The sequence below is a fragment of the Silurus aristotelis genome, assembly GCF_946808225.1.
Source record: "Silurus aristotelis genome assembly, chromosome: 11".
NCBI classification, from domain to species: domain Eukaryota; kingdom Metazoa; phylum Chordata; class Actinopteri; order Siluriformes; family Siluridae; genus Silurus; species Silurus aristotelis.
Genome location: NC_139584.1, coordinates 15,778,196 through 15,922,374, shown reverse-complemented (window position 1 = coordinate 15,922,374; position 144,179 = coordinate 15,778,196). Strand labels below are relative to the sequence as shown.

General features: G+C 36.5%; 6 protein-coding genes and 1 long non-coding RNA gene across 10 annotated transcripts; 2 read left to right on the top strand and 5 right to left on the bottom strand.

Moving 5' to 3' along the window:
- Positions 1 to 68,762: 68,762 nt before the first annotated feature.
- On the bottom strand, positions 68,763 to 81,561 carry plpp1b (phospholipid phosphatase 1b). The gene is made up of 6 exons (XM_083554598.1): positions 81,091 to 81,561; positions 77,499 to 77,650; positions 74,973 to 75,250; positions 74,738 to 74,795; positions 74,422 to 74,598; positions 68,763 to 71,861 (listed from the first exon to the last, which is right to left on the bottom strand). The coding sequence occupies exons 1-6, from the start codon at positions 81,146 to 81,148 to the stop codon at positions 71,745 to 71,747; spliced, it is 840 nt and encodes a 279-aa protein (XP_083410724.1). The 5' UTR covers positions 81,149 to 81,561; the 3' UTR covers positions 68,763 to 71,744.
- On the bottom strand, positions 75,259 to 77,489 carry LOC310733414. The gene is made up of 3 exons (XR_014535726.1): positions 76,762 to 77,489; positions 75,792 to 76,499; positions 75,259 to 75,680 (listed from the first exon to the last, which is right to left on the bottom strand). It is a non-coding gene; the product is annotated as an uncharacterized lncRNA (long non-coding RNA).
- Positions 81,562 to 84,064: 2,503 nt separating the features above from the next.
- csgalnact1b (chondroitin sulfate N-acetylgalactosaminyltransferase 1b) lies at positions 84,065 to 96,756 on the bottom strand. The gene is made up of 8 exons (XM_083553444.1): positions 96,347 to 96,756; positions 94,561 to 95,392; positions 94,043 to 94,259; positions 92,187 to 92,285; positions 91,913 to 92,091; positions 89,843 to 89,931; positions 86,468 to 86,549; positions 84,065 to 86,131 (listed from the first exon to the last, which is right to left on the bottom strand). The coding sequence occupies exons 2-8, from the start codon at positions 95,162 to 95,164 to the stop codon at positions 85,851 to 85,853; spliced, it is 1,551 nt and encodes a 516-aa protein (XP_083409570.1). The 5' UTR covers positions 95,165 to 95,392; positions 96,347 to 96,756; the 3' UTR covers positions 84,065 to 85,850.
- Positions 96,757 to 98,025: 1,269 nt separating this feature from the next.
- spinb (spindlin b) lies at positions 98,026 to 107,774 on the bottom strand. Of its 4 annotated transcripts, none has more exons than XM_083554611.1 (6): positions 107,569 to 107,774; positions 104,853 to 105,940; positions 103,913 to 103,964; positions 103,556 to 103,815; positions 102,933 to 103,166; positions 98,026 to 98,572 (listed from the first exon to the last, which is right to left on the bottom strand). In XM_083554611.1, exons 2-6 carry the CDS (start codon positions 105,037 to 105,039, stop codon positions 98,385 to 98,387), a joined length of 921 nt encoding a protein of 306 aa, XP_083410737.1. In that variant the 5' UTR covers positions 105,040 to 105,940; positions 107,569 to 107,774; the 3' UTR covers positions 98,026 to 98,384. The 4 variants fall into 4 exon arrangements, with proteins under 4 accessions (XP_083410737.1, XP_083410738.1, XP_083410735.1 ...); XM_083554612.1 differs by having other exon boundaries at positions 103,913 to 103,961; positions 104,849 to 104,912; XM_083554609.1 differs by having other exon boundaries at positions 104,853 to 104,912.
- Positions 107,775 to 110,273: 2,499 nt separating this feature from the next.
- Positions 110,274 to 123,337, top strand: mfsd14bb (major facilitator superfamily domain containing 14Bb). The gene is made up of 12 exons (XM_083555262.1): positions 110,274 to 110,524; positions 113,339 to 113,431; positions 113,958 to 114,020; positions 114,293 to 114,420; positions 114,714 to 114,828; positions 115,514 to 115,732; positions 117,090 to 117,203; positions 117,397 to 117,468; positions 117,907 to 118,019; positions 118,120 to 118,217; positions 118,434 to 118,582; positions 121,732 to 123,337. Exons 1-12 carry the CDS (start codon positions 110,450 to 110,452, stop codon positions 121,939 to 121,941), a joined length of 1,449 nt encoding a protein of 482 aa, XP_083411388.1. The 5' UTR covers positions 110,274 to 110,449; the 3' UTR covers positions 121,942 to 123,337.
- On the bottom strand, positions 122,799 to 141,619 carry LOC310733717 (leucine-rich repeat-containing protein 2-like). Its single transcript, XM_083555125.1, has 15 exons — positions 141,454 to 141,619; positions 141,081 to 141,156; positions 138,917 to 138,988; positions 138,653 to 138,761; positions 136,370 to 136,499; positions 127,594 to 127,607; positions 127,167 to 127,473; positions 126,569 to 126,696; positions 125,819 to 125,874; positions 125,566 to 125,722; positions 125,330 to 125,466; positions 125,082 to 125,227; positions 124,816 to 124,968; positions 124,547 to 124,674; positions 122,799 to 124,121 (listed from the first exon to the last, which is right to left on the bottom strand). The coding sequence occupies exons 1-15, from the start codon at positions 141,489 to 141,491 to the stop codon at positions 124,072 to 124,074; spliced, it is 1,701 nt and encodes a 566-aa protein (XP_083411251.1). The 5' UTR covers positions 141,492 to 141,619; the 3' UTR covers positions 122,799 to 124,071.
- Positions 141,617 to 143,081, top strand: shld3 (shieldin complex subunit 3). The gene is made up of 2 exons (XM_083555263.1): positions 141,617 to 141,757; positions 142,014 to 143,081. Exon 2 carries the CDS (start codon positions 142,063 to 142,065, stop codon positions 142,786 to 142,788), a length of 726 nt encoding a protein of 241 aa, XP_083411389.1. The 5' UTR covers positions 141,617 to 141,757; positions 142,014 to 142,062; the 3' UTR covers positions 142,789 to 143,081.
- Positions 143,082 to 144,179: the final 1,098 nt, after the last annotated feature.

Here is a 144,179-nt window from a genome sequence, read left to right as displayed (position 1 = left end):
TGACAATAATGGCTGTATGTTGAGTTATTTTCAGAGGACAGTAAATCTGTATTGCTATGCAAGCTGCACATCGACTACTCTAAAATATATTCAAGTTTTATTTCTGTAGTATTGCCCCTTGAGAAGATATATTAAATTGTTTGCTGAAATTACTGAAAACACACACCGATCAAGCGTGTTGGTCCCCCTTTTACTGCCAAAACAGTCCTGACCTATCGAGCGTTAACAGCATTATATTCTTCAGCAATTTGAGCTAGAGGAGCTCATCTGTTGGATTGGACCACACGGGCCAGCCTTCGCTCCCCACGTGCACCAATGAGCTTTGGCCGCCCATGACCCTGTTGCCGGTTCACCACCGTTCCTTCCTTAGAACCACTTTTGATAGATACTGACCACTCAGACTGGAAACAGCCCACTAGAGCTGCAGTTTTAGAGAAGCTCTGACCCAGTTGTCTAGTCAAAATTTGGCCCTTGTCAATCTCGCTCACATCCTTACGCTTGCCCATTATTCCTGCTTCTAACACATCAACTTTAAGGACAATATGTTCACTTGCTGCCTAATATATCCCACCCACTAACAGGTGCCAGAATAAAGAATTATAATGTCATAATTTTATGCCTGGTCGGTAAATATATATGACCTTCACAGATCCTACTTTTATGTTCAGCACATTCAGATGCTTGATCAGATTGAGATTTGTGGAATCTGAAAGCCAAGTGAACACCTTCAATTTGTCAGGAAGGTGGTACATGTTAAAGTAACACATAAATGTCAGGAATCAAAGATTCCAAGCAGAACATTACCCAGATCATTATACTTCTACTGTCAACATGCCATAGTACTTCCTGGTGCAAAATTTTCCCTGGTGACACATGTATCCACCTATCTATTCAAATAATGTCAAAGAAAACATTATTTATCAGACCAGGCTAACTTCTTCCAATGCTCCAAGGTCCAGTTCCCATTGTGCCCATTTCAGTTGTAGCATGGCCATGCTGACCAGCCTGCAGCTACAGAAACCCAATAACAAGTAATGTTTGATGCACTGTGTCTCCTTACTATTAGGGCCAGCATTAACTTTCAGCAATTTGCCTTAAACCAGACAGACTAGCCTTTGCTCCCCACACATATCGATCCGCCTTGGGTACCTAGAGCCCTGTCACCGGTCACCAGTTGTCATGCCTTAGACAACTTTTGGAAGATTTTAAAACTGCATACAGAGAACACCTCACTACACTTTTTGTTTTAAAGATGCCTTTACAATCGGCTTAGATGCTAACTCTTTTGCATTTTCTTTCTGCTTCCAACAGACCAGCTCACCCCTTGACAAATGGCACTGTAACAATATGATCAATGTTAATCACACCACCTCGACCATGGTGGCCTCTTTTAATATAACGGCTGTTCTTCCACTGAAATCCACTGTTTTTATTTAAAAAAATTCTGGATGCCAAAAATTAAGCCTTTCTGTCTTTAAATGACTAGAAGGTTTTTTTTTTTATACTCTACTACCCAATTCTATCTTGATATATAATTAAATAACAATTACTTTAATAATAATAAAGTAACTGGCCAACAACCATTGGACTGATGTGCTAATGGCAGTGGTAAATTGCAATTAATCATGGAATGACACAATAATAAACAGAACACAGTATAAACACAGTATAATACAGCTGACATAAGTTGTATGTATTCTTACATTTTGGGGTCCAGAACATGTAGCGAAGCTTGAAAAATGTTGGTACTCTATTGCCCTAATACAATTCACCACATACCGCTCTACATTCCGATCTATAGTGAAGTTAGCTATACTAGCTAAGTTGTGGTATTTAGTATGTTTTTTCATGTTTATGTTTTTCACAGTATAAAATATTTATGTACGTTTGTGCTGTGCAGCAAAACCAAAAAAATTATTTGTGTGATTGTGTGTGTGTGTGTGTGTGTGTGTGTGTGTGTGTGTGTGTGTGTGTGTGTGTGTGTGTGTGTGTGGGTGGGTGCGGGGGGGCGGGGGTATGGGGGGGTTTGATGGAGACACTCAGTAAAGCACAATGTAAAAACAAGGCTTTGAAAAAGTTTTAAATAGTCAAGTAAGTACAAATATTGGTTTCTTTAAAATATCTCATTATTTAAAAATATCAATCTTTATCGGTAATGCATGTGTGTACCTTAAACACTTTATCTATCTAAATATACATATATTTTCATCCGTATATTATCTGCATATTATCATATATATTATATTCAAGTCAAAACTTTGTCAAGCAAGAAATTATAATTGTGACTTTATATCACGGTTCATTAACACTTTAAGCTACCATACAATAGCTATTTCGTTAATAATAGAAAATTTCATTTGAGTGAGTTGAGTGTTTTAGCATCTGTTTCTAAATGGAAGAGGATGAATGAGCTGTGTGGGGTCTAATAAGAAACAGCACCATGTTCTAATCCACAAATGATTACACACACTTTATGAGTACCATTACAAATTGCCTACAACTAGGAAGAAACATTACAATGGATTTTGTTTAAAGTGACGGTGTGCACTTTCTTGGCTTCAATTAGATCTGTTGGATTTCATATCCTTTTGGTTTAATCTGGCATTAAATGTTTTAATATCGAATAGAAATCCTAATAATAACATACATTTACTTCACAAAACACGTATTTAAAAAAAAAAATACAGTTATGTAGTTATACTATTTTTACATTTCAACTATAATATCCAGTATCAGAATTCTTTATATTTACTTTATAAACTACATTTGGAGATCTCACATATTTCAAGCTTCGCATTGACCATATAAAATCCTTTTTTTCACTTTTAAGGCTATTCACAACCTTGACCCTTCTTTTTTGTCTGATGTTCTCCATATTCATGTTCCTTCCCTTTTTGTACGTGTCGTAAGCTGTATACATTGTTTCTATATGTTGTTTATTATGCTTTCTCTTGTAACTTCTTGTGTGGTGTCCTTGAGTCTTGAGAAAGGCACCTATAAATAAAATTTATTATTATTATTATTATTATTATTATTATTATTATTATTATTATTATTATTATTATATTTTGTTAGCATCACCACATGATCTCTGATGGTAATTATCTCAAACTCTTTTGGCACTTATCTCTAAGTGCTGAAATCCAGTTCAGTTAAAAGTACATATGGAAGTGAAAAGTAAAGTATTTACATTTAATTTATTGTAATTTTATCCAGTAAAATTAAATTAAAAAAAAAACCTGACTGCATCATGCATGACCCTGCATGAATAACTAGTTTCCTACGCATTCAGAAATTTGGGAAGGTTTTCTTTTAAATTTAAAAATCTGAAATTTGACTTGCTGGTTAGCTAATATATATACTTGGCCAAAACTGGGTCATGCAACAGGACAGTGAGCTCAAGCTCTCCAGCAAATCAATATCTGACTGGTTAAAGAATAAAAAATGGAAAGGCCAAGGCAAAGTTCATACCTGAAATTTACTTAATATATAATGTTTAAGAATTTTCTACCGATAAAACAATGCAAATGAGAAACACAAACAAAGGAAGCAACTATGATCATTTCAGTCTAAGTTTTTTTTAGATTTCTAAGTTTCTAGGCTTATTCAGTTATGCTAGTTCCCATCTTTGTTTCTGAATCCAGTTCTTAAGCTCCATCTCAGATCCACAGTTTGGGTTCAAAGATCAGATAACACTTTAAAAAGTGAAAATAGCTGTGGCATATGCATTTATATTAGGGCTGTCAATTGATTAAAATATTTAATCACGATTAATCGCATGATTATCATGAATTAACTTGTGACTAATCGCAACTTAATCACACATTTTTATCTGTTCTAAAAGTACCTTAAATTAATATTTTCAAGTTTTTAATACTCCAATCAACATAGGCATGGATAGCATCTCCATGTTACGTATGTAACCATGGTTCACAGAGGGAACAAGACGGCGCATCAAAAAAGCTTTGGGAACACTTCCACATTGTCCCGCTCTGAATCACGTGTATAATCAGTCCAATGGAAAGCATGGCATTACCAGCGGGGTGACGTCATTACCAGGAAGCATAAAAGCACATGTACTGAAACCAGCGCTAGCTTCTGAAAAGGAGGGGAAACGCTGCAGGGATGCAAGCAGTGTGGCATAGAGATGCAGCGTTTTGTTGCCTCTGGGAGCCATAGTTACATACGTGAAAACCATGAAAAAACATCTGAAAACCTTCACAGTGGAAGGAGCCAACCCTTTGCTGAACTATTCTTGAATGAATTCCAGCAATGATCTAACTGGGCAGTTAACTGGATCTAAGTGGTGTTGTTCAGATTTGCTTCACCACATCCTGGTGGAGTCTCTATTCCCCGCGCCTCGGACCTTGCCTCCAGAGGGCATCTGCTCCCTCATTTAAGTGACCTGGGATATATGCTGCCTTCGAGAAAAGCAGCTTCCCTTGGGTTCACAGGAGGATCTGACATGCCAGCTTGTACAGGTGGCGAGATCGCAGACCCCACTGGTGGTTAATATAGGAAACCACTGAAGTGTTGTCTGTACAGACCAACACATGGTGGCCTCTGAGGTCTGGGAGGAAATGCCTCAGAGCTTGAAGCATGGCCAGCATCTCCAGGCAATTGATGTGCCACGTCCGATTGGGCCTTTCCCAAAGACCTTGAGCAGAGTGGCCACTCATGACTGCTTCCCACCCCTTGAGGGAGGCATCTGTCATAAGCGTTATGCGATGCCCAGGAATTTCCAGCGCGGTGGAGCTCTCCACACATGTAAGGCATGTACGGCTCGCAGCATAACCTTGATCATATGGAGTGTGGTTTCATGTGCAGGAGGCCAAGTGGAACCACATTGGATACTGCTGCCATCAGACCCAGCAGTTTTTGAAACTGCTTTTTAGTGAGTGACTTTCCATACTCTCTTGATGGACTCGAGGATGGTTTTGACACGAGTAGGTGACAAATGTAATTAATTCGATCTGTGATAGAGAAAGCACACTCTTTTTGTCATTCAGCCTTAACCCCAGTTCCTTCATGCGATCAACAAAAGCATCTCCATGCTGGACCGCGAGCTGCTCTGATTGAGCCAATATAAAACAGTCGTCGATATAATTTAGAATGCAGACACCCCGAAGCCTCAGCCAGGCCAATGCCACATCCACATGAAGGTGTGGGGTGAGAGGGTAAGACCAAATGTTAGGATCCAAAATTAGTGAGCTTCGACCCCGAAAGCAAACCTCAGGAACTTCCTGTAAGCTGGAAGGATGGATACATGAAAATATGCATCCTTCAGATCTATGGTCACAAACCAGTCCTCTGACCTGATTTGGGAAACAACCTGCTTCAAGGTCAGCATCTTGAGTCTCAAACACGAGCGGTTCAGCTGACGCAGATCCAGTATAGGGCGCAACCCTCCGTCCTTTTTAGGAACTATGAAGTACCAGATGTATAACCCGGACTCTCTGTCTGATGGAGGGACCACCTTGATGGCCACCTTCAAGAGAGAGTCCACTTCCTGTTCCATGACCAGAGCCTGCTTGTGCCCCACCAGGGTGGGGGACACCCCATTGAACTGGGGCGGGCAAGAACCAAACTGAATCGTGTAGCCTCTTTCTACAGTGTGCAGGACCCACCAAGACACGTCTGGCAGAGCCTGTCAGGCTGCTAGATCGTCTCTTAAGGGAATTAGTCTCTCGAGACTGACCTCTGGTAAGCCTAGAGCTGGAGCAATGCCCTGGTGCACGTCTAGAGGCCTCCTGAGAGGCAGCAAACCCCCCACATCCGCTACAGTGCCAGGCGGAGACCGAGGAGGGTGTTTGCTGGAGCTGGTCATGCCCTGAAGCACAGAGAGTGGCAGGGTTAATGAACCAGCTCCCTGAGGGCGCCGGGGCCAGGGCAGGCACCATATGCAGAGGTGCACAACGCCCCTTCCCAGCATGGTTTCCAGGTGGTCCTAAGTGCTTTGACTGAAAATTATGGTCCTCAAGTAAAGTAAAGCTTACTTGGAGGACGAGCCCTCTGCTGATCGGCCGGCCAGTTAAACTCAAGCTTGTGAACTACTCAAGTCACTACCTCTAGGAGCTCTTCAAATAGGACTGCCTGAGGGGTAACATGCTCAGCTCTCAGACAAGTGACACATAGCTTGTGCGTATCCCCCCGCGTGATATAGAGAGGGCAAGGTGGAATGCAGGGATGAAAGCAGTGCTTCGTCTTTTTGGTCACTTTCATCGCTTTCATTTATTCCTACCTTACCGGCAAACAACAGAAGCTAGCACTGGTTTCACTCCATGTGCTTATATGCCTCCTCGTTGTGAGGAAGCATATCCCATAGGAAGAGGAAGCATACAAAAAGCTTTCAGTTGTTCTGATTATACATGTGATTCAGAAAGAAAGCATTCCCAAAGCGCTTTTGACGCAGCTCGAATTCCTGAAGGGGAACTATGGATGCATTATGCAAATGTATGTTTATTCTTAGTGAACCCAAACTCTAAATAGAGCATGAAAACTAGACATGTTTCGATGGTCATACTGTAGATGTTTTTCAAAGAACTTGTTATTTTTTAAAAAAATGAACGTAGAAATACCAGATTCCCATTACTTCTCTTTCTTTGCACTGAGCAATTTACTGTTTACATTTTCAGATAACAGGGCAGCTCATAAAAATACTCTTGTAAATGTTTTAAATGATGGTGTTTTAAATTAAGTAAAATTAAGTCATCAGGATACCAAACAAAACTTTTGCTATGTTTCCACACAGATGGTTTTAATTGCCGAATTCTGGTGCTTGATTTGAAACTTGGCACATCAGTTAAACAAATGTTTAGTGATTAAACTTTTTTTTTTTTGGTTAGGTTTTATTTTTTATATATATAAAATAAAATTGGCCTAACAGAAATGCTAGCAGCATTACTCGTACGTTAATAAAATTAGTGCTGTTAAAATTAATTTGCATTAATGCATTATTAATGTGTTAATTTTGACAGCCCCAGTTTATATAATTTATATTAAATAATTATCTTTTTCTTTAGAAAGTAGAAGATATTTAAAATATATTTTTGATATTATTGTCCAGATCAATAGTTTGACCACTCTGTTAGTTTTTTATTCAATTATCATTTTAGTTTGATTTGCCATAAGGCAGTAATTATAATTAAAAAAGGAAAAAAGAGTGCAATTCTGCCTGCCCTAGAAGGGTAGCTCAGTTTACCAAATATGGGGGAGAAGAAATTTAAAAAATTCGCCCACTTTCCCATTTCCAACCAAGGCCTCCATTAGATAATGAAAAGTCTATGACAGACAATCTCCCTCTGTTTTGCTCGCTTGAGTGCCATTGAAAGGCTTTTCCTTTCTCTGTTATTTTTTTCTTCTTCAGTTGTCATGGCAGTAATGTGTGTGCTTGATTATAGCAGACCCTGTTTCGATAGGAAACAGAATCTTAATGGGATGGAATGTTCTTCTTTCTACATGAAATTCAAACGATAGTCAAAAAGACACATTCAGATTTTTCTTGTTTTGAAGTCTCTTCAAATCTTGCCTTTCACTGTTTTTTATTGTGCCACGTGAAGCACTTAAGATGCACTCAAGCACCATGTCTCTGCTGAGTTCTTGAGTGCTTCATTAATGATTTCTGGAGTGCCTCATGGCATGTACCTGCATTGAAAACATTTAGCCTCCTACATCCACTTAGAGGTGGCTACAGGGTACAGGTAGAATATTTGCCGATCAGCAGTTACTTAATATATACTTTAGTGTAAAAATCCAACAAAATATAAAAATCTGATTCAAGTATATAGTCAAAATATTGTTACCAAAAGAAATGCAATAGCTCACATAAATTCAAGCATAGTCATTTAAATAACTACTCGAGTAACACAGACATAACACGTTACTTGGTATAAAGGATCAGATTTACATTTCAGGGCAAGCAGCTATGGTAAAAAAAAAAACGACATTATATCGTTGCTGTCATATTTTATTATAAATAAGAATATATGTATAAATATGTATTGGTCTGTACACTGCCAGTAACAGAGATAGATATTTTTAGATTTTCTAAACTCAAAGGTAAATTTTGGTGTGGTTGCATATAGTCATTTTTTTTGTCACTGATAATAAGTGTTGATTCTTTCATTAATGTTGCACTGGATACTTAGGCTAACTTGACATTCCCAATGGGATTGATGTAAAGAAAATAGAAATTGTTTCAGTTTTTAATACACTTAATTGTGTAAAACTCTCACTATATGTAATAGAATAACTATAGCATGTTACTACCATGTCAAACTTCTTTACAAACAATAGAGGAATTAAAAGCGGGTTCATTAAACTCTTTTTTGGCAGCTACAGGGTATGTAGGCTCTACAAAAATGCTCAAATGTTAAAGCAAATGTATGTCGTACTTTGCCATAAAGTCGCTGTAGTATGCTTGCCTTAGTATGCGCTGGTCCCATCCCAATGCAGCATGGCAGTATAACTAACAGCAGGTTATTCATCTGCATCAAGAATTTACCTAATTTCCATAAATTTTATTTTGCTGTAGGAAGAATCAATACCTTGTAGGCTACAAAATCCTACATGTGTTACAACATAGGGATTTTTAAGGATTTATATACAGTATATTTGGATTCAAGAGCAAAGAAATGCAATAATTTTGTGTTTATTACAATACCCTTTCAGTTCAATGTCTAGACAAGTCTATCCTCATGAGCACGAACTATATCAAAAATAGCTTTTTTACTTATTTGATCATTTAGTCAAAGCAAGTTTTCAAACATATTTTGTTGTCTTGTCTTTCTGTCTGTGAGTCTAATAGGTGTTGACAGAAAAACAGCTAAATGAATAGAAAGTCCTGGTTAAGACAGCTACGACTGATGACCTTGATGTTTTTTCTCTAAAACCTTTATAGAGGATATGTTTTAGATACTTTGACTACAACAGATTTACTAATGCATATGTTGTGGTTGAATAACATATGTTTAGGCAAAAAGTCTGTAAATAAAAATATTTTTTTATTTACATGCAGTTTTGTAATCATGGTAATTGTAATTTATGTGCAACAAGCAGAAAAGGCACTAAAGCTGAGAAAGCTGTAACTTGTGTTTTTACTATCAGACCACCAATACAGAATATAATCTATACAACTCTGTTCTGTAGCAATCTACCAGACCATTGTAACAGACCTGCATACACAGAAGATTAAATTGACATACTTAATTAAAATCAGTAAAGAAAGTGCTTTAGGTTGCTCAAGCTTAATATGAGTCTAATCTTGAAAGCACATGAAATACTAGAATAAACTTTTCCCTCATTGTATTCATGCAACTCCAAAGTAGTTATATATAGTAGTTTTATAGTATAAAACACATTTCCTGATTTAGAGGAAGTAACACTATTTTGCCTTCCCTTTAATTGGAAATTACTGGGCTACTCATTTGTCAAGTGGGGCTTGACTAATGGTAGTGGGGGTGTAAGAGTTTGAAAACTAATACGTTTGAAACTCACCCCCTCTTACATAATTCATTTCAATGCCAAGGTTTACAGTTTGGAATTTGTCTAGGTACAGTGTTTCTTTGATTTCAGGTACAGTATTACTATGATAAAAAAATTAAATAATTCAAATAATAATAAAAAAAAGATAGATTTAGGCCATAAACTATACATTGGGCTTTTGTAGGATAATACACCTTAGTTATTCCTACAGACAGGTGAAATGACAGTGCCATTATATTTTACATAATATTCCGCATAACAGCAAAAAAGAAACAAAATAGGTTTAATATACTTTACTATAATGTCTACATGTTAAATAAAGGAGGTTGGGGGGGATGCTATAGGCCAAGCATAACATTACTTTTAAACAAGAAATAAAATGATAAACTAACAATTAAACATTTACACGGCACACACAAAGGTTTGGGAAAACCTTTACAGCCTTTACACACAGATGTGTTACTGTTATTACATTCATTTATAAAAAGCTTTCCCAGGAGATAATCGTACTGCATTTAAAGAAGCAGTGTTAGGTGTACAAAGTGGGACTTAATGATTGGTAAATGATCAAATATAAGTGGAGACAACAAAGTCTAAACAAATGTATGCAAATCACATTACATACATGTATAATGATCTTCATACTTGACTGTAAGTGATTATCTGCAAATCTGTAAAAATGACAAAGAAAAGATATTTTATGGGAGACTTAATTGTTGAGAAAGTGCCTTTATTGTACTCTTAAAGCCTTATTCTAAAAACTATAAGTATTAATTAATGGTTAAACAGTTATCCATAAGGTCAAATTACATATCTTATAATAATATATTCATTAAAGCAATTTATCCTTGTGGATTTCAACCCAGCTGCAAGGTAATGTACATTTTAACAGCTTTTTCTGAATATGTAATATTGTACGTTTCCAAGAAAGAAACCTCCTTGACATTCATGTCTGTCTAAATCTTGATTCATTCTCTGCTCACCCACTTTTCACACTTAAATATCCATACACACAGCAGGAGTGCTTGTCTTAGGTCACCTCTGAAACATTTGTTGCAGTTTCCTGTTTCAAATTTTTAAACTGTTCACTTGAGATGTTTCCTATATCTAACACCGTATTTCCATTATGCCTGACCCCAGGCCTTATCCATATAACAAATGGAACACAAGGTAAGGGCATTTTCTTCTTACAGAGGGGACTATTACACTTAATGAACACCATATTTTAGCAATTAAACAATTGCTGTGAAACATGCTGTGGGTGGGAAGGCCTAGTTAGCAGAATTTGTCAGTAAATTGCCTTTGTATATATTTTAAAAGAAAATGCTTAACATTTTTAAATAAAAAAATGAATACTGAATACTGTTGTGAGTAGTTAAAAGTTGCTCGATTACATTTACATGTAACTAATGTATGCATTATTTTCTATATTCAACATCTCTGTGTATAAAATTGATTTTGCTCCTTTAAAGTTTCACATCTATTTGTGTGCATGTTCAGTGTCACAATGTGTTTTCTGTTACTAATGCTTTCCTTTAGATGCCTAAGCACTGCAATATAAAATCTCTGATTACCAGTCTGCTCATGGGAAAACAGTCTCTCTCTATGAACAAGTCCATTCTTGTCAAAAAACATCATTATCCTTGGCTTGATGTGCGATTTTACCCGATATGCTTTTTTTTTGGTTTTGGAAATGCTTCAGGACAGTGCTCTTGAAAAGCTTACTCTAGAATAGCCACTGCAGAAGTTTTATTGAACTATAGCCAAATTCTGATGGTTAAACGACTGGGTCAGAGCTTCTCCAAAACTGCAGCTCTTGTGGGCTGTTCCTGGTCTGCAGTGGTCAGTATATATATCAAAAGTGGTCCAGGGAAGGAACAGTGGTGAACCAGCGACAGGGTCATGGGCAGCCAAGGCTCATTGATGCATGTTGAGATCAAAGGCTGGCCCATGTGGTCCAATCCAACAGACAAGATACTGTAGCTGAAGCTTTCTGGCTTTAGAAGAAATTGCTGAATAAGTTAATGCTGTTAATGCTTGACAGGTCAGGACTGTTTTGGCAGCAACAGGAAGACCAACAAAATATAAGGCAGGTAGCTATAAAGTTACGCCTGGTCTGTGTATAAACATACCATTAAAACAATATAAAATGTAATATGTTTGTTTAATATTGGTCTCCGAAGGTTTTTACTATTTAAAAAAAAATCTGTTGCCACTGACCCCATGGAATGCTTTCCAGATCAGGCTGTGCAGAGTGTAGCTAAGTAACTTAAAGCCAAAAACATATAACATAAATTATATAAAAAAAGTTAAATGGTTGATGACACTTCTTGAAATTTAGAAAATTAAGGATATTAATCAGATATTGTTTATATCTAATCCCATTAAGCCATATAATTAGTAATTAAAAAAGTAATTAAGTAGTATTAGACAGTAAACTAAACATCAACTATAATTACATGACTTCACATAAAATTACCAAAACATTATTATTTTATTACTTTGACAACTTATAAAGAATAATTTAAAAAAATAGCATATCTTTATAAATACCTTAACTTGTTTGTACAATGAGCATGGCAAACAAATAAGCTAACAAATAAATTCAGAATGTTATTAACTGAAATTAAATTAAATTTAATATTTGAAATGAACTTGTAAAAATAATCACATTTAGGACAAAGTGGTCAGCAAAATGTAATATAAAATTTAGAACTACAGTAGATGTTTACTTCTATGACTAATATCTCATTCATATATAGTTTTAATTAATTAATTTATTTATTTTTACTTGTTGCTTTTATCTTTCTTGATGTCCATCGGTAAAATATTTGTGGAGCTTAAAAGCTTTTGATTAAAGGCGTACATTTCTACTGAAGAATAATTGTTGAATCTTGTAGATGTAAACACACAGGTCATTTGTCTAATCTGAATGAGGTGCCATAAGCATCAGTTTAAGCTGCTGCATAATGTATGTGTGTGAAAACAGGTAACTTTCCCTGCAAAATAAAAACCAAACAGAGAAAAAAAAAATAATTACTAGCTCTGAATGAAGCCATGTACAGTATGTCCAATAACAAGCTATTTGAGATTCAAGGGAGCTGCTGTGATATCTACACAATCAGGATCCTGTCAAATTGGGGATGAATTTTTTGCTCTGGCATGATCGTGCATAGTGTATTTCTCCCTCATGCCCATTGTTTCAGGCTTTAAAACCATTGCAACCTGGTTACTGAAGATGAATATAGCTAGAAAATAGAGAACCTGGTGTTAACTAAATAGATCCCTGAGTATTGCCCATGTGCATGTATGCTTGTTTTTCTCTTTATATTTATTCACAATTTTTATAGGATTTAAATAGGATTTTTTTATATTTACTTTCTGTTCTATGTGAACGTACAGTATTATGTTATGGTTTGCTACAAACAAAAAGCTTTTAAATAATGCCTGCATTGTAGGATCTTTTTATGGTACCAGCTATATAGAATTTTCCTTTTCTTTTAAGAACTACTTAATGTAAAACTTACATTTTTTAATTTATTTTTGCTATTCCCAAACATTCATATGTTTATTGCAATTACTTTCTACTATATAGGGGAGTGGTAGCTCAGTGGTTAAATTGCTGGGTTACTGATCATAAGGTCGGGGGGTTTAAGCCCCGGTATTGCGGAGCTGCCATTCTTGAGGATCAGGCTCTGGCCGCAGGTTCTGACCCTGCACTCTGACCCCAGGTTCTGAACAAGCTGCAATATGTGAAGAAAAGAATTTCACAGGGCTATTCAATTTCATTCTATAATTATATCTAAGTGGTAAAAAAGAGCCATGATTTGAATTTTACAATACACATACTGCTGATGCGCTTCTTTTATATGACGTTTCCCCCAGTTTAAAAATCGAACAATTTCCTTTCACTCTTTTGCCTTTCTAAACTCTTTGAGGACCTCCAGCAGTGTTACACAATATATCTGCAACCATAAGAGTATTTTACCTTGATTGCATGTGTAAAAACAAACATCTGCAGCCCTGAAGCTGCCCTTTCATTTTATTTCATGGTACTACAAAGCAGTCTCGTTTAGCAGATTTCTTTGATTTTCTTCTTCTCTCTCTCTCTCTCTCTCTCTCTCTCTCTCTCTCTCTCTCTCTCTCTCTCTCTCTCTCTCTCAATTAAAACTGTGAATCTAGAAAAGTGTTTTGCTTTTATTTGGTTTTGTTTGTGTTATTTACTTATTACAGTATATCCAATAAATTCAGGGATTATCCACCAGTGGGTTATAGGCAGGTTTAGGATGATTAAGAAATTATGGGGTTGAACTGCATAAAATCTTGTTTTCAAAAGTCTTGGTTTCCTTGACGTAAATGTTTTTAGCTCTGTGTGCTCTTTCTTAGGTAGATTGAGGATTTTATGGATATTTTTATATACAGTATAATGTGTATATGCAGTTCCTGTCAAAAGTTTGGAAACATTTAGTCTTCTTTCATTTTTGAGAGACATGCATTTCTTTTGTTCATATACAACAAACTAGGAAATTTAAAGGTATTCATTTTCATCAAATTGTAATTATGGTATTAACAAGTGGTTTTGGATCAAATGCATTTATCCATCATCACATACGTGCACATTAAATGTAGGTTAAATGGTGAGATGATTTCATACTTTTTTTTACAAAAGAACATTGAAAACATATTTTAAATATTAAAATACAAATATTTTAATCAAGGAAGTGTACTAATATAAGGAAAAAATAAGTACTTCTGAATCTGATGGCTGCAAGATGTTTACAAATTGGAATGAGGTTAACAAAAGGCTGAAAAAACAAGTGTTACTAAAAAGAAACAGCTGGAGGGACAACTAATTAGGTTAACTGGCAACAGGTCAGTATCAAGATTGGATATAAAAAAGACTATCTTAGAGAGGCAGTCTCTCAAAAGTAAGAATTCACCAATCTATGAAAAAACTGCATTTAAGAAATAGTTGAATAAATTGTCAAAATTAAATACAATTAAATAAGATAAGATAAAATTAAATTAAATGAAATGATATCAAATTAAAATAAATAAATAAACTTGCAAAGACTTTAAATATCTCATCATAAACATATAGTAAAAGATTAAAAGAATCTGGATAAATGTCTCTGCACAAGAGACAATGGCAAAAGCCAATATTGGATGCCCATGATTTTCAAGCCCTCTGGCATTAATCTATATAAAACAAGCAGTATAGGTCATGCAAAGAACACATCCAAAAATCACTATAAAAATCACTTCATAACCTCAGTTTGCCATGTCATCCATGAATAAAGTTAAGGCTCTATTATGCAAAAATGAAGCCATATGTGAATATGATCCAGAAACGCTTTTTTTAAATGAACTGAAGCAAAGTGGAAAATTGTTCTGTGCTCAAATTAAAATGTTAAATTATTTTTGAAAACCATGGACACTACATTCTCCAGAATAAAGAGAAGCATGTCCATCTGGCTTTTTATCAGTGCTCAGTTTCAAAATCATGTAGCTTGCATGATATGGCAGTGCATAAGTGCGTATGGAACCTTAAATACTAAAATATATATACAGGTTTTAGAGCAACTTATGCTAAACTGCTTGTTACAACATCATCAACAAGAGTCCAGGTGTTGAACCAGCCTGCCTGCAGTCCAGAACTTATACCACTTGAAAACATCTGGAAATTAAAGAAATAATGACATAAAAGTCCCAGGACCTTTAGAAATACTTTATCAAACTCAAGTAAGACAACATTACTCTTCCAAAACTCCAGCAACTGGTTTCCTCAGTTCACAGACCTATATAAACTGTTGTTTAAAAAAAAAGATTTAATCACACAGCAGTAAACATGGCCCAATTCCAACTTTTTAAGGATGTGTTGCGACCATCCAATTCATTGTACAGAAACACAATTTAAACATTGATATGTTTTCTGTAAGCTATTGTGAATAAAATATGGGTTTATGACATTTGCAATTTATTGCATTCTGTTTATATGTACATTTAACACAGCGTACCAAAAATTTTTTTGGAATAAGTTTTATAAATCTTGGAATTCCCCAGCACATTGAAAATGTTTTAAATACTTGGAGTCAACAAGGTTTTGGTTTTAGAAAGTCTGGATTCTCATTAAAATAAGCATGTAAAATTAAATGCCAGAATCTTTTGTATCAGTCATCATAATCAAGTTTTGGGAGTCATATGCATAAAAATGTAAGGCCTTTGATAACAGAGACTTCTGGGAGTTAGTTCTAAATCTCTGATGACAACGTTTTTTGGATGAAATAAACAAGTCAAACAGTTGTTTGCATTTGTTTGATTTCCATAAAATGAAAAAATTTCAAACTGAGTTGCTGGACTAAACCATGGTGTCTGCAAAGTATACTGCAAATGGAAATGTACTCCTGTATTCACTTTTCAGATGATCCATTTTCTCGTCAAGACATGCATTCCATACATGTTGCTGTGAACAGTCCCTGTCATGGTCTTGTGCTACATTGGGGCTTTCACACAGGCAGCTTAGTCTAAAACAGAGCACAGTTTGTGTAAAATAATTAATAATATCCAACTGTTTGTAGGTGGTCAAAGTTTGGTTGCACTGGAACTCTGGCATGGTTCTTGTGAATGTTAATGCAATTCACACTTGGGTAGACACTTATTCAAAAAGCAAAGTAACCTGCATATGTGTTCTATTTTATTATATAATTATTAGATTATTATGCATATCTAACCCAGCCATTATGGTTGCACAAGCCAGTACACTCTTAGTGCCGGTCCCAAGCTTGGATAAATGGGGAGGGTTGCATTAGGAAGGGCATCCAGTGTAAAACATGTGCCAAATCGAACATGCGGGTCGTGAATAAGAATTTCATACCGAATCGGTCGAGGCCCGGTTTACCAACGACCACCACAGGTATCGTTAGCCAACGGGGTACCGGTGGAAATTGGGCTACTGTTGGCCAAAGGAGGAGAAGGAGAGGAGGAAGACTTCTAAGGAGACGGCAAGGAAAGGTGAAGTGTAGGAGAGTAGAGGTTAGGGTTGGTACCTTAAATGTTGGCACTATGACTGGTAAAGGGAGAGAGGTAGCTGATATGATGGAGAGGAGAAAGGTAGACATGTTGTGTGTTCAGGAGACCAAGTAGAAAAGGGACTAAGACCAGGAACATTGGAGGTGGGTTTAAACTGTTCTATCATGGTGTGGATGGAAAGAGAATTAGTGTAGGGGTGATTCCAAAGGAAGAATACAGTAAGAGTGTTGTGGAGGTAAAGAGAGTTTCTGATAGGGTTTTAAACGTGAAGCTGGAAGTTAAAGGGGTGGTGATAAATGTGCTCATCAGTGCTTATGTTTCACAAGTCGGCTGTGAGATGGAGGAGAAGGAAAGATTCTGGAGTGAATTAGATGAAGAGGTAGAAGGTGTACCTAGGAATGAACGATTGGTGATTGGGGCAGATTTCAGTGGGCATGTAGGTGAAGGGAACAGAGGTGATGAGAAGGTGATGGGTAGGTATGGCCTTAAGGAAAGGAATGTGGAAGGGCAGATGGTGGTAGATTTTGCTAAAAGGATGGAAATGGCAGTGGTGAATACTTATTGCAAGAAGAAGGAGGAGCATAGGGTGACATATAAGAGTGGAGGAAGGTACACAAAGGTTAACTATGTTCTATGTAAGAGATGCAACCTGAAGGAGATTGGAGACTGTAAGGTGTTGGTGGGTGACAGTGTAGCTAGGCAGCATTGGGTGATTGTCTGTAGGATGGTTTTGGAGGGGAAGAAGAAGAGGAGAGTGAGGACTGAAAGAAGAATTAGATAGTGGAAACTGAAGTAGGTAGACTGTAGTGTGAGATTCAGGGAAGAGGTCAGACAGGGGCTCGGTTGTGGTGAAGAGGTGCTGGATGATTGGGCAACTACTGCAGAAGTGATAAGGGAGACAGCTAGAAAGGTACTTGTTGTGACCTCTGGAAATAGAAAGGAATACAAAGAAACGTAGTGGTGGTATGAGGAAGTGCAGGACAGCATAAGGAGAAAGAGGTTGGCAAAACAGAATTGGGATCGACTGAGTGATGAGAAAAGTAGGCAGGAGTACAAGGAGATGCGGCAGCAGGTGAAGAGGGATGTGGCATATGAGGAGCTGTATGAGAAGTTGGACACTAAGGAAGGAGAAAAGGATTTATACAGATTGGCCAGGCAGAGGGACCAAGTTGGGAAGGATGTGCTGCAAGTTAAAGCAATTAAGGATGGAGATGGAAATGTGTTGACTAGTGAGGAGAGTTTGTTGAGAAGATGGAGAGAGTATATTGAGGAGCTGATGAACTAGGAAATTGTAAATTAGAGAAGGTTGGATGGTGTGGAGATGCTGAAGCAGGAAGCGGATAGGATCAGTAAGGAGGAAGTGAGAGCAGCTATTAAGAGGATGAAGAGTGGAAAGTCGGTTGGACCAGATGACATACCAGTAGAAGCATAGAGATGTTTAGGAGAGATGGCAGTGGAGTTTTTAACCAGATTGGTTAACAAGATTCTGGAAGGTGAGAGGATGCATGAGAAATGGAAAAAAAGTGTGCTGGTACCGGTTTTTAAGAATAAGGGAGGTGTGCAGACCTGCAGTAACTACAGGGGAATTAAGTTGATCAGTCACACCATGAAGTTATGGGAAAGAGTAGTGAAAGCCAGGCTGAGAAAAGAGGTGACCTTCTGTGAGCAACAGTATGGTTTTATGCCGAGGAAGAGCACCACAGATCTCCTATTTGCTTTGAGAATGTTGATGGAGTATAGATAAGTATAGAGAAGGTCAAAATGAGTTGCATTGTGTGTTTGTGGTTTAGAGAAAGCATACGACAGGGTGCTGAGAAAGGAGTTATGACGTGTATGAGGACAGTGTGACAGCAGTAAAGTGTGCAGTAGGAACAAAAGACTGGTTCAAGGTGAAGGTTGGACTGTATCAAGGATCGGTGCTGAGAACTTTTCTGTTTGCAGTGGTGATAGACAGGTTGACAGTCGAGGTCAGACAGGAGTCACCATGGACTATGATGTTTGCGGATGATATTGTGATTTGTGGTGAGAGTAGGGAGCAGGTTGAGAAGAGCCTGGAGAGGTGGAGGTATGCGCTGGAGAGAAGGGGAATGAAAGTCAGTAGGAGTAAGACATAGTACATGTGTGTGAATGAGATGGAGGGCAGTGGAGTGGTGTGGTTGCAGGGAGAAGAGGTGGAGAAGGTGAAGGAGTTCGGGTACCTGGGGTCAACAGTGAAAAGTAATGGAGAGTGTGTAGAGAAGTGAAGAAAAGAGTACAGGCAAGGTGGAGTGGGTGGAGAAGAGTGGCAGGAGTGATTTGTGATTGATCTGTGAGAGTGAAAGGAAAAGTTTATAGGACTTTGGTGAGACCTGCCATGTTGTATGGTTTAGAGACAGTCGCATTTATAGTTTATTAGAGGGACAGCGCATGGAGTTTATGGATGTGGTGAAGGAAGACATGCAGGTAGTTGGTGTGACAGAGGCAGATGTAGAGGACAGGGGGGTGTGGAGACGGATGATCCACTGTGGCGACCCCTAATGGGAGAAGCTGAAAGAAGACGAAGAAAAAGAAGATTATTATGCATATTTTAATAACATATGTGTCACACAGCCTTCCCGTGGGCTCACCACCTGTAGGAGGGACCGTAAGGGACGGTGCTGTGAGGATTGGGCAGCAGACGAAGGCGGGGTAGCCTGCTTAGACTGCTGCCCCCGCGACCCGAATTACGGATAAGCGGGAGAAAATGAATGAATGAATGAATGTGTCACACACGGAGCAAGAGTCGGAAACCGGAATAACGTCAATAAGCTTTATTTGCCTTAGTACACGAAGCTGGAGCTTCCAGAGAAGCAAACACCAGAAAACAGGTGGGATACAGAGCATAGGTAGTCCAGAGATTATCTGTAGTGTAAACTGTGTTTGGTACCTGGCCTATTGTGTCAAACTTGGCTGTAACAGTTTCCCTCTGACCGACCAATCAGTGGACGAAAAAATGCTGACGCTATTCTAGGCCAGCTAGCTGGCAAATATGAAATCTGATTGGTTAAAGAAACAGACCCGTTGGTAATATTCTCAATGGTCAAAGAGCCAGCAGTAAAGACTCTGCAGGCCCTGGGCAGATTAGATTGACATGGCAGCATATAAAGGCTAAAATCTGAATGGACAAAAAATTTTACATACACATACTGGAAGCAGTGTAGCCAAGAGAAATGCCAAAAAATGAAGATAATAAACTAAAAAAATTATACAAGTTCATGGAACAAATATTAGAATTTAGGTTGTAAATATAGGTCAGTGCTTCTGATAGTGTTTAGACCAGCAGAGAAGGCTTTGCTAGCCCTGACCACCCGCCACTGATGCTAACAAGTATCAGAATGTTCCCAGCACGCACTGCAGTGTGGGTCTGGTTTCTGATTTGTATTTATTTTGTTTACTGCAATTATAAATCATTGTTCAAAGTAATTCGAAACTGTTATGTAGTTTGTTAGATCAGTTCTCTGTGGTGAACAGTGGGCTACCATTTCTGCTATTAAAGTTCATTTACAGTGATTTGGAACTGTAATAATTTTTATTGTGAATCTTAGAATATCTGTCATCCAAACAGAATCATGTTCCACAGTCCATATAAATTACCAGGATTTGGAATATTCCTGTTCCAAAATATCTATATCATTTATCATTTATCACTTAAGATAAAAATATAATAGAAACCCAAGCTGTGTTCAGTCACTTTTGAAATATTAACCTACAATATAAATTGTAACTACAATTTTCTGATTATGATCACTGTATAGAGGCCAATAAATTTGGAATTTGTATAAATAATAGCTTACCAAGTAGAACGAAGGAACATTGCTGAAATGTGTGGATCTGGAAATTGGGAAATTCTTTGCTGTGTGTTTACTTACAGCAGACGTATATCCCAGTAACTCTTACTTTGGAAAAGATTAATTTGGATACAGTAAATACAATAAAATAACACCATATGTGTATGCAAACTGGATGTGAACCAACAGGAATATAACACTGAATACTTTTCCAAAATATGTCTGCTATCATTAATCAAAATAAAAGATGTCGTACCTTATCGTACCTTGCACAAGAAACATCCACAGAGCTTTCCTGTACAAAACCAACAAAACAGAATTGTTTACTTCAGTTTTAATAAAGACAAATCAAAATATTCAAATATTTAAAAAGGATTTAGCAAAATACCTGTCAACTGAATCAATTCAAGACTTGAAACTAAGTTGTATCAAAATTTGTAAGAACTGGATTTAAGTTTTCTGTAATTGTACTACTTGTTAAAGCATTCAAACAAATAATACTTTATTTCACTCCTTAGTAATTATCCTTTTGCACAAAAGCAATATTTCTTTTCAAGAGCTTCCACTCCACGATTAGACGTACTAAAACCAAGTATGCCAGTGTTACAGCTATGACTTTAGTTTACCACATATTTTCTCTTCTCATTATCCTATGATTTATTGGGCTAAAATGCTTTATGGTGAACTTTCCACTGTATTTAAATCAATGTTAAACTTAGAAATGAAATCTCTCTTTTGGATCTTTCTGTTTTTCATAAATTGCAAAGGAAGCCTGGCGTATTGCCAGTGGCAAAGGCAAGAGAGAACAAATGTATTTTGTTTGGCACCATGATTGTCCAGTTGAAATTAGCCGTGTATAAAATCTGCTGAATATTATGGACATCTTGTGGGCCAAGGAAGACAGTTGGTCTCAAACCCCAGACTATGCTCAGATGCTATATTTTAAACCCTTCTAACATCAGGCCTTTGCACAGTGCCAGAACCGCCAGCTTGCCGATTCAAAGCCGATTCAAAGAGACTCAGGCGACAGCTCTGACACTGCTTCCAGACAAAAGGTTTGACTCTAAAATTATGCTTCAATATTCATTAGGATACAAAGTGCTGTTCCAGAAGGCCAAGTGACTTTTACATTTTCACCATCTTTTAATAGCACTAAATCCCCTTTTATTCGATTGATTTTTGTTTTCTTTTTTCAGAAAGGTCCATTGCTGAACAAAAATGACACTTTACCCCAAATGTATTTTGACATGTTCAAATGAGAAGCATTTTTGCTATATAGGAATAATGTAAATGTATTTATAATGTAATGAAAGTGTATAATACTATATGTTAAAGCAGTGAGGGAAAATATTACATGTGAAAGTACATTGGGGGGGGGGGGGGGGGGTTTGGTGAAACTGAAGATCTGTGTTTTCAAATTATTTATAATAGTGCAGATTTGCCAGTAATTCTTCTTCAGTGTTTTGGTTACTTGTCTATTTTGTCTTAAAATTAAGTATTAAAATATACATAATGTGTTACTGCAACCTTTGAATATGCATTTAGGAGTGAGAAGGATTTAAGAGCATTCATTAGAATGCTTTGTGTAAGTATTCTGTTTAAGAAAAAACAACAGTGTAAACATCAGTCTACATAAATATATATATAATTTATACAAAAATACACAGTATATTAAATATTAGGAATAAAATATTTCTGCTTAATACAACCCCAATTACAAAAAAAGTTGGAACAATGTATAAAATGTAAATAAAAACAGAATGCATCAAATGTATCATTTTAAGAAAAAAAAAAATACATTTAAATTTGATGGCCACAAAACAATTATCAAAAAAGGCTGAAAAATTGTTACTAAAAGAAACAGCTGGAGAAACACTTACAACAATAATCAATTGACAACAGATAAGTAGAATTTTTGGTACAATATATATATATATTAGAGTGGCAGAGTCTGGGCAAAGATTCACAAATCTTTGAAAAACTTTTTTTAATGCCCATGATCTTCAAGCCCTCAGACAACAGTGTATTTAAAACAGTCATGATTCTGTAAATGAAATTACTGCATGGGCTCAGAAAATCCTCTAGAAGTTACTGTTGGTGATCACAGTTTGCCGTGTCATCCACAGATGCAGGTTAAAGCTCTATAATGCAAAGAAAAAGCCATATGTGACCATGATCCAGAAATTTTCATTTTCCCTGGGCCTTTTTTTCAGGGAAGGCCTTGCATATTTTAGCAAGACAATGCTAAATCACATAATGCATCTATTACAAGATTATTCCTAGAAGGAGTCTGGGTGCTAAACTGCACTGAACTGCAGTCCAGAATTTTAAACACTAAAAAGAAAAAAGACCCAAAACTGTTGAGCAGCTAAAATCCTGTATCAGACACAAATGGAAAAATATTCCTTTTTAAAAACTCAAGCAACTGGTCCTTAGTTCACAGACATATACAAATTGTTGTTCAAAGAAGAGGAGATTCTACACAGTGGTCAATATTTTTTAAGATGTGTTGCAAACGTAAAAAAATTTAATTAAATAAATAATATTATACATTTCCTCAATTAAATATTTAATATGTTTTCTGTGTTCTATTATGATTTAAATATGTGTTTTTGATGTTTGCAAATCATTGCATTCTGTTATTTACATATTACACAGCGTCCCAACTTTTTTGAAATTGGAGTTGTGTATAGAATTTTTATTTTATTTTAGACACACCTTGATCAAACATTTAATACCAAATTAATACTCAAGCCTTTACATGAAATGAAATGAAATGAAATGAAATGAAATGAAACTGTGGTACTGTGTAATACTTGGTTGCTAACCATTAGAGCAGACTTTGTCAATGTTCTGGCCATCTCACCAAGCTCATGAAGAGAAATTGGCAAGCTGGATGTTTCCATGGCACCATCTTCCAATGCTCATTCTGTTTACCTGGCAAGCCGGACATTATTTATTCTCTAAAATCAAATATAAATATGTAAGGCCATACCCTGAGTTTAGATAGTGGAATTGGAGGATTTTTAAGCACATGATCCATGTAGTCATTTTCTTCAAGAACTTAGCAATTCAGAAATGTTTTCATTTTTGGGAGGAGACAGTTATCTTTGACATTATCCAAAATATATTAAAATGTTCCAGAATTGTTGTCAATTCTCATAACCCTTATTGCATAAACAAAGTAAAAAATCTATTACAGCAGCCAAATGCTGAAAGGTCCTAAATAATTTCAGATGACTAAAGCATTTGCTGGAAAGCCATAAATAGTATTTAGTTTTTTTTTTTTTTTTTTTTGTAAGCAGTTAATCCAACCACAGTGTTGTAATACTGACAGATTTGTTTTGCTTAATTCTATGCAACACTTTTGGAAAAACAAACTATTCATCATAAACCAAAAGGCAAGCTTGGATGAGCTGATTTGAACCACGCTGTCACATCATTGGCAGTCTTCATTATGGGCAAAGCTTTAGAAATATTCGCTCTACATCAAATTGGAGGAAATAAGGGACAAAAGGGAGATGGCAGTTGTTGAGTGTGCCCACATAAAAGCTGATAAAGGACACTTGAAGTGGAATACAGAACATAATTGTTTTCTACAAAGGAGTGGGGAGATTCTTCTCTTGCTGGCACTATGGATCAGGATTGAGTATTCATTTTTCAAAGAACATTTTTATTTGTTAATAAATTTACTCAATATATTCTGAATATATTATTTATTTATATATATATATATATATATATATATATATATATATATATATATATATATATATATATATATATATATATATATATAGAGAGAGAGAGAGAGAGAGAGAGAGAGAGAGAGAGAGAATATATATATATAGAATATAAAACATACTGCTAATTTCTTATTATGGATTATTACAAATTCTTTGTACAGTAGATAAAGGTGGTAGATTGGTTAAGGTCAGCAATAGAGTAACCTCAAGATCAGGAACAGGAGTATTTTGGGTTAAAATTTTTTAGTGCTAATTTTCACAACAATAAATTCAAGGTCATATGAACCTGCAGTTTAGTTTTTCAAACCAAATACCTAAAAGTTCTAATTTGTGTATGTAACCTTTGAAATATGTTGTGATGTTTTTATCCATTTATATACTATTTGTGCATACATTTGCAATTGACCTAGCTGTCATCTTCCTTAAATCATGCATGACAGCATAATACATAATCTCAGTAGACAAAATTATGCTGTAATAATGCCTCCACCCCAAAACTACAATTATAATTTATGTTTATGTATGAACGTCATTCAAACCATAATAAAGAAAAAAATGCATATAATTAAACGCTTATTATTACTGACCTTTCAAATGTTAAATAAGATGTCAAATGAGATGTTAAATCTCTAACTTATGTGTACAAATAAGCATTAAATCTATTGCTATTGCAAACTTAATGGCAAACAACATCAGAATATAAACAAATTATTGACACTTTTTAAAATTAAAGCAATGAGCATATTATCAGTTTTTTTTTTGACCTGACATCTTTAATCAACATTATTTCTGCATAGTTAGATTCAAGCCATGCTTATGCAATTACTGCTAATGGTTGCAAATGGGAGGGGGTGATGCAAAGCCTGTGTCTTGTTATTGTTTCAATGAGCTCCAACATTGATGCATTTGACTATAATGATTGAATGATTGGTTTGTGACTGTAATTAACCTTTACCTCAAATTTGTAGAACCAAATTGCTTGTTGTGCTTCAGTAAACAATGTATGATAATTTCAGTTTAAAAAAAAAATACAATTAAATAAAAAATAAAAACAATAAGATTTTTTTTTTCTTTTCTGATTAACGGACCATCATACAAGCAGAACCCTAGATTATTTGCTGGATTTTTCATTATTTGAGACATCTACAAGCGTATAATTCATCTAAAAAACTAGATGGAAATCTATATCAATTCACAGGAATGGATTTTCTTTTAAAGTTGCTTTATTGCCCTTAACATTACACAGTATGTAAAAGTGGCTACTTAGAGCAGTACCAAGATATTTCCAGTCATTCACTAAGAGGAGCTTTAAACTTCTACAGCTTTGAGCTTGCATTATTGCTGTCAGTAAAATATAACATTAGGGCACTAATGATTTGCAGGCCTATATTTGAAAATGGCCTACATGAATCAAGTCACAAATTCATTTAAATTTTTACATCCAGTCGGCAATGGTAACGCAGTATCAGTATACAGTCAATCATATATCTCAGTGCTTCTGTCCTCTAATACATAATGTTCTTATCTCATGCATGTTAGGTGTTAACTAGCATCATTTCAATGACAGAAATACTGGAATCTCTTTAGCATTTAATTGCCTTCTTTTCATTCATTTCAAATTGCTTAAATAATTGTTGCTACACAACATAACATTTTAGAAAATGGATAATGAATATGAATGACCATGAAATTAAAAATGTACCTTTAGTTTATGTGAGCTAGTGTATATATTTATAGCAGCTCCCAGAGTAGGTTCACATGAATATCTTGTGCATGCTTATTTCTTAAAATAAGGCAGGTCTCCTTATTTTTTTCACCACTAAAAAAAATTGTGTGCCAAGCAAACATCACATAGAGCATGTCTGCTTCAGGACGTACATTAAAATAAGCCATGCAGAGCTCTGAACCTGATTAGTCTCAAGAGGGGCTTGGAGCTCAAAATATAGCCACAATGCAAGGTTACCTAGCAACAAATAACAGACATTATTAATCTTTTCCATCAGCTTCAAACAGGACTAGAGTTCTCTACTCAAGTGCTCTTTTTTGTGTGTGTGTGTGTGTGTGTGTGTGTGTGTGTGTGTGTGTGTGTGTGTGTGTGTGTGTGTGTGTGTGTGTGTTTAATATGTAGTATTTATATAGTCAAACAAATTATTTCTCACTCAAGAAAATATTTTTGTAAACATCCCATGGTTCTGACACTTCCTTGGAACAAACCTTTATATGTCCTAGAAAAACTAGAGAGAGGTATTAAACAAATTTCAGAAGAAAAAGATTCAAAGCATTATTTTTTTTGCTGTTTTTTGATTGTGGACTGCACATATTGGTGTGAAATTTCACAAAATGTGTGACACTTTGTGGCAGCTAAGTGGAAAATATGAAGGGAAAGGGAGGAATTTATTTGACTAGTGCTCTGGGATGCCATTGTGTGCTTTCTAACCTCCTGCAACTCCCTTTTCCCTAGGGGGAGCCATCATCATGTTGGCCTGTTGTTTGCTGCAGGAAGGGCAGACGAATTAAATATGACAGAGAAAAAGAGTGGATGTGTTGTAAGCTAAGCCATTTCCCTGTTAGTTTGTGTGACATTTTAAGTAATTATAAAACAGTGTATTTTGGTAAAATTTATAAGTGTAATGTGTGAGTTCAATAGGTGAAAGATTGTTGTTGTGATTGCTTCTGAATAGGCAAAACTGAAACAGAACAAACCAAACAGAAATTACATTAATAAAGGATTAGCTTATCACATGGTACATTTGTGGTTTAGATTTTCTTATTTTCAGCCCAAAATACACCCTGACAAAGTGCAAGATTAATGGCAGTCTTTATAGTGCCTGTAGTGGCAAATAATCTACTCTAAATTAAAATTAAAATGTCATTTATCACATACACACACATACAGAGAACGATTTGCAGTGAAATGCTTTATACAACTGTCCAACATTTAAACATGAAAAGAAATACAATATATATTAACAAAAAGCCTGCAATCACATGTTGATCCCTGGTTTTTTTTTTTAAATACCTATTAAATTTAACCAATTTGTTTATTTACAATTTGATATTCTTTGCCCTAACCTCTGATACTATTAACATTTAACTACAAAAGCCCTGAGGTCAAAATGTTTTAAGTAAGTTGATCAAGAAAATTACTGCAAAAAACGCTCTTTAAACACAGAATTCATACTTCAGATCTTGAATGGTCTCTTTAACTGAAACTGTATCAAGGCAACACACAGAAGCACTTCTTACCATTAAATAAATCATATTGTATGTACAAGTATTTGCTTAGGATCAATGAGCATACAGGCATTTGTTAAATGTATAACACTGTTACACATTTATATATATACATCACTTATGGGGCAGGGCAGTGTGGGCTCAGTGGTTGAAGCTTTGGGTTACTGTTTCTAAGGTCAGGGGTTCTGCTAAGCTGCGACTGTTGGACCTAGAGAAAGCCCTTAACCCTCAGTGTTTTAGGGGTGCTGTATCACGGCTGACCATGCACTCTGACCCCATTTTCTTAATATTAACGGGAATTGCAAAGAAATAATTTCACTATGCTGTAATGTACATGTCACAAGTATAAAGCACCTTTATCACAGTTAGATGGCTAGCTTGTTGCTGACAAAAGACAATCATACAGATTTTTTTTCCAAAACTGTTTAATGTAAGTTTTATGTTTTTCTTTCTTAGTTGCCAATCACTTCTGCATGTTATTGTCACGGTCTTCCGGGTTCACGACAGGCACTTCCGGTTTCGCGACACTCGCTTCCGTTTTTTGCTACGTGCACTTCCGGGTCGGCGGCCATTTTGGGGTTTTACCACGCTGCCTTGTATTTAAGGACTCTAAGAACTCTCCCTCTCTGCTGAATTATCATCTCTATTATTATATCTTTGGTCTCCTCATATTGTTGCTGAGATTGTCCAGTCTTTTCCCTGTATGCCTGCTTGATTTTTTTTTTGGACTGTTCTTTGGCTTGTTACCCTGTTTGTTTCCCTGCTCTGCCTTTTTGGATTTGGACTGTTTTTGTGCTTAGTTTTTGCCTGGATTTTTATGCTGCATGTTCAGACTGTTTAGATGTGTTCTTTGGAATTTTGGAGTGTTTTTATTTTTTTATTGTTTGTTGGTATTTGCTTAGTTGTTTTTGGCTTGTGTTCTGGGTCAATTCACCTGGTTACACCCCAGTTTGTTAATTAAAGACTCTTATCTTAAACTCTCTGTCTGCGTTCTGCATTTGGGTCCCTCCGGCCAGTTCCTGACAGAATAATCTGGCCAAAATAGACCCCGCAAATGCTCAGGATATGAGAACCGAGCTAAACACCTTGGCTCAGGTTTTGGCTTCCCACGGCCAACAACTACAGGAGCTGGCCTCAGCATTTCGGGAGATCACCTCACAACAGCCACAGGCGATTCCACATTTGAAACCATTCCTAGCTATGGTTACCCCCCAAGAGCCTTACCTAGCCCTGACTGCACATTTCTCTGGGAAACCCGGATCTTGCTGCTCCTTCCTCACACAGTGCAATGTCATCTTCCAGATCCAGCCTTCTTTATTTCCGACCGAGCAAGCCAAGGTGGAGTATGTGATCCTTGCTGACCGGAAAGGCCCTGCGATGGGTGACCGCCGAGTGGGAGAGCCAGTCCGCCTTTTGTTCTTTTTATTTACCGCCTTCTCGGAGGAGTTCCGCAAGACCTCCGAGACTTCCACTGCTGCACGGTCACTTCTCTCAGCCACCCAGGGTAGTCGCTTGGTTGCCAAGTATGCTGTGGATTTCCAGATGCCCTCTCCCGACTACACTCCCCTGGTGAAGAGGACCAACAGTGCAGTTATAGCCAACTGGTTTAACAGCCTTGGTGAGCTAGGGAATTGCTTAGACAATAAATTGCAAAGTCTGCTTTGTTTGTCAGGGTAACGGTTAAGATACCAAAGAAGTACTCTGCAACATTTCTGCTAGATTTCCGAATAATAAAATCTCCTAAATTATTTTGTAATAGTAAAATATTAAGAAGAAAATAGTGTGCTGCATGCATTGGCCTTCAAAACGTGCATTTAGTAATATTTACAGGCTTTCAACAAAAAAGTTTATTTAATTAAATAAAAGTTTTTAGATAAGATTCAGATTACTGTGGCTAATATTGACCTCCATGGATAATTCCGTAGCCAATTTACGAAAAAGATGATCAAGGACAGAGCACAGAGGAGTACAAAAATCTGACCGAAACAGCAGGCTTGTATTTAGCATGGCAGATATTCTGCTTACACTTTACATACTGTATGCTATGTATTTTGATTGTTTTAAAAAGGAATGTGCAAAATAAGTGTGCAAGGGTTGTATTATAAAAATAAAAGTTAAAAAATTAACAGATTTTAAAACAGGCAGGTAAAACCTTTGAAGCTCACTTACATTTATACAGTGGAACTTTTTTTTCCCTTATACATTTGTAATAGGAACCCAGCCATTATGGTTGCACAAGCCAGTGCCCTCTTAGTGCCGGTTGCAAGCCTGGATAAATGGGGAGGGTTGCGTTAGAAAGGGCGCCGGTTAAGATGGCGGTTGTTTGGTCAGCTGCCGTCACGACTGCTCCGGCTACGTTTTCTCTTTTTTGTTTATTTTATACTTTTATTTAAGTAGTTACACTTTTATCTACACAAGATGGACATCATTAGATATGACAGAGACACTCTTATATCTATTGGTGTACAATGCACTCACCTTTCGCCATTTTTAAACCCGGACCCATGCTGGCCGAGCGAGATCCTGAGGGTGAACAAAGGACGCAACCCGTACCGGCGTCCGCGAGGGAAACGAGCCGGCGTCAGGAACAGGCTGAGGGCACGCGCACACCGCGCTCCCTTACCTAGTATCCTGTTAGCCAACGTCCAGTCACTGGAGAACAAGCTCGACGACCTCAGGGCAAGGGTCAAGTTCCAGAGAGACATTCGGGGCTGCAACCTTCTCTGCTTCACCGAGACATGGCTGAACCCAGCGGTACCGGACCACACCATCCAGCCGGCCAAGTTCTTCTCGGTTTACCGCATGGACAGAACACTGGAGTCGGGGAAGTCAAGAGGAGGTGGAGTGTGTCTGATGGTGAACAACCACTGGTGCGACAGCGCGAGCATCGTTCCTCTTTCATGCTCCTGCACACTAAATCTGGAACTACTGACCATCAAATGTCGGCCCTTCTATCTACCTCGGGAATTCAGTTCTGTCATTGTCAGTGCCGTTTATATTCCACCTCAAGCGGACACGGACACTGCAGTATGGGATTTACACAAGACAATAACTCTTCACCAAACACAGCATCGGGACGCTGCGCTCATTTCAACAGTGCCAACCTCAAGCGCGCACTACCGAACTTTCATCAGCACATCACCTGCCTTACCAGGGGCGAAAGAACACTGGACCACTGTTACACGCCATTCAAGAACAGCTACAAGGCACAATCACGTCCACCGTTTGGGAAATCGGACCATGCCGCCATCTTCCTCATGCCTGGTTACAAACAAAGGCTGTAACAGGAAGCTCCGGTTCAGAGGAAGGTCGCGCGCTGGACTGACCAATCAGTGGCCACTCTGCAGGACGCTTTGGATGACGCAGACTGGGACATGTTCCGGCGCAGCTCTGATGACGTCAACATGTTTACGGAAGCGGTTGTGGGATTCATCGGGAAACTAGCTGATGATACAGTGCAGAAAACCACCATCAGAACGTTTCCCAACCAGAAGCCGTGGGTGGATAAAACCATCCGCGACGCTCTGAGATCCCGCTCCGCTGCCTACAACACGGGGCTCGCCACCGGGGACATGGACGAGTACAAGGCTGCGTCTTACAGTGTTCGCAGAGCGGTGAAGGAAGCAAAGCGGCACTACGGGAGGAAACTAGAGTCACAGTTTCAACATGGTGGCTCTAGGAACCTGTGGCAGGGACTAAGAACAATAACGGACTATAAAACACCATCTTCTAGAATGGTGAATGCGGACGCTTCTCTGGCAGACGAGCTAAACACCTTTTACGCTCGTTTCGAGGCTGCAGCTAACCACGCTAGCGGCACAACCAGCGTGCACGCCGAGAGAGCCGGAGAGGTAAACACGTTCACCATCTCGGAGCATGACGTGAGGAGGGCTTACAAGAGAGTGAATACCAGGAAGGCAGCAGGACCAGATGGCATCACAGGCCGGGTTCTGAAAGCCTGCGCTGACCAGCTAGCACCGGTGTTCACTGAGATATTTAACCTCTCACTGGAACAGTCTGTTGTCCCCTCATGTTTCAAACAGTCCACCATTGTTCCTGTCCCGAAGAAACCCCAGCCTGCCTGCCTTAACGACTACCGCCCTGTAGCCTTGACCTCAGTAGTGATGAAGTGCTTCGAGAGACTGGTCAGAGACTTCATCACCGCATCACTACCAGACACACTGGACCCACTACAGTTTGCGTACCGTCAGAACCGCTCTACTGAGGACGCCATTGCTCATCTTCTCCACACCACGATGAGCCACCTGGACCAAAGAAATGGGAATTATGCAAAGATGTTGTTCGTGGACTACAGTTCAGCGTTTAACACCATAATTCCCTCCACACTCACCTCTAAGTTGGAGGTCCTGGGACTCCTGTGTCAATGGATCTCTAACTTCCTGACAGACAGACCACAAGCCGTACGGGTGGGAAAACACACCTCATCCACCCTCACCCTCAGCACTGGCGCCCCCCAGGGTTGTGTTCTGAGCCCCCTGCTTTACTCAATGTACACACATGACTGTCTGGCCACATCCAATTCCACCACCATCATCAAGTTTGCTGAAGACTCTGTTGTGGTGGGTCTGATCTCCAACAACGACGAGACGGCCTACCTACAGGAGGTTAAAAACCTGGAGAGATGGTGCCAGGAGAACAACCTTCTCCTGAACGTCAGCAAGACTAAGGAGTTGACTTCAGCACAAAGCGGGAGCGGTCATACCAACCTATAAACATCAGCGGGACCCCAGTGGAGAGAGTGGACAGTTTCCGGTACCTTGGTGTTAACATCACACAGGATCTGTCTTGGTCCTGTCACACCAACACCCTGGTGAAGAAGGCCCGGCAGCGTCTGTACCATCTGAGACACTTAAGGGACTTTAAACTACCCTCTCAGGTGCTTAAGACTTTCTACACTTGCACCATTGAGAGCGTCCTGACGGGTAGCATCACTTCCTGGTTCGGGAACAGCACCATGCAGGACAGATGAGCCCTCCAGAGGGTGGTGCGTTCAGCTGAACGTACCATCCACACTGAGCTCCCTAACCTGCAGGACATCTATAGCACACGATGCAGTACCAGAGCCAGGAAGATTATGAAGGACCTCAGCCATCCCAACAATGGACTCTTTTCTCTGTTGCGTTCAGGAAAACGCTTCCGCTCCCTGAAAGCGAACACAAAGAGAATGAGGAGGAGCTTCTTCCCGCAGGCCATCCGGTGTTTAAACTAGGAAACACCCAGGATCTAGAACTGGCCCACTCTCTCCACCATCATCATCACACTTCTCTGTACATATATTCACCTTCGCACCACGTCACTTTAAACATATCTCACCGTTCGCACCACGACACTTTAAACTCTGGACTTGCACAGCACAGTGCGCTTTTTATTTTATTCATACCACATGGACCATATTGCACCATATTGCACATGGACACTTTACGGACCTTTACACCACACCATACCGCACACGGACACTTTATGGACAACCCACCACAAATTGCCTATTGTTAAAATTTTTATTTTGTTTACATTTTTTACTACACATTGTTTACTGTTTATATGTATATTTGTTTCATACATTATCCTTTTATATATCTTTATACCTTATATTCTTTTATTTTATTTTATTTATTTATTTTATTTTATTTTAATAGTTTTTCTTATACCTTATACTTATTTATCTGCCTCCTTTTCTTTCCCCCATCCTATTCCCTCATGCCGGACCATCGTATAAAACATTTCACTACATGTCGTACCCTGTATGTATGTGATGAATAAAATTTGATTTGATTTCATTTGATTGATTTGATTTGATTTGAAGGGCATCCAGCGTAAAACGTGCCAAATCAAACATGTGAATCACGAATAAGAATTTCATACCGGCTAGGTCGAGGCCCGGGTTACCAACGACTGGCACAGGTATTGTTAGCCAACAGGGTACCGGTAGAAATTATGAAGGAAGAGTACAGTAAGAGTGTAGGGGAGGTGAAGAGAGTTTCTTATAGGGTCATGAACGTGAAGCTGGAAGTTGAAGGGTTGATGATAAATGTTATCAGTTCTTATGCTTCACAAGTCGGCTGTGAGATGGAGGAGAAGGAACAATTCTGGAGTGAATTAGATGAAGTGGTAGAAGGTGTACCTAGGAATGAACGATTGGTGATTAAGGCAGACTTTAGTGGGCATGTAAGTGAAGTGAACAGAGGTGATGAGGAGGTGATAGGTAGGTCTGGCCTTAGTGAAAGGGCAGATGGTGGTGGATTTTGCTAAAAGGATGGAAATGGCAGTGGTAATACTTATTTTAAGAAGAAGGAGGAGCATGAGGTGACCTATAAGAGTGGAGGAAGGTGCACATAGGTGGAATATGTTCTATGTAGGAGCTGCAACCTAAAGGAGATTGGAGACTGTAAGGTGTTGGCAGGGGACAGTGTAGCTAGGCAGCTATGTATAGTGATCTGTAGAATGGTTTTGGAGGGGAAGAAAAAGAGGAGATTGAGGACTGAAAGAATAATTAGATGGTGGAAACTAAAGGAGGAAGACTGTAGTGTGAGATTCAGGGAAGAGGTCAGACAGGGGCTCAGTGGTGGTGAAGAGGTACTGGATGATTGGGCAATAAGGAAGACAGCTAGAAAGGTACTTGGTGTGACATCTGGAAATAGAAAGGAATGTGTTGACTAGTGAAGAGAGTGTGTTAAGATGGAGAGAGTATTTTGAGCAGCTGATGAATGAGGAAAATGAAAGAGAGAGAAGGTTGGATGGTGTGGGGATGGTGAAGCAGGAAGTGAATAGGATCAGTAAGGAGGAAGAGAGAGCAGCTATTAAGACGATGAAAAGTGGAAAGTCGGTAGGACCAGATGACATACCGCTAGAAGCATGGAGATGTTTAGGAGAGATGGCAGTGGAGTTTTTAACCAGATTGGTTAACAAGATTCTAAAAGGTGAGAGGATGCCTGAGGAATGGAGAAGTAGTGTGCTGGTACCGGTTTTTAAGAATAAGGGAGGTGTGCAGACCGCAGTAACTACAGGGGAATTAAGTTGATCAGTCACACCATAAAGTTATGGAAAAGAGTAGTGGAAGCAGGGCTGAGAGATAAGGTGACCATTTGTGAGCAACAGTATGGTTTTATGCCAAGAAAGAGCACCACAGACACCTTATTTGCTTTGAGAATGTTGATGGAGAAGCATAGAGAAGGTCAGAAGGAGTTGCATTGTGTGTTTGTGGATTTAGAGAAAGCGTACGACAGGGTGCAGAGCGAGGAGTTGTGGTACTCTATGAGGTAGTCAGGTTTGTCAGAGAAGTATGTGAGTGTGGTGCAGGAAATACAGTGAGGAAAATAAGTATTTGAACACCCTGCTATTTTGCAAGTTCTCCTACTTAGAAATCATGGAGGGGTCTGAAATTGTCATTGTAGGTGCATATCCACTGCGAGAGACATAATCTAAAAAAAAAAATCCAGAAATCACAATATATGATTTTTAAACTATTTATTTGTATAATACAGCTGAAAATAAGTATTTGAACACCTGTCTATCAGCTAGAATTCTGACCCTTAAAGACCTGTTAGTCTGCCTTTTAAATGTCCACCTCCACTACATTTATAATCCTAAATTAGAAGCACCTGTTTGAGGTCGTTAGCTGCATAAAGACACCTGTCCACCCCATACAATCAGTAAGAATCCAACTACTAACATGGCCAAGACCAAAGAGCTGTCCAAAGACACTAGAGACAAAATTGTACACCTCCACAAGGCTGGAAAGGGCTACGGGGAAATTGCCAAGCAGCTAGGTGAAAAAAGGTCCACTGTTGGAGCAATCATTAGAAAATGAAAGAAGCTAAACATGACTCAATCTCCCTCGGACTGGGGCTCCATGCAAGATCTCACCTCTTGGGGTCTCAATGATCCTAAGGAAGGTGAGAAAATAGCCCAGAACTACCCGGGAGGAGCTGGTCAATGACCTGAAAAGAGCTGGGACCACCGTTTCCAAGGTTACTGTTGGTAATACACTAAGACGTCATGGTTCGAAATCATGCATGGCACGGAAGGTTCCCCTGCTTAAACCAGCACATGTCCAGGCACGTCTTAAGTTTGCCAATGACCATTTGGATGATCCAGAGGAGTCATGGGAGAAAGTCATGTGGTCAGATGAGACCAAAATAGAACTTCTGGGTCATAATTCCACTAAACGTGTTTGGAGGAAGAAGAATGATGAGTACCATCCCAAGAACACCATCCCTACTATGAAGCATGGGGGTGGTAGCATCATGCTTTGGGGGTGTTTTTCTGCACATGGGACAGGGCGACTGCACTGTATTAAGGAGAGGATGACCGGGGCCATGTATTGCGAGATTTTGGGGAACAACCTCCTTCCCTCAATTAGAGCATTGAAGATGGGTCGAGGCTGGGTCTTCCAACATGACAATTACCTGAAGCACAAAGCCAGGATAACCAAGGATAGGCTCTGTAAGAAGCATATCAAGGTTCTGGCGTGGCCTAGCCAATCTCCAGACCTAAACCCAATAGAGAATCTTTGGAGAGAGCTCAAACTCCGTGTTTCTCAGCGACAGGCCAGAAACCTGACTGATCTAGAGAAGATCTGTGTGGAGGAGTTGGCCAAAATCCCTCCTGCAGTGTGTGCAAACCTGGTGAAAAACTACAGGAAACGTTTGACCTCTGTAATTGCAAACAAAGGCTACTGTACCAAATATTAACATTGACTTTCTCAGGTGTTCAAATACTTATTTGCAGCTGTATCATACAAATAAATAGTTAAAAATCATACATTGTGACAAAATTAGAAATGAGTTTATTAGAGGGACAGCGCATGTAGGACGTTTTGAAGACATGGTAAGGGAGGCGAGATTGAGATGGTTTTGACATGTGCAGAGGAGGGACATGGGGTATATCGGTAGGAAAATGCTGAGGATGGAGCTACCAGAAAGAAGGAAAAGAGGAAGACCAAGGAGTAGGTTTATGGATGTGGTGAAGGAAGACATGCAGGTAGCTGGTGTGACAGAGGCAGATGTAGAGAACAGGGGGGTATGGAGACGGAAGATCCGCTGTGGCGACCCCTAATGGAAGAAGCCGGAAGAAGAAGATACATTTGTAATAAGGGGCGTAATAGTACAAATGTGTCTGTGTGTTTTGTGTGTAAGGTAGGAATATATATGCTCTCTCAAATTCCTATGTTCAGTAGCCTAAAGGTAGATACTTCTCCTGAGTCTCTTTTTCTTAGTCCTCAGGATACAGTAGTGTTTACCTAATGGAGGCACTGAAAAGAGTCTGTGCCATTGGTATTTGATGATTTTCCTGGAACCTGGTCCTGCATCAAATGTTTGGTTTTTATTTATACATTTTATAAAAAGACAGGAAAAAGACATCCTGATGGTCTTTTTTTTGCTGTCTTAACCACTCTAAAATGTGCGGTTTGGTCCCTGGTTGTGGTAAAAGGCATAGACGTAAAACAAAATGCTTGGTTGTTTGTTGTTTTTAGCAGCCATGTTTCTAGATCACTTTGTTCGCCTTCAAGAACTCAAGCTGCATCAACAACGCATGCTCTGATCCACGTGTGTAATCTGTCCAATGGAAGCACATGATGTAGTGGTCAGGAAGCTACAAAGCATATGTGCTAAAGACCCCACTAGCTTCTGTTGTTAAGTTGTGTAAGGTAATGGGAAAAGGTAAATAATCCTTCAGGTTGTGTGTTACTCCTTGCCTCCATTTTATCAACTGGGGATACACACAGTTTGTGTAGTTTGGCTCTTGCCAGCATTTCTCGCGGGTCTGGCCCTGCTTATGCCAAGGCAAAGTGGCGGTTAGGGTTGTGGGGTTTGCAAATGGTTTTGGTAGAGGGAATTGAGACAGGCATGTTCTGTCTCCTTCCTTACCTACAGATCCAGCACCTTCTCTCAGGGTTTGGAAGCCCGCTATTTGGAGGTTACTTCCCCTGCGGAGAGGACGCGGCAACCTCTCCTTGAAGGCTAAAAAGCAGGAATTGCATCTATAAAACAAACTAGGTAAACAAACTATACATTCTTGTGGCCTAAGTCACTGACTCCAAGCTGAGGCCTGCCTTTCTTTCCCGATCTGCACACCGAGGTGTCCAGCTCTTGGAATAATCCTTATTTGGCCTGCTTCTTAAGTTCCAATGTCACCTTCTACTCTAATGTAGTGGGACTGAAGGAGTGCGGTTATGGGACGATTCCCCGGGTAAAGAGATGCTTGCGAGCTATCTCTGCACACCGTGTCTTGCAGGCATACCAGGCTGACCTGTTTAAGGAGCTGGGCAAGGGAGTAGAGATTGGGAACGACAACATCTTAGAGTTCCGTCGTGCCATAGACCTGTCTCTTCGGGCCACCAAGGGAGAATGTTGTGGCTTTGGAGGGCCCACTGCCTTCCAGGAGGCCTCTAGAACAGCTTTAGAGCACTGTTCTAGCTGCTCTAGGCTCGCCAGAAGTTGGTCTCAAAAGATTGATTACCTTAGTAGACTATCTGCGGTTTGCTCTTGAGGCGAAGCTTATCATTATTTTGTTCTTCCATTTGCCTGTGCACTCTCACTTCGAACTTTCACGAAGTGTGTGGATGCTGCTCTGGCTCCTCTGAGGCTCCAGGGCATCCACATATGAAATTATATAGATCAATTAGAGCAGTTGGTGATTTGGCATCGAGATGTCGTTCTCGCCCACATAAAATAATTATGCTTAAGACTAAACAGCAAGAAAAGTGTACTTTTTTTTTCAGTACAAAGGATCACCTATCTAGGCATAGTGTGGGATTCGTCCACAATGCATCTCCTCAAGATGGATTCTCACGGCCATCAAGAAAGTGAGAGAAGGCCAGTCACTCACTGTGAGGCAGTTTCAAAGACTGCAGGGTCTGATGACAGCTGTGTCCAATGTGAGACCACTCCTGCACATAAGTAGTGAGTAGTGGTTCCTGTCAAAGGGCCCCGTGTTGTGAGCACCTTGTCGTTGTGTAACATCAGCCCGGGCTGGGGGCAGTCATTAGTGGCCTGCCTGGAGATGCTGGCTGTGCTTCTAGCGCTGAAGCATTTCCTCCCAGACCTGAGGGGCCATCATGTGTTGATCCGTTCAGACAACATGGTCTTTTACATTAACCATCAGGGGGGTCTGCGCTCTCACCTCCTTTACAAGCTGGCACAACAGATCCTCCTGTGGACCCAAGGCAAGCTGTTCTCACTGAGGCAAGGGCCGAGGCCTTCTTTAACACCCTCCCTGGAGGATTCCTTTCAGGCGGGATCATCTCTCTCAGGCATGGGGGAACTTTATTTCACCCGTATTTGTGGAGGATGTGGCTGTGGCTGCTAATGGGGCACAGCTTTTAGCCTCTGGTCTCTGGTTGTAGAGACCATTCTCTAGTCCAGAGCTCCTGCCACGAGTAGGTCGTATACCGCGAAATGGCACCTGTTCACTATATGGTGTCAGAACCATTAGTTAGATCCAGTTAACTGCCAGGTGGGTCAAGTGCTAAAATTACTTCAAGAACAGTTTGCCAAAGGGTTGTCTTTCTCCACCCTACAGGTTTATCATGCTCCGCTTGCTGAGCGATTACTGGGTGAATAACCCATGTTTCCGCTGCGATACCCAGAGCCTGAGGCCTCTGGTACGACCTAGAGTGCTTTTGTGGGCCGTGGTTCTGGAGGCCCTGTCTAAGCCTCCTTTTGAGCATGAGGTGCCCTTGAGGTTTCTTACAGTCAAGACTGCTGTTTTTCTGGCCTTCTATTCTATAAAGATAGTTAGGGACCTACAGGCACTTTCCAACCTGAAGTGTGGTGGCCTTTAAGGCCTTTTCCTCTGGGGTTTCTCTTCAGGACATTTGCAGCACCGGGACTGGTCCACCCCTCTGACATTCATCAGGTCTTACAGCCTTTGCCTTAGTGCCACTCCTGGCCCCTCAGTCCTTCGACCTAGCTGTGCCCATCCAAACTAAGCAGAGATTTGTCAGTCTGGCAGTGTTGTACTCTTGTTCTTAAAGTGTTGTTGATGCAGCTTGAGTTCCTTAAAGGGAACGTCTATAGGTTATGTATGTAACCCTGGTTACACAAGGAAACAAGACACTGCATCTAGGTGCCACACTTCCTGCATCCCTGCGAGTGCTTCCCTCTCTGAAGCTAGCCTGGTCTCCAGTGCATGGGCTTTTGTAGCTTTCTGGTCACTGTCACCCCGCCGGTGATGTCACATGCTTTGAACACATGGTTCAGAGCATGGTTTCACAAAGGCGTTCCCAAAGCATTGTTGACGCAGCGTCTCATTTCCTTGGGGAACCGGGGTTACATATATAACCTAGAGACAATTTCAGGGTTGTATTTGGTTGGTTATGTTTGTTGGTTGCGCTATGTAAAGCAATTCCTCTCTTGACACAAGGCATACGTGTCTGTCCTTTATAAAACTAAGTAGCTATTAGTGTGTAATGCTAAAATTTGGTGCATTAAGATTTAAATTGAATTAATTTTAAAAAAGAACTATAAATGGCCCTATTTTGTCTTCTGAACAAATAGGTCAAACTTTATTTTATTATGTTATCGAATATTTGGTTTATTAGAGAAATTATAAAATTTCAAAGTTACTTATTATTACTGAAATGTACAGCCATTTACACCTGACATTTTGACCATCATGTAGTGGCCAGTTGTGGTCAAAATTTCAAATATAATTTCCACTGGTGAAAGTGTCACATATTTATTGTCTGTGTTTACGTCTGCATTAGGCAGAAACAAAACATTTCTGAATCTCAAACACCTATACAGGCCTTCAAACATTTTTATTACATGATGTGCTAAAGAATCAAATAAATGTATATAGGGTGAGATAAATAAAGAATGTATGGAAAGCACCTCTTTTGAATCTGCTGTTGTATCATTGCCTTGCCATGCAAAAGCCTAGCTCTAGAGAACTCCAGTGTTCAGCATAATTTCTAATCAGTCTGATTAGGCAATGATGCAGTCAATTAGGCAGTCCTTCGTCACTGTCTGGGATGCATCAGGGCACTTAAGCTTTCACACTATAAATGATTTGTGGTCTTCTGCATCCCTAACCACCTTCAAAGGTGATTTGGGTGATTAGATTGCAATGCTTCTCCGAGACACATTGAAACAGTACTCTGTCTACTTAAGCGCTATCAACTCAGATCACCTAGGACAAATATGCCAGGTGTGACTTGAAGTAACTTAAATATAAGATGTTAAAGTTGTCTCATGTTTGTAAAAGTATTCAATCGGTAGTATATATTTTTATATTTATAAGTTGTTTACTTTTTTATTTCATATTCTTTCATGTAAAAACCTGATTTAGTTTTCCCCTAAGTGTAAATGAATCATTGGTGGACAGTAATGAATTACATTTACTTCATAACTTGGTTTGGATTTTTTTTGGCTGCTGCTTGGTGGTTTCTACTTAACACCAACATACCATTTAGCATTAGTTCAACTGCAAGCAGAACATTTAGAGATAAATAAATGGTGAAAGAAACTCCTGAGTCTAATTTGTAATTTTTTTAAAAAGTAGTTTAAAAGAAGAAGGGCTTGTGATAATTTAAATAGATAGCAATCAGTGTTTGACTCATTAATTCTTAATAATTTTTAATAATTAGTCTTGTGATAAAAATGATAATAGGACAACATATTATTATTATAATAAATAAAGAGTACTTTAAATACTTAAGTACATTTGAAGGCAAAAACGTTTGTACTTTCTGTAGTAATATTTTACTGAGCATATCTCTACTTTAACTCAACTACATGCTTTGTGTACTTTGTCCACCACTAAAATTAATACATAAACACAAACACATATATTCCACTTATGTTTCCACAAACATATGTGGAAAGCTCAGTGGTTTAGGAAGGAAGAAATGGGAGGTATTTTAAAAATATCCCTTATTTAGCCACACTTCTGTTTCTTCTGTTTCTTTTTTAATGTACACACAAGAACACCCACACAGGTCTGCTTGTCCATCTCTCTCTTGAGGCTTGAGTTTCTCTAGTCTTTCTACTTTATGCTTCTCACTGCAACAGAGAATACTCAAAACAGTCAAATCATGCGCAGATGTGTGATCAGTATTTATTTTTCCCCATTTATTTTACTTCCCTCCATTTACAAATCAGCTTGGCCAAAAGCTTTGAAAAAAAATTAAGGTTAGCAAGTAAAGGGTTGAAAACGTCTCTAGGTTACGTATGTAACCCTAGCTCCCTGAGGGAAAAAGACACTGCATCGCAATGCTTTGGGAATGCAACCGTGTTGTCCCCACTCTGATATAATGTGTGTAATCAGCCAAATTGGATGTGCGGCGTCACCAGCGGGTGACGTCACGACCAGAAAGCACATGGAGTGAAGCCGGCACCAGCTTCTTTCAAAGGGAAGGAAGCACTACTGGGACGCTGACAGTGTGGCATAGAGACGCAGCATCTCATTTCCTAAGGGAACTAGGGTTACAAGGGAACCTAGAGACATTCCCTTTCAGGAACTCAAGCTGCATCGCAACACTTTGGGAACAAATGTTCTATCACGGCAGACTGACCATTCCCTGACTAGTGTGTATCAGCACAGCTAGTTCAAAGGACAGAAGGGCCAGAAGTGGACAAAGCGTTGCAGATGTCTTGGTGAGGCACTCCAGAGGACCAAGCATTAGAGGCTGCCACACTCTGGTTCAAGTGAGCTCTGACACTGAATTGAGCGGGGAGACCAGAGGACTCATAAGACGATGGCATCAATGATCCATCTGCTCAATGTCTGATTATTAGCAGGGAGGCCTCTCCTTAGAGGGCAGTAGCAGATGAGCAGTTGACCGAACTTCCTCCTGTCCTGTGGACGTAAGTGTCCAGTGCCCAGTCGGTTCAGCTTCTCCTAGTCTGGGGCCTAAAACTAAGGAGGGTAGAATGCCTATAACCTCACAGGCAACCGAGGGCACCTTAGGGAGGTAGCCCGTTGTAGGGTACAAAAAGGCACTGGCCATACCTGGAGTAAACTCCAGAAAGGAGGGGGCCACAGAGAGGGCCTGCAGATCTCCGAATCTCTTGAGAGAGCAAATGGCCAATAGGAACGCTGTCTTAATAGAAAGGTGCCTCCAAGATGCCTCAGCCAGAGGCGCGAAGTAGGGGCTCAGATGTTTGCCCGGCCACTTTGGGGCTACCAGAAGTAGACAGACTCCATCCCAGCGAACTCTCTCCAGAACTCCTGGAAGCCACATAATGGTGGGGAAGGCATACAGGCATAGCCTCAGCCATGCCTGGGCTATGGCATTCAGTGGGGCTGGAGGAGGGGAAAATCAGTTTACCCTTTTATTCATTAGCTTAGAACTTTATTCTTCCTTTTTCAGTCTAATTTGAACTTATACAGGCCAGGAGAACCTATGGGAATATCATAGGTCCCTTATTAGGATTCCCTGTGTGACGTCTCTCTAGAAGCAAACAGATCCACCTGAGTTTTGCTGAATTTCTCCCAGATCTGATCCACCTCCTGAGGATGGAGCTGCCATTTCCCCGGGTTTCAACTACTGCCTTAACAGTATGTCTGCTGCTTCGTTCAACCGGATCAGGATGTAAACTGCTCTCACAGAGAGGAGCATCCCCTGGGCCGCATGCTTCATAGAGGGCAAAGCCAAATGGAAGAACTCGATACTGGTAAGCAGATTTTCTTACCATCAAATCTGAAAGCAAAACTCAGGAACTACCTGTGAAAAGGAAGAATGGAGACATGGAATTATGCATCCTTTAGATCTACCGTGACAAACCAGTCCTCTGATCTGATCTGAGACATGACCTGCTTGACCCCCACGCATCCAATTATTTCAGAGTGTGGACAAATTGGTCGCGTTCCCAAAGCATTGCGATGTAGTTAGAGTTCCTTATAGGGAACAACAATGCTGAAACCAGGCATGCACTACAACAGATGATAGAGAGTGTGCATGCATGCATGCATTCAATGAATACAATTTTAAACTTGGCTACATTGATTTGCTCTGAAGCGTTGGTTAGTATGAAATGATTAATCAATTAAACCTAATGCTGAATGATATGGCTGACTGTTTAGAGTGCTATAAAATATCTTTAAAAACCTATTTGTCTTCCTGCATGCCTGCCTGCTATCATTGGCCCTGAATTATAACACAAGAAACAACCTTCAAATAAACTTATGGTTTGTTAACAAAGGGTGTTCCAATAATGAAGCAGCAGCCATGCAAAGCCTTTATGTGTATTGTTTTTATATCCTCATCTTGTGTCTGGGGATAAGATTAATTTGCTTTGATTGAGGGTGTCTACTTGGTATATTAATGGGGCTGACTGTGAATAGAGGCAGAAAAACAGACAGAACTACTGATGGGGAGACAAAGGGATGCCCATGACCCTGTTGAGGAAAAAGCTGTTACTGAAGATGAGTAACAAATGCTAGATATTTTTTAACTCTGGATTTTTAGTAACAGTATATGAATAACAGCTGTTATACTTTTACTGGTAAAAATTGATTTGTTTAGGATTTAATATTCTACACCCTTGGCATAAAATAAAACATAATTGTTTTATGTAAGCTTTGTGAGAACTGAGTTCACACTCTGAGTAAAATAGAAACCTAACAAATTCTCAAATAATACCTAATTCCATTAATGTTTTATCTACTTTTAAAATGGTTCTATATCTCCTGTATGAATTATGTTATATATTATTAGCTTTACCACAATGCATTTCCAATTAGATTTGCTGAAATGAAATACTGTGTGTAAATTATATTAGACATGCCCACCAATACTAAACATTCCAGGTTGGTTAGAACTGACAGGAAGTGTAGAGTAAATGTACTATTCTGTGTGAACTGTAGAGACTTTAATGGAGATCAATGTGTATATAATAGAAAACAATACAATACAATATAATATAATATATATAAAAATATTATTTATAGTTTTCAGGAACTATATATAGATATACAAACCCGATTCCAAAAAAGTTGGGACACTGTACAAATTGTGAATAAAAACAGAATGCAATGATTCAATGAATTGAAAGTTTCAAATATCAATATTTTATACAGAATACAACATAGATGACATCAAATGTTTAAACTGAGAAAATGTATTATTTTAAGGGAAAAATAAGTTAATTAAAAATTTCATGGCATCAACACATCTCAAAAAAGTTGGGACAAGGCCACGTTTACCACTGTGTGGCATCCCCTCTCCTTTTTATAACAGTCTGCAAACGTCTGGGGACTGAGGAGACAAGTTGCTCAAGTTTATGAATAGGAATATTGTCCCATTCTTGTCTAATACAGGCTTTTAGTAGCTTAACTGTCTTAGGTCTTCTTTGTCACATCTTCCTCTTTATGAATGTTATGAATGGCAAATGTTTTCTATGGGTGAAAGATCTGGACTGCTGGCTGGCCATTTCAGTACCCGGATCCTTCTACGCAGCCATGATGTTGTAATTGATGCAGTATGTGGTCTGGCATTGTCATGTTGGAAAATGCAAGGCCTTTCCCGAAAGAGACAACGTCTGGATGGGAGCATATGTTGTTCTAGAATTCGGATATACCTTTCAGCATTAATAGTGCCTTTCCAGATGTGTAAGCTCCCTATGCCACATGCACTCATGCAACTCCTTCCATCAGAGATGCAGGCTTCTGAACTGAGCACTGATAACAACTTGGGTTGTCCTAATCCTCTGAATGGTACAGTGGATTGTGTTCACCGACACTGTTTTCTGGAAGTATTCCTTAACCCATGTTGTGATTTCCATTACAGTAGCATTCCTGTATGTGATGCAGTGCCGTCTAAGGGCTTGAAGATCACAGGCATCCAGTATGATTTTCTGGCCTTGACTCTTACGCACAGAGATTGTTCCAGATTCTCCTAATCTTTGGACGATATTATGCACTGTAGATGAAGATAACTTCAAAACTCTTTTCTCTGAGAAACTCCTTTCTGAAATTGCTCCACTATTTTTTGCCACAGCATTGGGGGAATTGGTGACCCTCTGCCCATCTTGACTTCTGAGAGACACTGCCACTCTGAGAGGCTCTTTTTATACCCAAACATGTTGCCAGTTGACCTAATAATTCGCAAATATTTCCTCCAGCTGTTCCTTATATGTACATATAACTTTTCCGGCCTCTTATTGCTACCTGTGTAGCTCTCATGAAATCCAAAATGAGCCAATATTTGGCACTATTTCTCACTTTCAACATTTGATATTTTATCTATATTCTATTGTGAATAGAATATAAGTTTATGAGATTTGTAAATTATTGCATTCCTTTTTTTATTCCCAACTTTTTTGAAATTGGGTTTGTATATTACATTAAATTACCAGCAGTATTAACACGTTTACAAACAAAAACAACACTTTCTCTGCCATGCCCCTGGATACTCACAATTGCAGAGTGTGTGCTGTAAGCAGTTTGAGCTGGCACAAGGAGCAGGTGTTTGCATCTGCTGCCATATGGGATTGTGACCCAGGAGCATGCCTCACTAGTCAGGTGCCTCAGCCTGCTGATGGATGGAGCTCTTGGCAAGGTGGACAGTGGGGAATACACAGGTCTCTGGGCTTCCTTCTACATTAGTCAGCCTGCTTGGCCAACACAGTAAAAAATAAGGAAATGCTTTCCATGGGTCATATCATTACCATCAAATCTTTTTTTTGCAAATACAGTTTAGAATTCTGTCAAATCTATCCTCAATCACATGAATTACAATTTCTCAGTTTGACTATAAAGATCTAACAACAACATGTTGCCTAAAATTTTTTTTACATTTGTAAAACTGATGTCTTTTATATAGAATTTTATAAAAACTAAATAGTAGAGTTAATGTTAAAGTACTATGACATTATGCATTATGCCTTGCAGACTTGCACAGAAAAGCATTGTATCACTGCACAGGGATGTTCTGGCATTATGCTAATTTCATGTGAAGAACCTCATGCTGTGGTCATATGCTGCTCCAGGTAGAGGTGGTGTATATAAGCAACTCTACCAAATTGTTAGGACAGTTTTCTTTGCAGAGGATGCTAGTGTTAATAGTGTGTATGCTCTTCAGCTGGATGAAATATGTCGGGGAATAAAAGCAGACTATTGTAGTGTTGTTTGTGTCTATGTTCTAGGAGTATCAAAGTACTCCTTGGACTTTTTGTGGCAATGTAGTTTTTCTGGTTAAATTTTTATCTGGTTTACATTTTATTTTTAAAGAGGAAACACAACATAAAGTGTTTCTTTTAGAGTTGTCTTTAATGATGGTGGTGGAGATGCTTCTTCGTTTGCTTACAAATCATAGGTGTGCAATTGGATTGCAATCTGGAAAAGATCCTCACATTTGATTAACAATATTTTTTATCTTTATTTAGTCATTTAATTAAGTACTGTGAATGGGGACACGGTTATCTAGGAAGAGACCACACCAATTTATTATAGGTTAACGGTGATCAGTCAGAATAAAAGTATTGATTTGCAGTCGGCCTTCCTCTAAGGAGACAGGTGGACACAAACCATGCAAGGAATAAAAATAAGATTTGCGGTTTTTAAAAAGACAAACAGACTTCATACATCTTAAATGCATAAAACAAGGTTTTATTATCAGCACAGATGTAGTAGTTAATAATATGTGCTTTCACTTGCAAGTTAATAAGTCACTGCACTGCAGCACCGGAAAGGTTAAAAAAAATTACACCTACCTAATAGAAGGGCCTCCGAGCCACAAAATCTATGTTCAATTTTTGTGAGGTTGGAAAGTGGCTGAGGAAGTCTTTAAAACTGGTAAAAATAAAATATGGCCTTGTGGTTGATCTATTATTTAAAAAAAAAAAAAGGAAATGGATATGAATGTAAATATGGAGAGAATGCGAATGATAAAATCCATATGGAGATGCAATCTTAAATGATGAAATGCTGCCCTGGCTATGAATCTGTAGGAGATTATTTGTATGGAGTGTTTGCATCTTTGATAATAAATAATGAAACATATAAAGAAAAAAAAACACCTAAAAACCAACCGCTACAGACTTTCATTAGTAAATAAAGTTTTTGTCCGGTTGGTTCTCAATCATCTTTGCTCTGTGGTTTGAAAGCTGATCTCCAAGCTTTCTAGACCATTGTAGATAAAACTGAGACATACAATGATGATAAGGAAGTCAGTGTTTTACTTAGGCGGGACAGCTGTGTGCAGCTGGAGGTGCTGTGTGATTAATAGAAGGAAGTTGTGGTGAGGTTACACCTCTGGCACTGGGAATCTTAATGAGGAACCTATGATATTCCCACTGGGTCTTCTGGCCCATATAAGTTCACATGAGACTGAAAAAGAAATAACTTTTATAGCTAATGAATAAAAGGGTAAGCTGAGTTTTACGTATTACACATAAAATTCTTAGTATGTTGCTATATATATATATATATATATATATATATATATATATATATATATATATATATATATATATATATACACACACACACACATAATGTTTAAGCATACACACATATACAGTGTATAGTATGTAAGTAATTATGATATGAATGTAATTTCTCCTTTTCCTCTCTAATATATAGGAAATGCCTTTTGTGCCCCAGCAGACATGATCCCTGCACATATTGTCTGTTGATTAGCACAACTCATTTCCATGGCACAGAGCTTAGCAGAAAAAAATTTATCTGGAAGAAAGTTAGGAAGCATTTGATGCCCTACCCTGCCCTGTTGAATAAATAGGCTACTGGTAAAGCCTGGTTTCAAAACATGCTACATATCTCCTTTAAAATGTCCTGAATTAATTTTGTCTTGAAATTTGAGCATTTCCATATAATGATTTTAATACAGAATACTATTGCAGGGATTTCAATTTATTATAAACAACTTATGTCTTATACATTAAAACAGGAACATTCTGGATACTATTGAGTAGGGAGGGAAAAATAAGTAAATAAATATATATATATATATAAATATATATATATATATATATATATATATATATATATATATATATATATATATATATATATATATATATATATATATATATATATAGTAATAAAGGCTAAGATTACTGCTGACTTTGGACTGCCTCATGGTGCCAACTGCTAAATGTAGGGATTAAAATATGAATTTAATAGACAAAGGAATCTTTTTAGATTAAAATTTAGTTACAGCAGTCGAATGTTCAGAGACACCTTCTCCTTTAGTGTTTTAATTGTTTATTTTTATTATTTCAACATTGTACATTAATCCTGCTCATCCAAACAATGTAAAACACATTAAATTATCTAGTAACATAAGTAGTCTCCAAAGTAGCTACATTTAGCTTTGATGACAGCTTGGAAAACTAATGCCATTTTCTCCTCAGATTCAGGAGTAGTCACCTGAAATAAGACATATTATAACGTCTTTACAGTATTAGACGTAGAAAGGGTGAATGTTCCTGAATGTGTGGTTTTCACTGTAAAGCATGGAGGAGGAGTTGTGATGCTGTGAAGGTGCTTTGCTAGTGACACTGATGGTGAATTAGTTAAAATTGAGGGCAACATAACCAGCATGGCTAACACAACATTTTGTAGTGGTATGCCATCCCATCTGGTTTGCATGTAGTGGGACCATCATTTGTTTTCCAACATGACAGTGATGCCAAATACATCAGGTTATTTAAGTTATTTGTTCAAGAAGGAGAGTGATGGAGTGCTGATTTAGATGACCTGGCCTCCATAATCACCCAATCTAAATCTAGTTGAGATGTTTTAGGATGAGTTGGACTGGTGATTCCAGATGACTATTTAATGAGGCTGACCAAGAGACTGCAGAGAGTGTGCAAAGCTGTCATTAAAACAAATGGTATCTACTTTGAAAAATCTAAATGTAAAACATATTCTGGGTTATTTAACGTTTTTGTTGACTACATAATTCCTTCATGTTCTGTCATAATTTCTTCAGTATTAATATATAACAAATAAGGTGTGTCCAAACTTTTGGCTGATCGTGTAGGTTCATATACTATATTTCATAACACATCTGTTCAAACATTTTTTAAATTAAAATAAATTAACAATGTTTTTGAAAATGCTCATAAGCACTATATTAAAAATTTGTAATTACAAAATATTAAGCAGTTACTTGATATCTATGTGTTGTATCCCTTTTAATGTGGTGCTTTTAACATACTTAAGGTTCAGTCATATTATTATTATTATATATATATATATATATATATATATATATATATATATATATATATATATATATATATATATATATATATATATATATTACTCCAAGGATATGTGCTTTAACAATTGACTACATCTACAGGATTGCATTTTATGATTTTGTGTTAAAGTAAAAAACCTTCTCATAAGAGCAGAGGTTATTTTAACAGCAGAAGAATCTAGAATGGGATCTATAAATATAGAAGTAAGCTTTTTATAGTAATGTTTGCTGATGGCTTTAATACACCTTTTCAATCCAGATCTTTTCCCTTCGCAGCACCTTTTTGCTATTTTAATAACTATGTTTTTATGTAAATACTATGTTTTTATGTGTTGCTGCCACCTCTGAATAGTTACCAAAGGAATTGTATTATCTGTTAATAATTTTTTTTACATGCCATAAATATAACACACTGAAATGTTTATCCATGATTATATGAAAAATGTATGCCAGTTTATATAATCTATTATATAATATATATATATATATATATATATATATATATATATATATATATATATATATATATATATATATATATATATATATATAATTAAGTTTAAAAAAAAAAAAAGCATATATATATATATATATATATATATATATATATATATATATATATATATATATATATATATATATATATATATATATATATATATACAGTGAGGAAAATAAGTATTTGAACACCCTGCTATTTTGCAAGTTCTCCCACTTAGAAATCATGGCGGGGTCTGAAATTATCATCGTAGGTGCATATCCACTGTGAGAGACATAATCTAAAAAAAAAATCCAGAAATCACAATATATGATTTTTTAACTATTTATTTGTATGATACAGCTGCAAATAAGTATTTGAACACCTGTCTATCAGCTAGAATTCTGACCCTCAAAGACCTGTTAGTCTGCCTTTAAAATGTCCACCTCCACTACATTTATTATCCTAAATTAGATGCACCTGTTTGAGGTCGTTAGCTGCATAAAGACACCTGTCCACCCCATACAATCAGTAAGAATCCAACTACTTACATGGCCAAGACCAAAGAGCTGTCCAAAGACACTAGAGACAAAATTGTACACCTCCACAAGGCTGGAAAGGGCTACGGGGAAATTGCCAAGCAGCTTGGTGAAAAAAGGTCCACTGTTGGAGCAATCATTAGAAAATGGAAGAAGCTAAACATGACTGTCAATCTCCCTCGGACTGGGGCTCCATGCAAGATCTCACCTCATGGGGTCTCAATGATTCTAAGGAAGGTGAGAAATCAGCCCAGAACTACACGGGAGGAGCTGGTCAATGACCTGAAAAGAACTGGGACCACCGTTTCCAAGGTTACTGTTGGTAATACACTAAGACGTCATGGTTTGAAATCATGCATGGCACGGAAGGTCCCCCTGCTTAAACCAGCACATGTCCAGGCACGTCTTAAGTTTGTCAATGACCATTTGGATGATCCAGAGGAGTCATGGGAGAAAGTCATGTGGTCAGATGAAACCAAAATAGAACTTCTGGGTCATAATTCCACTAAACGTGTTTGGAGGAAGAAGAATGATGAGTACCATCCCAAGAACACCATCCCCACTGTGAAGCATGGGGGTGGTAGCATCATGCTTTGGGGGTGTTTTTCTGCACATGGGACAGGGCGACTGCACTGTATTAAGGAGAGGATGACCGGGGCCATGTAATGCGAGATTTTGGGTAACAACCTCCTTCCCTCAGTTAGAGCATTGAAGATGGGTCGAGGCTGGGTCTTCCAACATGACAATGACCCGAAGCACACAGCCAGGATAACCAAGGAGTGGCTCTGTAAGAAGCATATCAAAGTTCTGGCATGGCCTAGCCAGTCTCCAGACCTAAACCCAATAGAGAATCTTTGGAGGGAGCTCAAACTCAGTGTTTCTTAGCAGCAGGCCAGAAACCTGACTGATCTAGAGAAGATCTGTGTGGAGAAGTGGGCCAAAATCCCTCCTGCAGTGTGTGCAAACCTGGTGAAAAACTACAGGAAACGTTTGACCTCTGTAATTGCAAACAAAGGTTACTGTACCAAATATTAACATTGACTTTCTCAGGTGTTCAAATACTTATTTGCAGCTGTATTATACAAATAAATAGTAAAAAAAATCATACATTGTGATTTCTGGATTTTTTTTAGATTATGTTTCTCACAGTGGACATGCACCTACGATGACAATTTCAGACCCCTCCATGATTTCTAAGTGGTAGAACTTGCAAAATAGCAGGGTGTTCAAATACTTATTTTCCTCACTGTATATATATATATATATATATATATATATATATATATATATATATATATATATATATATATATATATATATATATATACTTTCTTTCGGCTTCTCCCATTAGGGGTCGCCACAGCGGATCATCTGCCTGTTTTTACACTGGATGCCCTTCCTAACGCAACCCTCCCCATTTATCTGGGCTTGGGACCGGCACGAAGAGTGGCTGGGGTTGGTTCCCTGACCGGGGACCGATAATTCTTTATCGTTAATTCAATGGTTTTTACAAAATTTTTAACTAACAGTTTAAGAATTAAGGCCATTTTTTCATTGTTTGTCTGCATGTTCTATATATATAAGCCTATTTACCTCTTTATTATCCATATTGCACTCAGTTGTGATAAAAATTCACAATGACCTTTTGACCAAGTGTTGAATGGTCTTGTGTCTCAGTTTCTTTGAGAAAATCTAATCTTCTTATTTGCTTTTATTCAAAAGTACCCTAAAATGAATCCTGCAATAGGGTCACACCTTTCTCTTACAAAGCTCCACCCATGTGAAACAGCTTTTGAAACACTGTGTCAGTGCTTATATCTAGGCTGAAAACATACTTGTTTAGTACACATTGGCCTAGATGGTTTTGGCTGTTCCTTTTTGTAAGCTATTCTTACTTGGCTAATTGCTTGTACTCAACTCCCAATGTACAATCTTCTTAAATCTGTAGTCCTCCATTGCCCCCACAAGCTCTGCTCACCTACTCATGCTACTAATAAGTTACTAGTGATCCTGATTCCTCCTGATATATCTGATCCACCCTGATGCCCCACTTATTATTTCTGTCACCTGAAAATCACTCACTTGGACGCAATTAGTCTACACTCAAGTATCCAAGACTGAGCAGTTAATAAGTTAAGTACAGTACAAAAAGCTAAAAGTTAATGCTTATATGTGAACACATGAACACAATTAGATTGTTTAAATTAAATTATACAAAGAAATATTTATAATAATCCGACCATCCTTTGTCCATTGTCCACATTGGTTCCCTTCGAAGGTTTCCTTTTCTTGCCCTCCATTTTAATGTTAATTTATATTTAGTTTTGGATTCCATTTTTCTAGTCCTTATATCCATGCAGTCTATACTTCTGTTGCTGTTCTATAACCTTGGTGTATATAAAATAATAACAGAGTGTGCACAGATATATGAGAAATACTGGTAAGTCTGTGGTGCTGCATGTGGGGTTAACTGCTTTAAGGTTAGTTTTTATGGCTATGTTCTAAAAATGGGTAGTAGCTCTCTACTTTACTCCTGTTGCCAATTTCTCAATGCATTTAGAGAAAAGGTGCACCTTTAAGACACCAAATTAAAGGGCTAATGTCTTCCTATTGATTTTTGCCCCTTTAATTTGTTTCTTATTTATGGCCTGTCCTTTTCCTGTAGAGAAGGAGGGCAGTTGGGCGAAACAGAGACAGAGAGAGACAAAGTGTGCTCATAATAAACACAAAGTTAATTGGATCCACAGTACATACTCTGAAATCCCATCATTATGATCACACTTCCATATGTGACATATTTACTGATTTATCCTTACTGAACATAATGGCCCTTATTCTTTAAAGCTGCATTAAAATGAGCCTGGGATTGAATGCACTGAACGGTGTATGAATCAATCTGCAGCTAATTCATTAAACTTGTTAAGACATTAAAACAAGTGGTGATTTGAACACAAATGTACTTGGTATATGCATACAGCAAGCACTAATTTATCATCTTCTAACTGATATTACACTGCCCTAATTTATGCATGTGATGCCAGCAAATAAAAGCAAAACAGACTGGCAGACCAGACAGTAGTAATCTAAGATCTCAGGAAAGAAGTGAATCGAGTGTAGAAAATGTTTCAGTGCTTATGTCCAAGGTTGTTTCAAACAATGTTTAAGGATGTCAAAAAAAGGAAAACAGAAGAAACCCAACAATTTTGCCAAAAAAATCCATTGTCATGCTTTTAATTTAGAGTTTAAAGGAATTAATTTTAATTAAATCCTTTATTTGTTTGCACTTAATTTGAGTATAATTTTTAAGCTGACTTTATTACAAGTAATAAATGTATATTCCTGGATATTAGACAGCATTCAGCAACAAAATGTTTAATCCATATAATCCTATAATAATATAGTAAAAAAGTAAATCATTAATCAATAATAATTCATGTTGTTTTTGGAGAGTCAAACATTTTTGAGACATCATGGGACTTCTGTACACTAGGTGGCAGTAGACGTCCAAACGTAAATCTTCACTCTAGGAATTGGACTATTAACAAGCCAGAGGTTTTTTTTAGTTTGTTGATTATCTTGGCCTGTCAAATTTTTTTTTTTTTTTTTTTTTTTTACAGAAATCTTAATTAAAATTTTCTACATTTTTTTTCTTAATTTTTTTATTAGAAAAAATTATAATTTGATTCAAAAATTTTAAACATTTTCAAGCAAAGAACATTAATGCTCAACATCAACAGTGTTTATTTGAGTACTAATAAATATTCAAGACCATTATAATTAATATTCTGCACTACTGTAAAAGCACATTTTTTATTACTGATCACATTAAATATCTTCTACTGCACAATGTGTTTAGATAAAACCTCTTATAGATTGGCTATAGATTTCTTATAGAATGGGTATATGAATGCATCGTATGTATATAGGCAGATATTGGGCTCTGTTGTAGATATTTATAAATCTAAAATAGTTAATAAATAAAGAATAAAAATGTGAGTATATAAGGCTGCGGCCCGGGTTCGATCCCCGGACAGGGAACCAACCCCAGCCACTCTTAGTGCCGGTCCCAAGCCTGGATAAATGGGTAGGGTTGCGTTAGGAAGGGCATCCAGCGTAAAAACATGTGCCAAATCCAACATGCAGATGATCCGCTGTGGCGACCCCTAATGGGAGAAGCTGAAAGAAAGAAAGAAAGAAAGAAAGAAAGAAAGAAAGAAAGAAAGAAAGAAAGAAAGAAAGAAAGAAAGAAAGAAAGAAAGAAAGAAAGAAAGAAAGAAAGAAAGAAAGAAAGAAAGAAAGAAAGAAAGAAAGAAAGAAAGAAATAAGGTCATACACAAACTTGTGGAGTCCTTGGCGGCTCACGTCCATGCTGTCATTTAAAAACAGAGGGACAAGGGATTAAGTAAAAAGAGGACGCGAGAGAGAGAGAAAGAGAGAGAGAGAGAGAGAGAGAGAGAGAGAGAGAGAGAGAGAGATTGACCCTTACCCTAACCCTAACCCTTTTGACTGGTTTACACCTAACGGTTTCAGTTTACTGATAATTTCAAGCTTAGTGCAAGCAGTAATAGCTTAAACAAATATTTTGAATCACTCCATAAACTCACAAAGCTCCACTCCATGAACACACAAAACAGCATAAAAACATTGTGAAAAGACTATCATTATGTCACATGTGTAATTTCTTTTGGTTTATAAAACATTGAACAGTGACTTAAGTTAATGTTTGTTAGAGTGAATGGAGAGACCTGTGTTTCTGTGTATAAGTGAAAGCAAAGATCTGGTGGCATTGCTGTTTGTTGAAGATTGTTTTGTGGAAAAGCACCATGTTTATTTTGAACATCTTGGATGCTTTGATTTTATAACAAGAATTTGCTAAAAACCAAACTCGTCAGGGATTTTATAGGCCTCTTAGCTAAACAGTGAGCGGGTTCTCTCGGTTACTTGGTTCGGAGAGCAGGGCAGAAAAAGACATTAATCTGGATTGAAGGACAGAAATGCTAAAAGTAGTGCTGGGTTCAGCATCGTCTGGGCAACTCAAGGACATTCAGGGATTTTTTTAACCCCTTTTGACCCTTTTTAGTCCTTAAAGTGTCTGCCTTATGCCTTTTATTTAGAAGTGGCTTCTATCTAGTTTCTCTACCATAAAGTCCTGATTTATGGACTATTTCTGAGATAGTTTGTCCTTCCTGCAGGTTTTTTACATGTCAGCGGAGGACTTTAAAAATCATTTTATACACTAGCTCACAGCTATATCTTAACACAATTTGATCATGGTGGTCTACAGAGAAACCCTTGAACTTTATCACTTGGTTTTTGGTTTAACATGTACTGTCAGTTGTGTGAACTTAAACACACAGGTGTGTGCCTTTCAAAATCCAATCAATTCAAGACGTCTTGAAATGTTAGGGCAAGCAGGATGCATTTAAGCTAACTTTGTTATGCCTTAGCCAGAATCTTAATTGCACTATATGGCAAAAAGCTTTTCGGACACCTCTTCATTACAACCATATGTGCTTTTGAAAGGTTTCTTTCAAAACCAAGGAAAAAATTAGATGTCTGCATAGCAGCACCACTACATGACCCTAAGGGACCTATGCTTTCAGTGGGTCAGTCATTTATGCATACCTTCATCTCTTTTCCGTTACTTGCAAAATCACAGCCCCTATTAAGAACAGACCGCCGTGGATTGCCCAAGCTAAATTTCGATTTTGCTAGCGACAGTAAAAATAACATTCCTCTAGCTGTTAGGATACATGATATCAGTTTCAGTGGAGGTATGCAGTACTGTACCTTCAATTGTCACCTGTATAGAAACTTTTTAGTGAAGACATAACAGTGCCAAAAAAAAAGTTTTTTGGAGAAACCCATATTGTTAAAAAAACAATCAGAAGACATTTTAAGGTCATGAAAACATTCAGACAGAAAAGAAATACTTTATAAAACATAATGGATTCATAATATTCATAAAAGTGTGGGAAAAAATTCTCTCTTGATCAAAATGGCATTGAGTCACAAATTCAACTGAAATACTTGTATGCCATACTTTTAATCAAAAAGCAAACTTTTGCTTCTTGTTAAACCCACTGGAGACAGGGTAGAGCATACACAAGTTTCAGAAAAACTCGTACAATTCATGACAAAAAAGTAGTTTTAGTAGCTGGTAAAATTTCTAACATAGTTGTTGCTAAATTCCTATATATTAATTATTGTAATAAAGTTATTTACTGTATTAAGGCTGATGAGGTGGCGCTCTGAGGTGAAGCTTCTTAATGTAACAAACTAACAATATACATTATCATTCGATGGAACTATGTCTGTGAGAGGATTTCTGGAGGAGAAACTGACCTCTGTAAACTTAGTGAAGCACATATAGCCCTAAAACCAAAGAAAGACTTCATTACACTCGTGTCAGAAGAAAAGAACTTGATTTTGATTGCTCCACTGTGACAATATCATTTGTCTGGGAAGTAAATTATGTAATCAATAGTAATTATGTCATCAACAACCTCAGCAAAATGTATGCAGATACATTTGAAACATAATATACTTTATTTTTCTTTTATCAAACAAGGTCGATTTTAGATCCCTGTATGTTATATCAATAATGCAAAATGACTGAAGTCTATTATGTTTTAAATGCATACATTTATTAAGATTAAAATCATTTAAATTAATTTTGGGCCTGGGCAATTACTACTATAATCAGATATTTATGGTATAATGTATTCCTCTGATTTTTGCCCTTTAACATTTTTTATTTTTTTTGCCTTTTTGTAAAATGTAAAAATGTAAAAAGTATATCCTTGTTTCATTTAAATTTGTGAAAAGATGGCAGAACCGCTATTTTATACCTGACTGGCCTGTGGAGATAAGAAATTCTAACAGAATACAGGCTTTACAAATGTGACATGAGCAAGATGAATTTGGTTAGTGGAGCATTTAAATGATAGGCCATGGTAGGGCTTTATTCACCTGCTTTAAACCAAACATACAATCCTTTCTCAAAATTTTAAAAATAGAAAGGTCAATTCGATTGCATTTGATATACATATATTTGGCCTAACATATTTAGCCTACACCCCAAAACTTTTAAACTCCTAAACATTCCCCTATCACCCACGTGCCTATTAGTTTCAGACTCTCATTAAAAGCATATAAATTCAGGCCAAATTCACCATGTCTTTATTTCGAAGTTGGTTGTATCACTGATTTCTCTTTTGACTCAAGCTACATTTTCCACTTCCATCTTTGTGCCTAGCCTGTATATATCTCTTTGCTTGGGTTTTTAGTTCTATATAAGTGTTTAATTTTCTTGTCATCTAGTAATTTCACATACACAAATATGCATTTTTTTTTTTACTTTTTTATATATTATATAATGCATATTTAAAGTTGGGTCATCTGTTTTAAATCTACCTGACACAGCATTAAAGTGTAACCATTCAAAATTAAATATGTCTCATATTTAAATGTCATAATCATGTTTTTGTAAATAAAAACAAACAAGCCTGCATTAAACTCATTACAATAAATGTATTGCATTAAATTATATTGCACCCAATTTACTATTTGCCTAAGCCTAGAGGAAGCTTTATAAAATGTAAGCAAACAAATGGAATCCTCAAATAATATTACATTTGCATGTGTATTAACAAACAGTGGAAAACTCAAACTAAAGCCATTCAGCAAAAAAAAAAAAAAAAAACATTTAATACAACAGAATGACTCAACACAATGAGCCACCTCTGCTTCCACTGTGAAGATTATAGAAAATATTCACTTCTTTTTCTTGATATGTGTTTTATCTGTCACCATCTAATTATGTGCACATCCACCATCACCATCTAAACACATTGGAAGGCACAGCACATAAACTTATTACATAAAGAACATGCTCTGACTACAGCTTCACACACATTCATTTGATAATACCTTTCACTACATGTTCCTCATTTTGCTTCTTTCCCAGCCCAATTAAGAGTTCTTAGTTCTTTAATGCAGTACTATGTGCATTCAATTCTATGTTTAAGTTTACTAAAAGTTGTTACAAACAATGTATAAAGCATCACTGTATACAAATCTGTGTTTACCAAACACAGATCTAGTAATCGTGTAGATCTTTAATGAAGTGTGGGTAAATTAGTCTGCTAACTCCTCATTCAGAATGTTCAACATTATAATCCAAAAGCAAACGGGAAGGCATGTGTGTCAGTCCTGTAATAGATGTATCAGCTGTATTAAAGCATTTACAGCCATGGTAATATTCCTAGATTTTTTATGTACATATACTGTAGATGTATTTCTTTATTATAAATATTGTCAGGTTATATTTATAAGTTCATAAATCCCAATTTGTTCAATCACATTTAACATAGTATCAACTCCATGAGATTTAAGATATAATCTGATCATATAGATGTTTTATAAATGAGGTTACTGGTTTTAGGGAAATGTATAAGTCATACATTGTGAATTGTACAATGATCCTTTCATAAACATGTAGAGCACAAGACAGTTTGAGCATTTGATAGCTTGATGAAAAAGTGAAACAAATGTTCCTGTGTCAAGGGGTAATTTATGGCTCCCGGCAGCTGTGTAAATAGGACAGTAACTAATGACATCTTTTGGGGGCCCTGCTATGCCAGAAAATGCATATACTTTCTGTATGGTCTAAAACAGCAATAATGATCTACACCAAAAGAATTCTGAAAATTATTTATGCAGAGGCCATTGTTTCTTGTTAATTGTGTCTAATTGTTAAATGCAAATGTATAGATCCTTCTATATGTGTCATCCTTCTATAGTTTTGCATTTTAAGCCATATGTTCATTCATTTCTGATTCTATATTAAACTAATATTTGTAAGCACTTATAATAATAAAAGTAATCTGAAAAATCTAAAACAAACCCTGTTTAAGATTAAGTTTAACGTTACAAATGACACTGCTCCATCAAACGTAAATCTTTTTATGGCAAACTGAAAAAAGAAAAAGATATTTCAGGGGAATACAACACAGCTTGTATGTTTTGTTTTTTAACTGTATTATTCTAAGATCTCAATTTCCATGTGACACTTTATTTAGACTACCAATAAAAATATAATTATGCTGCAGTATTTTTGTTTTTTTGGGTAATACTTATGTTCTGTTTTTATATGTATTTTATAGGTTTACCTTTCAATGTGGTTTCTGATGTACTATGAAAAGATTTGGAACATGGTAGTGATGCTAAACAAATTTAAGAAGGTTCATGTTTGATAGTGGATCTGATATATAGAGAGTAAAAATCCACACATCACAACAACCAAAAAAACAATCCTTTAAAATAAAAAACTTATAAAAGTTTGTTCATACAAACAACAAAGAAATAGATAAACAAGTTGTGCCACCCCACAGGTATCTGGCTGATTGATGGTAGCCTTAGATGTTAGTCATGGGCCAGTACAGACTCAATGGGAGGTAGATGGAATCCCCAAAGGAGCAAAACATCTGCCACAAATCCACAAGATGATACAAGGGCCTGGGAGTCAGTAATCACTTCTATTCCTCTGCCTGTGGAGGATAGAGTGGACCAGAGAGATAGAGGCTCTTGTTTACATCTTCACTACAGCTGTGACAGGCCTGTAAACTGCTAACCTTTCCCCTGAGGAGTGATACAATGCTCAAACTCATACATATGTAAGCTGGAAGAACTGAAACATTTCTATTTACCTGTCACAACAAAAAAGTCCATGATATTTTTCATTTTCTATTTAACCTATTTGTTGTCAATTTTTCACTATGTGTGTAATATAGCACGTACTGAAATCTTTTGGTACAGGGCTTAATGCAATCCTTTTTATGTGCAGAACATACTGTAGTAAAAATTACCTCAGGAATTTAATAAGTGGTAGACCGCAAGTTTGTTAACTTTGCACTTTGAGTGCATTTTATTATTATTGTTGTTATTATTATTATTATTATTATTATTATTATTATTATTATTATTAAACTTGAAAACATACACAACAATGTCAGGGGTATGAAAAAGAAACTAGAGTTAGCGCAGTGTCACTGTGGCTACTCACTCCATACAAGAAACAATATTTGTTTTGCGCACACATGAAAATGTTAAAGAATCCAAAACGCATTTTATGTCCAGCTTCAAGAATTTCTCTTGAAAGGTAAAAATCATGCCAATTCCACATATCGAGGGAGTGAATGAATGAAGGATAGTAGGAATGAACACATTTATTAATGTATGCTGAAATAAGTAGAACAGTAATATTATTAAATATTATTTTATTTATTATTTATGCAAGCAGGCATTTTATTTAGAATAGTTTTTAAAATGTAAACTGTTGATGTTTACAAATATTAATAATAAAAACCTGCGTTAAAAAACACGACAATATTATGTTTTGCATTTCTTCTCATTAACCATAAAAAAATTTAACCAAACCGTGACTTAAAAACAGAGGTGCGAACTGAACCATGATTTCCCTTAATTCCCCTAAACCGAAAAAAAAAATATATATATGCACATATATAATTCCCTAAATTTACATGAATTTAATTGGTTTGTGTTCTAGAGCCCATTTGGGCTTTAGAACTTAAAAATCTCGAAATGATGTAAAGCTATTGGTAGAATTTAAAAGCAATTTTGTATTCACAGCCTGTATTTATTTGCATGTCTCTGATGGTGTCCTGATGATAAAATGTCATTCCTCCTGTGCACTACTAAAACAATTCCAATCTGTCCTTCATTAAAGAAAAAACTCTCAGCTCTCTATCCTCATAACAACGTCACCTTAATCACCATGGTGACATGAATGCAAATGAGTAAATTGTGCACTCAGCATAGTAGATAATTTATTGATTTATTTATTTGTGGATAAAACCATAATATAATGTCTTTACAGAATAAGCAGTAAATATATAGGGACACAATCTATAGAAAAAAGGAGTTTATTTATTGTGTCAATTATTACTGTCCACATTGTTAGGACACTTGCTCATTAATGAATTTATCCAATTAGCCAATTATTTAGCAAAGTGCATTAACCCCTGCAGATACAGGTCAAGAGCTTCAAGCATTGGACTAAATCTCAAACTGTGCTCTAGCCATCATTTTAAGCAATTGAAAATTGTTCTGCAAATAGTGTTTGCTTCTTTGGCTGTGCATTGTCCTCAGAATACTAACCAGTGATAACTAAGCACATAGACAAAATATGTATGTAGTAGGCATTACAGCACACCATGGCACGTTTTATGTAATTCTTCATATGCATTCATGTTCGTGTTGGAAATACAGTTTTTATTTTACCTCTTTTCACCACCATGAGGCAGTGTTTCACACAATGGATACATACACTTGCTGAGACTTTTGATACTAAGTGATGGGGTAACCAAACTGTTAAATCCCTTTAAGTAAAGGCTGATATTTCCCTTAACTCATCTTGTACACAAATGACTGCATAGGAGCTTGTAACTACAAACTAAAAGTGAACCTGTCCTTCAAAGCTAAAGATAGTTTGCTTTGTATTAGATTTGTGTTAACTTCACATTAGCTCCCAGCTAACTTTTTTGCTTGGTAGTCTCATATTAACATTGTATAGTATTAATCAGGTGCAGCAGGTGCACTACATGGACAAACGTTTGTAGACACCTGACCAAAAAAATCACAAGTGTGCTTTCTAAACATACCATTCCACATTTATTTCCCATTTGCTGTTATAATAACCTCCAATTTTGGGAAGATGTACCACTAGATTTTGGAGTTGGTTGTGGAGATTCTGTTCTCATTCAGCTACAGTCATGTTAATAAAGTCAGGTACTGATGTAGGGTGAGGAGGCCTGGGGTGCAGTTTTTCCCCCCTTTATCCCACAGGTGTTTAGTTATGTGCCTCCAAGTGTGTGCTAAAAGTCACATGTCACAATACTTTTGCCAATAAAGCATATCATGTGAAACCAGAGTGAGGGATCTTTCAGAGAGGAATTGAGTTGACATCTTCAGAAAATTGTCTAAATCACTTGGATGATTCATACTGTTCACAGCAGTGCCACAACAACGTTGTATTTATATAGCACTTTTAGTAATTAGTATTGTCACAAAGCAGTTTACCAGAAAATGTAATTTTATCTCTAATGAACAAACCAGAGTTGACAGTGGCAGGGAGAATCTCTCTAAGGGGACAAGAAAAACAAACCTGGTAGTGCACGGTATATGTATGTTATTCTAGATCAAATTCCTAAAGGCCACACTCCCACACAAATTATCCTTGAGATACATCTTTCACTGCTGAGTCATTATATAACAATCCACAGTTTTTAGTGCACTGTATGGTTATTTATTTGTTTTATTTTATTATCTTGGGAACGAGGCTCTGAGTGGTGAATCATGTTACAAATGGGACCAGTGTTGAGTAGATTGTTAATTTCCTTTCAAGACCCATTTATGGAAGAGTTGTTTTGGAAATAATGTTGAAACAAAGACAGTTATTACACTGCAAAGTTTGGTTCATAAGGAAGAAAACAATCTGTCTCACAATGTTACTAGGTCGAGAACACACTGCTGCATCACTCCTGAGCTTGCTGTGAAGGCTTGTGTATGGGACAACCACACAAAAATATTGTATCTGTGAAAGCTGTAAAGGGACCACTATTTTGCCCTGTATGAATCCTGTAATGAGGAGCATTATTGTCAACTGAAAGACACTTTTGAAACCAAAAGAATAGGCCATATAAAAACCTTGAGTAACCCTTTAGTAATCACAGCTTGGCTTATTAACTAAACACATGCATTCTATTGGCCTTAAGCAAGCCCTAAAATGGACGAGAATCAAACTCGCTGACTGCATATTGAGCACTATCAGCTTCGCCATGGGTAGACCTCCAATGTATGTCCACCATCCAATGAAGCCACTCAGAAAAGGCTGGCAAAGCTTCAGGCCACACTTTTGGTCTTAAAATTGTATTAAACTGCATTTGCATCCGATATGGAGTGTGAAGGCAAAGCTGGAGGCATAAAAAATTATATTTCTGCCATCAACTCTGCTGTTAGGATCACGTTTAAACGTTTTATTGAGAAACCACCTGTTACAAAAAGGTTTTTTTTTCCTCTTGACAGAAGATAGATTCCATGTTTAGAATTGATTTCATAAGGGATTCTACTTCACTTCATGATAGATGACAGGCACAAGCCAAAACAAGAAATACTATTCAGGGCAGAGCAGAGACAGGCAGGGACAACAAACACTGCTGAGAAACCTCCAGTGTTAGACAAAGAACACAAGCAATGTAATTGAGTTAAAGTAGAGATATACTAGGTAAAATATAACTTCAGTAAAAGTAAACGTGATCCCTTTTTAAATCTTTCACAAAATATTTTTTTAAACGACAAAATTATTTACCTTCAAATGTACTTAAGTGTCCATTGTACAATTATTTATTTTGGCTATAATGTTCCTATTAAAATGTTTGTCACAAGACTCTCTTAATCAACTCAGTTCATGTGAAAAGACTCTAATGTTACACTTAAGCTTAATAAAATTATATTAATGAGTCAAGCACTGATTGATATCTATTAAAACTATAATAAGCCCAAAACCTTCTTTTGAAATATTTTGTGTAAATAAGGACATGGGTGTTGTGGCAAGTAAGAGTCGGGGTTTTTTTTTTTTATCCTTTATTATTCTTAAAATGTTCTGAACAGACACTGAACTGTATGTTTGTGCTAAGTAAATACCACTAAGAGCAAAACAGAGCTCTACCCTGATTGGTGGCTTGCTGTACATTTGATCAGTTAAGTTTTTATCCACTCATAAATAAAAGTACCGACTGATTTTGCAAAATGTAGTTGGGTAAAAAGTATGATGTTTGACTTTGAAATGTAGTGAAGTTAAACGTCTCCCTAAATGAAAATACTTTAGTATAGTACAGATACCAGAAAATGCTACTTAAGTACACAAATTACATTTACTTCATTACTGTCCACCACTGGAGACTTTTGACAAATCAAAGCTAAGGACACTGGCTTTTATTGCTGCTAAATACTGTCAAATATTGATGTTTTATTTGGGTGGAACTGGCAAAACAAAAAGCTGAAACAGCAACTGTAGCAGACCTGGAGTCTAAAATGGACACAGGAGACTGAAAGCACACACACACACACACACACACACACACACACGGGCAGCTTTAAAATAGAGAGCACCCAATCAGAATGACTAGCCCTTTAGTCCTTCCTATGTGGTCTCACTACTAAGAAAACATGTATGCCTAGAAGTGTGGCGAATGTGTGCTACAGACACTATGCACTGTTAGAAGTGCTGAAATAAATGTGAGGTTATAAATTTAACCTTGTTACATATCACCTAATTTACCCAATCAGTCTGATAACCCTGCTTCAATGACGATAAGCTGCCAGAATATTCCTTGCTTTGTCGGATTGTGCTTTGCAGTGTCTAAACAGACACCAAACATTCAACCACAGATCTTATTTTCCAGGTTTGTAATGTAAGTCTCAACATGAATTTTATTCCTCTTGATGTTGTCCTCAGCTGTTTTCCAGGTGTTATACACTCTCTTGGTGTTCAGGAGGGTTGAAATAACATATTTATTTATGTAAGTATGGTCCAGTGCAACCCTGGTAACACCTACGAGTCATTTTCATTTGTAATGTGCTCATGTATAATAGTGCCCCATATATTAGTATTCGACCATGCATGTACAGACAAACAAATTTGTATTTAGTTATACCCTGCTTGTTTAGCCAGTGAGCATCTAGCTATCTGGGGGTTTCTTTTTTGTGTAGATATGAAAGCATAAGTAAATTCTTTATACCATATGGTTTGGCAACTGCACCAGCATCTGAAAGGGGGATATATTGCTGAAAAGTCATCTACTAATATCGGTGGTACATTAAAGGTCGCCAGAAATTCAACCTACATCAAAGATTTCAGAAAATATTTAAATAACACACAAATAATTTTCACAACAATATACTAAGGCCTTTTATAAGCAATGTATTTTGTGTTATGTAGAAAATATTTAATATTTTGAGACTATTATCCATTTGAAACTATCTAAGGTTCATCTTAAGTGAGTTGTTTGCATGCAGAAATTTGCTGCTGCAAGATTACATATTGAAAGTATCTTTAACTCATCTTCTAATGTGGTACTACTGGACATTAGGAAGTAACTGTATCAACTATGCTTTCTAAGTGAACTAAGCAATTTACAGATGTTTCAAAACTGTAACAAATGTCGTAAGCATTAATTACCATATACAGTGCAAAGAATATGATTGCAGGTAAAAAAAAAAACAGTTGCTTTTTTAAATACTGGCTCTTGAATAATGTCCTCACTACAAACAAAAGAAAACAAAAATAATTAAATTATTTATAATCCTTTAATAATCATGTGTTTGGCTGATTAATTCTCCATAAACAAAATAATAAAGCTCTTAAATTCAAAAAATTAACACATGAGTTGGAAGCACAAAAAACATCAAATCTACTTCTTTTTGGGTCCATAATAAATGAAACATAATTACTTGTGTTTCAGGCTTGGCTTCTGATTAGATCATTGGCTCAATGTATAGAGCATAGCACCATCTTCTGGCAAATAATAATATTTATTTAAAAGTAGTGTAAGATATGTCAATGTAATGAACAAAACTTTTTTTTGTTTTGTTTTGTCATGTGATTTATAAATAAATGAATGAATAAATAAATAAATAAATAAATAAATAAATAAATAAATAAATAAATAAATAAAACGTTGGCATTATAAAGGAGCAAAAAAGATACAACTGTTCTAATGCATTTATGAATTGTAATTTGTATAGCATTTATAATACCATTGGCCCTTGTCTATTCCATTTGAATTTTACCCAGTTTAAAATCATTTCTTGTTTTTCTTGAGCCTTGACAAACCATCTCCCCTTTTCTGATACCATACACAGTATCTAAATGCTGGATGATAATTACATAAGTTGTTTTAATGCTAAGTAAAGCCTGCCTAAGCTAAATTTCTCAAAATTATCTCAACAGTACATACCCTTAAACTTTGTGATAATTATGTTGTATACAGTATATAATAAATATAATAAATATTAATTGGTTTGACCACTCTACAAATAAACCTTTATGACAACTAGCTATTTCTACAGATGATGGCAGTTGTTTTCTCAGTAACAAAACTGCAATCTTAACTCTGAAAAAACATTATTTTTATCCATTTTAACATTTCTAGTGGTAATACATTTCTAGTGGTAATGAACAGTGAATCATTATCACACATCATACCAAAGTGTGAATCATTATCACACATCATACCAAAGTGTGAATCATTATCACACATCATACCAAAATAAAATGTTTACTGCACAGTTAATTGGAGTTTTCTTTTTTCTTCTTCTTTCAGCTTCTCCCAGTAGAGGTCGCCACAGCTTATCATCCGTCTCCATACCCCCCTGTCCTCTATATCTGCCTCTTTTAAACTAACTACCTGCATGTCTTCCCTCACCACATCCATAAACCTCCTCCTTGGCCTGCCTCTTTTCCTCCTACCATTCTTCTACCAATACACACGATGTCCCTTCTCTGCACATTGTCTCCTAAATGTCCTAAATGCACTGTTCCTCTAATAAACTCATTTCTAATCCTGTCCATCATCGTCACACCCAATGAAAATCTCAGCATCTTTAACTCTGCAGCTCCACCTCCTGCCTTTCAGTCAAATAATTGGAGTTTCCTTACAGTCTTGAAACCATATAATCTTATTTTAGCAGAGTTCAGTTGCGCTGACCAATGTACATGCTGGGCATGACTCAGTTATGAAAAAAATATTCGTTCAAACACCCGAACTAAACTGCAAATGACATAAGTTAGGTTAAGCTCTTCTTAAGAAAATATATGCTTTTTCTAGTATATGTAGAATTCTCCAAAATATATGCTGTGCATATTTCTCGCTTTCCCTTGTCCTTATAGTCAATGGTATATTCCCTATTTTTATTTTAGTCACTAATAAAAGCATAACACTAAAACTACTGACAGCTGACATGAATAACATTGAATATTGTGTTACAATGGCAACTGTCCAGGAGTTTTATATAGAAGGCAAAAACCAGTCAGTTCCTGAAGGTGAAAGCTTGAAAAAGGGCAAGTGTAAGTGTCCACCAACGTACAATGGGCATGAGCATCAGAGCTGGGCCATGGATCAATAGAAGAAGGTAATTTTCTTTTACATTGTCATCTCTTTTAATTTCTTTTACATCTTTAAGAAGAGGGGGAGTGGTGGCTCCAGCGGTTAAGGCGCTGGGTTGCCTATCGGAAGGTCTGGGGTTTGAGCCCCGGTATTGCCAGGCTGCCACTCTTGGGCCCTTGAGCAAGGTCCTTAACCCTCTATGCTCCGGGGGTCCCTTACGAGGGGAAATATCAAGGTCCGTGAAGTGGGGCCGCCTTCCCGTGGGCTCACCACCTGCAGGAGGGACCGTAAGGGACGGTGCTGTGAGGATTGGGCAGCAGTCGAAGGCGGGGGCCTGCTTAGACTGCTGCCCCCGCGACCCGAATTACGGATAAGCGGGAGAAAATGAATGAATGAATCTTTAAGATTATGACGGTGCACCAGGATGCATTATTGGAAGAAGGCAAATCGGCAGTGTAATGCTCAGGGCAAGGTTTTGCTGGGAAACTTTTGCCCTGGCCTTCAAGTGCATGTTACTTTGTCATGTACCACCTACCTAAACAATGCTGGAGACCGAGCAGACCCCGTTATGGTAACAGTACCCCTTAATGGTAATAACCACTTATAGTAGGATAAAGCTCTCTGGTACACTGCAAGCATTTTTCTGTGGTTTGAGAAACATGACAAAAAGTTCAAGGTGTTAATCAAGCATCTGTAAGATGGGCTGGAAAAACAAGCACAATCCTGAGGTACCAAATCACAACTTACAGGACTTAAAGGATCTGCTGCTAAAGAATCTGCTTCTTGCTGTCAAATATGACACCACACCTCCTTAGGGAGTTCATGCTTCAGCAGAGCACAGCTGTTTTCGGGACACAAAAGGGTCCTACATAATATTAGGTAGGTGGCTTTATTGTTGACTGATCAGTATATTTGTCTCTGGCATTTAACATGAGTTTACTAAATATAAAAAAAAATATGCAAAAATAAACTATATAATAATGTTATGCAAAAAGATTGTATTATTTACGTAATTGAATGCAATAATATTTGTGATGACATAACAAGCATTTAGACATGTCTAAAATTTGCATTTTTATGTACCTTTATTGTATTTTTTGTATATTGAAATTTTACAGACAGTTTTCTTCTTTTGTTTAATGAAAACTATGATAATAACAGAACTGCTTCATTGTTTCTAAATTAAGCAAAAAAGAAAACTTGTTTACAGTAAATAAATACATGATAAATTGACCAATTGACCAATCTTTATGTGTTGGCATCACAGTATTTACTGTACCTAAAAACATATGCACAAATACAAAAAAATAAAATAATAATAATAATACAATTCACCATTACACTAGCTATTTTTATTTAGCAGACCTCTTTAGCCACTTAGACTTTTCAAGTATCTTTTTGCCTGCTATCCTCAGCATACAGTCCTGTAAAAATTAGATTATAGTTGTCTTTAACGTTGTCCTGCAGATCTGCATGACATTTTTTTGTAAGAAAAAAAAAAAGACCATCAAATTCTGCATAAACAATTATTCCAATTAATTCTTGTCATATGTGCAAGAAGTAGACTATTCTATATAATTGACTTCATATTCTGTGATTCCTCCTCTTTGACATAAATTATGGACAGAAGGAAAACAAACAACCAATGGAAGGACAACTACTGAACAACTTGGTCTGCAAAATTGTTCAGATAGGTGGTACATGGCAATGTAACATCCACATGGACCCGATAAACCATAAATTACAAGACATAAATTACAAATGGAAAGTGATATAATCCTGAGAGAAAATTAAGCCAGTCCTACTTCCCTACATTCTGGACCACTAGGGAGATTTTCCTATTTGTTGTCTAATAGTAGCAGTGGAGTTTTTCCATGTCCTTGTTCCTTGATGAGTACAAATATTAAAGTCATATGATTCTGACTTTAAATTCCTGCTGTCATGTAGTCATTTTTCTCATTCTTGTTTTGCCAAAACATTCGACAAAGAAGTGAAGATTTAATTCTAAAATACAGCATTTATCATTACACAACAAGCTCTGTTATTATTAAAATAAGAGTGTATTTCCTGTCCATGAATTCAAACTCTGTCTCTGCACATTGTTAACTAAATTGCTAAACTTCTGCATTTCTGGGCAGAATGGGGAGATTTCTGCCAGGCCTAGATGGGATTGTATGATGACGAGCAGTGCTCCAACATTTTAGTTCAACAAATTAAACAAGCCTTGCTCTAAATGCAACATAAAACAAGGAGCTTGCAGTCTGAGAGTTTAATTGGCTATTTATTATCATCGTGCCAGCAGGTAGCGAATTGGGTCTAATAAAAAATATAAGAACTCCGTAAGCTTCTTTGCTAAGCTCAGTTGCTGACAAAGACAAGCATGATCACATTGAGACTGGAGGAGTTATCAGCAGAGTGGAGGATTGGCAACTGTATAGAAGTGATGAAGCTCTGCATTTAAATCTGCTCTGCAAATGAAGTACACTTTAATTGTGTAGATCTACACTATGGGAGATGAACCAAACTAGTAAATTACTAGAGGTTTTTTAAGTTGGCTACCTCGAATGGCAATGGTAGAATTCAAACACTGCTGCCAGTAATTGAACAGACGTCTGGCACAATGAAACGCTGGAAATTCTGAGCTCAGGCAGAACTAGCTTGATTACATTTAATGCTTAGATTACATTTAATGCTTTGGTCAAAAAAAGTTTAAAAGGCTAAAGGATGGAGTGACACAGGATACATTGTGGTAAGTTTGGTGATGTCAAGAATATACAAATTATTATTTTTTTTTATTCTATTTACTTGGAAACCAAGCTTTGGAATGAGTGGGTGCACATCTTTTGTCTTCCTACATGTGTATTCTTGTAAAATCCCAGGCTTAGTAATAGGTAATAAGACAAGTGTGGCATATCTGGAAAGGCATATTGCCAAGTACATGATGGAAATGAATAAGAACAACAAAGACTAAACAAAACAAAAAAAGGAAGAAAAAAACATGCTGCAAACACGGAAGATCCTACCGCAGATGTGGATTTGAGAATCTTGGACAAAGTACAAAAACTACCTATTTGCATTGCCTTCTTCAGGTGCACAATTCTTAAATGAAGTCAAGCTAAAACACTAACAAATGATAATGCAGACCTACAAAAATCAAGGTCGTTTTTTAGCCACCTGTTCAGGTTTCACTAATATTTGGGAAGCTAAAGGGGCTGTGTGTCTATTGAAAGCTTTTTAATGGCATAAAGAATGTGATCTCACAAGCATACTTGAATAAATAAAAGATGCCTTCAAATGATTCTTTACTTCAATAAAAAGCAGGATATGAAAATGCTGAACGATTTCTGCCTTCAATACATAAAACAGCGATTTAAGTGAGTCCCATTTTCAAATAAAATAGGGTGGCTTCACTTGAAGTGATTCTACAATATCAGAACTTAAAAAATAAAAAAAAAACCAGCATAAAACATTTGAAGAGTTTTTCAGCATCAATAAAGGGTGATATCAGCACAATTGTGATTGATGTCTGTTATTGTCTCTCACAGTGCTATCAGGGATCATGTTACAAACCACTGTAACCAGTTACTAAATAACTTACTATGGCAGTCTGGAGTGTAAGGATCTACAATAAAAGGTTTTGTATATACTATGTGACAGTTGATAAGAATTGCTAGAACATATTGTAGGCACAATGTCACTAGGTAATGATTTTGGTATTTGTACTCTGTCAGGAAAAAGAGCATGAAAGACCCCAAGTAGATCTGAAGGTACTGATGGGCCTCTGCCTAGTTGTAGAAACATATATATAGTCTAAATACATAACCTTATATTTTAAATGTATATTCAATGAGACAGTGCATTTCATGGTTAAAGACTGAAGCAAATGCAGAAGAATCCACATTAAGTTGTGGCTGCTTAGCAATTTAAAACCTACAGCAGGTTTGGTCAGTGAACTATTGACATATACAAGTATACTTGAGGTTTCGGAAACAGCTATTTATCTGTCAGATGTCCGGTCTGATCATTTCATGCAATTTAGTCTTCCATCTCACTCAGAGCTCCCATAGTGGTTCATATCATTCGTGGTCTCCTGCAGGGTGGTGTGTGAAATTTCTTCTTTGTCTCCCTTGGGCTGGGCTTTAAAAAAATCAGACACGCAGAATACCTATAATGAGAGAGGAATAAAATTATAGTTATAGTAATATCCATTTTATTATCTGAGTACCCTAGCACAATTTAACAGAATAGACAGAAACACAGCACAAATTAAATTTTCCTAAATAAAAACATATGCTGCATATTTTGATCGTACCAAATAGAACATTGAAAAAAAGCAAATGAATTAACGAGTTTAGTTAATAGGGGTCTTTCAAGTAATTGTTTCTACAGTTAGGTATATAAATAAAGATATATTAGCTCTATACAAAGAAAAGCACCTGATGAACACTGTGTAATATGGTACATCATTAATGTTTCTTTCTTTCTTTTTTTTTTTTTTTTAGGTTTGTGGTCTAGGCAATCTTAGCTCAAAACCTGTATGCCACAGTCAAGTTATGATATAGTCATGGATGGCTGGATATTTCAGCAAGATAATAACTTGCATTTAAATCAGCAAAATAATTAGTGCAGTGACACATCACTGGATTTACCATCTCAGTCTCCAAAATTGAAACCTTTTTTTTTTTTTTTTTTGCAGAAACCTAAGCATAAAATGCAGCAGTAAAAATGAGTTATAAAAATGAGTCATAAAAACTGAATTTTGGATACCATTCAATACAGAGCATTGAATGGTATTCAAAATTCAGTTTTTCTGATTCATGCTACATATAATTATTTCACTTGTGCTTTTTGTTTATGTGCTGAAATGTTTATCTGTCTTAGTCCTACAGTTGTCCTACAGTTATTAAAATCAAGCCATAAATAAAATTATGTGATTGTTCTTATCATGATAAGCATCTTTTGTAAATGGTAGATAGTACAGAAAGATTTACTGCTACTGTTTTCTCTATTGCTTTTCCCAAAAACATTTTCCCAGTGGTTTTCTAAAGAACACCAAAATTTGTGAAACTGTAAAATATATATATACAAGGGGGTTAAATAAGTATTTAACACGTCACCATTTATCTTAGTAAATATATTTCTTAAGGTGCTATTGACATTAAATCTTGTGGGTAACAACCCATGCAATCCACACAAATCAAACTATGCATATCCATAAATGAAGTTATGTGTAATAATGTGAAATGACACAGGGAAAAAAGTATTGAACACATGAAGAACGGGAGGTGTAAAAAGGCATGGACTGCCAAGAGCAGCTGAAATCAATCAGTGATTAGAAAGCAATCCTGCCCCTTGTCAGTAAAAATTAATATCAGCTGGTTCAGTCCCAACTGATGGTCCCATTACCAAGGTGTCACACAAGAAACATCTCATGAAGTGTAAAAGCAAAGAACTCTCTCAAGACCTTTGCTACCATTTAAACTTCTGAATGTTCCAGTGAGCACTGTTGGAGCCATAATCCAGAAGTGGAAAGAACATAATTTCACCATAAACTGGCCATGACCAGGTGCTCATCGCAAGATTTCTGACAGAAGTAAAAAGAATATCAGAAGAGTTGTCCAAGAGCCAATGACTGGTTGTGGAGAGCTTCAGAAAGACCTGGAATTAGCAGGTACAATTGTTTCAAAGAAAACAATAAGTAATGCACGTTATTGTTGAATAACTGCCACGACCTGTGTGTATGCTCATCACGCAAGACTCCACTGCTGAAGAAAAAAAGCATGTTAAAGTTTGGAGGAGGGAACATCATAGTGTGGGGCTGTTTTTCAGCATACGGTACTGGCAAACTTCATATAATTAAAGGAAGGATGCATCAAGAAAATGTACCAAGACATTCTCGATAAAAATCTGCTGCCATCTACCAGAAGAATGAAGATGAAACAAGGGAGGACAAGACAATCAGCAAGACAATGATCCCAAACACACAGCCAAGGAAACTCTTAATCGGTTTCTGAGAAAGAAAATAAAGCTGGTAGAATGGTATAATGGTCTATATAAAGAACTTAAGATCAGGTTTCATAGAAGAGGCCATAGAACCTTCAAGATTTGACAACTGTTTGTGTAGAAGAAAGGGCCAAATTCACGCCTGAGCAATGCGTGCAACTGTATTTAACTTTAGACATTTGTGTACTTTTTTTTTATTGAAGTTAGTCTAGTCACACAAACCAGACAACATACCAAAGCATTTGTTGGAAAGTGTCGTTCCTGAAAAAGGACATCCTTCTTTAATCGGATCAGTCTATTCAGATGACATTGCAAATCACTAAGCCAGTCAGCAAAAAAAACTGCTAATAAACTTCGGTTCAGTGACTATATTTTCAAAAGTTTGTTTCCTTCTGCAAAATTTTGAAGCTGTCCATACCAACAAAAGCTTTTGTACGAAGTTTTAAATACATCGTGTTCAATAGTTTTTCCCTGTCATTTCACATTATTACACATAACTTCATTTATGGACATGAATGGTTTGATTTCTTTGTGGATTGCATGGGTTGTTTTCCAACATTTAGTAAAAATCTTATGTCAATAGCACCTTATTATAAAATAATAGAAAAATATGTACTGAGAAAAATGGTGGTGTTCAATACTTATTTTACCGCTGTATATCTTTACCCTATATCAGTCTCAGTAAATCTGACTCCCTATCAAAAGTCCTGCAAAATACTCACTATAAATATCGCCACAATAGATCCCTGTATAAATCCAGTAAGAACGTCACTCCAGTGATGCTTGTAGTCTGAGACTCGTGAAAGGCCGACATACACAGATGCTGAAATTAAGAAGAACTGGATAGTTGGCCTTAGCATCCGAGCACATTCTGCTTTCATTCTCCCTTGGAGGTACAGCTTTTCAAGGTAAAACAGAACAATATTAGTAATACCAAAAAATCTTTCAAATGATGTGGTCATGTGGCATCTACAAAACAAAAGCATATTTGATCAAAGTATGTTTTTTGTGGAAGTGTAACAATATAGCAGTACTTACTGCAAGGAACAGCATGCAATACATGGAGAAAGAAGAATGTCCAGAAAAAAATGAAAGCCTGTAAAACAAATTGTCAATCGTTTAAATTCTAGTGTTAGTGAATATGATTTTGACATAAAGAAAAAGAAGAAGATGAAAAAGAGGAAGAAATTAAAAAATGAATCACAAAAATATACAAGTAATGCACCACAATGTTTTAAAAGCTAGGCCCATAATTCCGGTCTGGAGATCTTACCTGCCTTCATTGACCAATGTCTTGTCTCCTGTGCATGAGAAGTTCTCAATGTAACCTAATTTACAATCAACAAGGCTCCAGTTCGGCTTGCATATGGTCAGGAAATGTGGCCTCAGCCGACCAATGGTGTATTTTGCAATGTCGGTCAAGGACTGGTTTATCGCCGCTCCAAAAATAAAAGACCCGACAGCTTTGTAGATGCAGGCTACATAGTCATTGATTAGATGATTAGATGATCTGGATCTCAGATATATGCAAATACACTCTCCACCAATGATCTGTAAAAACAAAAAAGAGATGAGATGCACGATATGTGTAACATATAACATTAAAGTTATATTTTTTCCAACTTCTGCTATGATGAGGATTATGACTCTAATCATTTTAGATGCTGATGATACAATATTAGCACAAATTTGCTTACTAAATAGTTAGCATTTCTGGATGGCTTTTCCAGGGTTGGAGATGTGCTAATTTATAAGTTAGTGGCTAATATATATAGGTGGACTCTACATTGTTTAATTTAAAGAGATTTGCCAAAATGTTAAAATATTTTACTTATAACTAAATATAATTATAATTACAGCAACAATTAATCACAATGTATTTTGAAAATATGTTACTACTGAATATAGGTATTTTACCTCTGTCTAACTATTGTAATACTTTATGATGAATGTTACATGCCTCGATACAATGATGAACTGACTTAAGTTTATAACCTTCTTACTTATATAATGTAAAATGAATGGCATCATGTAGTGTCAGCTTGAGATGCTCAACCGGCCACATGCTTCTAAATTAGAATCTGCACAATACTGTGTAGTATGCACATACAGGTACTAGTTTGCACAGGGAAACAAACTTTTGAAAATATAGTCACTGAACCGAAGTTTATTAGCAGTTTTTTTTGCTGACTGGCTTAGTGATTGCAATGTCATCTGAATAGACTGATCCGATTAAAGAAGGATGTCCTTTTTCAGGAACGACACTTTACAACAAATGCTTTGGTATGTTGTCTGGTTTGTGTGACTAGACTAACTTCAATAAAAAAAAGTACACAAATGTCTAAAGTTAAATACATTTACAGTATCTCACAGAAGTGAGTAGACCTTGGACGAAACTTGGATATATTTTAGTGTAGTCAATGTGCAGCTTAAATAGCAGTATAGATTTACTGTCCTCTGAAAAAAACCCGACATACAGGCATTATAATATCAAAATAGATGGCAACAAAAGTGAGTACACTCAAAGTGATAACAGCTGTATGTCGTTGCAAAGCCACATGTCCCCATCATGTTCATGTATATTTTGTCTGCTTGACAGGACCATACAAATTTGTCTATCTTTTATTAGAGAAGTTACAATTTGGTCCTTTGAGTAAAATTCTCTCTTACTAACTGAACACTGGATGTTTAACATGGCACCTAATGGCAACTCTCTGAGGATTTAAGAATTAGAATTGTTGCTCTCCACAAAAATGGCCTAGGCTTTAAGAAGATCGATAACACACTTAAACTGAGTTCCCTGGTGGTCTAGTGGTTAGGATGCGGCGCTCTCACCGCTACGGCCCGGGTTTGATCCCCGGTCAGGGAACCAACCCCAGCCATTTGGGTTGCACAAGCCTTAGTGCCGGTCCCAAGCCCAGGTAAATGGGGAGGGTTGCATTAGGAAGGGCATCCAGCGTAAAAACATGTGCCAAATCAAATATGCGGATGGTCCGCTGTGGCGACCCCTAATGGGAGAAGCCGAAAGAAAGTTTAAAGATAACACACTTAAACTGAGATACAGTCCAGTGGCCAGGGTCATACAGAGGTTTTCCAAGACGGGTTCCACTCTGAACAGGCCTCGCAAGGGTCCATCAAAGAAGTTGAGTCCTCGTGCTTGCAGAAAAAAACAGATGCTTGTATGCCAGCATTGCTTTAGAGGTTGCAAAGGCGGAAGGTTTGCATGGCCATCATTCCAGAAGAAAGCATCTTCAGAAGCTAGCTCATAAGAAAGCCCGCAAACATTCTGAAGCAGAACATGATGCCGAACGGCAGTTTTCCAACATAACTGACTCCAAACACACTGCCTAGATGACAACTGCCTTGCTGAGGAAGCTGAAGGTGATGGCTTTATGTTGAGTTATTTTTAGAGGACAGTAAACCTATACTGCTATGTAAGCTGCACACTGAATACTCCTATTTATAAATATATCCCATTTTTATTCCTATAGTATTGTCCATTTAAAAGATATAATAAAATAATTTAATTTTTCAATTTAGTGAGACACCCTTATCCAGAGCGACTGGTCAGTTAGGGGCCTTGCTCAAGGACCCAGCAGTGGAATCTTGGTGGTGCTAGGATTTTAACTCATGACCCTCTGATCCAGAGTTCAATGCCTCAACCACTGAGCTAGAACCTCCCCAAAGGTCCTCAGCAAAAATATATGGAAACTTGTATGTCCTGACCATAGCTTTAAAAATCATAGCCTTTCTTAATTCTCTATTTGTAGAATCAACAAATAAATTAACAAAAACTTACTACAAATAATGTGAATGGAATCATTATTCCCATCAGCAGCTGATAGGATATAGTATCTTCTTTGTACGGGTACTTGATGGTGTCATCACTGCAAAAAAATCCTCTTTTGAACGGGTTGTGCTGCAAGTTTAATATTGCGAATGGAAGTCCAGCTGAAAAAAATTTCATTAAATTAATTTATTTTATTAAACACCACAGCTGGAACATAATATAAATGACAACAGTCTAAGAGAAATAGCTGTCATGTGACATTAGTTTTTTGCTTCAATAAATCACCATTGTTGGCCGTGATTGCAGCACCTTTTCATGTGATTGTTAAGACAACACTGCAGCTAAGCCAAGTGTGACTAAATCTTCATGGCTACAATTCGTTGTTTGTTTTAATATGACAGAAGCTTTTGACTGGTTAAAATAAGAAACCAAAATACCTCTTCTCTAAACAGTTTTATCCAACAGAAATTGTTTGACATTACAAACAAACTGCACTCTGTAAAAAATATTACTTATATGGTTATGTGGAAAATGGATACAGTAGTAAGTCAAGATAACTGAACTGCTCTTTTACTCCTTTAATCTTTTTGCCACTCAATGAGGTTTTCAAACTGAATGGTAAAAAATTAAAATGATGTCACACATACGCACAGCAGTCATATAACAGGGTGCAATGAAACCAGATAATTTTCCCATTGCTGTTGTTTGTTTCCGATGTTTAATCTTAAAAATTTTAAATGCATTTATGGTAGATAACCTAGATTAGAATAAAGCATATAGCAGTAGTAAGTCTAAGGGAGTGTATTTGTGTTATGCTTTGCTACCTAACTGAGCGGACATTTATAAGATTCACTAAATGGGAAGGGAACTGTCCTCATTTTTAAACAGTACATGTGATTCATACCAGAGACTAAACAAAAATTCCACTGGTGTCTGATGCTGTGACGCACACTAAAACTACTAGGATAATGATGGCAGAATGTCTCCTTTTTCACAAAATATCCTGAATCCTAAATGTCCTGAAAATGTCCTGAATGTGTACACCATTTTTCTTGAAAGAATTCACCTTGTTCTTTAACCCCAGGTAGACCGCTAACCTGCCATGATAAAGCTTTCCTGTTATTTTGCAACCAGGTAAATGTATGAACTGGGTGTGGCATTGCCCCAATGCGTTTTTATTTTGCATTTTATAACTGAAAACAAAACAGATTAATGAAATGTAAATGATCTAAATTCACACTTTTTTGTGCTATGGTTATTAATTTGCCAGAAAGTCCTTTTAATATTTTAGCAGGTAACTCTTTTTATTGGTTTAGATATTGGATTATTTATTGGACTATTTACTACATTTATTTGCCAAAGACAACCTCAATGAAATAGCCAGGCTAAGTCTATAATAAGGCAAATTTGCTGAACCTAAAAAATCATTATGAAATTGTAAAAACAAAAAATTAATTATTCACACAAACACATGCACAAAAGGTCTAACAAACGTAGGCTTTCAAAGCCTCACACCGACATCATATATGTGTGTCTTAATGAAGGTGCACTTTTTAAATGTAAAAAAAAAAAAAAAAATTTATATTTGTGATTTTATGTTAAGAATGGAAACCTGGAAACAAGGGGAAAAACTGCAAGCATATAATCTGAATCATGGTTTTATTTATATGAAAGAATCTATGAATAAATGATTTGATAAATAAAAAGGAAAGAAATCTATGCATTTCTGTTGGCATATTCCTGGGCAACAAAACACCAGATATATCAACTTACAGCTAGAAAGTATTCAAAGTGGTCAAAGAGGCCTAGACATCTAAAATCTTTCAAAGCTATTTAGCCATACAGAAAAAAATTCTGTTTCATCAAGAATACAATACGCTGACATTGATTTACAGGATAGCAACTGATGAGCAGTAAAAGCTCTGATGCACATTGCTGAATACAGCAGGGGAATACAGGAATATTCTATAATATGATGTTCATGGGCTGTGGTAAGACTTTTCTGCTGAAAATAATATGTCTGATTTGCAATTTATTGATTTGTTAACGCTAGAGAGATGATGACAACCAGCTAGCATATACTCACATACAGTGTGTGTGTTATTTTCATACTTTGAACTCAGGTATTTCCCCACTGCAATGTGCATTTTATCTACTGATCTTCTGTAAAATGAAAGTATTAAGTTTGCAAGAAGAAAGTATTCCCTACACTGGATCTCTTTGCACAGCAGAGACAGTGTAAACTAAAATTACATATTAATATTTAATAATAATGATTTTTAGGTCAATCATAGCATGTACAGGTTTTACTGTTTTATAGCTGGAAAATCTCAAGTATATGAAGTACTGTAGACTATAGATTGTGCCATATTATATTGCCACCATGAACCAAGTCCAGAGTCAAACAACACACTGTGATTTATAACTGAGTAATTCCTTCCCATCCCCTTCAAATGGATTGTATATTATAGATATCATTGCTTACATGGCTTGTAGTTTTTGTGTTGTCTAAATAAGCACAGTTACAGGGTGGCAGCTCGGTGAATCCCAAATACTGACCAAAGCTAAAAGGCAGCGCTTGTTTCAAAAAATTATTATTATAATTTTTTTTTTTTTTTTTACAAGAACCTCTTTAATGTGACAGTCATGACATACACAATAAATTTTTACAGAACACTTTTACAACACTGTAACGGTCATCGAAGGTTTATCTCCTTAGACTCATGCAGATATGAACTGCATCCTAGATCTAATTTCCTGAAATCATCGAGATCTTTGTAATAATGAAAAGCTAATTTTCTATTATGTGATTGAAACCGAATTTGTCATAACTTAGGAGTAAGCCATCTCCTCATACTGGGCATGATGTTATCTAAGAGATACACTTCATTTGAGGCTTGGAATAAGGTTTTAGAAACGTTTTATTTGTTTTTTGGGTAGTGGCTAGCTGTTTCCACTAGAATCTCACAATGCAGTTGTTATGCACAGGAGTTATAAACAAAGGCCTTGTGCTATAGTTCATCCCATTAATGAACAGGAGTGCTTCAGGGTTACATTCCAGTGTCTCACTGCACACTCTGACTGACTGACACACACACACACACACACACACACACACACACACACACACACACACACACATATATATATATATATATATATATATATATATATATATATATATATATATATATAAGTGCTTTATTAATTAGTAGTTAATCAAAATTACAGTATTGTCAGTCATTTTATTAGCCATTTGCTTTTAAAATATTATCATCCTATTAATCGACCATTGTATAAAACAAAAACTGTTTAATTTGCATAAAATCTTCAGAATATAAACTTTTTCTATTCACGGGGAAAAATAGCAATCCAACTTCCCCCTTTTTCCTCGTCGACAGACATTCTCTCTAGTCATATGCGCACGTCCTGAATGTTGACATTGTACCTACAGCACGTCCTATATCATTATTTATCATTATCAGATGTACATAGTATTTTATAGAGCCTAAGAATCTGTATTTTGCCAGTGGAAAAGAAAATAATCGGTGCTCAGATGAGACTGAGGCTGAGCTACTGGAACGAGGCTTTATACACTTACCAAGGACAACGCAGATGACGTCCAGGAAAATGAAGAAATAGCCTTCTGTCTCGAACATATTTCCTTCCACTCACCTTTCCTGCTCTGAAACTCTAATCTGGTTCACCTTAACAAGTTTGATGTTTTGCAGCAACTTCCGCACTTCGAAGGCCGCAAAACACATCAGCCAAAGTGAAATCAATGTTTTGAGACTAACTAGAAGTAACTACAAAAAAATAGTGTCGTATTTCAACATTATGATTCAGAGACAAAATCATCGCGCGCTCAACAGCCTGTAATAAGTAGAGTCTAGTGGTAGGAAATGGTCCGATGTTACCGCTATCTGATTTGTCCTCAACGCGCGACTTGGAGTGTGCACTCGCATACTACTATACTAACTAGTTTGTGTAGTGTTTAGCACATGAACTGCTGTAGGCTTGACTACTGAGTATGCTAGTAGTCTGATCCAGCAATCCCTCTGGCTCCGCCCACTTTCCAAAGGAAAAACCTGATTTCTGTATTAACCCATTCAAGTCCTGTGTGCAACGTCTACACTCACATTCCAATGGACCAAGGATAGGGGGGAAAACGCTCAAAAATGTACATTTAATCAAAATAATTTACTAATAACTGGAAGTATTTATTGTTATTTACTCATTTACTAATTATACAATTATTTATCTGCGTAAATGTAAATAATTGTGATATTATTATCATATTATTGTGTAAGGATTTCTTTATTATGGTTATTTTAAAATTATTATTATTATTATTATTATTATTATTATTATTATTATTATTATTATTATATCTTATTAAGCTATATTATAAATGGATAGCATTCAAATCAAATATAATAATTTAATAATTTCCATGGTTGAACTGGCTCTGTTGTAAGTAGTGTATTATTTTATACTAAAATAATAATAATAATAATAATAATAATAATAATAATAATAATAATAATATTAATAATAATAATAATAATAGTAGTAGTAGTAGTAGTATAATATAAGAGGAGTCATACATACATACATACATACATACATACATACATACATACATACATACATACATACATACATACATAGAAACATACATATTTCAGTATCAGGCAGTCTTGGTTGTCAGACTTTCAGATTCATTTTGACTCAATGGAAAATGTGCCAAGGAACTTGATTAAAAGGAAACCGTAACAACAAATTCAAAAATAAGAAAATGGTTATGTTTAAACGAAACACTAGGCGAGAATTAAAACAGATCAGGACTGTTGTGTGAGTCTAACACATTATGGTGTTCATTTTAACACTGGATCAGTTATCTAAATGCACTCAGTAATGAGCTTGTACAGGAAACAGGTCCACCCAAATACAGGATGTGGGGACATAAACAGGAAGTTCGATACCGTGTCAAAATAAAAGTGAATAGCACTGAATAAGCAACAGCAACCATGCAGAGACAGTTGACACGTAGAGAGGTGGGATTTGTGTCACATAGGCATGAGATTACATGGTACAGTTTCTATAAGGCTTTATTTAAAGATGCCTGAGTGTCATCTTAAAAATGCAATAATTATACATTATATGCAAGGGCTGTCTAACTCAGCTTCTCCTTTGACTACATTTTAGTAGCAGTTCTATAAATATATATAAATTAGGCTCTGAGATTCTGCAAGAGTAAAAGAGAAAGTGTATAGGACTGTGGTAAGACCTGCGATGTTGTATGGTTTAGAGACATTGGCATTGAGTAAAAGACAAGAGATGCTGGAGGTAGCAGAGCTGAAGATGTTGAGGTTTTCGTTGGGAGTGACAAGGATGGACAGGATTAGAAACAAGTTTATTAAAGGAACAGTGCATGTAGGACGTTTTGGAGACAAAGCGAGGGAGGCGAGATTGAGATGGTTTGGACATGTTCAGAGGAGGGACATGGGGTATATCGGTAGAGGAATGCTGAGGATGGAGCCCCCAGGAAGGAGGAAAAGAGGAAGACTAAGGAGGAGGTTTATGGATGTGGTAAAGGAAGACATGCAGGTGGTTGGGTTGAAAGAGGCAGATGTAGAGGACAGGGGGGTATGGAGAAGGATGATCCGCTGTGGCGACCCCTAAAGGGAGAAGCTGAAAGATGAAAAAAAAGAAGAAGGCTCTGAGATTAGGCAAATAAACCAGTGATGTTCCTAGGAAAAAGAAGAACTATAAGAAACTATTAAACTGTATGCACTATTAAGAAAATACATTTATTTTACTAATTATAATAAAGTTTTAATGAATGCATTCCTTCATGAACACATTCCTTATCACATTCTATTTTCTGCTGGAAAGGATGTGCTGCAAGTGAGAGCAATAAAGGATAGAGATGGAAATGTGTTAACTAGTGAGGGGAGTGTGTTGAGGAGGTAGAGGGAGTATTTTGAGCAGCTGATGAACAAGGAAAAAGAGAGATCAAGGATCAAGGATCGGCTCTGAGCCCTTTCCTGTTTGCAGTGGTGATAGACAGGTAAATGGACGAGGTCAGACAGGAGTCCCATAGATTATGTAGCGAATTTAGCTTGCAAAAAAGGAAATATTTATGAGTAATTATAACGGGTTATAAATACTCATAAATATTTAAATTAAGTTGTTGAATTAACGGTAATGAAATTAACGTTATAATGGTTTGATCTGTTCGTCCGCCGAACAACCAGTATAATCTTTTATTAATTCTATAAAAGGGGTATCTCCCTGGCCAAGAAAGACGCAACGTCTCTTTACTTTATACCGTACAAATAATAGAGCATGTACATAAGATCAAAATATTGCAGGGACTTTGAAATGTGAGCGGCACCCTATGACAATCACTTATGAAAAATATGGCGTTTAATGAATGAGACAAACACAACATAGAACCAACTACACAAACATACAAAAAAAATATAAATAACGGTAAATACAAAACAAATAAAAAAGAAAAGAAAGAAAAAAAATTAAGAATAGGTAAAAGGAAGAAGAGAAGGAAAAAAAATAGAGAAAGAAAGAAAGAAAAGGAATGGCAAGCTTAACTTCAAAATAACCACAACCTAAACAAAAATCATCAAGAAATTCAAATTCACCTTAAAATTAAGGGGCTCAAGCTTAATCACGCATTTAAACTGGTTGGTAAACGGTTACTTGCATTAGCTTTGTTGCACAAGAGTCTGGATGCAATAGACAAAGGAAATTCTTGAAGAGTCCATTAGGAGGAGGTTAGAAGTTCCTCCAGGTTCTCCTGAAGATCAGTGTAGGAGAAGTTAGTGAAGGTAAAGCTTGCCGGAAGATCTGCCTCAAAGGGTTTGAGTCCCATCTCGGAGAAGATATTCTGAGCCACGATTGGTGGGGTTCAGGACATTTTAAAGGTCCCCGAGCCACACCCATCTTTGGTGGAAAGGCATGAACTTTTCGGAGGGAAAAACTTCCTTTGTTCGTATGTTTGTGGGGGATTACCGGTTTATACTTGCTTTGGAGAACTGATAAAGTTTTATTTCATGATCATGTAAAATGCACCCTTGTTTGGAAAATAAAGAACAGATCATTTTGAGATAATTTCGAAAATAAGCATGAAAAGAAAAGACAGCATTAAAGCAAAGGTACATGAATATACCAGGACATAAACCTTTAAGGTATAACTTGTGTAAATACAATGTTATATTCTGGCATATAAAATGCACCCTTGTTTGGAAAATAAAGAACAGATAATTTTGAGATCGTTTTGGTATTCAGCATGAAAAGAAAAGACAGCATTAAAGCAAAGATACATTAATTAACCTTTAGTAGTGTAACTATTGTTGAGACAGAGTTAAACACTAGGATTATTTAAAGGAGAAAATACATACAAGATATGTATATGTCATGGAATTCGAAACACTGTATTTATTATTAATAAAAAAAAGAATGCTCCCTTGTGGTGTGGTATGTGTGTGTGTGTGTGTGTGTGTGTGTGTGTGTGTGTGTGTGTGTGTGTGTGTGTGTGGCTGATTTTCGAGAGTGGATCGTTTTATGGTTTAAGGGTCCCTGTGTAGTCAACCAGTGAAGTCAAGGGGGGTTATCTGGCTTTGTGTCTTCCATTGTGGTGTGTGTGTGTGTACACTGTGTACTGGGTCAGGTATAGAGACTGGCTTGCGTTATTATTTGAATGCTGCTTTGAAGTCAGCTAGAGGGGTCAGGGATTACCCTGTTTGCTTACCCAATAGAGGTGTAAACTGTCCTTTGAGTCAACTGTAAAATGTTAAAGGTTAAAAGGAATACCTGGGACATGCAATCTAAAAGACACTAGCCAGACCCTACAACTATGATGTTTGCGAATGATATTGTTATTTGTGGTGAGAGTAGGGAGCAGGTTAAGAAGAGCCTGGAGAGGTGGAGGTACATGCTGAAGAGGTGGAGGTACATGCTGGAGAGAAGGGGAATGAAAGTCAGTAGGAGTAGGACAGAGTACATGTGTGTGATTAAGAGGGAGGGCAGTGGAGTGGTGCAGTTGCAGGGAAAAGAGGTGGATAGGTGGAGGAGTTCAGGTACCCGGGGCCAACAGTGCAAAGTAATGGAGAGTGTGTTAGAAAAGTGAAGAAAAGAGTGCAGGCAGGGTGGAGTGGGTGGAGAAGAGTGGAAGGATTTTTAAAAAAGAAAGCAAATGCGTGTCATTATGGATTTGTGTCTGGGATACCTGAACTAGTTACATACATTTTCTTAAGCTTTATACAAATAAATAACAAACAAGACTAATTAAAGTGTTTATAGCATTATGTGCATGAATGTTTAATGTCTTCCTCTCTATTAGGGGGTTTCTGTTCGATTGTATTTGTGTAAAAAATTTTCAATTTGTTGTTGAAAATACAGTTGTCCTAACTGACTATGAGAGGCTTCATTCATGGCTCTAGTCTGTATGCACTCATTAAATGATTCTGTGGATACATTTTCTGCACACACTATCTGATGCCACATATAAAAGAGATCTCGTGAAGGTGCACGCACTACCATTAGATTGCTGTGCAGGTATTTTCTGTACAAGTACAAATCCTCTTTCCCCAAAGATTTGATGTTTACTTCAAAACCTCCTGTGGATAGGAAGAAATGGTGTAAAGGAGGATATTAGAATGTGTCATAATATATTCTTTCACACGTGATATTAAAGACAATTCTTTTGATTTCACGAACAGTTTAAAATGCAACCAAAATTTTAATTAAAATTTGTATGATCTTACTTTCTTTTTTTAATAATGCCAATGACAAATGGGTCATGATTATGTGTTCCAGAGTAATTAACAAATTACATTGGCACTTGTACCTGGTTAATGCCTGGGACATTTCATAAAGATTCTAAAAGAATATTTGTAAAAAAAATAAAAAAAATTTTTTTAAGCATTTAGAAATTTTGTGTTAAATATGATTACCTATGTTGGTAAAATCAGACAAGTACTGACATGTTATTCCAAAGCCAAGATCTCTCCAGAATCCAGTGCTTTTATTGATTACCTGTTGAAAAAACAATAGTGCACAAAACAGATGCAGAAGTAATACAATTCTACACTCATCATATATTTGTAAAGAAAATACATTTGTATGAGGAAAGAAAAATTCTATTTAGGTGTGGTTTTCTGAATAAATGATAACCACCAGTAAATAAAAACCAACTGGACACTTTCTAGCAAACGTTCACAAACAGGCTTATAGCAAAGTAATTGCAATAATTTCCATTGCTATACATTATTTTTCCATGCATTGTTCTCACCGAGGCCTTGGTAGATTGGTGCTGATAAAACATTACCCACATCCAGATAATAATAGAAATACAATCAATGACTGGCAAAACAGTGTTGATTATACAAACCAAGCAAAGTTGTACAGAGGGTATGTTATTTACACACATAGAAAATGATATAAACTTTGTACAACCTGAAAAAGCAACAGGGTGTAGTTCAATACAAGGTCCACTCAATCATCCGGTTAGTAACAAATACAAGGCAAGCTTATTGCCATTTCACAGGGCTTCCCAACTGTTTTTGGAGAAACATTGGCTAGCAAAATGGTACTTTGACTTATTCATTTGCATATAAGCATTTGCATATTTGAACTTTAATGTCAGTTTAGAGTCATGTACTCTATTTATTCTAAACTCTATATATCTTTATTTTTAAGAAAGCTGTCTTTAATAAATTGCATTTTTATGTTAATTTCTTTGCTTAAATTTGAATTCTTATGTAACTAGAATTTCTATACTATAGCATCTTTGGCTTTCTGACAAATAATTAGCACAACCATAGTTATGCTAGTACCGATTCTGAGCCGATTCAGTGAGCTGAAGCGAACAGAGCGTGAGGATGCCGAGCTGGAAGTCGGAGTGTGTTAAGCGCGAACAGAGCCGAGCCGGGAACCGGAGCGTGTTGAATGCGAGCAGAGCCGAGCCAGGAACCGGAACGCGTTGAGCGCAAGCAGAGCCGAGCCTGAACCTGGAGCGCATTAAACGCAAGCAGAGCCATTCCTCCAAGGCCAGTTTGACAGCAAGAAGCTCCGTTTTGCCCACCGGGTAGTTACGTTCCGAGGAGCTAAGGCGCCAGAAGAAAAAGGCACAAGGATGTAGGGGGTTATCCTCGAGGCAGACCTGGGAGAGCACTGCCCCTAGCCCTACGTCGGAGGCATCGACTAAGAATTGCCCCGCTGGGTCGGGAAAGATGAGGATGAGTGCCTCTGTGAATCGCCACTTAAGCTCGAGAAACGCCTCCTCAGCCTCGGGGCCGAGGCTGAGGAGGAACGAGCAGAGGGAGGACATCAGGTGGTGAAGTGGTGCCGCCACCGAACTATAACCCTTGACGAAGCGGTGATAGAAATTGGCCATCTGGATGTGAAGAGGGGCTTGTGGGTGCTCCCTCCATCACCCCATGGGGACTGATTCCGGGAAGCAGTCCTCATGGGGACTGATTCCGGGAAGCAGCTTAATGGTAAAGTCAAAGTGTTGGTGGGGCGCAAAGTCATGATAGGTTTCAGGAACCGATGCTAAATCAGAGTGCTTGAGAGTGACAACCGGCAGCGGTTTGGGCGGGGGGAAGGCGGGGCAGTGGCCAAAGCAATGCACACCCATGGGTTTTGTTTCTGCAGCCAAGGGAACCCGAGCATGATGGGGGCTTGGGGCGAGGAGATGACCAGGAAGGAAAGCGACTCCTGATGTCGTTCCCCCCACTGACGTAAGTAGAGGCTTGGTGGGGTGAGTGGCCTGGTCTAAAAGGCTGCCGTCCAGGGCTCTGATTAGCAGAGCTTCTTGAAGTTGCTTGGCAAGCTTGAGGCTGATGAACTCGGCGTCTGCCCCCGAGTCGACGAAGGCAGCCAATTCCATGCTTCCATGGCCTGAAGGTGGACCAAGATGGTGGGTTTGGAGGGAGCGGGGTAAGAGGGGCTTGTGGGTGCTCCCATCCATGGGATGCGAACATGTGCCTTTTACCTCCGCAGTAGAGGCATAGACCCAGCGACCAACGTCTCTCCTTCTCAGTGGGGGTCAGGCGGAGAGAGTGGGTGCTGGGACCCAAAGCATGTAGAGGAAGGACAGTTGGGATCGAGAGCCTGAGCGGGGTAACGACGCTCCCGGTGGCGCTCTCTTATGCACCGATCGATGCATGTAGCCAAGGAGAGATCAGAGAATCCAGATCACGAGCGTCGACTTCGTCCTTAACGGCAGAGAAGAGGCCCTGGAGTAAAGTATCATAAAGTGCCGTGTGAGCCCATCCGCTGTCAATGGCCTGGGTCTGTAAGTCAGCCGCGAACTCACAGAGCGATGCCCCTGTGTGGCCGAGATCAGGAAGCGGGCGGCATCTTTGCGTCGCGTAGATAAGCCGAAAATCTTTCGGAGTTCGGCCGTGTGAAAGGCCGGCATTTGGAGTTTAAATGCATGTGTGCTGACTTAATTTACCCCTGAGCATTTGGCTCACTTTGCCCCATAGTAACAGTTTTCGAAAAATCTAGCTTGCTTATCGTTTTAGGCTAATATTTAGCTAAATGATTTGCATGGATTTGAGCATTTTGCATGGACCCCTGAGCATTTGCCTTTTGGAGTCCGGCAGAAAAGGCCGTGCGGCGAATGAGGTGCAGTTAGCCGAATGGCTTTCCCACTGCACAGTGGCCCACCTTAGGGCTCGACCTGGCATGAGGGAAATGACGTAGGCCACCTTGGAGCGCTCCACATTGAATTGAGAATCATACTGAAAATCAAATCGCACTGCATGATAAAAGAGCGGCAGGAGTCTGGGTTGCCCGAAAATCATTGGCCAGATTGTTCTGTCAGCTATTAGGGTTTAGGATTTAAGGTGGATGCCGTGAAGGTGCTGGGAGTGGGAAGAGCCGCGCTAGAAATGGGAGCATGCAGAGCACGAGGAGAGACGATTCTGAGCCGATTCAATGAACCGGAGCGCATTGAACGTGAGTAGAGCCGAGCCGAGAACCGGAGCGCGAGCAAAGCAAAGCCAAGATCCGTAATGCTGAGGGGAGAGTCGGGAAAACAGGTGCGGTCGGGAAGCCGTTGAACAGAATAGTTAGACGGAAACAGGTCGGTGACAGAGAGTTAATTAAACAGGGAAAAACGCTGGAGTGTAATCAGGGCAAGCCTCGAGGACAATCTGGCACTGATTGGAGGTTTCTGGCCTCCTTATACATGTTTGAAAGATGGACGCCATTTCTGTGTAGCAGGTTGCAAGGAAGCGGTTCCTCTGTGAAGGAGGCGGCAATGCCGTAAGTGCTCAAGCAGGCTGAAAAGGAGGTGTTATTTTTATGTTTTTGCTTACCTGCTGTTTATCAAACGTTGGTATATGGTCTCCATAAATTACATCTGGGTTGTACAAGCTAAATGGTATGGGGTAATAGACTCTTTTACCTAAAAGATAAAAAAAAAAAAACATTACCGCTACCACCAAACATATCAGTCATGACAGAATCAAAGTTACAGGACAGGGGAGAGTGGGGTAAGATGAGCTTAATGGGTAAGTTGAACCCCCTGTGTCTAGGCAACCATATATTTGTATTGTCATATGGCCATACATTTTGGACCTATCTATCATTTCTGCCAAAAGGAAAAGCACATGGGAAAAGTTGTAAGCATCAATTTAATTTAAAAACTGTTTTTAGCTTGTCAAAGTAAAATTTTAGCATGTAAGCTGTAATAGCTGCTACATCAAAACAAGCATATCAAGGTCTAAAAATATTTATGATGCATGTTGATGAGTTACCAGTGTTCAAATCCATGCAAATCATTTAGCTAAATATTAGCCTGAAACGATAAGCTAGCTAGATTTTTCAAAAACTGTTACTATGGCGCAAAGTGAGCCAAATGCTCAGGGTTAAATTGAGTCAGCACACATGCCTTTAAACTCCAAATTTGTTGAGCTGCTTTTAGCCTCCACCTCTGCTGAGCTGCCTTTAACCTCCACCTTTGCTGAGCTGCCTTTAACCTCCACCTTTGCTGAGCTGCCTTTAAACGCCACCAATGCTGAGATGCCTTCAACCTCCACCTTTGCTAAGCTGCATTAACCTTCAACAAGTGGGAAAGAGTTGGAGACCATGAAACTTGAATATCTGTCTCCTACTACAATCCTAGCCCTACCCAAAAGAACATCCAACAGTACAAACCTGGTGTGGGTCTTGTTTGAAGAGATTATCTTTCCATCCCATTTGATGAAATATTTGAGTATGATAGAAGTAAACCAGTCATCTCAGATTTGTCAGCTGGTGACTTTCTTAGAGCAAGATTTTATACTAAAATCAAGAGCTACCATTGCTTTGTCTTGGTTGAGAGCCTTGAGGGCAATGAAGTAAATGTTAAGTTCATAAAGAAAATCCTGGGGCCGACTGATAATCAGAATATCACTTTTACAATTAAGGAAAATGATGAGGGGATTTTCCCACAGAGTGATGTGCTGAAGAAACTACCTCAAACTCAAACATTTGGAGGAACTGCTAACAGGGAGCAACAATTTACATTTCACTGTAACCTTGATGAATGGAATGTTGAATAATCATTTACATTTGACTTCAATCTGTAGTTGTTGTTTGCTTACAAGTTTCAAAAAGTGAAAAAGTACTGGTTTTGCCATTCAATATATGTCATGAAAATGTTAATTTAGGCAGCAGTTCTTTATTTAGTTTTAGACTTAGTCTCAAATGTTTATTATAAGTTAGTTATTAATTTTATGCAGCAAATTCCTTGTTTAGTCTGTTTTTGTGAAGGTTGACATTTACACATTGTTTTAGAAATGCAAAAAAATTAATATATAAATTTTTTTAAACTTAATTTGTTTGGATTATGTTTAAGTTAGCTTTAATTAAATACATGCATTTAATTGTAATTATACAATAATGGATAAATAAATTAATTAATTCATAATGTAATTTTTATTGATAAGCTAAATTAGTTTTTAAAGTAGTTTTAGGTAAATTAACTTTAAAATTCTAAATGGATTCTATAAATGTTCAGTTAGAATGCTTACTAACCCTAACCCCCCAGACTGTGCAACTTAGATCAATTTAACCCTAATCTGGGGCAAATTGAGCCACAGGAACCCTTTTTTAAAAAAAAAAATAAGAAGCCATCTCTTTAGAACATTTTGTCATACAGAATATGCTTTCTGACACTTTAAATTGATAGGAAACTTCCACAAATTTAGTTAGATTTTCCATTGTTCATTGTAGATCATTCATAGTACTTCTGCCTTATTTTCCCTTATATTGAGGATCAGATAAGTAAAAATGGCTCATCTTACCCTACTTTCACATACACATAAATACAGCAATGAAAAATATAAAAGACAAAAAAAAAAAAAAAAAAAAAAAAAAAAACGAAATGGAAAAAGTGCTCCTACCAGGTTGGGAGTTGATGCGGCACGAGTTTAGGAAATCAGAGGTAAAGCGAACATAGACATCACAGAAGAAGAGGAGGACATTGCTTTTCTTCCAGGCTCGAGCTCCTATGTTCAAAGCTCTTCCTCTGGAAAACTTCTCATTTAAGTGGATTAGAGTAAAGTTCCTTGATCTCATTCTCCTGTTTAACATATATAATTAAATATCCTAACCTCCTTAATTATTATTTACACACATTTATACATTTATATACACAGATCAAAAGTCCCATGATACCTTGCAGCAATTTCTATAATTCTTCTTACTTCATTTATCTTCTCTTTTCCAAAGTTTACTACAGTAAGATGGATTTTTTCATCTTTAACGCAAATCTCCCTGTAAGGAATGGAAAGAATGGAAATTATCCAGTCGAGGCAAAAAGAAAGTACACCCTCTTTGCATTCTATGATTTTTATGAATCAGGACATGATAAATATTTATCATAAACAAATACAACCTCAGATAAACAGCACCACATGATATTTTACAAAACGTAATTACAGTTGAACCCCAGTGTACGTGTGCCTTGTAGTAAGAGAATATCGGTGTACAAGTGGTTCTATTAGTAAAAATCTTTAAAGGAGTAATGGGAAGACAAGCATTTCTTTTGACACGTTTGGTTCCAGTCACACATTCTGCTTTTCACGTCACCTCCTTCCCCACACTTCATGCTCTGTCGCTTCATACACTTTGTTTTGAGTACATTCTCAGCTTTCTCTTGTGTGCATATTGTGCTTTATGTCTGTTTTTTTCTTTTTTTTTTTTTACTATAAATTAAGCATCATGGGTGCCAATAAGTGTTGTAAAAAGAATAACCATTGAAATACAGAAAGAAATTGTAGAAAAGCATGAACCTGGTGTACACATATGAGATCTTTGTCTGCACTATAACATGTCTAGTTCAATAGAAAGTACAATCATAAAGAACAAAAAGTTAATTTCTTTATGTTTAAATGTATTTTTTTTTTTGTTTATACTTTGTTACAAGTATATTTGTGTTAAATTAGGCATAACATTATTTTTTTGAAATAAGCAATCACCTGAGGTCTGGGAACGGATATAAATGCTTTTACATTAATTCTTATAGAAGAAATTAACATGTGTATATAAGCATATGGGAACACGAGCAGTGGGTACACCGAGATTCCACTGTATTTATTTAAAAAAAATAATAAAGCCAAAATGGGTAAGCCATATGTAAAAAGCTAAGTATAGTAGCTTGTAGAACAACTTTTTAGACTTTTTTTTTTTATTTGTTAATGTCACAAGCTAATTTAAGGTCCCACCACAGCATTTTAATAAGGTCTTCTGGACTGACTGGTCCATTGAATCACCTTGAATCTTTTCTTTTACATCCATTCCGTAGAAGATTTGATGGTGTAAATATAATCATTATCCTGTTGCATGACCCAACACCAGCCAATCTTTAGCTATCAGACAGACAGCCTCTCATTCAATGACGGGAGTTCATTGTTGACTCAATGAATGTTGCCCAGATCATGTGGCTGCAAATCAAGCCCAAATCATCACTCCATCGCACAGTGTTGACAGTTGGTATGAGGTGTATGTGATAATATTCTGTGTTTGGTTTTTGTCAAATTTGGCTTTGTGCATTATTGCCAAACATCTTCACTTTGGTCTCATCATTTTGTTTAAATGCAAGCTAAGCCATGCTGCTATCTTTTTTGGAAAGAGAAAATTCTTTCACCTGGCAACCTTTCCAAACAAACCATAACCATTGTTTAGTCTTTTTCTAATTGTGCTGTCTTAAACTTTTACATTTAACATGCTTACTGAGGCCTGTACTCTCTAAGATATAACTTTTTTTTTTATTTTTACAATTTTACTAAGCATTGCTTTGACCTTGGGGTGAATGTCCTGGGCCATCCACTCATGGGAAGATTGTACCTAGATTTTCTCACACAGCTTCTCCATTTTGGCTTTATTTTTGTAAAAATCATGTGTTGTCATCTGAGGTTGTATTTACTTCATTTTAAGAACGTTCTACTATGTCCCAATAATTCGTTTTGTGTAGAATTTCAATTTAGCATAACAAAATGTATTGGGATCTGAATTGTACAGTTGAATCCTACCTAAAATTGTTCATAAACTGTTGAAATGTATCAACCCTTGTGTCCAATGGCACAATTATATTTATTAGCATCCTAGAGGTGTCGATTGCTTCTTCCTTCACATTTTGCAGAGGTGCAAATGGCCGAAAGAGCTCCAGCCTTCTGAAGTCCTGAGAAATATTATCTCTAAATGTGAGATCATATAGAGATCCTTTATCTTGCCCAGAATAAAAGATTCCTGGCGTAGTGCAACATAAAAAAAAACAAAACAAAGTGAAAATAAACAGTGAAAGAAGCAGTCAATAATGTTACTTTCAGAAAAAGGTAAAGTGCAAAACAGATTTTTTTTAATCTTTTAATTTGTGTAAAAGCAATGACTCATCCTAATTGTTGTTCTTTTATTTGCACTTCAAATTAACTTAAATTTACCTCACAAAAAGCTTTATAAGCTTGGAATATATTCTACTTTACTTGCAACCCTTATAAGATCAAAGCATCTGAAAAAATGAATTAAAGGTAGAAATTATAGTTAATCTCACCCTCAAAGAAATCCCGTGGAGAATACATCCTACGATTTTGAGGGTCATCCTTATCTTTTGGACCATTAAGAATATGCAGAGCTGCTTCTAATGCCCCAGCTATATCCTGCCGAAGGTTTTTCCGAGCAGGATGCTTTGTGAGCCCGGTTTTAAGCTGATAGACGCTGTGAAGTGTAAAGCACTCAAACGGAACCACAGCATATTCGTTTGGTAAATTCAGACTCACATTACTTTTCATACGATGCATTTGCTGGTAAAGAAACATCTTCAGTTCCGAGTTACTTTTGTGTTTTTCCTCCAGCTCCTTTGGATGCATTATAGCAGCCTGCTGCACAGACTGTAGATGTCTTTTCTCTATGAGAACATTTTTTAAATGCATAATCTGCTTTCTTAGGCTTGCAGTATAGTGATGATATTGCTCCTCATGTTCTTGCAGTAATGCTTGATATTTTATATAATCCATGGTGTTTTTGAGTAAAATTTGTTGATTCTGATTTCTGTGAGTTCTGCAGTCTCGGTTATATAGGAATAGTGCAACGCAAAAAGCAAAAATAATCAGAAGTTTTGTACGGGCCATCATGGCTACAAACCATCTCCTTAGCATAGCTACGGTTTTTTTTTTAACCAGGCTATTTTAAGAGTTATTATAGCCTGGAGTAGTTAAAATGTTTACTTTTACTCATATCAGTGAGTTATTTCTCATTTTGCAAATTTCTTAAAATTTTAAGAGATTTTTGACTGGCTTTAAGCATCTTCATGTCTCAGTCGTTCTTCATGTTGATTTTGTCTTTCCACATCACCAAGAGCATTCATCCATAATAACCAAATCCATCTATATCAGTATCAAGGAAAAATAGAACAACAAAGTTTAACAGTTTACATGAAGCTATAATTAACTATGACTATTTATATGATTATTTTTCTTTTACTGTGTATTCATAGATTATATGGATGACATATTTTCCTGCCATGTTCTAAAAAAAATACCATTTTAATATTTTTAAGTGTACTTCATGCTTAAAAACTAAAACAGTAAATATTAGGTACTAGATAAATTTGAGCAATGAGTGATCTTAGGATGACTGACTATGAAGATTTCAGTATTCAGTACCAACATAACCAGCCCATTCATGTAAATTCAATTTTCAATTCATTTTTATTTGTATAGCGCTTTTAACAATGAACATTGTCTCAAAGCAGCTTTACACAGATAATGCGGTGATTAAAAATGAATATGTTCTAAATCACATACTACACTGCTAATAAAGAAGCAGTTGTAAGAGCAACATGCAGATTTATACATATTGGCCATCCACATATTTCTAGCTATGTTTAAAGACTTCACTTTCTGGAGTGGTTAGGAGTAGTCAGTATTTTCTCAAAAAAATCTTCTTTTTCATTCAAAAATTTTTATATATAACCACACATACTATAATAATAACAATACATATTTTAAAATCTATTATAAAACATAGCTGGACAATTATATAAGGGAGTCGTAATTTACATTCTCTATGAAAATGGTTTAAATTAGAATATATTATATATAATATATAAGGACTTAAAATGTATTACAAGCTAAAGATCCTTGGTGGTTTCTGTCTTTTTTCCAACAGGAATAATAATTGTTCGATTTCAAAACCTTAAGGAACATTTTAATTCAAATCTTTAGGGCTTATAGGACATTATTCACATTATCAATTTACACATGCTATAAATATAACGTCTAGATATTTTATGTATAGAATAAACTCAAAAATCCAAGGCATTTGCATGATGTACTTACTAATCATGTGTTGTATGTTCTGCTGCTCTCTTTACTAGCATAATCTTCACTGCAAATCAGCAATTAATCCATGGAAACTTCTATTAACTTGACCAACTTGGTGCTTGTATTAAGGATACTTGACATGACTATGTATCTGCAAGTCTCAATGTAAACCCTAATTTTGCTGTAAGATACCCTAAAGGCCTCAGTGTGCTACTGAGTGCCTGCTCTGTTCTGCCTTTTACACCAAACTCCTCCCCTGTAAAAACTATGAAAGCAGAGTTGTTCAGCACATGCATCACACCAAGGAATTTGACTTTCAACCATATACTTGGATTCTGAATTGAAAAAATGGGCCATGATTTAAAAAAAAGGGGAAAAAATTACTACAGAAATACAATAATTAAAACAGCCTTTGCTTATACTGCTTATAGTCCCTGCAAAGTTTATTAACAGACTTCACCAGTTCAAACTACTCAAATATGACTATGAACAAAAATAGGTAAATTATATTTGTTGAAAACACGTGTAATCATTTTTAGGCATAAAAACAAAGCCTAGTATTACATATAAAAATTTTGTACCAGTATATAGTTATCTGATAGTAATGGGGTATGTTTTTAATAGAGACCAAAATGATCCCCTTACTAAAGTTTTGTTGTGCAAACTTACTGTCAAATAAACATTGCTTACATAAATAGTCTGTAGAAAAAAATTTATATCTTCAGCTTAGGTGTATGTAAACATTTTCTTCCAATTATTATGCCACTTTTTGCTCTCCAGATGTCTTTGTTTAGTTTCCTTTAAGGTTTCCATGAAGAACACCAAAATTGCACAGTGTTCAATTTAGGTAAAATAATCACTTGCACGTTTAATAAAGAAAACAAATCAGTAGAAGATAGTGTACTTCAACATTAATAATTTGATGTAATTTTTTATACTGTTTATCTTTGTTTTATGTATGTATGTATGTAGCCTGTTATGTTCTTGTTCTTAGTGTTCAGCATTTAATCAGGCATCAACTACTGCCATAATACATGAATGATGAATAGTTTATAGGTATTCAGTATTAATGATACTGAAGTAAATAAGCAGGAGTAAATAATACAGCATCTAGTTTTTAATATTTGCGGTTGCAATTGAAGATTTAATGGAAATTACCTTGACATGCAAGCACAAAATGTCAATAAGCCATATAATTGTGTACACACTGGATTGTACATTTCTGCATATAAGCGGAATAACAATGCTCATTTGGCAAACAAAAATTCCCCTTATTTGCGAAATGTTTACACCAATACAAATAATATTACTTTGTGCGCTAGAGGGTGTGTGTATTTAAGGCTGCACTTATATTTGCAAACATTTAAAATTTGCTTTACCTGCATACGTTTCAATTAGGAATAAAAGTTTAAACTTTGTGCACCTATTTGAGCTTTATAAATATCCCATTCCAAAACTACTGACAATAATATGGAGTTTTAAGCATTACACCACTCTAGTTGACATTTGCAGACAATGATCTTAGGCTTGTGAGAAGCTAAAGTTGCAGTTCATGTGCTAAAGTTGCTTCCAGAAGCGATTTGGAGCCATGTAATTTAATTATTTTTGATAAAAATTATTTTTTTAGTTCATACGTTATTTTATAACATTCAGAATAATAGATCACAATATAAATATAGCACAAAGAGGCCCAGTTAATATTAAAGATTTTGTTCCTTTAATAGAGAACAATTCAGTACTTAATGCCACAATATAATGTACAAGTGCAAAAAAGACTAAACGAAGCAACATCTATAAGCAAATAAAAAACTAACAAAATAAACAATTACCACCAGTCAAGTTTCAATTTGCTGCATACTCACAAGGAAGCAAGGAGACACCAGTCAATATCACAAATAATTATTACAATAACAACATGAGTTAAATGTCCATCTCCCAAAAGGCATTTATTTTAGATAGCCGAAATATAAATGAACCGAAAAGCAGCCATATGCAACATATTTACAGAAACCGCATTAAAAAAAGTTGATGCATCATAGTGACAAATGTCAACTCAAACCATGTCATAAACATAGATATGGTAGTCATCATCAAACTTAATAAAGTAGACGGATGGCTTAGCCTGAACCTGATGAATAACTGTGCCAGTTCTCTGTGCGCCATTCTCATTCTCATAATCCACTTGCCTTCCAACAAGACTGTCAAAAGCTTCACCAGTCTCTTTCACTTTAGTGGAGTCGTCTGTAAAATAGGAACATTTAAAACTGAAACATAAATACTTGGAGTACACAGGATATTAAATGAAGCAAGAGGTTTAATGAAATGATTTTCTAATCCCTCAATTTTTGCAGGTTTAAAAGTAAAAGGACAAACATTGTAAGAAATGTAAGAAATTTTTGTAATACTTTAACCCTCCTAAACTCTGTAAGCCATGACCAAAGGTTATAATGCTTTGCCTGGGCTTCACTGCTTTATTTTGCAAATGTATGTTTATTATTAGTAAAGCCATACTTAACATAGAGCACGAAGACAAAATATTCTTGTAAATATTTTAAAGTAAAGATAGTGTTTTGAATTCCGTAAATCATCAGTACACCAAACCTAACTTTTGCTATGTTTTCACACGGACGGTTTTAATCGCTGGATATGTGCACCGTGGGGAATTTTGGAAATTTTGGAAAACCTCCTTTTAAGATCAATTCTTTAAGCTGGACATAAAATGCAAAAAAAAATAAATAAAAAAACATCCACAGTGCTAGCGTTAGTCGCTTCCTAACGTTTCTATTGCGATTTCATTCATGCGCAAAACAAATCTTATTTCCCGTATGGTGTGGGCATACACAGTGCACTGCGCTAACTGTGGTTTCTTTTTTTTTATTTTTTTTTTTTTATACCCCTCCCATTGTTGCATATCTTTTTAACTTTAATAACAATATAGGAAAAAATAAATAAATGAATGAATGAATAAAAATGCACTCAAAGTGTGAGACGTAGACCAAACAAACATGCAGTCCACCACTTAATATGGTCCTGAGGAAACTCAGATTTGAACTATGTTCCGCATGTACATACGAATAGGTGTACCGTTACACCCTCAAAAGTACACACTACATTGAAAAACTAACAGAGCCTGATACATTCTGCCATAAAGATGTAACCATTGAAATTTGAACCTTTGTTTAAGCACACTTCCACATGACTTCTTTAGAAACAATTGCAATAGCAATGCATTAGGAAGTGGGGCAATTTCTTATCTTACTGACTTACTCAAAAATAAAACGAAGCCATAACACATCCAGTGAGTTGCAAAAGATCGTAGGCAGCATGGCCCTGAGTGGAACCACCATATAACTCTAGAAACTAGCACCCCTGCAAGACCAGGTTCTTTGTGTACTCTTAACTGGACAACAGGTGAGAAACCAGACAACGCTCCCAGTTGCATATATAGGTTTGGCCAGAACAGTTCATAACAGCTGTTAAGCTTTTTCATGAACCATTTGTACGTTTGCTTTTTTTCATAGAATTTGTACAAAAACACACAATTTGCCTTCATTTAAAATCCCCAGGAAAACAGTAATGCACAGAAAAACTGCACAAAAATGCATGGAAAACATTCAGTAATAGTATTTATTCTCGGGGTTATGAGATTCCCGTCTGTGATGTAAAGCTCTGTTATAGTGCATATCTGTAGAATTCTGATGGTTTCTATATCTGTTGCATCATAATGATGGCATTAAGAGGTGGATTGATCCAGGGGGGACACCACGGCCTGCCAATAATGTGACCACAACACATCCACCAGGAGCAAAAAATTTAAGAAATAACTGAAAGGTTAAGCTCTGAGTTTTGTGATAATAATAATAATAATAAGAATTAATTTTAGAAGACTGCCAAATGTTTTAATGATTTAGTTATGTTTCATAGTTTTTAAAGACATATGTTTCAAGTGAGTTAATGCCAGGTTCCCCCTTGAAACACAGTTTTTACAAACTACATGAGCAATTGCTCCCTTTGTAGACAAATGCTTTGTAGCTAGAGCTGAGCACCTGAGCAAACTCATAGAAAACAACAAAAACAATCCCAGGTTCCTTTTCCGTACAGTAGCTGAATTATCAACAAATCAGGTATCTAAAAAATGTATTCCATCACAGTTTAGTAGTGTATTTAAAAAAAAAAAAACAATTGTGGAGGTCCAACCTCTGACAGCGTCTCCTGTTTAAATCGTGCCTAAAACTCCACAACTACACTGCTTTACACGTATAGGACAAGAGGAGCTGTATGATGTTATTACCAAAGCCAAATTAACATGTCTGTTAGATTCCATTCTAACTAAACTACTGAAAGAAGTGTTACATACAGCTGGTGAGCCTCTTCTTGATATTTTTAGCTCCTCACTATCTTTAGGTCACGTCCCTAAACAAATCAAGTTAGCTAAGCCCGTCATTTAGAAACCTAATTTCGATCCAAACACACTATCAAATTAAAGACCCATTTCAAATTTCCCATTTATGTAGAAAAGATTGTGTCTGCCCAGTTATGTTCCTACTTACAAGAGAACAATATCTTTGAAGAGTTTCAGTCAGGTTTTATGCCCCAACATAGCACAGAAACCACTCTAGTTGAAATCACTAATGACCTGTTTTTAGCTTCAGAACAAATCTCTCTGTTAGTTCTGCTAGATCTTAGCATTCAACACTATAGATCATGATCTTCTCCAAGATCGCTTACAAAATTACATCGGCATTCAGGGACAGACATTAAGCTGGTTTAAATCCTACCTGTCTGATCATTACTATTTTGAAGATTCAAATGGAGGAGCTATCCAGTTTAATGCAACTAAATTATGGGGTGTCACAAGGTTCAGTTCTAGGACCCCTGCTTTTCACAATATACATGCTTCCCTTGGGAAATATTATTAAAAGGCATGGGATCAGCTTCCACTGTTATGCTGATGATACCCAACTATATATCTCATCGAAACCAGACAATACAGCTCAATTGGCTCGGATAACTGAGTGTGTCAAAGAATTAAAAGATTGGATGACTCATAACTTTTTATTATTAAATTCTGATAAGACAGAGATTTTGCTTATCGGTCCATAAACCAGTACACAGAAACTCCAGCATTTCAACCTGCATTCAGAAGGATGTACTGTAATTACTAGTTCAACAGTAAAAGACCTGGGAGTTATTTTAGACAGTAACTTGTCTTTTAAAAATCAACCATATTACAAAAACAGCCTTCTTCCACCTTAGAAACATTGCTAAGCTAAGAAACATGTCTATATCTGATGCAGAGAAGCTCGTCCATGCGTTCATGACCTCCATAATAGACTATAGCTACAGTTAGTTCAGAATGCAGCAGCCAGAATTCTCACAAGGTCGAGAAAATATGATCATATAACCCATATAACAAACTAATCATCCCTACACTGGCTACCTGTTAAGTTTTGAATCAACTACAAACTACTGCTACTTACTTACAAAGCCTCAAATGGTTCAGATTCCATGTCTATCCAGTCTTCTACCACACTACATTTGGTCACACTCCTTAAGATCCCAAAACTCTGGACTTCTAGTAGTCCCTAGAAAGTTCACTAAAGGTGGGAGAACATTCTCACATTTAGCTCCTAAACTTTAGAGTAGTCTTCCTGACGGTGTTCGGAGCTCAGACACTCCCCCAGTTTAAGTGCAGGTTAAAGACATCTTTTTAGCGAGTCCTACACATAATACACAGCATATATCATAACCTTGTGCTCCAGAACATCTGATCACATGCACATTATCAACTTGTGCTTGTTAATATCATGAACAGCAGCTACGCTAATTCCTTTCCACTGCTTCTCTTTCTCTAACCATCCCGAGGCATCCTGAGGTTGCGCCAACCCCGGTCACTTTCCACCTGATGAAGATTGTGGACCTTTAAAGAAGTAGATGCCGACCCCGCAAACATCTCGAACTATCTAGAGACGTACCAGCGCCAAATAGATCCCACTTCATGTAGAGTTTGGACATTGGACCTCATTGAGTGTTTAAAGGCTCTGGCATGAAGAAGCTGGTGTTGGATCTGTGATGATCGCAAATGTTGAGCTATTTTATGAGTTGCTCAGTAGCTCCTGGTTCCATAACCTCAAATGACCGTATAGGACTGCAGAAAGGGCATTACTTACAATCTTACAATCCAGTGCTCATGTTAGTTCTCACACTTCAGTGTTCTGTTTTATTTAAAGACTATAATCACACTCTTGATCTCACCCAAATAAGGATGGGTTCCCCTTTTGAGTCTGGTTCCTCTCAAGGTTTCTTCCTCATATCATCTAAGGGAGTTTTTCCTTGCCACAGTCACCATGGCTGCTCATCAGGGATAAATACACATCGTTCACCTTAACTGTTCAATTCTGTAAAACTGCTTTGAGACAATGTCTGTTGTGAAAAGTGCTTTAGAAATAAACTTGACTTGACAAATTTTCACCTGCTTAAAATGAATGTGCAACTATTTTTAAAAACAACATTAATTTGTTGACTTCAAATTCAAAGTAATCTTTGCTAAGTATATATTACACCACAAATGACTCATTTACATGAGTGCCAACTTATTCACCTGTGTCTTGGAGTATCTGAAGGTCACCTTCTTTATAATCCTCAAGAAGTTGGTACAAGTAAAGAACAGGGTCCTTCTCATAAGTAATGAAAAACCATGTGGGCATGATGGGAGCTCTGGCAAGCACCAACCCTTTCCAGCCATTCTTTGATCCATCTTCTGCCTGAAATTGGTGCTCCACTGTTTGACCCAACATTGTTTCTGCTAGGCGAGCATCACTTATTCGATATGGATCTAGAGTACAGAATAATATAATGTTTATACAAGTCACTAATCAAGGTTGTGAGATACATCGTGTTTTACATTAGGCCTAGCCAATTTTAAAGATATTGTGGATATATTTACTGCTTTCAAAATGCTGAACTCCATTTTAGTTCATAGCAATTATAAGCTCCATCTCTTTTGTATGTTGTAGTGATATATCAGACATTTCCCCATTTCAGGGGCAATATTAGGCCTGAAATTCTATATGTACTTGTATCTACTAATCTAGTAGATAATCTAATTTCACTGTGCTGTAATGTATATGTGACAAATAAAGGCTATTCTATATTCTACCACTGCAAAACAATTACATGATGACCTGAATGCATGAGCTTTCATGTTCCTTTCAAAATACGTACTAATTTTTCCAGGCACGATCTCAAGATCTTTAATCCTCTCATCTCTGAGAATCTCCAGACCATAAACACAGTCAAAGCCATCATACTTGATGAGGTAGAGGGAAGGGTTTACTGGAACTTGCTCTAGCACTGTCCCAGTCCAATGTGATGTTGGACTAAAACAATCCTCCTTCCACTTGTGCTTTACCCTGCAGCCAACAATGTTCTGTACAGGTGGATTTATTGACCTGCTTATCCCCACACGATGCTTGTGCTTATGCCTGTTTAAACAGAAAATAACAGGTCATTGCTATAGCCACTAGCATATCAATTCTAATGTGCCATTTAATATAATGTGTAACTTAACAAGTTACTTACTTGTGTGAACCTTTTCTCTTCATTGCTGTCCTACTCAAAGATACATGCTCTGCTGTAATTACATATTAAAAAGTACTGATGACAAATAAATGGTACATGTATGTTAATCAGTCAAAAACAACGGCTAATGGAGGAGCAGAGGAATTTGAAAAGCCTCCAGCATCATTCAAATCGCATTAATGGGAGCATTTCCTTGCTGTAATTGTGCTTGTAATAAATGGAAAGCAAATCATGTCTTCTTCCCTTCTGTTGCTAAGATGAAAAATGTATCAATTGGTGACTCAAAAACCGTAATGCGATGGGAATGCATACCAAAGGTATTAAAAATTTTTTGTGAAATTGCTTCCATTTTAAATTTGAATGTAATAAAGCAAGCTTCATTACAAATTATATCATTAAAAAAAGTATTCGTGTTAATATTAAAGTTTTTTTTTTTAAATGCTTCTCAAGATTTTGCAACATGTTATGTGTAATTTTATAGCAAATCCACCAGTGTCTTCTGAACACATTTAAAAGAAGAAATTAGAAATTAGAAGAAATTTCTATATATTGCAAATTTGCTTACAATAAAATATGGCCTTGAAATTCTGCAGAATCTTTTATTAACTAATCAATATATTCAACATTTACCTTTAAATAATTACAAATTAATAAATGATCAAAAATGATTTGAGACTTATTGCTCCATGTTCATTTTATATTGTTATACAACAGCAATACATATAATATCTATCTATCTATCTATCTATCTATCTATCTATCTATCTATCTATCTATCTATCTATCTATCTAGACAGACACACACACAGACAGACACACACACAGACAGACACACACACAGACAGACACACACACAGACAGACACACACACCCACACACAGACACACACATTTTTATCTTACCCTTCTTTATTATTAATTAGATCACACAAATCACTTACCTCTTCTGGAGTTTTTTGGACCCGACATTTTCCCAAACATTTCCTGTGGCTGAAGCTGAACTGTACAAAAAAAAAAGTACAAATTAACCATTTCCTCACAGTATATATTCAATATAAAAAAGGATTTATTTATCCTTTTGCAACAACTATCACGATCAGGGTTCACAAGGCTTGTGTAAATCAACATAATGTTATAGAGCTTGTTTAAAAAAAATACTATTTGTATTAAGGAAAGTTTTTTATAACAAATGATGAATGAGGAAAATGAGAGAGAGAGAAGGTTGGGATGGTGTGGAGATGGTGAAGCAGGAAGTGGAATGGATTAGTAAGAAGGACGTGAGAGCAGCGATTAAGAGGATGAAGAGTGAAAAGTCGGTTGGACCAGATGTCATACCAGTATAAGCATGGAGATGTTTAGGAGAGATGGCAGGGGAGTTTTTAACCAGATTGTTTAACAAGATTTTGGAAGGTGAGAGAATGCCTGAGGAATAAAGAAAGACTGTGCTGGTACCGATCTTTAACAATAAGAGAGATGTGCACACCTGCAGTAACTACAGGGGAATAATGTTAAATCAGTCACACCATGAAGTTATGGGAAAGAGTAGTGGAAGCCAGGCTGCGAGAAGAGGTGACTATCTGTGAGCAACAGTACGGTTTCATGCAGAGGAAAAGCACCACAGACGCATTATTTGCTTTGAGATTGTTGACAGAGAAGTATAGAGAGGGTCAGAAGGAATTGCATTGTGTATTTGTGGATTTAGAGAAAGCGTACAACAGGGTGCTGAGAGAGGAGTTGTGGTATAAGGACATCTGGTGTGGCAGAAGTATGTGAGGGCGGTGCAGGACATGTATGAGGACAGTGTGACAGCAGTGAAGTGTGCAGTAGGAACGAGAGACTGGTTTAAGCTTGAGGGTGGACTGCATCAAGGATCGGCTCTTAAACCTTTCCTGTTTGCAGTGGTGATGGACAGGTTGACGGACGAGGTCAGACAGGAGTCTCCATAGACTATGATGTTTGCAGATGATATTGTGGTTTTGTTGAGACTAGGGAGCAGGTTGAGAAGAGCCTGGAGAGGTGAAGGTACACGCTGGAGAAAAGAAGAAAGAATGTTTTAAGGAGTAAGACAAAGTACATGTGTGTGAATGAGAGGGAGGGCAGTGGAGTGGTGCGATTGCAGGGAGAAAAGGTAGAAAAGGTGGAGGAGTTCAGGTACATGGGACTAACGGTGCAAAGTAATGGAGAGTGTGTTAGAGACGTGAAGAAATAAGTGCAGGCTAGGTGGAGTGGGTGGAGAAAAGTGGCAGGATTGATCTGTGATAGAAGGATATCTGCAAGAGTGAAAGGGAAAGTTTATAGGACTGTGGTGAGACCTGCGATGTTGTATGGTTTAGAGACAGTGGCATTGAGTAAAAGACAGGAGGCGGTGCTGGAGGTAGCAAAGCTGAAGATGTTTAGATTTTTAATGGTAGTGACTAGGATGGGCGGGATTAGAAATTTGTTTATTAGAGGGACAGCGCATGTAGGACGTTTTTGGGGACAAAGCGAGAGATGCTCGATTGAGATGGTTTGGACATGTGCAGAGGAGGGACATGGGGTATATCGGTAAAAGAATGCTGAGGGTGGAGCCACCAGGAAGGAGGAAAAGAGGGAGGCCAAGGAGGAGGTTTATGGATGCGGTGAGGGAAAACATGCAGGTAGTTGGTGTGAAAGAGACAGATGTAGAGGACAGGGGGGTATGGAGACAACTGATCCGCTGTGGTGACCCCTAATGGGAGCAGTCAAAAGAAGAAGAAGAAAGATTTCTTAACAACAAAGGTTTTTTTGGTCATCCTAAGAACAAAGTAAATAGTCTAATTTACATAATGTTCACCAATTGCACATCAGTGTGTAACATTTGCTTTATTAGATTTACAGTGAAGTGAAGATAAACACTGTCAATTGTGCTCAAAACACAGACATAGCACCACACTGCAAAACAGACAACAGAGGGTTTTTTTTCTTTACACTGAAATCCAGATAAATGAAAAAGAGATTATTTCAACAGCACTGCAGAAAAATAATGTTTTGGGAAAAAAAAAAAAAAAAAAAAAAAAAAACACAGGAGGAACATAATTTGATGCCCAGAACATATTTGGATATAAAGAATATTAAATAGTCCAATGTGTATTTAACAGAATAAAATGTCTCTGCCCCTGCTTTATTCTAGTTGCTTTTAAATCAATGCTGTTTTGAGTTTCATTTTAATACAAAGTTTGGTACAATGCAAGATTTATGGCCCTCAATCAAGTTGGATTTAAATTTTATTTTTGGCTCTTCAAGGGGAAAAAATGCCCCTCTGTTCTAGAGCAACAGATGCAACCGATTCAAACTTTTCTTTCAAATGCAATCCAGCTTTGACTAAATGTTCCTCCAGGCGGTGTGTTCCTTAAAAATGTGGGTTTTAATCAGTGCTCGAATTGAGGGGGTGCCGGGGGGATCCGGGACCCCGCCATAAGGCATTTGGGACCCGTAAAACAAGTAAAAAAATAGACTTAGGAGGGTCCCCAAGATTATTTTAGTAAAAAATATATGAATTACACAACAACTAGGGAACCCCCCCATAAGACTTGACTCAATTTGAGCACTGTTTTTTTTTTAGACTTTATCTGCGTGCACAAATAAATCCGCTGCGTGTTTCCGCGTGCACAAACCAATCGTAAATAAAATTTTACTTACAAGTGGTTTGCAGGTCAATCGCTTTCTTACAATGTTAACGTCCAGCTTATTGTTTACGCTTCTTCTCCATTTTTTGTAAAATGCAGCAAAGGAATTGCTGTTAGACCCGTGTAAAAACAAACGGTCCGCAGACAACGTTGTTCAATTTGCGCGTTCACACACTCCAGAAAAGTGGTTTCTCGGCGGGTGATAATGCGCATGCGCGCGTGAATTTGTGACCTCAACACTTAACACAACGTCCATTGCATTTGTATTGGGGCTAAAATCAATAAATAAGAGCATTTCGTCTTTTTTTCTGTAATATGTTTTTTCCTCCACATCATTTGTCATGTTAAATACATTAAATCAGTGAATCCACAGTGCAGCAATTAAAGAAAGACTTCTAAAATCAGAATGTAGAAACCACATTGAGAACAAACATATAGTTATTAAATAAGTTATATGTGGTTAAATAATTATGTGAAAAGATAGTTAGTAGTGTTGGTTTTATTGTTTTGTTGACGAATTAATGTGTTGTTTTATATTTATTCTGAAACACAGAACTGATTTATGCTTTGTTTTTGAACGGTGTTTAACTCAAGTCAATAATGTGCTGGATAAGACAATATTAATTAACAAAAAATGTAACACAAAATCACAATAAAATAAATATGACTCGACATAAAGTGCATGTGTGTGACATTTAGTGCAAAAACATCATAGGACGTAAGACAATAGACACAAAGGCACTGCAGCACCGAATAGTACAAGATTTGTGATAGTGTCATGGCCAATTATCAATAAAAACAAAAATTATAATAAAGATAAAATACCAAGTAAAAGTAAAGGGTTGTGTGGTCAAATAAAAATACTTTATTCAGCAGAAATAAAGCAAGTTATATGGAAGTACCCAAAAACACAGTCAACACACAGTCTTGCTATACCCTCTTCAGCCATCTGTGTAATGGCCACATTTCTCATTATTATTTTTTTTAATGTAGCATGTACAGTGAGGAAAATAAGTATTTGAACACCCTTCTATTTTGCAAGTTCCCCCACTTAGAAATCATGGAGGGGTCTGAAATTGTCATCGTAGGTGCATGTCCACTGTGAGAGACATAATCTAAAAAAAAAAATCCAGAAATCACAATATATGATTTTTAAACTATTTCTTTGTATGATACAGCTGCAAATAAGTATTTGAACACCTGTCTATCAGCTAGAATTCTGACCCTCAAAGACCTGTTAGTCTGCCTTTAAAATGTCCACCTCCACTACATTTATTATCCTAAATTAGATGCACCTGTTTGAGGTCGTTAGCTGCATAAAGACACCTGTACACCCCATACAATCAGTAAGAATCCAACTACTAACATGGCCAAGACCAAAGAGCTGTCCAAAGACACTAGAGACAAAATTGTACACCTCCACAAGGCTGGAAAGGGCTACGGGGAAATTTGTTAAAATTTTGGTAAAATAAGTTTGCCAATGACCATTTGGATGATCCAGAGGAGTCATGGGAGAAAGTCATGTGGTCAGATGCGACCAAAATAGAACTTTTGGGTCATAATTTCACTAAACGTGTTTGGAGGAAGAAGAATGATGAGTACCATCCCAAGAACACCATCCCTACTGTGAAGCATGGGGGTGGTAGCATCATGCTTTGGGGGTGTTTTTCTGCACATGGGACAGGGCGACTGCACTGTATTAAGGAGAGGATGACCGGGGCCATGTATTGCGAGATTTTGGGGAACAACCTCCTTCCCTCAGTTAGAGTATTGAAGATGGGTCAAGGCTGGGTCTTCCAACGTGACAATGACCCGAAGCACACAGCCAGGATAACCAAGGAGTGGCTCTGTAAGAAGCATATCAAGGTTCTGGCGTGGCCTAGCCAGTCTCCAGACCGAAACCCAATAGAGAATCTTTGGGGGGAGCTCAAACTCCGTGGTTTCTCAGCGACAGGCCAGAAACCTGACTGATCTAGAGAAGATCTGTGTGGAGGAGTGGGCCAAAATCCCTCCTGCAGTGTGTGCAAACCTGGTGAAAAACTACAGGAAACGTTTGACCTCAAACAAATGCTACTGTACCAAATATTAACATTGACTTTCTCAGGTGTTCAAATACTTATTTGCAGCTGTATCATACAAATAAATAGTTTAAAAATCATACATTGTGATTTCTGGATTTTTTTTTTTAGATTATGTCTTTCACAGTGGACATCCCCTCCATGATTTCTAAGTGGGAGAACTTGCAAAATAGCAGGGTGTTCAAATACTTATTTTCCTCACTGTAATTTAAATATGGCCACTTCTCTGCTAGCTGTGCCAGCACAAAACACCCTTCATGGACAAAATATGTGCTCAACTGTGCTGCTGAGCATTCTAACATTCCTTTATATACCATCCTGGAATGCTCAGATTTTAACCAGTAATGGAAATATTATTGAGCATCAATATTTATTATTATTTATCTCAAAAGTAGTCTGTAATATGGCCGTATGCATCAAGGCCCTACATAACTTCAATTCTTGCTATCTGTACTTTAACTCATTTGTTATTTAACAAATCAGTCTTCCAGACTAGATATGTTGTGCTGTTGTTATATGTGCATTGACACATACATATATATATATATATATATATATATATATATATATTGTATAATAAATATGTCGGAGTGGCGTAGGAGGAAACGCCGAGTGACTTTTATTTTGAAAGCCGGACGTACCGGTCGGGCGTAAGCGGAAGTATTAGTGCTTTGGAGGAGCAACTTTGGCTACCAAAGTTGACGGTGTGTTAGAAGTTGGCTCTGTGGCCGCCGGTTTTGATTATAAATTCAGACAAACCCTTTAATAAAACGGACATAATGGACTTTTCCGCCGGCGTAGGTAGCACACTATGAGATGAACGAGGCACCTCGAGAACAAGGCGGCACTGACGGCATTATGCTGGTCAGAAGCAGTAAGGATGTAGCTCCGGTAAGTGCCTGGAACAGAAACCGATGCTGTGGCAGTGCGGTATCGATAGTAAAGAACAGCACTAGAGATATGTAGTCACTGATTCATGTATGTAAATACTTCGCCTGTTTTTTAAAATTAAATTAAGCCTAGATATTTTGCTGTAACCGTGAAGCCAAAAAGCCTACAAGCTTAAAACGTAGCCGGTACTAAATCAATCAAATGACCAAGACCTTTAGTGTTTATATTGTATTAGATGTAGGTTTAGTTGTAGCGAATGTCAATGCGATGTACAATGTGCTCTCTCCGTTTATACCCTTCCGCTTTCGCTATGTAATCAGCAAACCCACCAGGGTTAAAAATATCGTCACCATTTCCACTGGGTTTGTTCCGGAAGCCTGGTGTTTAGATTGTTAGCAGCCGTCCGTCCAGGTGGCATGTGATTAAACCCATGATTCTGCATGAATACACACAACTCAGTTTAGCAGCTTTATAAAGTCTTTATTATGGGGCGGGTTCAAATCTTTGTGGCATCTTAGTTAATGTGAAAACATCACGGTATTAAGCACACTTTTGCAAACACACAATGAGTGGTGAGAAGGGTGTTAAAACGTGTACAATATCTTTAACTAGGTGTTTAACGGTACATAACATGCACGGTTCGGTACGTACCTCGGTTTTTAAGTCACGGTTTGTTTCACTTTTGGTACGGTTTAGGGGGAAGAAATGCAAAACATAAAATTGCCAGTCGTTTTTTATTAACGCAGTTTATTCTTATTAACATTTGTGAACATTAACAGTTTAGATAAAAAAAATATATTAATAATAATAAAATGTCTGCTTGGTTTATATATATATATATATATATATATATATATATATATATATATATATATAATAAATCAAATTAATGCAATACTTGTTTATTATATTGATTAAATTGAGGAATTTAGTAAATCGGTGCAAATTAATTAGGTAAAATAAAAATACTTGATAAAGTTCAATTAAATTGTTTAAACTTGTTGGAGCAAATTTGGGTAATACAGATGTGTGTATACGTGTGTTTTTTACATTTAATATTTGATTTTCTAAAGTGAGGTTCAACTTATTTTATCATACTTAAACATCTGTCTTCATTCCTTCCTTCATTCATTTACTCCGTCGATATGCAGAATTGTCAGGATATTTTCCTTTTATGAGAAATGCTTAAACATAAAACACAAAAGAATCCGTATTGCTAGACTGTCGTAAGGCGATGATAGAAATTAGCAGCGATTTCGCGCACGCACAAAACCTGCACAGTGAAAATCATGTTTCTATTAAGGATCGAGGAGCCATGACAAACTTGCAGTCCGCCATTTAATATGTTTGTGAGGGAACTGAAATTATAACTGTTCCACACGTAAAAAGCATTGCATTCGGTACCGATGAATGGACCGATTCAAAAGCCTCGTACCAAAAAGGTTCATTACGATTGCATGTGCTGTTACACCCCTGTCTTTAACGCGTCTTTGCGTAGGACTAAATAATAAAAAAAAAGGAAAAAGCTTAAACACATAATAAAAAATAAAAAAAACATTTGATCAAAGCTGTGGCTGTGAAAAAAGGCAGAACAATGAATCAAAAAAAACCCTGTGCAGTAAAATAGACGGTTTCATTTAATTCTGTTATCCGTAAAATGCTGTTTTGGGGTTTTTGACATTTACAAACATGCTAAGACAAGCTGCAGAGGTAGAAAGATTTAAGGGAAAAGTTGCTGCAGATTGTGATTTGGTTGAGTCCACAGAGAGGATTTTTTTGGGAGTAGCAGCTGGATCCAAAATGAAACATCTGTTCATTAAAAAATATATATATATCAGGCTAGTCATATTTTGTAATTATTCTAAAAACTTCAAGGGAAGTGGTAGCTCAGAGGTTAACATGTTCAGATCAGAAGGTTGTGAAATCAAATCCTATCTCCACCAAGATGTCACTGCTTAGCCCCTGAGCAAGGCCCTTACCTTCAAGTGCTCACTTGTAATTAGATTATAGTAAGTCGCTCTCGATAAGGGTGTCAAATGCTGTAAACATAAGAAAAATGATAATAATTTGACTGGGAGTGTGAAAAGTGCAGGCTGTAAGTGGGTTACCACATGGCTGATATTTGCAGTTATTAGATTAAATCAATTCGCTAAACAATTCTCAGTTCTTTCTCAAAGATGACATTTTGTGGATTTATTTTTAATCACACAATTTTACCACATCTAGACGCACTTCAGTGACCTAAATTTCTATGTCGATTGTCTCGGGCCCTGCGTTCACATTGGGAAATGGCAAAAGCAGGTTTTCATTTCCTGTGTGCAAGCTGTGGTTTTGGCAGCAGCAATCATACCGACAATGACAAGCTATGGTGAGATTGAGCCACTTTAAACATTTTTCATTTGAAACCTGACACAGTAATGTCACAAATCCAGTTGAAACAGTTATAGTATGGTATCACAATAATTCGTTTTACAATTTGCATTTAGGTCACCACCATTTCTCATCACAATAAGTGCTCAACAGGCTACACCACACCAGCCAGTGAAGCTAGAACATGGCTGCCACATGCCCACAAAAGACATGCTGAAAGAGACAAAGACAATTCTTCATTTGCTAGTGAGAAAGAAGTGCAAGCTTGTGTAATGCAAAACATCAGTGGTGCTGTAATTTTGTGCTCTTAAGGAATGCTATGTTCATAAAATAAGATATATAAGTGAATTAAAAAATATGCAGAATAAAATGTTTAATGTAATGCATCATTATTCATTTAGCAGAATAAGTAATGATTTAAAACTATTCTTCTTTTCTTTACAGCGCAGCGTTGGCCGGGCGAAGGTGACCCATGCAGTCGTGGTCATCTTTTTGGAATTCTTTTCCTGGGGTCTTCTTACAACACCGATGTTGACTGTATGTAATGCATCAAATAAAAATGATGAATTTGGATTGTTATCCCAGCCATTGTTATGTATATGTAGTGCGCACACTTATATAATGGGCTCACTCACACAGGTTTAGATTACAGTGCACTCAGCTGATTAACTGAGAAAATCCATCACAAAGCATTTGTAAAGCAGATTCTCTGTATTTTTATTAATTAGCTAACGTGGAATTTGAATGAATATCAGTAAAAAGCTTAATATAAGTTCCATATAGAAATAAAGAATGCTGGTCATTTTTAAAGGAAAATATATTCTTGATTATAAAAGAAAAAGTAGAAATGCAGCATGTTTTGTTACTCCAGCTTTAGGTTTTAAGCTGGCTTCTACAAGAAAATAAAATGTCATTAAATACTGTATTTACTTGCAAAAACTTTTGAATATTCATCTTAATAATCTTTTCCATATCCAAGATCTGCTTTTATGCTTTATTTTTAAGCTATTATTTCTTTAATCACGTTTAAATTCATTTTGTTTTTCTACTTTTTTCTTTTCAGGTGCTACATGAAACATTTCCACAGCACACATTCCTCATAAATGGGCTTATTCAAGGAGTGAAGGTGAAGTTATAGTTTTAGTTAGTTTTCTTTTATATGTATACTGTTGTTCAAAATATGTATTGTATCATGGGTAACCTCTGTTCGTTATTTATGCATTATTTAGAGCTTTGCACAAACCTTTTTTTATGTTAACGAAATATTGTGCCATTTTCATCAACAATTTACTTGAAATAAACACTTATTTCTGATAAGGAATTGCCTAGAATTCATAAGTCTTTAGATAAAATGTCGAATAATAAAAAGAATACTAATATATTTGTGGTCTGTGATAGGGATTGCTGTCTTTTATGAGTGCCCCACTGATTGGTGCCTTGTCGGATGTATGGGGCAGGAAGTCCTTCTTGCTGTTGACAGTGTTTTTCACCTGTGCCCCCATCCCACTGATGAGGATAAGCCCATGGTATGAGTTACGGCTCAGCCAACACTGAGCTCTTTGTGTGCTATCACATGCCTCTCATGTGAGCGTATCCCTTTTGTAAAGATTACTGCCTACTGCAGGTCTGTTCTAGATCAGAGACTCGACTGCTTTAATCTGTCTTTTAAAATATCACACTGTACACAGGTTTAGTTTCGATCTGTTCAGATTTGTACACATCAATGTATATATACATATATAGTTTTATTTTTACATATACAATGACCTTTAAACTATATCCAAAAACTTCATCTACATTTTTCTGTATTTCCGTCTAGGTGGTATTTTGCCCTTATCTCTGTATCTGGAATCTTTTCAGTCACCTTCTCTGTTATATTTGCATATGTAGCAGATATTACAGACGAGAATGAAAGGAGCACAGCTTATGGATTGGTAAGAGAGTACACTTACGCCACTTACAAAGCCCACAAAATCCAAATACACCTGGTAGTCAAAGATTGCATACGTTTAGACACATCACGTTTGCGTATACGAAACCAAAGCCGGTTTCTTGTACGTGTGCACTGCATTAATTCATTCATCTCTTTATTCAGATCTTTCTTTTACTATGACTTAACTAATAGTAACTGTAATAAAAGTAACAGTGTTTATAGTAATAGTGACGATAATAACTGAATAATCTTCGTAATTAGTATTAACACTGGTTCCTTTACAGAATGTGGGAGAAATGTCTCTTGTCTAGTGGCAAGAATAATTCAATTAACTAATATAGATTTCATTTTTTTTTTCAGGTAATAAAATATGTTAGCTGATCTGTAATCTAGACCCTCACTAAAACATAACCTGAGGTATAACTATCTTAAGGTTATGGCTTAGGCAAAATAGAATTTAATGATGATAATAATCCACTTTTCATCCAGTACAGTATTAAAAAAAATGTCAGTATACAAATATTTCAGTATATGAGTACAGCTTAAACTCTTGACATCCAATCAATTGTACATTTATGTTTTTAATCTAATATTTCTGTGATCTCTCTCTGTCATACTGTTTAAAAAGTAACATGCATCGATGTATACACTAATTATTGACAATTTCTTGCATTCATTCCTCTCAGGTATCGGCGACTTTTGCTGCCAGTTTAGTTACGAGTCCTGCTATAGGAGCCTATCTTTCTGACACATACGGAGACAGTCTAGTGGTACTGGTGGCTACCATTGTTGCTGTAACTGATATTCTTTTCATACTCCTCGTTGTACCAGAGTCTCTGCCAGACAAAAAACGGCTATCGTCATGGGGGTTTCCAATTTCTTGGGAGCAAGCTGACCCTTTTTCTGTGAGTTGCAACTTTATATATCTCTTTATGATATTTACATCCACGTGTGCACCTTTGCTGGCAGACCATACCATTTTTAGGTTAGCAATAGTATTGGAACAGATAGTCTTGGAGTAAATTACACTTAATATTTGGTAGCATATCCCTTGCTTACAATAAGTGCATCAATTTAGTGAATTGACACCAATAAAGGCATTTTTCCAGGCTTATAACAGTTTTATTTACTTTATTTAACTATAAGCCGCTACTTTTTTTCCCACGCTCTGAACCCCACGGCTTAAACAATGAAGCGGTTAATTTATGGATTTTTCCTGGGTTTTTCCCAGTTTCACAAACGTCATGCCAAAAAACTGAGCGACATAACATTAGACCAATGAAATTGCCGAACGGGTTCAGGTGAACCAGTGAAACTCTTTATATTAAATCAGAAGCGCTCCCACTGAATCGGGCTGCACCACATCATAAATATGGATGATGTTCCTCTGACGTTTGACCTGCCGCTCACTCGGACTGTCTACAGGAAATGCGAATCATTCGTCACGCTGAAAACAACCGGGCATTAAAACACACTTCACCTGTGTTCTGAGCTGCACGGAATCGGCAGAAAAGCTTCACTGATGGTGCTTTTTAAACGCACGACGATGACAAAAGAAAAACTCCCGAGAGAAATAGTTGTGAAAGGAAGGAGGAAGACAGTGAACAATGACTTTCTTGGTAGGCTACTGTTTAGATACAAGCCGTGTAACAGACACCGTCTTTCATTACAGCCTGTTTAAAGTTCATTAGTTTCAGTGTAGACACTTATTTATGTTCAAAATAAAAATTCAGTGGGTGTGGCTTATATTTGGGTGCGCTTAATAGTCCAGAAATTACGGTAGTTGTGGTTTGTTGTAGGTGGTCTTCACTTACTTCATAACAGTGATTCTGTCATCAACTGCTGTTGTTTTCCTTGACAGACCTGTTTGCTACACGGTTAATAGTACACCAGTGGTTTAAATGGCCTGTTCTTCTGCCATAGACGGCTCTCTTGTTTTCATGTATGTTTATCTTTTTCAATAACAAATGTTGTCTCTACAGGTGAAACCCAGGTTTAGAAATTCAGAGCTATTGATCATTTAAAAAATCAATTTAGCAAGGAAAGGCTGGGTTTAAACATAAGGTGTTACTTGTTAAAGTTAACACACGGATATAAAGAAAAGGAAATGAAAGCAGACATTCTGATCTGTTGTCTTATGATATCAAACCTAAATGTTTTTACAAAGCAAAATATTTTGCCATACTGTTCCAATACTTTCCTGTTAGAGTTATTATTTGCCATTAGCTTGTCTAAGTACTTATTGTTCCTTTGCTTTCACAGTCTTTAAGAAAAGTGGGAAAGGACACCACAGTGCTTCTCATATGTGTCACAGTCTTTCTGTCATATCTTCCGGAGGCAGGGCAGTATTCCAGCTTTTTCTTATATCTAGGACAAGTAAGTGGCATTTCTTGTGTAAATTATAAAATACAGTTGTTTTGAGTAATCCATACACAGTATATATTAAAAGTAATACATAAGGCAGTTTTGTATTACTAAATGTTTTTTCTTTTCTACAATGTTTTTATTTCCTGATGTGTATAATGTGTGGAATTACTGATGTAATTTTAAACTTTGTTTCCTGTTTCAGGTTATTAACTTCTCATCAACAGCAATTGCAGCATTCATAGCAATGGTTGGAATTCTGTCTATTATAGCACAGGTATAGTCACGTATTGAAGCAATATTTGTAGCAAAAGCATCTTCATAAATACCCAGTTCTAACTTGATCTAACAAGTTATTATTCCTGTTTATAAAACTAGGAATATAAGCATCATTTTACTCCATAGGATAAAAAAATTTATTTTTTTTGTTTCCAGCAAAAGGTATAGATTTAGGCAGAGTGCTTCTGCAAACTCACAAAATTCTCTGCTTTGTTGTACTTCTCTTCCAGCCATGAAAAACATATAATTGTTTTTGTTTGCATTAAAGCAAATAAATAAGCAAAGTGCATGACAATATTCCATAATAGTGAAAAATAGTCTACAGGATGATTTGGTGATCTCTGGCTTCGTCAGCGTCATTTTCGTCTTTGGTAGTTATGTAAATAGTTTGTGTTCATGAGGTACTGTAACAGCTCACTCATTGCTTTCCTTTCAGACTTTGCTCCTAAGTGTGCTGATGAAAAAAATCGGCAATAAGAATACTATGTTACTGGGTCTTGGATTTCAGCTGTTCCAGCTGGCCTGGTATGGCTTTGGGTCAGACACGTGGTATGTTTGATTATAAATGTGTTAAGCTTTGTTAAATAAATAACAGGGTTTTTTTTTTTTTTATGTTTTTTTAACATATTTCTGTGACAAATGATTGTAGGATGATGTGGTCAGCTGGTGCCGTGGCTGCAATGTCCAGTATAACCTTTCCAACAATAAGTACCCTGGTGTCCCATATCACAGATCAGGGTCAACAGGGTAGGGGAACATTAGTAATCATGCTTCCTAAATATTACTGCATATGTATTTTCTAACCATGTCTTTATATGAAATTAATATATTTCTAGATAGCAGTACATAAAAAAAAAATACCAGATATAAATTAGTTCTACAAAGTTGTTTCTTTTTGTTCTATAATGTTATTTAAAGCTGTGAATTTTGAAGATTTGCTAATTTATGGTGTCTTTACTGTAGGTGCAGTGCAGGGAATGATAACTGGGATTAGGGGACTGTGCAATGGGCTTGGTCCGGCTCTCTTTGGATTTATCTTTTTTCTCTTCGATGTCGAACTAAATGCGGTGGGGCCAGTTAACCACGATTTAGCTTCAACTGTCACTGTTAAGGTACGGATTTTATTCAATCAGCCACAGTTTTATTAATCAGTAATCGTATTCTGTTCAAAATGTGTGATGTGTGCTGTGTACATCGTCAAGTCAAATCAAGAAGCTTTTATTGTCATTTAAACGATATATAGCTGACACAGTACACAGCGAAATGAGACAACGTTCCTCCAGAACCCTGGTGCTACATTAAACAACATAAAGCTACATAACAGAAAACACAGACTGAAGGACTCGTAAGTGTCCTCGCCACATAAAGTGCATCGTGTGCAACCTGGTGCAAACAGTGTAAGATAACACAAGACAATGTAGGACAAATAGACACAAAATAGCGCCGCTAGTAAACCTACTGTATATTATACTGTGCAGAGAGAACTGAGTACAGGTGTTTTACTTGTAGGTAAACAAAAGGGTTTGTGCAAAAGAGCCAAAGCAGCAAATCAAAAGGATGTGCAAAAAACAGCATGTAAACAGTTATATGAAATATTTAGTAACATAAATAACACATATTTAGTGTAGCAAAAGTGTAATTTAACAGATATTACATAATATATGTTACATTTAAATTTCTTCTTCTCATTTGTGATCGGCATATTTGATTTGGCACATGTTTTACGCTGGATGCCCTTCCTAACGCAACCCTCTCCATTTACCCGGGCTTGGGACCGGCACTAAGAGTGCACTGGCTTGCGCATCTATAATGGATGGGTTATATGTTGCATTTAATATATTGCAAAATTAAAATTATTTTACAAAACCACCATGCATAATACCCTGACACTGGGTTGGATTAAAAATGAGGAGATTGAACCTGGGAACATTTTAAAAGTGTTTTTTAGTTCGTTCAAATATTTCTCCTTTCAATTTTGATCATTTTGTCCAACATGCTCATTTCGCAACGCTATTTATCCTTGCTGCCCTTCACTAAAACACAGAACAGGTATTCACACAGGTGTGGGACCGCTTAAATTTCCCAGCTCCACTCTCCATTAACAAATCGGTACCTACCACTTCTAAAAACACTCACTGCCTGACCTGGGCTGCCGCAGTCTTACTTTTTCGCTAATAGAGGGAATATATCTATTTTAGATCCACATGTTTACATCCTTCATTCCTTATCCGAGTTATTGGAGGATGGTCATAGTGTAGGCTTGTCCCAACAGATGCTCATTGTGCCCCTGAAAATAATTGCTATAATTAATAATTTAACTTTATTATTTTTTCCCAGAGCTGAGTACTGATGCAATTTCTTCTGTTAGGTTATTTAAGATGTGGAGTTTTTCTGGCCAATATTTACAGAATTAAATTTTTTAGGTCTCATTTCCCAACCCTTTCTAATTACCTCTAGGATGCCACTAGACTTGTACCCTTTTAGTAATTCAAAACTCTGTAAAGGCTTGTGGGAGCCTTTCAAACTTCAGCAACAGGGGCTTGAATCGCTTACCCCAACTATAGGTGTTATTGTGAATAACTGTACAATCATATATTGGATGGTAAACATTGGTGCAAACTTGTGTAATCCATAAAAATGCATTCAGTTCATGAAGAATATTTGATGTGAGGTACATGCCCGAGGTATCAGGATTTCTTTTGGTGCGATAAATTGGGAGATAACAAGGAAGAGTGCTTTCGCAACACAGTGCTGAAAAGTTTGTGGTCCGATAAAATTAGCATAAAAATAATGCACATTTGCGGTCCACAACCTGAGGTTGTCCATACCAATTCTTTCGAAGGGGGTATCGGTTACGAATAATTGACTCAATGGTGCTTTTGTCAGGTCAGTGTTTTATCCTGTCGTCATCAACAGAGTGCCATACCATCGGATTGTTGTCAGACACCTGGAAGAATGTTTTTTAATGTGTCTGAAATATCAGAATGTTTAGGATTACCAGCCAAAACCAGCTTTGCACGTTAAACTGCCCAACAAACGACTGGGATTAAGCAAACCGTCCTCCAATACAAATAAAGAAAAACACACATAAGCGGTCCACCATTTCATCGGTTTGCAGATTAATTGGCACCGATAGTTGGTTGTAGGAACTGTGGGCTAGAGGCAAAAATGCTTTTTTTCAGGCTGCGTCTGTTTCTGGAGTGGCTTGGAAGGGTCACTGTCATTATACAGTACTAGAAGCAAATTATTGATGCCACATGCTGTTTGTTTTGACGTGACTGCACGCTTTACCTCATTGCTGTTGGTTCATAGTGTATTAACTAAAGTTAGCAGATAAAATGTAAATTAACTTAATTTAAAAAGATATTAGAAAATGTTGGAATTAGCAAACAATACTTCTAAAGCATTTATGAACTTTAGTTAATGCTACAAATAGAATCTTAATATAGTTTTACCATTTCACATAAGGCCATCTTCAAATAATTTTTTTTAATGTCTTTAATAAGGCCAGAGCATTGAAATACATTTTATTATTATTTATGTAATTAATTATTTATGTATTTTTTATTAAGTATCCATATTTGTAATTGGTTGATTAATCAGTAATCAGCAATACAATCCAACCTATCTATCGGTATCAGTAAAATCCATAATCGGTCGACCTTTAACACATTATGTGTTATGCTTATATGAAATTCTGTGGATCTTTATTAAATAGGGGCAAGGAGCACCACACTGGGCTAAAGCCATTGATGAATACTGTAACTTTGTCAAAAGTATGCATGCCATGTTTGTCTCATGTCTACTCCAAAGGGAAATTCCTAATGGGAATTTCCCAGATGGGTAGGAAAGCAAGATCCCTTCAATCTTCAAAGTGTTTTCTTGATGCAGATGATACATTTAAGAGTGTCAGCAAATTTGGTCATTATGAATAATGTATATGATAGAATAATGTATCTTACAGTAGAGTATCTGTTACATATGTGTCTCACAAATGTAAAAAAAAATGTTTTATGTAATGTATGTGCGAGTATAGCTTGTGCACTGTCAGAAATGTACAAATGAAGAGTGTTTAAGATTACCAGCCAAAACCAGCTTTGCACGTTACACTACACAACAAATAGCTGGGTTAAAGTTAAACAATAAAAAAAGAACTATACACATAATAGCACGGTAAATATTTATACAAAATGCAGTGGATTAACTTTTATTTCTTATTTAGAGGCGTTACCTAACGTCAAGCCCTTTTCTCTTCTTTTAGAGAGCAGTCATTCCTGGCCCTCCCTTCCTGTTTGGAGCCTGTACTGTTCTTCTAGCATTATTGGTTGCCTGCTTCATCCCAGAACGCCATACTATGACTGTGAAAGCTTGCAGCACTCGGGTTTCACCTGTCGCAGGAACACATTGTAACAGTTCTGCTCCTGTGAGTGATGAGGACATTGAACCTCTCTTGCAGGACAGCAGCATGTAGCCAACTGATTCTACCTGAAGCCTTTTTAGGTGTGAAAAAAACATGTGATCTGGAATGACATGAACTAGATATAGTTTAGAGAATCATATTTATATATATATATATATATATATATATATATATAATATAAAATATGGTATTCGGTCCAGCTCTGTCTCAGAATGAGCTTTTTGAACTTTTTAATTACAGTTTAACATTAGATAAGCTTTGCTTATACCAGCTGAGATGTATTAATATCATGTTATGCTCTTAGTTGGGAATGTGCCTTCACCATGCAAATTTCTTTTCTCCCTTCCTCCAGTCTCTGCTGAATGTATATGATGTACCATAGGTCAATGATGTCATTTAGTTTTTAAATGTGTAGCACTATAATAGTATTCTATTAAAGAAATTCAGAAAGACAATCTTTATATGGAAACTTTAGTAATTAAAATCCTCAAAGAAGCTGATGTTTCATTAGCTATGCAGCTGGAGAAATATCTCTGCTCATAGTTCGGTGTGATTTAACAACCACTATCTGGACACAGTGCAGCTTTATAGTGTGAAATTGAATGCACAAGGTGTTGTCATATCTTCAACTTATATTAAAGTCTATTGCATTGCAATATAGGTGAAGAAAATGTATATAAAAATGATAGAGTATATGGAGTGCAATTGTCACAAACTGGCCTAAGTATTTTTTTGTCAGTTTATAAGTTCTTGAGCTGTTACATGTTTATGCAAAAGGGGTATTTATTTCCTCATCTAAGACTATTATCTATACTTGTGTACCCTCGGCTTGTGGTCACACCACAATTAATAACTGCTACCTCAGTCTGTAACATTGGGCCTAGCTCAACTCTATCTAATTTTTTATAAAAAAAAAACAATCAGTGCGTTATATTTGAACAATAAGATTTGCCCAATATTCTTTTACTTCACCTCAGCAACTCATTTCCCATTTTTGCTTTTACATATGCAATCCAGACATTCCTGATCATGTATTTGTTGTTTGTAAATATGTAATACTTGTTTAAATGTGTTCTATTAGAAACAATGCTTTTGGATCAATTCAGAGTTCAGCATATATCAGTAAAAATACAATTTCTTTTGAATTCTAAGATGCTGTGTAATTGAAATGCTACATTACAAGCATACTGTTATTTTGGTTTTGTTTCCATGCATTTTACTTAGGTTCTTACATTAAATCATCTTTTACAATATTGAATATATGCCTGTTTTAACACAACTGTTTCATGTGCATATTTAGAATGCCATTATGTGGCATATTTTACCTGCAAAAGCTAGAAAAGCTCTTCATAGATTCACTTAGAATTGTAAGGCCTAAGAATGCACGTACATAATCGAAAACAAATTTATGATGGCAAAAAATAAAAACAGTCAGTGTTTTCTGTAACCTGAATGTGTGTGGTATATAAGCTTTTTTTCTGAAATATGTATGATTTTGGAAAAAAAACAGCATGTATCAATTACATTGTATGCAGCATGTGTGAAGTTTACATAGATTCTCTGTTTAACACTTGTTCTTGAAATGTGTTCAGTGTGATGTATAACAAGTAACTTCATAAGTAATGCATGTAGCTAATGATTTGCTGTTTGATGGCTAGAGTGAGGCATTGAATACCAGTGTGGTATAGAGTATTGAATTGCGTACCTTTTTGTTATAGATGAGGTCAGACTTTTATATATGCAGTACATCTTTACTTATGCTGTGTGCTTAAGCACCCTTTTACCTTTTAATTATATAAAGAACATATGATCATACAATCAATACGATGCTGTCAATACATGTTAAATCAATCAATGACTATTCTCATTGTACAGTATCTAAAAAAACAAACTCAATAGACCAGTTTCCAGCAATAAGAGTTTGGTATTGTTCGTGCAATAAACCTAGAAAATGTGGTATTTCTCTAAACAAACTCTTGAGATATAAAGCTTATTTATTATCAGTCACACATGCACACACATCAGCTTATAAACCAGCTTGACGGACACTGGAATTTTTGTTGACATGCTTCTGGGAAATATGTCTATTTATTGAAGGTCTAGAGTATTTAACGTCTTCACTGAATATAATTTTGGTTCTTTTTGTTGATTTCCCAGTTTGCTCTGGAATCATCAGTTTGACTATAGAAGGCAGGTCAAGGACACTTTGGTGGTATACATTGGTGCTGTTTCTACAAAGGAAAAGTAATTTTTAATTGATTAACTGATTCACTAAATCTGCAGAACATATAATAATAATAACTATCACAATACATTCATTTGAATTACAGATATCTGTTAATTTTTTTTTATTAGTATTTTTTAAATAAAAGTAAATAGCAACAAGCCATAGATATTTTATCATTTGTACACAATAAATGCTTTTCCATGTATAGGTGAATTAAGCTGAAATATATAGCAAAGATAGCTAGCTTAACTTGATTAGTGTGCAATTTTAATTGATAGGGTGCAATAAGATTATAAAAGAAACAAAAACAGTATTGTTTTAATAATTTACATTGTAGCAGTGGAATAAAATAGCAAAGGAACAACATTTCTGGAATCCTTTAACAGTACTGTTGTGTCTGTTTTAGTCTTTTCAACAACTATCACTTACCTCTGTCCTTGAGAGTCTCAATATAGGTCTGTATGAACTCCTTGTCGTGCTCAGTCTCCTCGAGTGTGTTTTTCCTCTTGTCCGTATCGACATCCAAGTTTATTGGATTATCATATAATTTTATGAATCTAAAATTATATAAAAATTAATTTATATATATATATATATATATATATATATATATATATATATATATATATATATATATATATATATATATATTTGTGTCAGCTCTAGTAAGAGCAAAGATTTGCTGGTTAAATTCATACTTAATGTCTGGATTGTTGATGAGGCCGGAAGGAACACAGGTCAATTCATCTCCACTGACAACAACCATTTTGAGGGTGACAATATTTTCTGTTGACATTGGTAAATAATTTAATTTGTTTTTATGCAGGAACAATGTCTGTAATTCCTCCAGTCTAAAACAAAAACATTTTATTAACATATAAAACAATAACAAACTGTGTCTAGTAAACAAAACAGTATACAATATGGATTTGCAAACTGCATATAGAACATGCACTAAACATACCTATCAATATCCTCTGGCAAATCACGCAGACTGTTCTTACTGATGTCCAACCACTGAAGGCTTGACATTCGTAGTACACTGACTGGTATAGTGGCAAATTCATTTTCGGATAGGTCTAGATGCTGAAGTTTTTTTAAGCTGCTCAGCTAACATAAAAACACGGTTATGTTAAATGTAATAACAACAAATATCTAATATGATAAATATCACTTTTATGTGAGATTTTAGATTTTTTTTTTTTTTATTACCTCAAAAGGCAAGTCACTGAGGTTGAAATTTGCTGTCATTTCCAGCTTTTGCAGATTTTCACACTCTCCAAGCTCAGGTGGAATGCTCGATAGCATATTGTAATTTACATTCAGTTCTTTTAGTTTTGCCAGTTTTCCTGTCAGTGAGAAATTATCAAACACATGTAAGAAAAATGTTAAATTAAATAAATAAATAATCTAAAATCACTTAATTTGTGTTATAGTTAGGAACTGACCTATCTCAGCTGGAAGCTGTGTGAGTCTGTTTTTAGATAAGTCTAAAACACATAAGTCCACAAACTGTTCAATGTATTCAGGCAACTTTTGAATTTGTGTTTTATGGATGTGCCATTCACGCAGGTAAGTCATATGCTGAAGATCTTCTGGTAGTTTCTGTAATGCAAAGAATGAGTTTTTCTTGTTATAACTTTATGGTGATTTTACAGCTTATTAATTTATTCGAAACTGAGAAATCATGCTAATATTTACCCTCCATTTATCTCCACTCAGCTCAAAAATGAATGTCTTTTCTTCACTGTCAGTGCCTGTATAATGATAATTAAAAAAAAAAGCTCTAATCAATGATATTTTAAAATTTTGGTTGCAATATTTGTCAATAACGTGTATGCCATTTTGGCAGATGCCCTTATCCAGAGTGACTTACAAAAGTGCTTCAGTAAACGTGTTCTGATCCAACTTAACCCTCACAATTGTTTGTTCTAATTGCAGTTTGCTATAGTATGGTAAACAGGTTTAAGCTAGATTAGACTACAGTAGATAGACACCAATGGCTGACAATCAAAGAAATAATTTACATCATAAGAGCGACAGGGGTAATGTGGGGTTTAAGAGATGTAGGAGGCTCTAAACTTTTCATGGCTGACAACAATATGTAAATCAGAGGTCTACAACAGTGGACACCTGCGCATTTGAGATTTTAATGAGTCAGTGAGCAAATTATAGTCCTTCAAGAAAGCTGACAATAATGTTATCTAATTAGATGGCTTGAGTAAATCATTATATTTTATGCTGTACCATGTAATGAGGCATCTATTTCTATCTATTGCTATAAACAGCTATATTTCTGATTTTACATTTTTTAAATGCCCAATATATAATCATAAAGTTCAAACCTGACCTGGACCAAAATTTGGATATCATGCCCTGACTTGTGGTATGGTAAATCCTGTTGCACAAGCAGTTTACATTTACTAGACTTTATCTTATCAGTAAACATACTTGTATGAACTGTGGGTAAAATTCCCATTTCTGCAAAGGCTGATCTTTCCAGATAGCATTGGAGAGCAGTAACTTCATTGGTCTTCATTTTTCTGCACATTATGCGATACTGCCATTGCTGATTTATCCTAAAAAAAATATTATTTGGCTGTCAAAAAACATAATAAAAAAAAATAATAATAAAACCTAAAACAAAAATCACTGATGATGTTTTCAAACTCATAAGTTTTCTTTATATTGTGCTTAACCCTGGGATATCGTCATTCTGAACTCTTTTTGTTAACCCTAGGTCGAGGAATTTTTCACACTTTGTGTTATTTAGAAGTAGCACACTTGGTTGCACACTGTATTTATCCAGTCGTGGCTGTTGACACAGCAAATATACAAATTAGTCTGTTAAACTAGGGTTTAGGGATATACCATGTAAAACTTCAGATTAGAAATTCCCAGGATTAATTGTTACCCACAGGTAAAGTATGAGCTATGTGAAACAAGATATCCCAGAATTTTGTTTACCCAGGGTTCAGAATATCCCAGCGTTAACTATTCCAAGTGTGAAAAACCCAATAAAACAGTTTTGTTCGATTTTTTTTCTTACTTGGCCAGAGCACTTTTCTTGATCCTTTCCTGTTCTTTCTTTTGACGCTGCTTGTGTTTTCTCACCCGGCCCTCCCAAAGACTGCATATCACTGAGAGGTCATACACGGGAATGTCAATTCCAATCCTGTCCACCCTCATGCTTAATATTCCTGAGTAAAAAAAAGCTTCTGAAAACAAACAAAATATATAACGATACACCAAATGTCTTTTAAATGTTTTATTTTCTTTTACAAATATTTTTAGTAGAAACATTACAGCTAAGTACTGTCGAGCTGAACATATGAAGCAAAAACACAAAGCCAAAGCTAAAAGTTACTGGTTTACAAAAATATCAAATTATACAATACTATGCATTAAATATATAATATAATAAAATGGATTAACTGGCACATAACAGTATAGATTACATGTTACATAAGTGTTACATAACCTCTCAATGCTGTCAAAGTCATATAAAATAATAGTCATATAATTTAAAAGCAAATTTACAAGATTTCAAGACAATCTCAAATCAGAATACAATACATATTCTTACCTGCAATATGTATTCTTTCTGCTCCTTTCTAGGTTTAGCTGCTTGTTTACCAGAGTCAAATACAATCACACATCTATGGGTCATCTATATTTAGTACGTCTGAGTAAGATTCTATATTTACCTTGACAGATATTATTTCCCAATGTCACACTCACTGAGATGTCATATGTTAGCAGCCTCACGCATACCAATTCCCCAAGTGACTCATTTAAATAAAACAATGAAGTTAATATTACAAAGAGGAAGTACAAAAGTTGGTCAGGAATTCATCAAAATCTCTACTTGTTGTAAAGGTCCCAAACATTAACAGGTTACACAACCCACTGGGTACAAGTTGACCATTTGATCCCAATTCAAGTTAATCCCAATACTAAGATGTAGACACAGTATGTATATATTAACTTGTATTTGGTGAATTTATTGCTACTATTACTGAGATTTTAATGAAAACTAAGGACAAGGGCACTGATCAAAAAGTTTATTTGATTATGAGGTTTAGCACCATTACCACCCTGTGACATACCAAAAGTATGAGACACCAGATACAAAGTCAGCTGCCATGACATTCTAATAAAAAGCAAAGTTGGGAAAGTGTTATAATACAGTAAATGAAAAAAGAAATATATATAATAATTTCACTTGACAATCAAAATAAAATGATACATTTCTTTATAACAGCTTACACCACAATCTTAAACTGGATTGGTCAGAAGGTGATTATTATTCGATTAGCAAAAAAAAAAAAAGAAAAAGAACGAGTATATGTACGGATACTTTGTATGAAGATTAAGAAAGATATATTTTTAAAGGAGTCTCCAATGTCTAATTCTATTCAATTCAATTCAAGTTTATTTCTTTAGTGCTTTTCTCAATGGACATTGTCTCAAAGATTCACAGAATGTAAGAATTATAGAACAAACATTTTAATATTTAATAATTCACTGTCCAAGTTTTACATTTTAGTTCTGGTTTTGGAGTACTCTTGGATTTGAGTTTTCTCTAATCTAACACCCCTATTTTAACTTAAGATTGGCTCTTAATTAGTTGATTAAGTAGCAGATAATTTTTTTGTCCTAGTTAAATTTGAGTTTTCTTTTTCTATATTCTTTTTCTATATTTTTCTATATTGATGAACTTTATTGGGTGAAATGCTTGCAATATGTCACATTTATCTGAAGGCCTGTATATATATATATATATATATATATATATATATATATATATATATATATATATATATATATATATATATATATATATATATATATACCAATATATATGTGCAACCAGGAAACTTGGACACACTTTTTCCAATTTCTGTTTTACTAGATAAGCATTTTACTACTTGGCAAAGCAGCCTGGGAGCCAACACAACACAAATCAGGGGCCACTCTACCAATGACATGAAAAGATTCTGAAAATGAATCAGGAATATGACATGGTATCTCCTAGCCACCCAAATTTGATACCATGATCCCGCCAAAGCCTTGTAAATAATTCATTCAGTCCCTTTACACAGATTATCTTACCTTGTTGGTGTCACACAAGCATTTTTTTAACAATATATTGTTTGCACTGACCTTAACGAGTGATGAAATACATGTGTATAAATTGAGAAGACCAAGAGTTTACCTTCGATTTCCATTGCCTTTGGTAAAGTTGTTTCAAGTGAATTAAACAAACAAAACAAAAAACACAAAACAATTGATCACAAACACAAACAAATTACCAAACTAACAAAAACCTGATGTTAGTCAAAAAAATTTTTTAATACTTCTACTTTTTACTTTATTAACCAGACAAACATAAAGGACAAACACATCCAAAACTACAGAAGGAAATAGATACAATAGTAGATCCTGATACAAGGGCATTTGAACCAGGCCTGCCATTACTAAAACTACCGAATTAATAGTAATCATGGGGTTGACATAATAAATATTCAAAGAGGTATAAAAGGTTGCACCAACAGAGTTTAATGTTTAAGAAGATTTTTTATGAAAACTGTTCTGTTCAAAACAAAACATGGATAGTGACCAAAATAGGTTGAGGTGGTTTGTGCACCTTATTATGGCTGTAAAGTCCTACTGGACAGATACCCTGGGTTGAGAGATGATCTCATGCAACTGACTTTTAAGCATCTACAGTTCACTCCCCAGGGCAAGACGAAATCTGTGGCTGGGGCCACAGAAGTCTAGACTGACCTGCTCAGTTTGCTCCTGCCAAGATTATAGACAGGGACTGCATTTTCCACAAGCCACTGTTCCATCACATTTAATGTCACATGACTTTCCACACCTGTTTCACATTCACGATAATTAACACTTGCATATAAAGTCACACCGCGTGCACACACACCACACCACACTTATTCTCAGTCGTCTCTCTTGGTTGTCATTCATGGTTGTCGTTCATTGGTTATGTCTCCCACTCAGGTTATGTTTAGCTTGTATATGTGTCTGGTTATATTTGTGTTTTGTTGTTTGTGTTTGTATTTGACATTTGCATCTTGTAAATACATTATATGCACTTGCATCCATCCATTTCATTACGTGAAAGTTGACACTATGTCTCCTATCAGAAAATGTAAAAGGACATGTGAATGAATTAATAATCGATTGATTGATTAATTAATTATATTTTTTTCTTTAGATTTATGGATTATATATCTTTATATAACAGATGTAAATAATGTATAAAAACATTATTCCGAATGTGTTATAAACTGGTGCACAGACAGACAGACAGACAGACAGACAGACAGACAGACAGACAGACAGACAGACAGACAGACAGACAGACAGACAGATAGATAGATAGATAGATAGATAGATAGATAGATAGATAGATAGATAGATAGATAGATAGATAGATAGATAGATAGATAGATAGATAGATAACTTTATTAATCCCAAAGGGAAATTGCAATGTTACAGCAAGCAGTTCACTGACAAACATAGTACAAGCAACAAGTGCACAAGAATATTAAGGCCAGTTTAAATTAAAAGATCACAATAAGTAAGAGGGTAATATTATTACAAAGAAAAAACTATGATACACTGTTTATAATGGTGCAGCCATGGGTGTTGTGGCAAGTTAGAGTCAGGTGTTTTTTCCCTCATTTATTACTCTTAAAATGTTCTGCTCGCAGTTGAACTGACTCTGAACTGTATGTTGGTGTGAAGAAACGAAGAAACGGCGATCAAAACCAGTTCACAAGAGTGCGCTCTCTACTCTGATTGGTTGTTTGCTGTGGGCTTGACGTTTTTTTATCCACTCATAAATTAAAAGGAACGACTGATTTTGTAGTTCCTTTGACTTAGATATTTGACTTTTAAATGTAGTGAATTTAAAGTGATATATCCCTAAATGGAAATACTTCAGTAAACACGTACAAATACGTAAAAAAAACTACTTAAGTATAGTAAGACCTTACATTTATTGTGTAATTGTACACCACTGATGAGTTGGGACTGGGATTCTGCAGGATGTAGCAAAACTTTCATGTGTACAGGTTTGAAGTTAATGGCTGTGAGTGATTGGTCAGATTCAAAGCTTATGGGACAAACGAAGAGCACATAATAAAGAATAAATATAAATCATGCATTTATTGCAGTTCATTTACAAAACTGAATAGTGTTCATTTATTTGTCTGAACAAGCCATTGATGGATTCAATGGCTTAGATTTTTTGTTTGTTTAGGCCACAATTTTGCCAGGTTGTACCATTTATTCATTAGAAAATTTGTATTATTTGTCTTTGGGAGATGCCAACCAATGGCTTAAATCTTAAAACAGATAATGACATTATGTTACAATACAATTATATTTATATATATATATATATATATATATATATATATATATATATATATATATATATATATATATATATATATATATATACACTAGGACATTTCCACATAAGTGTATAATTTTACTGTTTACTGTTTATAGTTATATATATTACTGTAAACTAAAACTAAATGAAATAAACAAATAAAACGATAAATTTATTTTCTTTTTATTAGACTTTTTAGTGTGAAAACAGTTCTGCAAGTTTATTAATATAATATGGATCAAAGACAAACTTTTGTTTTTTTTTTCCTGCCAGCAGTTTGCTTTACAAACAATAGAAATGCTTTTATTAATAGAGTCACTGCTCCATATATCCAATGACGATACACTGTGCACAGAGCAGCATATCTCTGCTTGCAAAAAAAAAAAAAAAGAAAAAAATAATAATATATTTTTTAAAAGAAAATCGTAATGGAAGATCACAGCACAAAGAGTTTGTTTTGCTTACTAAACATTTTCAGTAAACTCTCAGTAAGCTTTCTTGAAGGTTAAGTAAAAAACTTATTTTTAAGTTCAATCAAATTTTGATTTATACTACATGTTTACATTTGATGGCTATGTTTTGAGGTATAGTGAGCTTGTTAACTTAGGCACATTAGAATTAAGCTAGAATAATTAACAGTTCTGACAGTCATGGTTCAGTACACTTCCTGTTTAGTGGCTTACGCTAGCGCTATTGATTCTTTAGCGTTTTCATTCTCATGTGCAAAACAAATCTTATTTCCGGTATTGCACTAACTCTAGTTTATTTTTTTTATACAACTGCCATTGTTGTGAATGTTTTCAAGTTTAATAATATATTTTAAAAAATGCGGTCTGCCATTTAATACGTTCTTGAGGGAACTCAGATTTGACCTATGTTCCACGCGTAAAAAGGATTGCATTCCGAAAGCCCTGTACCAACACATTTCAGTACTAATCAATCCTTTAAATAAATTTAATATTGACTGTCTGATGTATGTTAAAAAACAAGACGTTTCTGCATAGTGTCAAGTGTCAGCAAAGTGATGGGATTTTACTGGTACTCATGATATCAAAAAACATGATGTTGTTCACAAGAGTGTTTGAAGTACAGATAAATTATCTATAATTCTAATAATATTCCTTTTCTTCTTCTTCTGCCTCTAATTATTATTCATATATTAGTACATGATGTTTATAATCTGTGATGTATCTGGACAGTGTCATTTGGTACCCTGAAAGATTCTTAATTCTTAATTATAGAGGCAAAATATGGTTTAAGACACACAAGCCTTCACCTCAGTGTTCTAATTAATATTATTAACATTTGAAAGCGTAGCTCAAGAATCATAAAAATAGATCATGTTAATCTCAGTTGACCTCTGGGTAATGCCCTGGACTTATGAGATATCAAACGCTAAAGAAACAAAATGTCAAGCACATGCTAACAGATTTGTATGGCACTTCATATTTTCCAGAATACTACTGGCCGATGCCACTGAGCTGATCTCGGTGATAATGTGACTTAGACCAATGTCGAGTACAAAACCAGGCGATTGTCCAGTGGGTAACCACAATAATAAATCTCAATTGTTGTATCTGTTTCTATGCTTGGGCTTGCCTGAGTTTAGAGTTTAGACTTTCTTGTGAATATTTTCTGTTGTAAACCAGTTTAAAGGGCTTAAATCACTATTTTTAAAAGACAATGCAACATCCCCAATGTGATGCATTTGCCCCATTCAAGTAATGCAATAAGTCCAGGAAGTGTCTAGATATTAATCTTTGGCTGTAAACATCAACCTGATATAGACATCAGTTGTTCAGCCTTAGTAATAAGATCCAACGCAGCAGCGTTGCTTTGCTGCTCGTGTATTCTTATTTGTCCTGCCAGCTTCTTGTGACATGATGTGCATGTACAATAAAAGCTGATGCTGAAAATCTCTTGTGACACTTAGCAGAACACGCAATGCTATCAACCCTGATACTGTACAGTGTACATAACTTTGTGGCACCTGTTGAGTACCGTAATACCGTTATAGGCTTTCACTAAACTAAGTGTCAATGGATGTAACACACTGCACACTGGGAATTTGTAGCATGATTCCACTGAGGCTTCCAAACATATCTCAATCATTTTGTTCCTTTGCACAGTTGATTCCCTGCGCAGTCAATAAATACACTTCTCTGGGAAAAGAGCTTAAAAGGTAATCTTTTGATTTTAGAGACACTATTAGAAATATTTGTGGTTACACAGGATAATGAGAGCAAAAGCGAGCTAGTCATCATAAGTTTTATCTAATTTTATGTTACTTTGCTGATATTAACCAGCAACACTGTTTTGCACTAACATCTGGAGCACTGCTGGAATATGAGATTACCAGCTCTAGCGAAAACCTAGAGTTAACTTTGCATGTGGAAACGATTTTTATAGTTTAGTTTATATAGTTAAACTTTTGATTTGATTATTTGATTATTTTTGCTTGTCTCCAGTGTCTCAGGAGTGCAAGATCCCAAAACCGAACATGAGTGCAGCACTAATCCATAACAAATTATTTATCAAAGCATACTGGGAGAACAAAATTTCAAATCATGTCCAGATCACAGAGAATGAAGAATCTAGGATGAAGAGTAGTGCTCTGTCAAAGTAAGAACAAAACTTTCTACTTACATTTGATATTATAATATATAATATGTAAAAAAATAATAATAATAATTACATTGCTTTTCATATTGATTTTTTTATTTTCAAATAAGTGTTTAACAGCGTAGAATAAAGGATTGGCAAAACATTTTTTAAATATATTTTCACTTTTATACTTATAAATTAAACTTTTCAAAATTGCCATACTAATAATATGAAAGATGCTTTGTAAATGCTACGTATTAAACCTTGTTATAATAATAATAATTATTATTATTTTTATTATTATTATTGTTATTATTATTATTATTATTATTATTATTATTATTATTATTATTACTGCTACTACTACTACTAAACTAATCCAAGAAACTAATCCAAGAGATGTGAAAATTAGATGGTGCCTGTTACAGTTCAATAAAGTTTATATGTTTGTAATGTATATTATTTTAGAATAATGTCAGTTGGCTATTCATAGTATTTTGCATTCTGTCATTCTGTCACTGGTTGACAACATATGTCCCCCGGATAAATGCGACACCATGACGTAAATGTTTATTCTACTTTGTGTTTATCTAGGCTTCGTGACGAATGGCTAATGAGACTTGAGAATCAAACAAAACATATCAAGAACATCAATGACATGCAGGCCATGTCAACAAAGGTCAAACAGCCTGATCAGGAATGATTTAAGAGGAGCTTCCTTTACATATTACTCTGGATTACTGGCTATGGAGCAGATAACAATATAAAATAAAAGTTAATTTATTCATACATAACATGTTGTTTATATTGTTTATTGAATACGTAAATGTTAGACATTTATGTCTGTTAGTAAATGTCTATTCTAGCTGGTTGGGCTGCTTTCAATAAACTGGTACACAAGCATCTGCTCTTTATATATATCTTGACAGTATGTCTGTGGCGCCTACCTTTATTTGAAATCGCATTCTGAATAAACTGGCAGCACATTGTATTACAGTCTTACATTACATTAATATGTAAAATGTATAGGCTTAAAAATATTTTTTTAGACCTTAACAATAGTTTCAACTATTTTCTGATGTTAAAGAAAGGTAATGTGCTTTAAATACATCTACCTATCTATATTTACCTATAAACATTTTAATATAATGCACATCTTTCAGTTAAATTTGTACAGACTTAAAACCTGGCTTATATACTTTAACAATAAAAAAATTACCACTACTGAATAGATATTATTGATTATGGTGGATGTTTCTCAGTGCTGCAGTGTCACGAACTGTTAGTGTGTGGTTTTCGATCACAAAATTGTGTTTTATTTTATAACAATACTCCTACAATGTATTTAAACCTCCTGGACCTCACCCACTACTTGAATCACTGTGATATGAATGATCCATCACACAAATAACATCTGGTCAGTACTGATCCTATAGCAGACACTGATGGACTGACAACAGGGAAATTTACAAATTGTGTACAGTTCAGTTGTATAAATGTAATTATAGTAACAAATATTATTTATATAATATTTATATAATATAAATATTTCCTCCTGTTAACTTTTTAAATGAGAACTTTTGGAAAAAAAAAAAATCAAAATGCTCCATTCATCAAATAGGTTTTAAAAGGCCAAAATGCCACAAAGATCATGCACAAGATTATGATTTACCACAATTATAAAAAAAATATATTGCAGTGAAAATCTAATGTAGCCAAACCAAATGAAAAAAAATAAAAATAATAATAATAAATATATTGTGTGCATAGTGCAATTATAAACAGTATATATATATATATATATATCATATTTGGCTTCTTAACAAGAAAAAAAATCAGATAATGGGGAAATAAAAGATATTTACTCAAACAGCTGCTGGTGTATTTTATGTTTATTTGTTGCTCAAAAAGACATTCATAGCTGTATGAACAATTACTCTACACTTGCAAACAAAGCCCTTTCTATTTTGCTTTCATTTGAAACATGTTTAATACTTCAATTCAAGCACTAAAAGTGTAAAGGTTTTCAAATAAAAATCTTGGTATTTTGCTTATAAGTTTTTATCATAAAATTATAATGTCAACAAAGATTTTACACACAGAAGTGTCATGGTCTGGTCAGTACTGACAAGACACACAAGAGAATCAAATACAACTGTAAAGACAAATCTTCAAGTTTACACGTAAAGAGGTGTTTTTTTTTTTTTTTGGGCGCATACAACTACTTCTTCTTCTTCTTTCCTTTCTTTCCTCCTTCTCCTTGTTGTGCTCCTGTTTCATTTCCTCCGCTTTTCTGTGTTCTTGTTTTTAACTTTGGAATCATCTCAGCCACGTAGACCATAATATCGTTTTCTGAAAAACAAAGTAAATATCACATCACCATAAAGCACAGACAGGAAGTGAAAATCCCTAGATCCACCTTATGGCGTTGTAGCAGTTACTTACAGTTACAGCAAAAATGATGTACAGTGTCTTGCACAGGTAACACAGACCAAACACATTTATCATGGGATAATCAGTAAGAGCATTTCCCTTGTGGGTAAGTGGTAATAGTTACATGCATAAATTTGGTGTGATTTATAGAGTTTTGGTGTAGATCTTTAACTAGCATTAAAAATAACACCATACTAACAGAACAGACTCCATTCTCATAACATGGATTACACAAAATGTTGGAAACATTCCTTCAAGATTCTGGTCATGGAGACATGGTTACTTCATGGCTTTAATACATGTACATTCATGCTGCTAATCACCCATTCTTCCACATCTCAAAGGTGTTCTATTAGATTCAGCTCCGATGACCAGGAGACCACTGAAGCGTTAAGGAATCATGGTCATATTCATGGAACTAATTCAAAGTGACTTTTGCTTTCAGACGATCGTGCTGAAATTAAAATGGGTAAATTGTGGGCATGATGACATGCACATGGCCAGCGACAATATTTAAATAGTCTGTGGCATTCAAACAATGCTTAGCTTGTGCTAAGGGGTGCAGTGTGTGCTGTACATCAGTACACCACCGCCAACCATCCAAACTGTTGACACATGGTAGGCTGGGTCCACGTTGATGCCAAATTCTTCTGCAGAAAGTGATATTCGCCAAACCAGGCGACATGCTGTTCTCTCTGAAATGCTTTGATTCTTACTATAGTGGTAAAGAGTATAATCTTTGTATTGAGTTCAAGCCAAACTCTGATGTGTTATCCCTTCATAGCAGTTTGTTTGGGACACAGCAAATTAAAACAATTAAAAAGGATTTTAACCATGAGTTAACCATACCAATGTAACAGTATTTAAAAAATTACCACGTAAACAAATCAAGCAGAAATGTCGCAATTGCAGCCCAAATTAGACATTTACACAAAGATTCACATGAACTACTGCAAAACAAAATAAAATTTGTCACATCTAACTAATTGATTCGCATCATAAGCTGAAACTACCATATACAATAAACCAGTGTTTAAGGGAAGCTACGGTCACCCTGTGGTTAGACTGACACTAAAAAGGTAAGCTAGTAGAAATTAGCATTTCATCCTAAGCAACAGGCTGACAAATTAGTATTCTAAACCCCAAGTATCTTGGGGTTTTGTTCCTGAGTGAGGGAAGGGTGGAACGGGAGATTGACAGACGGATCGGTGCAGCTTCTGCAGTAATGCGGTCGATGTACCGGTCTGTCGTGGTGAAGAAGGAGCTGAGCCGCAAGGCGAAACTTTCGATTTACCGGTCAATCTACGTTCCTACTCTCACCTATGGTCATGAGCTCTGGGTCATGACCGAAAGGACAAGATCCCGGATACAGGCGGCCGAAATGTGCTTCCTCCGCAGGGTGGCTGGGCGATCCCTTAGAGATAGGGTGAGAAGCTTAGTCACTCGGGAGGAGCTCAGAGTAGATCCGCTGCTCCTCCACATCGAGAGGGGTCAGCTGAGGTGGCTCGGGCATCTGTTCCGGATGCCTCCTGGACGCCTTCCTGGGAAGGTGTTCCGGGCGCGTCCCACTGGGAGGAGACCCCGGGGAAGACCTAGGACACGCTGGAGAGACTATGTCTCCCGGCTGGCCTGGGAACGCCTTGGTGTCCCCCCGGAAGAGCTGGAAGAAGTGTCTAGGGAGAGGGAAGTCTGGGCATCTTTGCTTAGACTGCTGCCCCCGCGACCCGGCATCGGATAAGCGGGAGAAGATGGATGGATGGATAAACGAATTACACGGTTTCGGTGTAATGGCATCTTCATATGGATGTATTTACAAGTCAATATAATTTGTTCAGTTCTGATACTGGGAACTGTAGTAAGAACAGTAGTAAAAATCTTCACAAATGTAAACACAAACCTGATGCTTATATAATGCAAGGCAGGATATTATTACCTCATCAATTTGGCATATGCAACTGATTTTTCACAATACCAAGTCGAAATAAAAGCTGGATAAAATACTAATATACAGAGGGGTGTAAGTAATAATATAGTATTATGCTAGATTAAACACAAGCTACATTGACACTTACTAGAGGTGAATTTCTCCTGACACAAACGTCCATCCTCATGTTTGATTTGAACTCGCACTCTTCCTTTAAACTGTACGTCTCTATTCCATTCTCTTGGATAGAGCTTGTTCTGTATGTGGGGAAACCCAAAGAGAAAGAAAGGGAAAAAAAAAAGATCCTGTAGATTAGATTACAGAATGTATATATAAATAACAACTTAGTACAGAGAGTATATCTTAATAATAAAACAAAACGTTGTGTACGTGAATAACCTGCATACAGTACCTCAACTCTGACATTCATCCCTGCTGCAGTTAAGACATCCTTGATTTCAGCACAGGAAGGGTTTTCCACAGCCTTGGAGAGAATTTTGATAGATTAATATAAACCAAAAAGTAAAAAAAAATCCAGAAGGATAACAACATTTCTGACACAAGAAATAAGAATGTACAAAAACATATGTGCTTAAGTATATATATATATAAACGTCACACAAATTTGTAAAATCTAACCACTGCTTAAAATTTTTTTTTTATAAACAACCCCACATACAATGATGCGTAAAAGTTTGTGACCTCTTTAAAAAATATCTGCATAAATATCAGATTTTCAGTACCCAATTAAACAAATGAGACAGAAAATATTATACTTGGTCATTTATTTACATACAATATTACAGGTGAATTGTAAAATTGAAACTCAAGCAATGGCAGTTAAGTTGTAGGTGAAATAAAGTTTGTTTGAAGATTTTATCAACAGGATGACAATCGAGTGTGAATTAACATTTACCGTAATTTCCGGACTACAAAGCGCACCCTTGTATAAGCCGCACCCATTGAATTTGACAAATATTTTTATTTTGAACATAAATAAGCCGCACCTTGTGTATAAGCCGCGGGTGTACACTGAAACTAATGAACTTTACACAGGCTTTACCAAAAGAGAGTGTCTGTTACACTGTGTAACGGGTGAAATATGTTGTGGCTCCTTTAAGAGCAGAGCGACATTTTGGGAACAGCACATCACTGCATTCTGCCGGTATTACTGCGTGTGTGTGAGACTGGGGATTATGTGTTTATTATTTTCTGATGCTCATTTCTAAGTTTCTTTAACTAACCCATAATGCTGTTGCCAAGAAAAATAAAAAAGCAAGAGTTTTGGAAACCTGTCTGTGCTTATATGATTTCTGTTGCAACTGGAGTTAGTGAGCTCTCCCTTCACCCAGACTCAACACGTTACAACGGCTTGTATCTAAACAGTAGCCTACCAAGAAAGTCATTGTTCACTGTCTTGCTCCTTCCTTTCACAACTATTTCTCTCGGGAGTTTATCTTTTGGCATCGTGTGCGTTTAAAAATCAACACCGGTGAAAGTTTTTCTCCCGAAGCCGTGCAGCTCAGAACACAGGTGAGGTGCATTTTTTCGTTTCCGTTCGGAAATTTCATTGGTCTAATGTTATGAGGTTCTGTTTTTTGACTTGAAGTTTATGAAACCGGGAAAAACCCAGTAAAAATCCATAATTTAGCTGCTTCGTTGTTTAAGCCGAGGGGTTCAAAGCGTGGGAAAAAAGTAGCGGCTTATAGTCCGAAAAATACGGTATTTAAATTTTTTTAAGGAACAAGGATCTATGATTGCCTGATCTTTTACAGGTTTGTGGACTATTGGATTTTTTTTTTAATATAATATTTGTCTTTAATTTACCCATTTCTGGGTCTTTTTTGTATACTTGGCACCATATCTTAAAATGCCTATATGCACTGTTAGGGAAATAACGATGTGTAGAATAGGGCAGTATTTATTACCCCATGAACAGTGAGATGGCTAGTCAGAGACAAAGTTCCAAAAATAGTAGTGTTTTAAATGTGCATAACAGATAAAATGGTAGTGTTTGGGGGTCACCAATGATCTGAATATACACTGCGACACCACATAACCTCTATGAAACTAATTATCTGGAAGGCCTGCCAAAGATCTGATCTGGAGGTCTTTACTGTATTTTTCTTTGAATCTCGTTCATCAAAATTAACCAATCTTTTGTTGAGTCATTTAGTTCATTTCGTTCCTTTGATCAATGAAATAAAATGTTACATTTTTAATAGACAATTCCCCCAACACAACTCTGACTATAATTCCAATAATTAATAAATGCATGCATTTTATATCTGCATATCGTATATAGGTGTCACCTGAGTAAAGATCGAACGACTTGTACTAGAAGAGTTGAGAACTAAACTACTCCATTCTGTTTCCTCTACATAATACAGAGGTTTTGCGATGGTTTGCTCATGCGCGTAAAGTGGGGAAAAAATGAACGAATCACTCTTTGGGACTCGTTCTTCTGAGTCACATTAATGACTCGTTAAAGTTCAACGATTCGTTCACATGATTCAATCACAGACATCAAAAATGACAATAATTAAGAAGCTGAGTATATTATCTCTGGGTCTTACCTTCTCAACTGGTATTCTTCGCCCCTCTGCTAATGTCTTTTTACTGTTAATGTAAGCTGGGTATAAACACAAGTACCTGCAAGAAAGAATGGTGATTTTTAGTCAAACACTAGCACGAGAAACACACACACACACACACACACACACACACACACACACACACACACAATCTGTGTTTCAACTCTGCACACAGACTTTCCATTTTCTGAATGTTTTTGCTAGCTTTTAAAACATTTTAAAAAGAGACACTTTGTACCACACATTTCGCCTGCGTTTTTAGCCCATTTTCATGTGAACAAACAACTAACGCTGCTGCATATGTTGTATTAGGATATTTTCTCTGTTAAATCAACCTGCTGATAAATTCGCTTACCTGGTTTCATCAGCAGGGTTGGTTGTTAAATAAGCCATCTTACGTTATATTAGGTTTCTGGTGTAAAACTCTGATATTGAACGAATAGGTTGCCGGAGCGACACGCTCACATTTCTGAAAAGCTACATATACCTCATCATTACAGAAACAGGAAGCGGCGTTGCTTCTGCACGTTTCCTCTGCTCAGTCCACAGCGCCTCTGCTGGCCAGGAGGTGGTATTGCGCCAGGACAAAGGGCTAGACTGTGGATAGCTTTGTATAGCTAACCCCTTCCAAACATTAGCTGACACAACTTAAACTTAAGGTAGGTTGATAATTACCATTTATAATGTTTGTAAAATGGTTGCTGTGTCAGCAATATTTGATTATGACAGCAGGCAAACCTTAACTACTTCAGCTGTGTATGTAGCAAGCTAGTTACCTTGCTAGCTAAGCTAGTGCAATAAGACTGGATGTTGAAGAAGCAAAATCATATTTAAATAAAAATGTTGTGTTTGCAAAATGTATTTTCTTGTGCAAAATAAATATTTTATGTCTATTGCTTTGCTCTGACTTTAAAGAAGGAGCTTCGGGATTGAAGGAGACGAGAGCTGTACAGTGATTGGATGGATGGATGTGTGTTTACACTATAGAAGTGACCAGAAGAAATCGAGTGATTTGGTGTCTATATGTGAAAAGGCCCTGGAGGACTTCCCTCGACGTGTTTTGCCGTCATTTACACCTTGGTTTCCTTCTACTAATGACAGAAACTGTGCACTTAAACCTAAAAAATCTCCACCAGTCATTACATTAAACCAGCTGGAATGGTTTGGAAATGCCCCTCATCAACCAGATGTTTTTTCTTCAAATCGTTGTATAGATGATCAAGAAAAAAGTTTGAACACTAGTAAGAGGAAATCGATATCATTCCCCGTTAACGTTGACACACACTTCAAGGCAGATTCTGAAAATGTGGCAAAGAGATGTAAACGCACATGGTGTGTCTTCCCACCAAAAACGAAAACACCTCAAAAATCACAAGACCTCTCTAGAGAGTTCCACAAAACTGTACAGAAATACGGACTCGACCTGCACCAGAGAGCGAAATGGATCATTTCTGAGCTGAACTGTGCTCCACAGAGCATTGAAGAGGTTTGGTCTAAACTCAGCCATGCTGTGAAGCACTCCAGACTTCCGACATGCAATGCCAATTATCAAAGAGACTTGATCCAAATCTGGGTGTACTGTGACATAACATACTGTGAATATATCGGAAAGTTCTTGCGAGAAAATTTCCAGCTCTCAGGGGAACTCACTTTAGCTGTTCATAAACTAGGAGACATTTTTAAACTGTAATTAGTTAAACATGATATTTTATCAGTACAAGGGATGAAAACTAAAACATTAACTCCACATTTGTGCATAAGTTCAAATAAAAACAAAAAGCAAAAATGGTCAAATTAAATAAGTACTTTTAATGCTCCCATTGAGAGCTTTATTATAATGATATATGCTATATTAAAAGAAAGATGCTGGGTGATACATCATTATATCCTTTTTTAAAACAGTTTTAAATTCCTGATTTACTGTATTGTCTGTCTGCTATGAATTGTAAAACATTTTTAATAAAAAATATATATTTTTAAAGATCTTTTGTGGAACTTTGTTTCTTTGTGGATCTTTTGTGTTTGAATAACACATGCCACAATTCAGAAAATTAAAATAATAATTATATTATTGGGAGATTATAAATTGAATAAAAAGACTGCTTGACTATCAATCATATTTCAGAACACAATGGCTTAAAAAAAAATTACATAAAGTACAATACATAATTAGTTTTTTTAATATTGGATCTAAATTAGTACACATTGATGCTGGGCAAAAATGAATTGATTATGGTTCAAGATGGTAAAAAAGTGCAAAGCAGAACACTGACATTTGCATTTACTATTGTGACACTTAGCGGACACCCACCGCGATCAATAAATACATTTTGGTTCATTAGTTCAAAGACTAAGAAAAGGAAATATATAATATTTTTTAAAGTACGTCTGGAAGTGGTAGGTATTTAGACATCATTTGGAGACGGTTGGTGGCTCAGCTGTTTAGATACGATAGAGCACTGTTTCCCAACCCGGGGTTCGCGACGACCACTAGGGGTCGCTAAAACTGTTCATGGAGTCGCCAAGCGCACTCTTGATTTATTGTCATTTTCTTTTATTAATTTGTTAATTATAGTTATAACAGCAGAATAAAAAATATTTTTGTGCATGCAAAGTTATTGTGTTTTAACTGATGTATGTTTTAAGTTTTTAGAATGCAAAACAACAAGTAAAATAATTTATTAATTCTCTGATTAAATGATATATATTTTTAGAAATAAGCAAACTGCTCTGTAGCACTGTATCTGCAAAGAATTTTAGGTAGAACTGCCAATTTGAATATTAAATAAACAACACATAATAAATATGACATGAACTGTAAATGGATGAGCCACAAATAGGTAAAACCTGTTTGAAGGGGGTGTCATGAAAAAAAGGTTGGGAAGCACTGTGATAGACTAGACAGAAGGCATACACATATCCACTTTCATAATGTATTTGATGTTTCAGTCTATACACTCTTGAGAACAAACTGTCTAGTGATACCAGTAAACGGACCAGTAACTGGTGCTGGCACATTTGTTTGCCTTGCCTCAGGTTAGGGCCTGCAGATGCATACCAAGCTCTGTGTATGTGTGGAAG

Coding starts and splice junctions, on each gene's coding strand:
- plpp1b (XM_083554598.1), bottom strand. CDS start 81,148: ATGTTCGAGACAGAAGGCTATTTCTTCATTTTCCTGGACGTCATCTGC. Junction 75,251..77,498: donor TTCCATTCACATTATTTGTA/GTAAGTTTTTGT, acceptor TTGTTTTTACAG/ATCATTGGTGGAGAGTGTAT. Junction 74,796..74,972: donor ACATTGGTCAATGAAGGCAG/GTAAGATCTCCA, acceptor TTTGTTTTACAG/GCTTTCATTTTTTTCTGGAC.
- mfsd14bb (XM_083555262.1), top strand. CDS start 110,450: ATGAACGAGGCACCTCGAGAACAAGGCGGCACTGACGGCATTATGCTG. Junction 114,829..115,513: donor GGAGCACAGCTTATGGATTG/GTAAGAGAGTAC, acceptor CATTCCTCTCAG/GTATCGGCGACTTTTGCTGC. Junction 117,469..117,906: donor TTCTGTCTATTATAGCACAG/GTATAGTCACGT, acceptor CTTTCCTTTCAG/ACTTTGCTCCTAAGTGTGCT.
- shld3 (XM_083555263.1), top strand. CDS start 142,063: ATGGATGTGTGTTTACACTATAGAAGTGACCAGAAGAAATCGAGTGAT.
- spinb (XM_083554611.1), bottom strand. CDS start 105,039: ATGTTGATTTACACAAGCCTTGTGAACCCTGATCGTGATAGTTGTTGC. Junction 103,816..103,912: donor AAGAGAAAAGGTTCACACAA/GTAAGTAACTTG, acceptor CTGTTTAAACAG/GCATAAGCACAAGCATCGTG. Junction 98,573..102,932: donor TCAGATACTCCAAGACACAG/GTGAATAAGTTG, acceptor CCTATTTTACAG/ACGACTCCACTAAAGTGAAA.
- LOC310733717 (XM_083555125.1), bottom strand. CDS start 141,491: ATGGCTTATTTAACAACCAACCCTGCTGATGAAACCAG. Junction 125,228..125,329: donor TCAGTGACTTGCCTTTTGAG/GTAATAAAAAAA, acceptor TTTTTATGTTAG/CTGAGCAGCTTAAAAAAACT. Junction 124,675..124,815: donor ATCAACAATCCAGACATTAA/GTATGAATTTAA, acceptor ATATAATTTTAG/ATTCATAAAATTATATGATA.
- csgalnact1b (XM_083553444.1), bottom strand. CDS start 95,164: ATGCTAAGGAGATGGTTTGTAGCCATGATGGCCCGTACAAAACTTCTG. Junction 89,932..91,912: donor CCGCATCAACTCCCAACCTG/GTAGGAGCACTT, acceptor TTTATCTTTTAG/GTAAAAGAGTCTATTACCCC. Junction 86,550..89,842: donor CAACGTTTGATAAACAGCAG/GTAAGCAAAAAC, acceptor TTTTTTCAACAG/GTAATCAATAAAAGCACTGG.